This window comes from Sebastes fasciatus, chromosome 4 (assembly GCF_043250625.1).
Source record: "Sebastes fasciatus isolate fSebFas1 chromosome 4, fSebFas1.pri, whole genome shotgun sequence".
In the NCBI taxonomy this organism is placed as follows: Eukaryota; Metazoa; Chordata; class Actinopteri; order Perciformes; family Sebastidae; genus Sebastes; species Sebastes fasciatus.
In genome coordinates this window covers 4,054,236-4,161,036 of record NC_133798.1, presented here as the reverse complement: position 1 = coordinate 4,161,036, position 106,801 = coordinate 4,054,236, and the positions used below count along the sequence as shown (strand labels likewise).

General features: G+C 41.2%; 3 protein-coding genes across 5 annotated transcripts; 1 reads left to right on the top strand and 2 right to left on the bottom strand.

The window, feature by feature from the left end:
- Positions 1–49,696: 49,696 nt before the first annotated feature.
- LOC141765518 (carbohydrate sulfotransferase 1-like) lies at positions 49,697–63,876 on the top strand. Of its 3 annotated transcripts, none has more exons than XM_074631555.1 (6): positions 49,697–49,972; positions 52,925–53,285; positions 55,921–56,134; positions 56,260–56,486; positions 61,344–61,561; positions 62,797–63,876. In XM_074631555.1, exons 2-6 carry the CDS (start codon positions 52,959–52,961, stop codon positions 63,131–63,133), a joined length of 1,323 nt encoding a protein of 440 aa, XP_074487656.1. In that variant the 5' UTR covers positions 49,697–49,972; positions 52,925–52,958; the 3' UTR covers positions 63,134–63,876. The 3 variants fall into 3 exon arrangements, with proteins under 3 accessions (XP_074487656.1, XP_074487655.1, XP_074487654.1); XM_074631554.1 differs by having other exon boundaries at positions 49,697–50,058; XM_074631553.1 differs by having other exon boundaries at positions 49,699–49,972; positions 52,921–53,285.
- Positions 63,877–67,063: 3,187 nt separating this feature from the next.
- cetp (cholesteryl ester transfer protein, plasma) lies at positions 67,064–82,938 on the bottom strand. The gene is made up of 17 exons (XM_074631552.1): positions 82,507–82,938; positions 81,449–81,563; positions 81,222–81,353; positions 79,309–79,379; positions 78,173–78,260; positions 78,000–78,069; positions 77,813–77,873; positions 76,827–76,918; positions 76,334–76,433; positions 75,041–75,120; positions 74,757–74,807; positions 74,501–74,653; positions 70,870–70,937; positions 69,546–69,588; positions 68,983–69,055; positions 67,452–67,537; positions 67,064–67,346 (listed from the first exon to the last, which is right to left on the bottom strand). Exons 1-17 carry the CDS (start codon positions 82,643–82,645, stop codon positions 67,269–67,271), a joined length of 1,500 nt encoding a protein of 499 aa, XP_074487653.1. The 5' UTR covers positions 82,646–82,938; the 3' UTR covers positions 67,064–67,268.
- Positions 82,939–92,705: 9,767 nt separating this feature from the next.
- On the bottom strand, positions 92,706–105,910 carry herpud1 (homocysteine-inducible, endoplasmic reticulum stress-inducible, ubiquitin-like domain member 1). Its single transcript, XM_074631503.1, has 8 exons — positions 105,529–105,910; positions 103,687–103,764; positions 102,839–102,916; positions 101,690–101,913; positions 100,866–100,976; positions 100,341–100,712; positions 96,076–96,193; positions 92,706–94,773 (listed from the first exon to the last, which is right to left on the bottom strand). Exons 1-8 carry the CDS (start codon positions 105,679–105,681, stop codon positions 94,576–94,578), a joined length of 1,332 nt encoding a protein of 443 aa, XP_074487604.1. The 5' UTR covers positions 105,682–105,910; the 3' UTR covers positions 92,706–94,575.
- Between the last annotated feature and the right edge of the window lie 891 nt (positions 105,911–106,801).

Sequence of the window (106,801 nt, the reverse complement as noted above, 5' to 3'; positions counted from 1 at the left end):
GCATGTATATTCATTATGTGTACAGTATGTGTTTGTCTTCTGTGTCTTTATTATATCATCTTGCCACACATTACAGTACAAATATAATAGAAACTCCATTGTTCACGTGCTTCCCATTGTTAAAATACAGGCAAAGTGTCTTTGTGCATTAATTGCACGGGGCTTTGTTTATATTGTAGAACACTATTGGACACATGAACATCAATAAAAGGGGTTAAATGGGTGGGTAGTTGTGTCTGAGTGCGTGCACTTGCTCTGTGCATGTGTAACCCTATCCCTCCAGGATAAAGCGCTCCAGAAAACATTTGTGCCGCAGTGTTGAGAAGGCTGCCACTATAAAAAGACCTTGACAAGGCCAGCTGGGCAGCTGCAGGACACAGAATATGTTCGGTGGAAGACTTCAACCAATAAGGGTTTTGATGGCTGTTCTAAAATTAACCCTGAAATTAGCCATTTTTTTATGGTAATCACCAAACTCTAACACCAAAAAAAAAATGATTTTGTTCAGTGATTTCTGCGGTGTTATACATAGCACAGAGACAAGCCTCTGAAACCAGTAAATATACCTTTATACTATAATAAGAGACTTGAATCAACACCTCTACTACTGTACCACAATGGTTCTCAAACTTTCTGCCATGCCCCAATTTGGAAACAGAACAAACATCACGTCCTCCATTGTCCTGTGTACCAACCACTAACAACATTAGATTAGATCAGATCAGATTAGATCAGATCAGATTAGATCACATTAGATTCAACTTTATTGTCATTGCACATAGTACAAGTACAAGTACAATGGAATGCAGTTTTGCATCTAACCAGAGTGCAAACTAGTAAAGTGCTGATAAAATAATATATACAAATGAGGATATATTGGTATATGTACATAGGCATACGCATATACACAGATTGTAATTAAGGTGCAAGTGATCGACATGTGTTATATTCTGATAAATAAGAGCTTAAAATGGCAGTAGGCAGTATATTTTTGGCATCATTGGGTATAAATTCCAAAATAACCTTTCAGCATTTTGTAATTCAAGTGTTCTGAGAGATAACTAGACTTCTGCTCCTCCTCATGGCTCTGTTTTCAGGCTTTAGAACATCTAGCACGTGACGGAAGACTTTGACTAATCACAGGTCATTTCATTGAGAGAGCGTTCCTATTGGCTGTGCTCCGGTCATGTGACCGGAACTTGGCGTTCCTTCACCAGATTTCACAATGGCGGCAGCGCCACAAACTTTCTCATTTTACAGCTAAACCATGCACTACAAGATGATTCTGAAAACATCTGAGGAGAGAAATAGGCATTAACGAAACAGAATATTGATTCATATTTGATCAGTGCTGCCTAGTTTGACCATTTGGTCGGCGTTCGCGAGTGATTGACAGCCGGCTCTCATAGACGGCAGCTGGACAGCAGACCTCAGATCAGCTCTTACTGCTTGTTTTCCTCCGGTCTGCGAAATCTTGCAGATGCCGTTAGGTGCACCGGAGGACACCAGAGGACACAGAGGAACATGATTTTTTTCAGGTTACCTGTTTCATGTATCACGATATAGCGACCAATTTATAGAAATAACTTTTTTTTTTAAATCATATTTGCTCCAATCTCACCTATTTCAGCTTTAATTATAAGTTGCACACTGATGAGAAATTTAATAAAACATTTTATAAGAGTATTATAAACAATAAATGATGTATACAGGTGGAGTTATATCTATACACAGAGAGATTTTGTACATATAGCTATATGCATATGAGACTAAGTGAATATATATAAGATAAATATAGGAGGGTAGATATGTATATACAGGTGGAATTATAAGTTATATATATATACAGGAGAGGATTGTACAGATAAAAGTAAATACAAAGAGCAGTGGAGGTCGGTGAGAGAGAGTGTGTGTAAGAACCATTGGCCAAGAAAAAATTCCCTTGGAGACAATTAAGTATATCTTATCTTATCTTATCTTATCTTACAGTACGTCTCTTTCCTGCTGAATTGAAATGATTAAGATCAAATTGTATTGCCATTGTATTGTCAGTGTGACAAGTGGCAATCATTAGTCAGTGACTGAGGGGTCTGTCAAGCTGCCTGGGTGTGGAAAAATAGACATTCAGAATAAATCCACTCAGTGCTTTTTAAAGTCGGGTTGGACGGACGGGTCGACAAGACGTTGGACTCTAACGTGGGAGATTGCCGTTCGTTGTCCTGTTTCCTGCCGACAGTCAAAAACTGGTTGTTTCTTTTGACCATTGACCGTGATAATTATATCTATTGGGTAGTTAGGAACATTCATTTAGAGGACTTGTTGTGTTGGTATGAACGGTATCTGATGTGTTCAAGCTTCCATCTACAGTTCAGGTCAGTTCTTCTCATTAGAGGTGATGACAGGGAGGTCTCTGTCACATTTCTTAATGAGTGCTCGCTCCTCTCCAGCTCAAATGTTCTATACTCGGTTGGTGGCATCAAGTTTGTATGAACTCTTGACCCTCATCTTCACCTCCACTTCTCCCTTCACTCCTCTCTCTGTGCGTGTGTGTGTGTAGCAGCCTGTTGACTAGGACGTTTTAGCAGCAGCAATAGGGAATGCTTGGTTTACAAAAGGTCTGACAATGTCTAACCCCTGTCTCCATTCAAAGAATGTGTCCTGTGTCAGATGTGAGTTTAACCAAATTTTACCACCAGAGGGCGACATAATGACACTGAAGTGGAGACAATATAGACACTATTATATTATTTATTTATTTATACAGGTGTTTTTCTCACATTGTTGATAAGTTATAAAACCATCCAGACATTTATACATTATCAGTTATTATTTTATGTTAATGTGCTATGGATCTGTGATGATCAGAGACACTCCAAACAGAGTAACTATTTGTCTCATCTTGTCTTTCCCCTCATCAGCAGCAACTCTATCTCTATTTTCATTTCTTCCCTGCCAGTGTGTGTGTGTGTGTGTGTGTGTGTGTGAGTAATGGAGACAGACTGGGTCAAACTGAAGGACACACTGATTATACCCATCTTTAATCCTAACTTTCAACCAGTGAGCTCATAGCCAGCTTTCCAGTCCACATGAACTTTACAGCGTGCTCTCTCCTCATAAGGTCACACACACGCACACGCACACACTCTCACACACACACACACACACACACACACACACACACACACACACACACACACACACACACACACACACACAAGGGTAATCCCAACATGGCATCAAAGACACAGACTTCCAGACACATGGAACCACTCAAATAGGCCTCGTCATTCCCTTCGGGGGCAGAATGCTAATCCATTCGTGAAATCATGCACACACTTCTGTCCCAGACAGGATTCCCCTGGCTCAACACACACACACACACACACACATATACTGCACACACACACACACACACACACACACACGCATTGATCCATTTCCTCAATAATGAGGGAAGACCCTGCGTGTTGCTTCAGCTGTCTCGTTAAGCTATTTCACTGATGCCTACAGACAGCAGGCTGTGACAGTGATATGAATCTCTATGACTCTGAGCCAAGGGCATAAGCTTTAATGGTCTCAACATTGCTAGGGGTTTGGTATGTTGCACTTGCATGACTGATCTAAAATTTGGACCCTCGTCTTCGGAATTAGCAGTTTCAGAGATGTTGGTAGTTACAGGCAATCAGGAGAAAATAATCATTTCAGTCAAGGGTTGAAAAAGAAAAATATGTACTTTGTGAGATCTCGCCAAACATTTTCATTTAGGTCAATGTAAAAAATATATAAACTGGGAAAAAAAAGTTCGGAAACTTGTGTTTGGTGGATTATTTCTCTGTTGTTACAATGCTAATTGGCATTGTATTTTACATCGTTGGAAAGCCTGTTTATTTACCTTCACAATGATGTCCAACTTGTAAGGATCATGCATTTGTGGGATGAGCAGCACAGCTGATTATGTGGGGAGCGCCCAAGAAAAATTTGCCAAAATGCTCCGTCAATGGTAAACAGGGTATTCTCCTGTTGGTGTTGACTCTTGTTTTGAGTTGTTTGGTGGATTGGATGATTGAACTCTCTATCAGTAACAAGGAACAAACAAGACATATTGGCTATTTTACACTTTATTCATTTAATACACCGTCAGGAGCCTCAGTAGCGGTGGAAGATCCATACGCAGCCACAACAGCCTGGCACCTCCTCCTCATGCTGGTCACCAACCTGGTCACATGTTGCTGTGGGATGGTGTTCCATTCCTCAACCAGGATTCGTTGCAGGTCAGCGAGCGTGGTTGTGTTGGTCACTCTAACACATACAGCACGCCCAAGCTGATCCCACAAGTGTTGAATTGGGTTGAGGTCTGGACTCTTGGCAGGCCGTTCAGTTCTCTCTACTCCCACATTGTGGAGGTAGTCTGTGATAACCCTGGCTCTGTGAGGGCGAGCGTTGTCATCTTGGAGGATGAAGTTAGGTGCCAGATTGTGGAGATATGGGATCGCCACTGGCTGCAGAATCTCATCCCGATATCTCACTGCATTGAGATGGCCTTCAATGATGACAAACCTTGTTTTGCCAGTGAGGGAGATGCCGCCCCACACCATGACACTGCCCCCACCAAAAGCTGTTACTCCATCAGTGCAACAATCAGCATAGCGTTCTCCGCGTCGTCTCCATACTTTGACCCTGCCATCCAACTTTGGCAGACAGAACCTGGATTCATCACTGAACATGACATTCCCCCACATGTTCAGGTTCCATTGTCTGTGTTGTCGACCCCAGCGCAAACGGGCCTGACGGTGAAGGGCAGTCATTGCAGGCTTCCTGGTAGCCTTATGAGAATACACTGTTTACCATTGGCAGATCATTTTGGAACATTTTTCTTGGGCACTACCCACATAATCAGCTGTGCTGCTCATCCCACAAATGCATGATCCTTACAAGTTGGACATCATTGTGAAGGTAAATAAACAGGCTTTCCAATGATGTAAAATACAATGCCCATTAGCATTGATACAACAGAGAAATAATCCACCAAACACAAGTTTCCAAACTTTGTTTTCCCAGTATATATACTAGAAGTGCACTCGGAGAACGCAGACCTCCGCCAAGGCAGGTTTCATGTACGTCGTTTATAATTATAATTTATTTGGTTGAAATTAAATATGTATTGTTTGAAAGTTAACAGATTGTTTTGTGTTATGTTAGAGACCTGAGTTTAATATGTCAAGGAGAGAAGGCAAATTCCAGATTGTGGATGCATGAATAATGTAAGTTAAAATGATCTCATTTATTGTTTGTAATTTGTATTATATTTATGATATATATAATATCCTCTGTTAATGTTTCTTTGTATAGAACAAATCATCCACCAACTGCCATCAAACTTAACCACCTTGACTACAATAAACCAGATGAGGGAGACTAATGTCTCATTTGTAATGGCCAGATCACGAGTAGCTCCTCTAAAGCAACTGACTATACCCCGCTTGGAGCTATCTGCAGCCCTGACTGGAGCCCAGCTGAGTAAACTGATCAAATCTGAACTGACAGTCCCCATTGACAGAACCTTTCTGTGGTCTGATTCCACTGTGGTACTAACATGGCTCCTATCTGAATTCTGCAGGTATAAGGCATTTGTAGCTAACAGAATTGTGGAGATACTCGAACTAACCTCAGCCAGTGAATGGAGGTATGTGGACATAAAGCAAAACTCTGCAGACGATATCACCAGAGGTAAGCCACTCAAAGATCTAACTACCACACATCGATGGCATAGAGGTCCTGCATCCCTTCACCTTCCTCCTGGTAAATGGCCTGTCTGTCCTGCTCCTGCTACCGAGCTAACCACAGAGTTGAGGAAACCCCTTTTTGTGGCTTCACACAACCCACTAAGCCATTTGACCTACCTGATCCAAAGGGATACAACACCTGGACAAACCTGATAAATGCCACATATCAAAAGATGCAAACCTCAACCTGTCATTTAAGTCCTGACCCAGTTAGCATATCAAGAACCAAAGCAGAAACTGCACTAATCTCTCATGCCCAATTTGAGAGTTTCCCAGAGGAATTTCAGGCACTGAAATCTGGCAAAGAACTTCCCCCACATAGTCGTCTGTCGCTTCTCTCCCTTGAGTTTGATGAAATACTTGGAATCATAAGAGTTGGTGGCAGACTGAGACACAGTAAAGACCTCGAACCTGATACCATCCATCCCATAGTGCTTGACCCTAAACATCCTCTAACACAACTGCTGATTGAGGATTATGACATGCGACTCCTTCACCCAGGACCTGACAGGGTATTTGCTGAAATACGCGGTGCTTACACACTTCAACTGGTTCCCCGCAGGGCTGTGTCCTCTCAACCCTGCTCTTCATCCTCTACACTGATGACTGCAGGTCCGACCAGCCAAATTGTCACATGGTCAAGTTCGCAGATGACACAGTCCTCCTATCTCTGCTTTCAGGCCCTTCACAGCATCACAACTCATCTCTTAATGAGTTTGTGGAGTGGTGTGACAACTCTCGCCTTGAACTGAATGTGACCAAGACCAAGGAGATGGTAGTGACGTTCTCCAACAAGCAGAGAGATCTGGCTGCGGCAGTCACCACTACTATCCACGGGAACATTGTAGAGACTGTTGTGGAATACAAGTACCTGGGCACAATCTTTGATAACCTGCTGAAATTTTACTCCAACACAGAGGAGATCCTCAGGAAATGCCAGCAGCGACAATATCTCCTGAGGAAGCTCAACTCTTTTGGGGTCAACAAGGAAATCCTCACAACCTTCTACTACTCCTTCATTGAGAGCATCATGACTTTCTCCATCACCTGCTGGTTCCACTCCATTAGCCTTCAGAACAGAAACCGCCTACAGACCACAGTCAAAGTCTGCTCCAAAATTATTGGACTTCCTGTTAGAGCTCTCTCCACCCTATGCGAGCAGCAGATGTTAAGGTCAGCCAGCAGGATCTTACAGGACCCCTCACACGTCCTGTTCCCTGCATTTGAGTGGCTCCCCTCAGGACGCCGGCTTCGCTGCCCAGGCTGCAGGACACAGAGGAGAAGGGCAACCTTTGTCCCCAAGGCTGTCCTGCTCCTCAACTCCCAACCATCCCTGTCCCTCTACTCACCCAACTAACCTCCCCCCCACACAATCTCTCTCACCCACAGACTTGCACATGGCTTTGGCCCTGGACTGCTTTTAATTCATCTGTTTTTTACATCCATATGTACCGTATACTGTGTATACTGCACTATTTGCACTATTTTAAGTATTTTACTAGTATTAGTACTATATTAGTATCACTTTTTTTAACTTTCAAGAGTTTTCAAATTTCCTGTTTTGTGTTGTTAATTGTACTACTCTACGAGCCTCTACAATTGCCCCTCGGGGACAAATAAAGTGATTTGAATTGGATTACTGGATCCTCCGGGGCAGACAAGCTGACAAAAAACATCAGTGGTCGTGCCGAAAATGGCGGGCAAAACCTGTCTATCCAAAAATGGCAGACCTACCTTCATCCAGGCTGAGGCTATGGAAACCCCCTTTCTAGTCTACAGGAGTAGACTGTTTCGGTCCCCTAAACATTAAAGTGGGGCGCCGGGTAGAGAAACAATGGGGAATACTGTTCAAGTGTATGACCACCAGATGTTCCCATATAGAACTGTTAAACAGTCTTGATTCTGACAGTTTCCTTTATGTCCCTCAGGCGTTTCATTGCACGTAGAGGACGCCCTTATGAGCTCCTTTCTGACTGTGGCACCAACTTCAAAGGAGGAGACAGAGAGCTGAGAGATGCATTCGCAGCCATGAATCCACACCTGAGAGAACAGCTAGGTAAATCCCAAATACGATTCCACTTTAACCCTCCAAATGCCCCTCACTTTGAGGGAATGTGGGAAAGGGAACTCAGATCCATTAAAGCTGCTCTCAGGGTGACAGTGGGAAGCCAAATTGTTTTTGAGGAAGTCTTAAACACAGTCCTAGTGGAGATAGAAGGAATTCTAAATTCCAAACCAATCGGATACCAATGACATAGCAGACCCTGACCCCATTACCCCAAATCTCCTTGTCATGGTGCGGCGAGATGCTTCTCTTCCACAGGCCGTCTATGCAGAAACTAACTTGCTTGGACGGAGACGATGTAGTCACAGTCAAATACTAGCTGATCGGTTTTGGTCCTCTTTCATTAGAAACTACCTTCCCAACCTGCAGGTACGGTAACAGTAGTATTGATAATGGACCCCCAGCTACCTAGAGGATTATGGCCTGAAGGGAAAGTGTCACAAATCCTCGCAAGTCACGATGGAAGGACCCGAAAAGTGGAGGTCACATCGAAAGGGAAAAGATTTGTTAGACCAGTGGCCCGACTGGTCATTCTCTCACCAGTTGAATCTGACTCCAGTGAATAACTTATAGCGTTCAAGTCAACATCCAAGTCATAATTATGACAGGGAAAGCTCCATTATATGCGACTTGGTGCTTCATAATATAGAAGTACCAAACAAACATGGACGCCTCACGCAAACTGGAGGGCCTCTTTTAGAGTAATCAAACCCAAATTTAATGGGAATGAACAGGTTTTTTTTAAACCCTCACATAACCTACACTGATACTCTGTTTAGCTGGATGATGAATCAGAAAAAAAGTCAAATCTAAACATTGGGAGTCTGAGTTGTTCTGTTATTTGTCAGTCTACATGAGTAGAAAACTGTGGTGATGCAGTTTAAAAGCTGTCTGGATGAATCCTAAATAAGTCAAATTATTCAGCAGTTCAAAAGAACAAAAGCAAAAATCAAGAGAACAATAAAACATAACTTTGTGTATCACTAATACGTTGCTTTTTTCCTATCCAGTTAATCATCTCACAAGCACTCGTATTTATCTAGTTTAATTCCTGACCCCCACCCAGATCTAACGCCCCAGCCAGACCGCCCGCATGAACAGCGCGTGGCGGCTGCGTTACGTCGTGTGGCGGCTGCGTAATTCACGCGTCGAGTGTTCAGACCAGCTGCGTTTCTGCTGCTACTGCCAGCCCTTTCTTTCTACATAGAGTTTGCCTTTCATAATGGCCATTTATTTCATTATATATGTCCTTTATATTTATTTTAGACAGAGAAAGGTTAAGAAACGTGTGGTAATTTGTAAATAATAGTAATAATCCACAATTAAAACCCCGTACTATTCTAGTACTATAGTACTATTCATTCATGGAGTATGTTCTAAGACACTTTCCTGCACATATTTCAGAATAAAAGCCTTGTGTTAACAAATGAAGGAATTCTGTCCACAGAAAATACGCCGGAGGGCTTTTATTTTGAAATGAAAGCAGGAAGTGTTAATAAATCTTTACTTTTTTTTTCATCTCCGTAACATTTTCTACAGATACAGACATTGAAACTGTAGTAATGTTGCTGGTATGATGTCAATATACAGTCAATAGATCACCTTCACTGTCTGTGACATATTCTACAGATGTCTAGACGTTGCATCATCAGGTCAGAATTTTCATTGAAAACCAGACAGATTTATATGAAATTCACTCAGCACATTCCTGCTCCCTAGAGGATTGGTTCCATGACCTTTCCTCTGGCAAACGTTGCATGTTTAGCTCCTCGTACTGGTAAGTGCTGCAAGAATAGAAAAATTATTCAACTCGTTGATAGTGCTGCAGTGATCACTGCAGCCTCTAGAGGTTGACAGTGGGGCGTTACACCTTTTTTCTCTTGTTTATTTATGGTGTGCCAGCTCCATGGCAGTGATCCTGGACTATTTCTGCTTTAAAACTGACGCCCTGGGATGTAAATCACACTGCAATTGAAACTTGAAGCGCGAGAGGCCCTCTGTGATTAAATGTACCCATAAATCAGACAAATTGAACAACTTGGCTAGAAAGACATCACCCTCCTCCATACAGGCCGGATGAACCAGACTGACAGACAGTGACTTTCTCTCAACCTTTAGGAAACATTAGAGAGGATGAGATCTTATTGATCAGCTTCATTATAGACTCTGAAAGACAATTCTATACCCTCTGATACTCTTATCATATTTACTTCTAACACACCATATTAATCCGTAAAAAGAATATTTTAGTTTATGGAAACATTGTTATTGCATTAGTGTTAGACACCCCAGTTACTCTCAGCATATCATTACTGAGATAATCTCCTTTAAGACACCGTTTTTTAAAGTCTGGGTTTCTCTCCGTGAGACTGGGAACGGGTCTCGAGGGGTCACCAGTAAAAACAGTCTCCCAGCTGTTGTCGACGTCTGTATCGAGTGTCTCTCAGTGAAGCAGCTTCCCTGCTGTCACCAACGCTGACCGCAACTTGAACTGTTGCTTTTAAAATATATTCTTCATTCACTCTTCAAACTGATCACAAATTGAGTCAAGTTGGTTCACTGCTGCACAACAGGAATAGTAGTCAATATACAGTCAAGTCAATTCTATTTTTTTTTGTGAAATTATTTTAGAAGAGTGTATAACTGTTGACCTCTAAATGTATAAAGCACAGTGTGTAAGGTCTAGCCATATATACCTGCAGTACATATGGTATTGTTTATTAGTTGTTACCTTGGAAACTACTAGTCTTTCCTGGGGTTCAAATTCAAATCTACAGTATAATCAACACATATTAATATAATAAATACGTACAATGAAATAATGGCAGTATAGAAGTTCCTTATCAACATTTTCAGACTTGTCAGATACGTTGATTAACAACATGTCCTCATTACGTTGATGGGAAACGTACTGTAATACGGTCGGCCTACATGTAGACCTCCTCAGAAAATAAGTAAAGCTTTTAAGCCCATGGAGAACTGTCTGATCTATTTCACATAAACACCTTCCTATTTATGGTCTGTGCACGAAGTATAATTCATCTGCAGAAGTTCACGTTGTATAATGAAAAACGTCAGTTGAGGGCAGGAGTCAGCAACCTGCGGCTCTTTAGCTCCTCTCCAGTGGCTCCCTGTGGATTTATAAAATGGAAATGAAGAACTGCTTTTTGTTTTCATTTTGTTACAGTTGTAGGTCTATGGTACGACGGTATGACAGAGTATTAGGGCCACATTGAGGAAAAAAAATAAATCTGACATTTCGAGAATAAAGTCGTAATATTACGAGAATAAAGTCATAGGTTTACGAGAAAAAAAGTCGTACTATAACGAGAATACAGTCATAACTTTACGAGATAATATTACAACTTTTTTTCTCGTAAAGTTATGACTTTATTCTCGTAATATTATGACTTTTTTCTCATAATATTACGACTACTTTATTCTTGAAATCTCAGATTTTTTTTCTCTCAATGTGGCCCTAATACTCCGTAGTACATTTGCACTTTGGCCCTCACTGCATTAGACTTATATACTATATACTTAGACTATAAACTGTGTTACCTTCATCACAATGATCTTTTTTTTTTTTTTTTGCCTAAAATGGCTCTTTTGATAGTAAAGGTTGCTGACCCCTGGTCTAGGGGTATTTCCGAATTTCATTCATTAATTTCATAGCCGATGCTGACTAAACGCCACTGTGAACTCTGACCTCTCCAGGGCGCCCACCATATGCCACACGCTGCCCCCTTATCCACACACGTTCACACACACACACACACACACATAGTACAGTTGCGAACGCCCAACAATCTCGAGATCTCGAATAAATTCAGGTGCAGCTGCAGCCGACGAATGTCGCTGTAAAAGAGCATTTCATGTAGACACGGAGAGCTTTTGTATTCTACAAATATTCTGTGGCTGCACCGCATTTCAACAGAGCCTCTCTTAGAGCACCGTAATCATTTCATTTGTGCCTTCATCATTCATTCTCTCAGTGAAGTCGAGCATCTGACCTTGCAAAGCAGTGACGTTCCCCTTCACAAATTCTTGTAAAATATCAGCTAAGAGTGTTGCGACATACCGGTGTTGGTGATTACCATGATATCTATAACAAGAAATATTGATATTGTGTTACTATACTGGAAAAACAAAATTCGGAAACTTGTGTTTGGTGGATTATTTCTCTGTTGTAAAATCCAATGACCATTAGCATTGTAACATCGTTGGAAAGCCTGTTTATTTACCTTCGCAATGATGTCCAACTTGTAAGGATTATGCATTTGTGGGATGAGCAGCACAGCTGATTATGTGGGTAGCGCCCAAGAAAAAATTGCCAAAATGCTCTGCCAATGGTAAACAGTGTATTCTCATAAGGCTACCAGGAAGCCTGCAATGACTGCCCTTCACCGTCAGGCCCGTTTGCGCTGGTGTCGACAACACAGACAATGGAACCTGAACATGTGGGGGAATGTCATGTTCAGTGATGAGTCTAGGTTCTGTCTGCGAAAGTTGGATGGCAGGGTCAAAGTATGGAGACGACGCGGAGAACGCAATGCTGATTGTTGCACCGATCGAGTAACAGCTTTTGGTGGGGGCAGTGTCATGGTGTGGGGCGGCATCTCCCACACTGGCAAAACAAGGCTTGTCATCATTGAAGGCCATCTCAATGCAGGGAGATATCGGGATGAGATTCTGCAGCCAGTGGCGATCCCATATCTCCACAATCTGGGACCTAACTTCATCCTCCAAGAATCAGCTCTCATCCTCACAGAGCCAGGGTTATCACAGACTACCTCCATAATGTGGGAGTAGAGAGAATGGAACGGCCTGCCAAGAGTCAACACCTCAATCCAATTCAACACTTGTAGGATCAGCTTGGGTGTGCTGTACGTGTTAGAGTGACCGACACAACCTCGTTGGCTGACCTGCAACGAATCCTGGTTGAGGAATGGAACGCCATCCCACAGCAACATGTGACCAGGTTGGTGACCAGCATGAGGAGGAGGTGCCAGGCTGTTGTGGCTGCGTATGGATCTTCCACCGCTACTGAGGCTCCTGACGGTGTATTAAATGAATAAAGTGTAAAATTGCCAATATGTCTTGTTTGTTCCTTGTTACTGAAAGAGAGTTCAATCATCCAATCCACCAAACAACTCAAAACAAGAGTCAACACCAACAGGAGAATACACTGTTTACCATTGACGGAGCATTTTTTGCACATTTTTCTTGGGCGCTCCCCACATAATCAGCTGTGCTGCTCATCCCACAAATGCATGATCCTTACAAGTTGGACATCATTGCGAAGGTTTTCCAACAATGTAAAATACAATGCCAATTAGCATTGAAACAACAGAGAAATAATCCACCAAACACAAGTTTCTGAATTTTGTTTTTCCAGTTTATATAACTCAGCACCTACTTAACAGCCCTTATATGTAAGTCACATCAGCAAAATGCAGCTGGACTCAATACATGTAACAGCCACCTCACTCCTGGTTAACCAGCACAAACTGACAATTACCAGCATAAGCCACCATGTTCCGAACAGATACATTACATTACAAACACTAACAAAAGCAACATTTGCATTTTGGAACATAAAAACAGCAAACTACTCAGTCCGGCACTCGGGACTAGGCAGGCATGATGGGAAATGTGGGCCGTCCCTATCGCTACAATACTCAGCTGGCAGAGCGTGCAGCTCAGGCCTGCCGATTGTCTTGCTCATGAACCCGACTGCACACAGGTCACTGATGCAGATTATACCTAACTTCCATCAACATTCTGACTGTGCCACAAGGGGAATAAATACTCTGTATGCTGATGTCAAAGTATGTAAAACAAACTACGAGGCATCATGCCTCCAGTGACACAAGAGGTCAGGAAGTGGTCGGTCATTTTCTCTCGTTTCTCTCTTTTCTCTCTTTTCTGAGCCTGACTTTTGACTGGCCATTTATTTCTATTTATAGGTTAGTGATATATAATAATTTAATTCCCAGGGAAGTTTACTGTTTCAGTGCGCTGATGTCATTTTAGACAAATATATGTAATGGAGGCTGGATACTTTACAGTTTAATGAAAACTTCCCAAATTATATAGATACAGTAGATATATCGATAGATAGATGATATAGAATAATTACAGACTCTCTCTCCACCTCCCTACACTCATATTTTGAGTTAAAGATGAACTTGACTGATAGAATCATTTTCTAAAGATATCATGATAATATCGTTATCGTGAATTCTTTAAGCCACAATAATCGTATAGTGAAAATCTGATATCGTGACCACCATCTTCATAATCCTTTACCATGGTTGCTTTCGTTAAATAATGAGGTTTTTCTTTTCCAAATGTAGTCAAAGTTCAACTTGTTGAAGGACTTCACCGTTATATATGATATGGAAAAAGAATAAGCTGGATAAATGCACCTTGAAAAACGTTCCCTTTTCTTCGTCATATAAATGCAACCAAAAAGAGAAAGATCTCTTTTTAACCATCCGTCTAACTTTAATTTGCAATCATCCATTTTGTTCCATATATTCAAAGATTCACTTAATTTAGTATTCTTTGTAATATGCACGCCAAAGTATTTGACCGTTGTTTTTAATGGGGATACCATATTCTGCCAAAAGATGGCAGTCATGTATAGCTAATAATTCACACTCTTCAAGTTGTAATCCAGATGCTTTGGAAAATAAATCAATAATTTGAATAGCCTGTGGAACCTGCTCAACATTTCTCAAAAACAAAGTTGTGTCATCTGCCAACTGACACAACTTCTTGGTTCTCAATTTTCTTGATCGCTCAATATCTGAATTTTTTATATGAACTGACAGCATTTCCGCTGCAACTAAGAAGAGAGATGGCGAAATTGGGCAGCCTTGTTTTATACATCTGTTAATTGTAAAATGAGGGGAAGTAGCACCTTATAGAGACATTGAGCTGTTAATGTCATTGTAAAAGCATTTGACTACATTCCTGAAGTTCTCTCCAAAACCACAGAATTCCATGTTCTACCATGTCAAAGGTTTTATAAAAATCCAGAAACAAAATAAAGCCATCATCATCTATATAATCACTATATTCAAGCAAGTCTAGTACTAGGCGATCATTATGTATTGGTCTACCTCTCATAAATCCTGACTGTTTGAGAAAGCCCTTCTTCAATACAATTTGAAAATATGTGCGTTATCAGTTTGTAATCATTGTTGAGGAGCGTTATTGGTCGCCAATCATCAAATATTTTGGAATCTTTACCTGGTTTTAGAATAAGAGCTATTATACCTTGCCTCATAGTCTCTCCCTCACAATCAGTTCATGATTGAGGAATGAAGTCTTTGATTTTTTTCAAAGAATATTTCTGCCGTATCTGGTGAGAAATTAGATGAATATAAATTACTATAAAAGGAATAAGTTTCATTGGCTATTCTCTTTCAGTCAGAGCATTCGTTGTCATTGATGATCAATGTTTCCATGTTGTTGTTTTCCTGGCTGTTTTTTCTGTAATCTGAAAAAAAAGAAGAATTTATTTCTCCTTCCTTGATCCATTTTTACTTTAGATCTAACGTAAGCCCCCCTTGCTTTCCTTGTTAATCCTTGTCATTTTGAGTAATTTCCTTTTGTCAGCATTAATAATTGCGGGTTTATTGCAGGACAGACTTACAGTATCTCACTAGTCAGTTTGGCCTAGCTGTGCGGATTATTTCAGTTGTTTACTAAAGGATATTGAAAAGTTTCTTATTCTATATTTAAATTTGATCTTAAAATGAGGTGTGGTCAGGCGCTTTGTTGGCACATTGTTATCTTGAAGCAACAGAAAGCGATTAAGCCATTGACCAACAGAAACCTGATCTAAAGTCCAGCACAGTATTTTCTTTATATTTATCAATACAAGTTAATCATATAATTAATTTTGCCCCCCTGTGAAGCAGTAGTACATAAAACAGGTAACCTGGAAAAAATCATGTTCCTCTGTGTCCTCCGGTGCTCCTAACGGCATCTGCAAGATTTTACAGACCGTAGGAAAACAAGCAGTAAGAGCTGATCTGAGGTCTGTTGTCCATCTGCTGTCTATGAGAGCCGGCTGTCAATCAGTCGCGTACTCCATCCAAACGGTCAAACTAGGCAGCGCTGATCAAATATGAATCAATATTCTGTTACGTTAATGCCTATTTCTCTCCTCAGATGGTTTCAGAATCATCTTGTAGTGTACTGTTTAGCTGTAAAATTAGAAAGTTTGTGACGCCGCCGCCATTGTGAAATCTGGTGAAGAAACGCCAAATTCCGGTCACGTGACCGGAGCACAGCCAATAGGAACGCTTTCTCAATGAAATGACCTGTGATTGGTCAAAGTCTCCCGTCACGGGCTAGATTTTCTAAAGCCTGAAAACAGAGCCATGAGGAGGAGCAGAAGTCTAGTTTTCTCTCAGAACACTTGAATTACAATATACTGAAAGGTTATTATGGAATTTTTGCCCAATGATGCCAAAAAATATACTGCCTACTGCCACTTTAAATAGGTTATCGGTGCATTTCCTCATATGCAGTCAAATGGAATTGTTGATGGGACAGAGGATTGGGAGACGGCGGATGCAGAGGGTCCACCGGCCAAGGACCACATACACCAGCTCGCGCACTTTCACTTTGTGCACAAGCAGATCCATTTCCTGCTTCTCCGATTTGCTGAATCCGCCTTTTAAATAGCAATATGCCAATGTGCGCCAACTTTGAAAGGGAATGGGAGAAGACGCTCTGATTGGTTTCATTCCTGTTACGCCCAAAACACATTTATGATTAGTTAGGAGACTAAATACAACCCCTTTGACCCTTTGCCCCTTGCGCCTTACATTGCGCCCACATCATGCGCCCCTTAACTAGCAAAAGTGGAGTTGGACATGCTCCAAGGTGTCCAACTCCAAACAGTCTTCAACAGTCTGGCATTAAACTTCCAATAACCCGTATTTCGCTTAAACATCAGTAGATTTCAAAGTTAAACCAATAAAACAGTGGTCGGTTAAGGGAGCAGTAGATATTGAGCAGTCCGCAACAAATTATTTCATACAATCAGAAATTAACCAAAAGTCTATCTCAGATCTACTTGAACCATCTGGCTTAAGCCAAGATAACTCTTTGAAATTAGGATGTATACTGCGCCATGGGTCAATCAGATTGTGACTACTACAAAAATGGACTAGATGAGGATTATACGGTCCAACCACTCATTATGGACCATATTGAAGTCACCTCCTAACACAATATTATTAATTGGGTATCTAAACTTCAGATCCTTAATAAGATTATTGATTTCAGAAAGTTAACTCTTATTCTGGTTTATATTATTAAATATATATAAATATTCCCCCAAAATAACAAAGGAACGCTCAATTGACAAAACACATAAGATCCAGTATCCGTACAAACTTTTTTTGGAAGTAATTATTTTCCCAGGGAAGTTATTCAGTAGAATTGCGGTACCTGCAGAGCGATTGGTTCCACGACAAAATAAAACAAAAAGGTTTCATTAGAATGAGTCTCTTATAGCAAAACACAGTGCGGTTTCTTGCCCTTGCAGAAAAGAAAAATTGCCTTTCGTTTAATACCAACTCTAAGGCCCCTTGCATTAAAGGTCCCATATTGTAAAAAGTGAGATTTTCATGTCTTTGATATTATCAAGCAGGTTTAACTGATATATAAATACTATTAAACTATCAAAACACTCAATATACAGAGAAACACACACAGCTCGTATTTAGAAATTGTGTGTTTGAAACAAGCCGTTAGGATTTCTTTCCATTTGTGATGTCACAAATATACAATATTTAGACCATTACAAGGTTTTAAACATAAACATTATAAATGTGTCCAAGTTTATTTCCTGTTGCAGTGTGTGTAAATAACATCAGCTGACAGGAAGTAAACATGGACCTAAACTGTTGCCTAGCAACGCAATTCCGTTGCAATTGTATTGAAATGCACTAAAACGGAGCGTTTCAGACAGGGGGTGAATACAGGTATATTCAGGCAGACAGTATGAGGAAAATAAAGTGTTTTTTTTAACATTACAGCATGTAAACATGTTCTAGTAGAAACGCAAAATACAAGTATGATCCTGAAAATGAGAACGATATGGGAGCTTTTAGTGAATTGAAAGTAAGATCTGATTTAACAGAGAACAATAAAGAACAACTTAAAACCTAAGAATAGTAACTCTGGGTTTAGATATGAACATAAGGCAATGTCCCCTTTGTAGGCAATCAACTGAAATGTCCTTCTTAGAAATAAAAAAAAGTCCCCAGTATTTGGTTATAAAGTGACTTGAGTCATGAATTTAGATGAATAGATGAATAGATAATTAGGGGAGCACAATTCTTTTCCCAATGGTGTAGCCAGCTGGCCCTCTGAAGAACGCCCACTGACCTGCTTCTCTGGCTCGCTTGATCTGTGGCCAAATTGTTGCTCTCGCCTCCCTGTCAGCCGGTAGGATGTGCTCTGCAAAACTCCTTGCAAACTGCAGAAGAGCCTTTGGTCAGATACCAGAGCTCATCTCCGTCGTGCCTCATAGTGAACAGCATGACGATAAGGCCATACCTGCCTTCCTCCTTTTTTGCCCAGCAAGTGTACCAAGTCAACGATGCTGTGAGGAGGGATCTTGACCAGGTGTTGAACTAGACACCTTTGGCCACCTCTGCGATCTTGCTAGTGTTGTTCTTCATTTGAACATTAAGCTCTCGTAGCATAGCAGGGAGGTTGTTCACAGCTGCAAGTATGGTGACATTAGATACCTCTGCTTCATCTTTGGATTTCACGGGTGGGGCCGGAATTTTTGTGCGGGTAGTATCGGATAGTGGACGGCCTATCTTTGAGGATGTGGTTCCCGTATTGTGCCGCTAGCATAGGTACCGTTACCACAGTAGTTGCGCGGGAGCAGGGCTGTAGCAGCGCTGTAGCAGCATTAACGTTACCCTTCATCTGGTTAGGTTTTGGCATCCAAAAAGTGGTGAGAATAACGCAATATCTCAATTTTTTGTTGTTTTAAAAGAAGGACTAGGTTCTAAACTTTGGGGACAAACAAAATAACTCAGTTTGTCATTTTGCCTGAAGTCTGAAGTAGCCGAGATTGAAGCAAATATGATTAAAAAAAGTTATTTTTATAAAACGGTCGCTATATCGTGACAGTGCTTGATTTTTTAAAGCCTGAAAACAGAGCCATGACGAGGTGCAGAAGTCTAGTTTTCTCTCAGAACACTTGAATTACAATATGCTGAAAGATTATTATGGAATTTATGCCCAATGATGCCAAAAATATACTGACTACTGAAGCTTTAAGGTGTGAACAAGGCCATGATGTGTTCATTCCTAGGTTGAATGAGGTAGATTTGAACATTGTGCTGAGTAATTTAAATATCTCTGTTAAATATTGGCCAACAGGATGTTCATATCAGAACTGACCCTCTGCAACCCTCATTGGTCAAAGCCTTTTGCGTGCAAAGAGACCTTATGAGTGCTCAGTGTGTTTGAGGGGACACAAGCAAATAGATAGTCAGTGAAGACAGTAAGGTGACAGTGTCCGTGCAGAAGGTGACAGGTCAGCTGAGTTACGATGTTCACATGTGTCACACCGACACACACCCGTTTTCCCTCAGTGTCTCTCTCTCACACACTCGCGTGTAACTTCTCCGTGACATTGCCATGGTAACGTGGTGTGTGAAGAACGCACATGCATGATCAGCAGCGTCATGGTAGTAACTGCTGAGGGGTAGGGTCATACCACTTTACATTCCAGTGCAGCCAAGGAATGTTTAAGAGCAAAAGTCACAGTAACACACATTTCCCCTTTTACTATTCCTGTGATCATAAACCGCGTATTCAGTAACTGTGAACATAAACAGCTCCTTCCCAAACATAGAAGCTATAGTCTCTAAGAAGAAAAGTCATTGGACATAGCAGAACCAAAGTTTGGTTTTACAACTGTTGTTTATATCATCTCTAACATAATCAGACTATGAGAAAGCTTTTTATGCCCTAGGTCAGTGGTTCTCAAACGTTTTACATCACGTACCACCTCAGAAAATGTTTGATTCTCCAAGTACCACCATTATGACCAGGGGTGGGCAATTGTTTTTCCTGGGGGGCCACATGAGAAACCCAGATCGTTGCCGGGGGCCAAAAAAATTCTGTCAGACATTACCTCTATTTTATCACTACATTAAGTTATAGAAAACAGACTGTGCACTTATTTTTCAACACTTATTCTACTGAAAATCACTCCAAACAGCATATTATTAAGAAAATTACATTATATGCAGGAGTTTTTGAACTGTACAGGACTGACTGTTTTGGGTAGTAATGTTTCCATTAACAAAACTTAACAAAACAGAGAATCCCCCAGCATGCCACAATATAAAAACATGCACTGCAGGTCCAAAAAAACCTATTTTTTGGGGCAGTGAGGGTAGCCTACTGTACACAGTACTGTACTGTACTTTTGTTGCAAGCTGCAAGTTAAACAGGTCATAATTCTCTCTCTATTATCTATTTTATATTGATGTGAAAACATCTCCTTCAAACAACTGGATCTATTCAAGTTTCTCGCCAAAACTACATTTTACGAGATTACATTTGAACACATCATGATAACGTTGTTATTTACTTTCACCCAATAGTCATTTTTCCTGAGCCGACTTTGAACGCCTCATAACAATAACTTAATGGCACCTCCGTTAATGTTCGTTTCTCCGTACCACCAGTGTTACGTGTACTATAGTTTGAGAACCACTGCCCTAGGTAATTCAGTTTTCATATCAAAATAGAGACAGCTCAGTGAAAAGCAATGCAGGGTTGCACCCAAACCTGTTTTGGAGGAATTGGGAAATTACTGCTGCACAGTGTTCTTTAACCAGCAATAACAGATCTTTTGTCCACCTATTTTCAGCAGAAGCAGGTTGTGAAAACAACACTAACATATCATCACCTTTTCAGCTCATAGGGTGAACTTATTGGGAAATAGTTGCCTATTTCCACATCCAGCACTTACGAATCAACATTATCATTAGTGTGGAGTTTGTTATTGTAGTCTACCTGATGAATGTAAGTCCAATATTATCTCTCTTTTAGCACTGGTTTTGGTCTCCAACAACTCCTGAGTAAAATACCTGTCTCTTTAGATGTTAAATGTTTCACCAGCCAGTCTCTAATTGTACTTGCAAAAAAAACTATGGTAACGTCCGCAGGTAGGTTTAGGCAACAAAACCACTTAGGCTTGGGAAAAACGTAATGGTTAGGTTTAAAATAAGTATGCAAGCTAAGTAAAATATGTACGGAAACAACGTCACAAACTTCACTAAAAAACACATGACAAACGTCACCAACATAACTTCCAAAACAAAACACTGGTCTCGAACAGCGTTTTCCTGGTTAAAAGTTTTTGTTTGTTGGACCCATCAACCTCCACCTGTCCACCATAAACGGTCTTTGTGGCTTTTTATTCAACGTCACTAGCTCTGAGCATAGCATATTTCTGCAGAGCATTTACATTGGACTCAGTACAGACTACATGGTGTACAGATGACACGTCAAGAGCAAGGAAGGTACACGTATTGCATGCTAAATGCCTTGTGCATTATCGGGACATTCATACGCCTTTTTGTGCGTGTGTCCACTTTCACTTTACAATCAGGTGTTCGTTCGTTTACCGTGTTCACAACGTCAAGTAACATTTTCACTGTAAAAACGTAGTCATTTTTAAGTCCAACCATGTTGTTTTTTCCTAAAGACTTTCTGTCCAGACTTTAATATCACAAAAAAGTACTCAAGTAGAAGTAAAAGTAGTCATCAAAATAACTACTTGAGTAAGAGTACAAATGTATTTACTGAAAAAGTTTTTTACTTAAGTGGCGATTAATTTAAATAAAATATATTTGAAAAACACCGGCACAACAAAAAGTTACTTGAGTAAATTTAACTTATTAATACCCACCACTGGTTATAATAAACAGTTATCTTTTTGTCTCTCCTGATTGAAATCACTGTACTTATGAACTAAGAACATGTGGTTGTGATGGACTTGTTGTCCCATAATGCAACACAGTGAGGAACAGCTGAGACAAAAAGGGAAAAAATAGCCCCTTCCACCACAAGAACTTCACAACCAATAATCTTGTGAGACTTGGGTACCAAGTTCTTCCTTGTGTTTCTAAATGCAGACTACAGTGAGTGAAGTAAGTGATTGTGGGACAAACAAATAATGTAAAAAGTGGTGCTGATGTGAGATACAAGTTTATACACCGACAGAGAATCCAGGGCAACTGCTGGGAACAGCACAAGCCGGTACACTTTGTAGTTCTTCGGTTTCCTCCTTTATTGATATTTTTGCGTTGGCCTTGGCGGTTGGCCTTGAGGGAGGTATTGTCTTCACCGGCGTTGGTTTGTTTGTTTGTCTGTCTGTCTGTCTGCAGGATTACTCCAAAAGTTCGCGATGGATTTGAATGAAATTTGTTTTAATTTATTTATTTTGCAGGTGTGGGGTGTGGCACAATGAACAAAGCCATTCGATTTTGGTGGCGATCCGGATCTTGATCCGGATTCAGGAATCTTTTCAAGAATTCCGATCAGCCTGAGCATTAAGACCACAAGGTATAACACATGCGCAGTGTAACTGATGCGTTGATGACGCGTGACCCCGCCTCCTTCTTCTTTCTTCGATCAGAGAGATACGTGTGTGGATGTGTGTGCGGGAGCCGTCCACGGTGAGAAAGAAAAAAGCGGTAGCTGACAGGATGAGAGACAACGTAGTGTAACGTTATACAGACATAACAAGGCTGCTGAATGAGAGAGGCATCCGCGGTATTAATAACAAGCTGACCACCTCACGGTACCGCCAGCTGTGAGCTGTGATCTGTTTATAAAGTCAGGCACCTTGGGGGAGGTTTGCGCTCCCCGAGTGCCATTCTAGTTTATCTTTATTTTCTCTTGATTCACCATGTGTTGTCCCTTTACTGTTTAGCTGTTTAGTTGTCCTGCTCCATACAGAGTGGAGAACAGTGGAAACAAAATTAGAACCTATGAAAATACCTACATGTTACGTCACATTTCATTCCTGCAGTGGAAGATTCTGTAAGTGTGTATGGAAGTCAAAACTTCAGAGACAGCTCAGAAAGTCATTGGATTTTTTTTTTTTACTATTTGTGTCAAATTTTGAAATTTTAAATGTCATTTTTATTTACATCAATTGGCATGCACCTTTTTTTTAATATAATTAATTAATTAATATTTACAATTAGTACTTTGACACATCTTTTGTGCACTAGCTGCTATGTATTTGTACAAAGTATTAGTTCAGTATATAGTACAGAGTTCGCAACCTCCTCTCTTCACTTGGCATTCACATATGTTAGTATCATTTGTAACCTAAGTAGTACCAAAACCCTGCACTGTATTAATCTTACAAAATGTTTGTTCAGAACATGAAGAAACACAAGAAGAATGTGTTCCACCCTGCTGCCGCTGTATCCAGGCTCATTAACAGAGAATATGTGTTTTCAAATAAGAAAATAACATCAGAAAAAACAGCTTGGTGCATGCAAGGTGTGCAGGACATCTGTGTCTGGTTGTTAACATGTGGACGGCAGGGCTGAAGTGGAAAAAGAAGCTAAAACAGGACCTGTGCCATTACTTCTTAGAGGTCTGCTTATAGCAGCTTAACATGATACAGCATGATACCTACCCCCTCCCAACACACACACACACACACATACAGTATGTTGTACTGTATATGACATGTGCTGCATAGAATTGTACATACACCTACAGTAGATATGCTCACAAGAGAGTCACACTCATGAACATCTAACACACTCACAAGTTCTTGTTCTGTGCAAAACATGGGACTGATGTTTAACCTAATAGGTGCTGCTCAGAGCACCCTGCACATCTGCAGCCATCTGAATTGCCAGACTGATGAAAGGGGAACAAGGATACATTGCATTGCCTGCAAATTTGAAATGGTTGCAACAAGTACAGTTGTTCTGTGAATGTCAAAGTTGGCCCTCCTCCCTTGCTCAACGACACCAGAAGTGCACGCCCTCCTGACTGCGTTAAGCCTGGGGCACACTGCCCGCTTCAGGCTCGCCTGACGGCAGCGTCACGTCGTGGCCGCGTAATGCCCACCTAGGGTGTTCACACTAGACGCGAGTTAGCTGCCTCTCGGGAGCGTGTCAGCTACCTGCCAGCTGTGTTTCTGATGCTGCTGTCAGCCCTTTCTTTCTACATAGAGTTTGCCTTTTAATGGCCATTTAACTTCATGATAAATATAATTTATATTTATTTTAGACAGAGAAAGGTTCAGAAACGTGTGGTAATTAGTAAATAATAGTAATAATCCACAATTAAAACTCGTACTGTATTCATTTATGATGCTTTCCAAACTCTCTGCTTGTTCCACATCACTGTCCAGCACATATTTCAGAATAAAAGCCTTGTGTTAACAAATGAAGGAATTCTGTGCAAAGAAAACCCGCTTTAGGGCTTTTATTTCGAAATGAAAGCAGGAAGTGTTGATTTAAAAACAAGATTACTTGCGTCTGACGCGCGTCTCATGCGGGCAGTGTGTCCACTCTAACCTGTTAACATGGACGCCGAAATAAAAAACAACACGCGACGCTGCCGTCACGCGAGCATGAAGCGGGCAGTGTGCTCCAGGCTTTAGGGTTAGGGTTGCTCGCCAGCGGGTGAAAGCCAACCCCAAATTAAACCTCGTTTGGAATGGGCTTTTGTCCGCTTGGCGTTTCGCCTCGCCATATTTGCGTTTTTGCACAGCAAAAGAAGAAAAACAAGGTAGAGGGCAGGGTCTCTGCAAATACAGACACCACCACACACTTCTAGTGGGTCAGAAGCAGAGACTGCATATACAAAGTGACGTCACCCATTTGTTTGTCGACTGACGTTTTGAAGCCTCGAGTTAGGCATTTTTGCACCCACAATTTGCAGGGGTGGAGCTAAGTACAACCAAACGCTGACTTTTTCAGGTTATATTTAACTGTGATGAACTAAAAACACACTGTGACAGGGTTAAAGTTGTACGACAGAAACTCCCTGTAATTCCCAGACCGGACAACGCCGTGGTAGCGACCTGTCAATCACAAGGTAGCCCCGTCCTAAAGCATCCCCTGCTTTATGTTCTGTTTGACTCTAAATGGGATCATAATTTACTAAATGAACATCATGCTGTGTCGAAGAAGACTTGAAAGTAGCGATTGAGAACATAAACTCATGTTTACAATGTTTACTGAGGTAATAAATCAAGTGGTTGTGTAGAAGTCTATGAGAAAACGAGCCTACTTCTCAGAGGAGTCGCCCCCTGCTGGCTATTAGAGAGAATGCAGGTTTAAGGCACTTCTACATTGGCTTCACTTCACAGACCCAGAGGTTGCCCACTGGTGATGATTGAGAGGGATTATTTTTGTATGAGTCTATACACATACTGTGGACAGAATTCCTTCATTTGTTAACACAAGGCTTTTATTCTCAAACATGTGCCGGACAGTGTTGTAAAACATGCAGTGACTTGGAGAGCTCCATGAATGAATATAGTACGGGGTTTAAATTGCGGATTATTACTATTATTTACAAATTACTACACATTTCTTAACCTTTCTCTGTCTAAAATAAATGTAAATTATATTAATAATGAAATTAAATGGCCATTATAACTCTGTAGAAAGAAAGAGCTGACAGCTGCAGCAGAAACGCAGCAGACACGCAGCTGAAATGCAGCTGATGTGAACATCCGGCGCGTGAATCACGCAGCCACCACGCCACGGCTACGCAGCCGCCACCACCACGCAACCGCCACGCGATGCAACCATCGCGCGACGCTCCCACCACACACTCCTGACGTTCCCAATGTGGATGAGGCGTCCAGAGTCCAGAGAAAGAACGTTGCCAAGTTGGCAACACTGCACAATGGCCGCAATGTTTTTAGTGGCCTCCACTGTCACTGCGGGGAAAAAAATCATTCATCTGCTTCGTGTTTTTTGACATGAAAAGTGACAGCTGATCCATATTTGTTGGTGTTTAGCCTTTCCAAAACAACATTTTCACCGTGGTCAAAAACGGTTTTCTCTCCCACTCGCCACACACAAAGGACGCACCTGTATTAACAGGGCGGTCTAGCAGCAATCAAACGAAACTGACAAGTTATTTTTCATTAAAGAAATATGATTTAATAAAAAAAAAAAAGACTGGCTCATTGAGTCCGATGAAGAAGGTCCGCACACTGTAGCTCCCTGAGAGTGCAATTTATTGGCAATGATGTGACATTATATTGCACTCTAAGGGAGCTACGGTGTGCGGACCTTCTACTACGTTTTTCATTGCTGCACCGGACTACTACGGTTTTGGATGTGTGCGACCACATATTAAAATTGAGAATTTGGTTCGAGGATTCATTTTTTTTAGGGTCAAAATATGATAGCAGATATTCAAATCTTCATCCGAAAACCTCGACAGAAGCTTCAAATGTTAATAAAAGACATTTGGTAGCCTACAGCCCTAATTAAAATACAACGCAGCTTGTTTGTTTCTTAATTTTTTTGGTGCGAGCGCTGACTGATATGACTGGAGCGGCTTTGAGCTGGGGAGTGGAGGGGGAACAAACAACTCCATGAGCTGGCCAGTGGGACACACACACACACAGCTTCCATTCACATGATGGGTATTATATTCTATTGGTATCGGTATCACTTTGGATACAAAACACAGTGAAGGTGAAGGAAATCCAGGAATATGTCCTTTCAAATGTGTGAAATAACAACTGGTGCAACTTCTTCAAGACTGGGCTGGTGTTTGCAAGATGAGTGGCCGGAGGCAGGTGCTGCAAAGCTGTGGCTGAAATCACTCCTTTGTTGGTTTATTCACTACTCACTATGTTATTACTGTATAGCGAGCAGTAAATTGAGAATCAGGCACTTCATCATCATCATCATTTGGTGTCATCACTGACCGCTGTAGAGTCGCACAATTGTAATTCGATCTTTAAAATGCAACACATTGCATTGTGGGATTGCCAGCAGAAAGTTGTGTACATGCCATGGACGTAATTTTTGAGAGCACCATGTGGAGCTTAAATTTCACCCTCACCGTTTAAACACTCAGTGTGCCTTTCTGAATTCTGAATGAGTTGTTCTGATAATGATGAAGATGACTTAAATCTCAGGTTAAAAGTTTTTTTTTAATTTTATATAAAAATTTACTGCAACTAAATGCAAGTGCTGTCCGTGTCGGCTTGACCCTGATGTGTAAGAAGCACACAGTGACTCATGCCAACCTCACAGAGACTTCCAAATCAACTCTGCTGCTCTCTCTCTCTCTCTCTCTCTCTCTCTCTCTTCATCATGCAACTAACACACATAGACACATACACACTTTCCGTTTATGCCTACCTGCAGAGAATGCTGGGTAGCTGCCCTCTAGCTCTCTCAGAGTTCCATTCCAGGTAAAATTGTTTCGGCCGTAACCAAACATTATGACTGTTCCCACTTGTTTTTCTGCAGTATTGTCTGTCTGGTTATCTGTTTGTCTATTTGATCCAGCCGGTTTTAGAATTAAATGGATAAACTGCCAATAAAAAGAGACTCCTTCCCCCCACTTCCTTGTCTTCTCCTTACACTGGGAGCAAGTGTGATGGAACCCCAGGCTGGTGTGTGACTGGAGGGAGAGCAAGTGTGCGAGCAGCACTTTATAAGCACCTGGCTGAGCTTTAAAAAATGCCCTTGTGCCTTTTTTGCCAGCTTATTGGTTAGGAGCCCAAATGTCAAACAGCTCTGCAAGTGTGTGTGTGCAAGAGTGTAGGTGGGGTGAGCTTACAGCCCCTGTGTATGTGTGTGTGTGTGTGTGTGGTATAAGTTGAACAGAAGTGCATGTAAATCACCGCTGTCAACAGTGCGGGGCAGAGGCTCCACTGTTTCCGACTGACAACCTGCTGTAAAAGACATCAAGCTCAAGCCGAAGCCAGCTTGTGTGTGTGTGTGTGTGTGTGTGTGTGTGGGGGGGGGGGGGGATCATTTGTCTTTGAAGCGATTCCAGGGGTCTAATGTTGCACCATGCACACCTGCGGCACAACATAAATAGTCTGAAGTCCAGAATAACTATAAATTATGTAAAATAGATGCAAATATGTCCCACAAACATGGTATTTCCTTTTATCTTCAGGTGGCTTTTGTGAAAAAAGATTTACTCAAAGCTGCAAGAATTCATCCTCTAAAGGGAAATTAATGTTTAGATTTCATGTAAAACCCATCCAATAGTTATCGAGATATTTCAATCTGAACCAAAGACCGATTTATGTTCACACTACGAGCAACAAAGCAGCAGGCTACAAGTCATTTTAAATGGAAGCCGATGACGTGACGCTACAAACTGACGCCCAACACTTGTCTCTGCATTATGGGCATCACGCACTACACATCTAAGTTGAGCTGACTTCAACTTTTTCGTCCGGTGACGTGGTGAAGTGTCAACCTAATCAATCGTATGTTTTTGTCTCATCATTTTGGGTCCCCTTCTCTCTATCCAACAATACCTGTTCTGTTAAAACTGAAGTAGGCGAGATTGGAGCAAATATAATTAAAAAAAAGTATTTTTTATAAAACGGTTGCTATATCGTGACGGTAGTACATGAAACAGGTAACCTGAAAAAAATAATTTGCCTCTGTGTCCTCCGGTGTCCTCGGGTGTCCTCCGGTGTCCTCCGCTGCTCTTAACGGCATCTGAAAGATTTCACATACCGGAGGAAAACGAGCAGTAAGAGCTGATCTGAGGTCTGCTGTCCAGCTGCCGTCTATGAGGGCCGGCTGTCAATCACTTGCGAACTCCGACCAAACGGTCAAACTAGGCAGCGCTGATCAAATATGAATCAATATTCTGTTACGTTAATAACGCCTATTTCTCTCCTAAGATGTTTTCAGAATCATCTTGTAGTGCACGGTTTAGTTGTAAAATGATGTATAGTGAATGTAGAATTACAAAGCTGGCTCCTGACTGGCTACTGACCATACAGAACTCAGCTGCCAAGCTTCTAACCAGAGCTAAGAGAGGCGTGACCACCAGCACACATTGTTCTTTATACTGACAATGTCATATGCTTACACCTGCCTATCAGTGAGAAGAAAATGGCTCAAATGTGTCTTCTGCAATCAATCCTCTGGAGTTTTATGAGACGTTAGGAATTAATTTCTAAGTTTTCAGAGCTTATAGCAAATAAAACATTCTGGAAGCTGCTGTCCGTAACGAATGTGTGTTCTTACAATGTGTGTTGGTGAGCTAGAGCATGAGAGGTGACGAAGCCAACACTATTTTTTGAGAAAAACCCATACTCATAAATCTAGCTTTTGCACTGGAATCTACTGACACTGTTACGTTAAAGCAGAAAGAGCATTATGAAGGCAGGGGGCTCTAAAATGAAACCCATGCTGTCCACAGCAGGGTGGAAAATACCTACAGCTCAACAGACTGGGTTAACCTCATCAGTAGTGTTGGTTTGTATCACTGGGTTTGTACCCTGTGTCCTCCATCTATTTAGGTAAGTATATACTGTATATCCTGCAAGAGGATCTCAAGGCGTGCCCAGGCTCATAGGGAGATCAGATCACAGATCTTGGAAAATACTACCCCTGCAGCAGGCTCTTTTTAGCCCCTTGTACAAGCTATATCCTACAGACTTCAGCAAGGCAGAACATCATAAAGAACACATTGATGGTACCAGGCTTTATTGGGACACAGACCTGGTATTAACATCAGTGATCGGATCACAAGTGGACAGCTTTAAGTAGGTCTGTCCACACCTGGTATTAGAACGCATCTTCACATGCGTCTTCAGTGGCCACTTGTGATCCGATCTCACTTCCCCGCTCTATATGCAAATAAACACGTAGTAAACACACGGCTAATACAGCAGCCGTTGTGACGTAATATTACATGAATGTCAGTAGTAATATCCTAGATATTCGTGAATTATGGTACATGTATTAACATCAAAATAAAAGGTTATCGCACCAGACCTCCGCGCCGCTGGCACCGCTGCTTTTGCCAGACAACAGCGGGACACATAGCTCACATAGCTTGCGGGGAGGACAGAGAACAGGCGGTCGGTTGTAAGCTCCGCACAAAGCAGCGGAACAAAAACACAGACAGACAATATGATAATAATGCACTTTGCGTGCCTAGTCTGAAGGTCTGTACATATGTAGCCCATAAACAAGATATATGATAAAATACAGTTGTACCGACAGGATACAGTAGAGCACAGAGGCCGTTTCAATGCTGACAAGCGCCCGTGTCTGCCTGTTTATTCACCTGAGGGGCGCGTTGGTCCCGCGGATCCCAGCTGGACATCAGATGAGTAGACGGTCCTTAATGTGGTCCAGGACACATTCACGTACACACTGCTAAAAGAATGTGGTCATATGTGGCTCAGACCACCTCTGAATGTGGTCTGAAAGATCCGATCTCAATGCGTCCTCAATGCGTCTTGAGTGCATTTACATCTGTACTTAGAGCTTGTCGACTTGTGATCGGATCACTGAGGACGCATGTTAATACCAGGTCTGAACAGGGCCATAGAGTTGCATGTCATCTGCATAAGATAATTTTGCTACTTTATCACTGCAGATGGACATCATGCTCTTTAGACATTTTCTACTGGTTGGCTTGGTGTTTTTGTTTTTTTGTTTTTTTTTCACTTTTGGTGCAAAAGTCACGCTGACAGGACTGGGGGTATTGTTTAGCCACAAAACCAGCTGATTGCGTTTCCGGACCGAACCTACTGGCCGAAGAAAAGCCCCAAATCCCAGAGGAACATAGGCGAGATGAAGGGGGTGTAGAGCCGGAGCCTAATGCAGACCCACGGGGAGAAAATATAAATCCTTTATTTATCTGTCATCATGGGGAATGTAAGCTCTATATCAAATATGAAAAATTAACCATTATATTTTAATTGTTATATTTTGCGTGTCAAATCTGAATCTGCAAAGTAACCAGTAACATCTCTCTGTCAGGTAAGTGTAGCACAGTATATGAATCGATATTATGTTACTGTAATGCCTATTTCTCTCCTCAAATGTTTTCAGAATCATCTTGTAGTGTACTGTTTAGCTGTAAAATTAGAAAGTTTGTGACCTGGCAGCCATGTTGAGATCAGTTGAAGAAATACCAAGCACCGCCCACCAGGCGGAGCACACTTTCACGCAAAAAAATGTCCAGCACTTATGAAGTATTATGATACTTGACCTTATAAGTCATGATGGAATGCCTTATAATGTGTTATGCTCATTGTTATAAAGCATTTTGAATATTTTTGAGTGCTTATAACTAATTACACACTGCTATAAGAAGATTATAAAATTATAGACATGGGTGTCATAGAAAGTGTTACTGAAATGATTTACATGTATGTACAGTGACCACAGCCAGTGTCAATTTAGCAATACAGATATACTATGTTACAATTTAATGTGCTCTAAAAAAAGGAGAAGCATAACGCCTTGAATAAAAATGCGTATGTAAATGTTGGGAGATTCACAAAGTCCATTGGACCAGTTGAGGGTAATATTCATAGCCTCATTATACCCATGGCCTGACATGGAAGTCATTGTCGGAGATATCTAAACTGTCCACACTCACTGCCTGAGCGTAAAGCCCAGATTTAGCAACGGGTTCCAGCTTTGATCTCCGTTTCTGTCACTGCTAGATGACCTGCCGAGCATGACGCTCGGAGAGGTAGAGCAGGATTTTCACTCCGTGTGTATTTGTAGCTGGAATAAAAGTGGCAGGTGTTTTTCTTTAGCATGCGAATCACGTAAAAGTGTCCAGATGGTCTGAACACAAAGCTGCTGATCATCTCACTCTGCACCACATAATAAACAGGACAGATCTGTACTTGAATTGAATTTGTCACTTAACAATTTTAACAGTGATATATAGTTACAGTATACAGGGAGGGATAACCCTTGGTTTTCCTCTGACCTCTCAGATGTCATTCGTGAGTGCAGCTTGGGCTAAGGCAAGGTTGACGGGTTCTAGCACTGACTTGCTGGTTTTTAGACAACTGAAAAAAAAAATGCTCTTCTCTTATTAAAAAGATTTGAGTTATATTTGTCAGTCGCCACTGATGTAAATGACCCAAAGAGGTTTTGGAAAGCCATAAAAACCCCTTCTGTGAGTAATATCACTCAAACCTTACCTACCTGCATTATGAAGGACTCTGTCGCTAACAAGCATTTTATATCTTTTGGCTCTCTGTTTGATTCATCCTGCTCTGCACCTGTCAGACTGTCCTGATGCTCTTACCTTTTACTGTGCAAGAAGTACATAACCCTGAAAACTCTCAACACACGAAAGGCAAATGGGCTGGATCTTATTGATCCCTACTTTCTAAAATTCTCAGCTGATTTTATAGCAAAGCAAAACATCACAATTTCACAGTCACAGAAATAAAAAGTGTGCATCCTGCTCATAGTTACCTCCGCCAAGGCCTAAGGCCTAGGAAGGAGGTTATGTTTTCATCGGCGTTGGTTTGTTTGTTTGTCCGTTTGCAGGATTACTCCAAAAGTCCACGATGGATTTGAATGAAATTTTTTGGAGGGGTGGGGTGTGGCACAATGAACAGTCTATTATATTTTGGTGGCGATCTGGATCATGGTCCGGATTCAGGAATTTGTTTAAGGATTCCGATCAGCCAGAACATTAAGACCTCTGGGTATAACACATGCGCAGTGTAGCTGATGACGCGTTGATGAAGCATGACCCTGCCTCTTTCCTTCAGAGAGAGAGACAGAGTGTTACACATAGTTCAGAAGTAATTAGCCAACTTCACTAACTGGAGCAGCGGAGCTGAGAGAGAGAGCAACAACAGCGACAAGTTCTTGACTGATCATTCCAGTCATCAATGTTAAGGAGGCAGTCCTATGATATTAGCTCCACCTAGAACCTCTTGCTTGCAGATCATTTCAAACTGATCTTCTACTTAAGAATCTGAATACTTGTTCCACCTCTGCTTCTTTCCATATATTTGGAATAAAGGTTATGCCGGTGTTTTCTGTATCAGTATAGCCAGTTGCAGCACACAAGTTTATTTCCTGCCCTCCGCTGACACATGGCACCACACAACTGCAGGGTGAGTTTCCCTGATATATGTTTTCTCCTCCCTGACACCCGGGAGCCGAGGGAGCATTGCACAAGCACATATCAATATCAGAATGATATAACGAGTGGGCCACTGGCAGCTGATGCTTTTTAGAACCCAGTACAGCAAGTGCTACAGTAGACCAAAGCATTCTCATCTAGAGGCTCATCTATAGTCTGCTTTTGATTTACTTTATCATATAAAAGTTACTTCACCTCCATCAGAAATTAAATCTTATCTTCTGCCCCCCATCGTCATATTGGGTCTTCTCCATTTAAATGCTCCAACCAGGCCATATCACTCAAAAATATATTGTTGAATGGCTATGCTGATGACACGCAACTTAAGCCAAGTAACTACAAGCAGCGACAGACCTGAACAACTGCTCTTTGACACCCCTCAGGTGTTTTTATCTCGCCTTCCACTGGTGTAGAACGCAGCGGCAAGGCAATTAAGTACAGACAAAAGAAAGCCTGTGTTATGCCAGATATAAAGTCACTTTAAAGTTCAAAACACTGCCCACCAATGGACTAATTGGCCAAGACATGTGCCACCTTGCCGAACCCCTAATTGCTCAATTGTCGACTCAATCAGGATGGAAGCATTTTATAAAGATCACATCGGTTTACAACAACAACGGAAGCCAACATTGCAGTGAGAAATACATATTTTCATCAGTGCGCAGTACAACAAACTGTGTTGTGTTTGGTCAATACTGTATATTCATGTACTTTAACATTATATTTCTGAAACAAATCAAACCCAGACTATATCATTAGAAAAGTAGAAATGTTTAAAGGTCCCATATCGTGCTCATTTTCAGGTTCCTACTTGTATTTTGTGTTTCTACTAGAACATGTTTACATGCTCTAATGTTCAAAAAATTCTTTATTTTCCTCATACTGTCTGCCTGAATATACCTGTATTCACCCTCTGTCTGAAAAGCTCCGTTTTAGTGCGTTTCAACGGCTTTGCGTTGCTAGGCAACAGTTTCGGTCCATGTTTACTTCCTATCAGCTGATGTCATTCACATACACTGCAACAGAAAATAAACTGGGACACATTTAGAATGTTTATGTTTAAAACCTAAACATAAAAGAAGGAGGTTGTGTTTTCACCGGCGTTGGTTTGTTGGTTTGTTTGTTTGTCTGTTTGTCTGTTAGCAGGATTACTCCAAAAGTCCGCAATGGATTTGAATGACATTGTTTGGAGAGGTGTGGTTTAGCACAATGAACAATCCATTAGATTTTGGTGGCGATTCGGGTCATTTTAAGGATTCCGATCGGCCACAACATTAAAGGTCCCATATTGCGCTCATTTTCAGGTTCATACTTTATTTCTGTATTTGCCCTCTGTCTGAAATGCTCTGTTTTAGTACATTTCAATGGAATTGCAATGGAATTGCGTTGCTAGGGACCAGTTTGGGTCCATGTTTACTTCCTGTCAGCTGATGTCATTTACATACACTGCAGCAGGAAATAAACTGGGACACATTTAGAATGTTTACGTTTAAAACCGTGAAATGGTCTAAATATCGTATGTTTGTGACATCACAAATGAACAGAAATCCTTACGGCTTGTTTCAAACACACAATTTCTGAATACGAGCTGTGTGGATTTCTCTGTGGATTGAGCGTTTTGATAGTTTAACAGTATTTATAAGGCACTTAAACCTGCTTTATAATATAAAAGACATAAATCTCACTTTTCACATTATGGGACCTTTAGATTGAGCACAGCAGTGTGTAACTGGTTCTAACAGAATCAGATCCTATGAACCATGTTGAAAAATTATGTTTTTTTATAAATGATTTTATAGTTTTGAATGAAGTGTTTGAATTTTGCAAAAGGTCTGACGTGGTCTTACTTGTGTGCGTTTGCGTGAATTGTGTTTAGTGTTTCGACAAAATGAGCCCTGTTTTCAAAATTGTGCTTAAGCAAATGTAAAAAAAACAAACTGTACTTTTACTCACTGGCTGGTAACTGTATTTAACGTTTGGTTTTAATTGTATGCATGCTGTTAGGAGTGTGAATGTGGGTGTGTTCTAACCTCTTTTAGGGTTGGCAAAACTTTTAACTTTTGACGTTTCCAGTTTTTGTAGTGGCCTGAATCAACAGAAATGATCATTTTTGGTGCCATGAAGTTTGTTAAAATACTTAACCACTACCGTTGCCATCGTTGGTGGGTGGAGGTAGAGAAAGTCATACTGAGACATACTTGCCATCTCCGAGGCTTAACAGAACATCATCTCGGTATCTTGGTATGTGAACCATGCTCTGGTCCTGTCTCGTGTTGCCAGCAGCTCAACAGGTACAGGTCTTAAATTTCAGTCTGAAATTAAGATTAATGGTGGGTAAATCTGGAGATAGATCCAGATATCATTAGAGTAGGGTTAAAAAAGACTGTTAGCACAAAGTATCATCCCAAAACAACAACAACATTCTACATGCTCTGACATCAGACAGATTTTTGGTCCTGGTGGCTTCCGGTACTTCTTGATACTTCTCAGTAGGCTAAAGTTAGCAAGCAGCAAAAATAATTAGTTCAAGTGACCCCGGTTGAGGTTAACGTCGTTGCTGAGCAACAATGTTTCTCACTAAATAGGTACCATGCATCACTTAAGGTTTTAATAAAATTAGAGACCTTTTCTCGTGCAACCATTTAAGTTTCAATGTTTAGGATGCCTAGTGAGGGTAAAATGTGTCAGTGAACAATAATAATATAAGAGGTGCAAATGACGATATTCATTTATACATCAGGTGAGCTTTTCATTCTAAGCACTGTTAATCATCACATATTAATAAACATGTTCAGCTATCTAAGCACTACAATGGCCGATAGATAAAGCAGAATCATTTATAGTTCTTCTTCGCTCATTAAACTCAGTGTTCTCCTTTGCCCTCTTTCATTTGCACGGTCCATTGCTAACACGATTGATACTGCCTGAAATAGCCTTTGGTGTAACTCAATCCTGAGTGAAAATAACTCTGCCTCATCACTTGAATTGGATACTTTTCAAGTGGATCAGATCAAATGGTTTGCATGCCAACTTTGAAGACAGTCGGGGACAACAACAACAACAACGCAGGGGTGAAACAAGGGTGTGCATCTGTAGCCGAAACATGCATGGTGGAGTATAGGCAGCGGTATATAATCATGACTGTTGGTGGATATTTAGGTATCATTGTTTTCTGTTTCAGTTTGAATTCATGCTTTTTTTTAATGCTTTTCTTGTATGTTAAATATGTTGGAGCTGGATCTGTCATGTTCTTACACTGTTGGAAGTGTAATGTGTCTGCCGATTGTGTTTTTTTTTTTTAGCAGAGCAAAAAGCGCGACATCTCTGTTTGATAGATCATTGTAATGTTGAATTGAGTGCAACATATTGTACTTTGAAAAGTGAAAACATAAATAATGTGGAAATGTTAAATTCAGCAAAGAGTTGCATTGGTCAAAGGTGGACGGATTAATTTTTTTTTTTTGCAATTGCCAAGACACAAACCTAGTACCTGTGGCACAATTATTGAAGGTACTAACTCATGTAGCTGATCTATTGACCGGTTATGCTGAACCATAAGCACATGGTCTGCTTTACACTAAGTTTGAAATTCTATATCACTTCACACAGACATACTACACACAGTTTCCTACATTAGACAGATTATTCAAAACTAAAAGCATGTGTGTTACTTGCTAAACACCGCCATTGAAATACCACACTCAATTATCAATCACCTGCATCCAGAATGCACCTTTGAAAACACCTGTAACTAACTAGATCAATTTAAAATCAGAGCTTGAAAACTATAGGTGCATCCCAAGTCTCTTGATTTCATCCACGTTTCCCTCACTTGCGTCTTTTCCTTGCATCTCAGTCCTTCCTCCCACCAGGGATGCATGGAGAGATGCAAGAAAAACCATGCGAGGAGAGAGGAAACGAGGAAAAGATGTTTTTAGAGACATGAGACGTCCTTTTCTGATGAAGGCGGCAGCTGATCACAGCTGTCAGTCGGCTCTAACAGCTGTAAAGACTTTTGATGGAGTTTGTGTCTGAACTGTACTAATAGCCACTAATAAAGACACTCAGTTATTCTCAGTGGTAGAGCAGCAGTGTTTTCTCTCTGTAGCCTGTTACCTGTGTAACAAACACCTGCACATGAATAACAGCCTGCACTCTGTATTTATACTGTGGACTGAGTCCTGCTTAGAGGACCAGGAACAATTTCTACTGTCACAATGCCTTTATATTATTTGGTGGTCATTTGGGAAGAGAGTGTTTTATGATTTTATTCAAGGTATCAGAAGATATTCCAAACACTGTAACTACTAAGCAATCTCATATGCTCTACTTTACTGTGTGAGATGTGAAACACAAACGCACTGATATATATGATCTGATATTTCAAACCTTCACTGTTTCTAAGGATTTGTATTTATTTTACAGTGATGATGAGCAACAGGCTCCTGAAGAGCCTGAAGAGCATCCTACCCAGCAACAAACAAGGAGCTCTGCAGAGAGAAGCAAGAGGAAGTCATGAACCACAGGGCCTTCCTGCAGGAGCTGACAGCCCAATTATGTGGCCTCACCCGTGGCAATCTCTGATGCAAGCAGGAAGGCCTTGTATGGATGCAAGACATGTGTATACTGCTAACGTCTTGGGGCGGGGCTATGGGTCTAAATTGGCATGAAAATGTCCTCAGGCCTGGACCACCATCATGGCTGAATAATTTGGAGCAGATTTCACAAAGTACATTAAAGTTACAACAACTTCCTGTTTCATGGCGAATCACGCCAAATGGCCGCCATGCCACGACAACGCCGTTCAACGCAAACTCACAGTCTTCACAATAATTCATCATCAAGGTCTTTTTTCTGTCCACATTTTAAGATGAACTAATATCTGTTACTGCTCTGGACAGTGAACTCATCATCGTAGTAAAGATGAGACTGCAGGTATTTTGTCGTATTAGTATCCAACAACTGTGTTTGATAGAACCTCTTTAACATCTCACACAGTAAATCAAAGTTGACAGTGTTCCTCAGCAGGGAGAGAAAACTGCATGTTCACATGTTCTAATAAGGCTTTTCTGACCACGCTTGAGGGCCATCTGTTCAACCTGCTAGGAGGAGTACATTGAAAAAGAAAACATGTGATTTCTTGTTGCCAGTAGGGGGCGCTATGAGTGTGACTCAATAAGGACATGTGAATTCCTTCATGACTTGACCCTTATCATGCCTGACAAATTTGGGGCAGATCGGACTATGTACAGTGGAGTTACAACAACTTCCTGTTTCATGGCGAATGACTCAAAATGGCCGCCCCCCAACAGCAAGGTCGCTCAGTATAACTCACCATTTTGCTTGTGAGCCACTTTGCAACACCCAAGCCCAAGACCCTTAAAATAACAAATAATTCACCGCGTCTGATTAGTGTGCCAAATTTAACAACTTTTTGAGCATGTTAAGGTCCTCAAAAATGCGATTCATTTGAGAGGAGAAAAATCATAAGAATTCCTACAGTTTCAATAGGGCCTTCGCTGGCCCGACGTTGTCGGTGCTCGGGCCCTAATTACAACAGGAGACCAGGCGGACCAAATATAGGGGAAAAAATGGCACGAGAATAATGTAATGTTGTGAAAAATCCCCATCTAGTTGTCCTCTGGTAGCTCTCTAGCTAGCTATCCCAGGCCTCCACCTTCACCAGCTACATCACACTGTATGTACACTCCATTTTGCACATATTTCGGTTTCCGTTGGGTCAAAAAATAGCGGGCTTTTGTCCAGGAGGCCGGCATTTGTGTCCCACGTGAAACCAGAAGTCAACGTTTACTGAAGTAACGCCACTTGCACGTTATTTTAAGCCAAACCACAATCTATTCCTAAGCCTTATTAAGTAGTTCTGTTGCCTAAACTAGAGAAAAGATACTTCAAAGACACTAGTAATACACACTGTATTGTAATGTTACCTGTTGTTAGTGTTGTTTTAGGTTATTGCGTAATGACTGTTAATGTGATACTGTTGGCAGACAAATATTGTCAGTGATCCTGAGATGTGTATCAAGTGTTCTGGTTGCATTGGTGCATTTGGGATGTGAGATTAACTGCTGTGCTGAGCTGCATATTGGCAGAGAGAGCTGTGTGAACACTTGAATTCAGTATAGAGAAATATGATTTAGGAGTTGTAAAAAAACTGTAATTCACTGCCTGGAGGGATCTCTGGGAGGGCTTAAATATATACACACATTTTAACTACCCAGTCAGTTTGTCCAGAACAAAAATTCTAAACTGCTTAACCCCCGGGCTGAAAGTGAGTCCCGCTCCCTGCTGGCTCGAGAGCAGCTCTTCTGACGTGCGCAGCCATCCATCAACACTGAGTGTGTAATGAGCTTGCATTGATAGTCTCTGCACTTGTCATGCCATACATGACTGAAATAGCCCTTTCCAAAAGGCCTGAAACCCAAGCTGCTCTGCAGGCACACTGCCCATCTCCAATACACACACCAGCTAACTTATCAGCCATATTCTGGTAAACAGCATGGACTATCTGTGACGGCACATGCACAAGACATAGGACCCGATTTTTTTTAGTGGCATGTACGAATATGACACTGCTTTAGGCTATTTGTTCTGTTTTTGTCTGCTGCTTTCTGACAGCAGGTCTTCAAGATCTGTGGTGGGAAATTGTTCTTTTTTTCCTCGAGGTGGCATTTGTGTGAATAAAATTTGCCCAAAAATGTGCCTTGGGGTGTCGCTTATGATAATGATTGAGTCTCAGAAATGTACACCTCTTCAGGTAGTTTATATTAGCAATATACCTTTTCACATCAGACAGGCACAGGTGTTACTAATAACATTAAGGGCGTATTCACACCTGCCTTGTTTAGTTCGGTTGATTCGAACCCTGGAGCGTTTACCCTCTTGGTGCGGGTTAGGGGTTAAGCCTAACCCTAACCCAAACCTAACCCTAACCCTAACCCAGGTGTGAACACAGCAATTAATCGCACTCGGGTGCGCACCAAAACAAGTGAACCGAGACCTCCTTGAAGGGGTGGTGTAGGTCCGCTTCCAAACGAACTGCGGTACGGCTCGGTATGCTCCGTTGGTGGTGAGAACATGATCCGAACTCGATCCGGCCCAACTGGAGAAAGCATGGTGCCTTTTTGGATTAAACCAGCTCCGGTAGCGAGCTGCGCTGTGCAACAACAACAATACTACAAAAGAGCCTACGCTTGCCCTCGCTATTCACATCAATACTAAACAGGTGTAACATCAGGCTGTGTTGAAGACCACGGGCGTACCTGATGGATCTTCGGAAATATTTTCGGCCGATGAGCATATCACAGTTTAGGAGGGTTAATGCACGCCTCCTTCTCTGTTCTCCGTACGTCTTCATATGCGCCTTCAGCGACTCCAGTGCAGCAATACATTGTTTTCCAGTTGCAGCCACGCCTCATTTTCAAACTGTATCGTTTGCCTTGGGTGAAAAATTGCTACTAGGTAAAAAAAGATGACCAGGACCAAGATCAAGCGGCGTAGTTGTCCCTCCATTGTTGCGTTCTGGAAGTCTGCTCTTCTTTGTTTACTTCCGGGAGTTTTCCAGTATGGAAATTCTGACCAATTAAAGAGCACTTTCTTTGCGCACCACAATTTTGGTCCACTTGTAAATGCTGCCGTGTGAACACAAACCAAACTTGAGGCAATATGCAACATTGTAACAATTTGGTCCCTGATTCGGACCAGAGCAAACCAACTACAGGTGTAAAAAAAACACCCTAAAATTGGCTGCATTCCATTTAGGGCAACCAGTTCCAGAGTCCTGGTACCGTGCATACTGGCTCACTGGCATGGCTTACAGAGATGTTAGATAGAACTGAGCCATCGGTAATGTTTCATCTGTGCTTTTCCTGCCATGATAAGTCAAAATGTCTGCTAGCACTAGTCAGTCCCAATATAGCCCTCCAAGCAAGCACTTAGCTAACCGTCAGTTAGGACGCTATAGCGGCATGTAAAAGTTCACCAACTTGGCGTGAAAAATGGACCCAGATTTGCTTCGATGTGTGAGTGTACTGATTGTGGCAATTCCATTAAATTAATTAAAATTAAAATGAATTTATTTATTTTGCTGGAATATTTCACGCTTTTAAATGCTGGTGAAACTGGGCCTTTACTATGCAAAGGCAAAGCAATGCTCGACAACCCAGTCTCCCCTGTTTATATGTATAACCGTATTATGCCCACTGTCCAGAGGCTGCTGTTGACCTCCAGAGATAATCGGCTGTCAGTGGAGTGTCATCAGTTGATCTAGTTCACCTGGGCCTTCCACGCCTCAAAGGTCATGTCTCCTCAGCCGACATCCACTGTGCAACATTTTCTTTCGCACCGTCGACACCTTAATAGCACACATCCATGCTTGCATGGCTAACATCGCTGATTTTGTGGTGTGTAATGTAATACATTACATTTGGCTTGAGTATATATCTTACTACTTTCTCTGAGCCAGTTTGTGACGGATGGCTATAAAACCAGTATAATTCATATACTTAAGTTATGAATTAGCCTATGAAGCAAAAGCCTTCTTTCTGACAGTATCAAATTGATACCATAAATGAGTAATCGGTCATCCTGTACATAAACCTAATTCCAGATTTTGACAGTAAATTATGTTTATATGCATTTACCATCCACTGCAGCCCTGCTCACCAGACTTGAGAGGTCATCCAGGAAAGAAATAGTAGACCTCTGAGATTTATCCTTTGAATGCCGGATGAGTGCATGCCCCTTGTGGCCCTGCGTGACCTATAGTGGGTGTCAAATGGAGGAGAAGAGAAAGGGTCAATGATAGCTAACTGCTGCTTTCGAGCACAGCAGGGAGATGGACCAAATTTGACTGCTCAGATAACACAGATCCTGAGTGGGTAGTTTTATTTCCCTGAAGACAGCCGGTTCTCTACCACTCTCCGGGTTCCCATGTGGCCCTGCACTTGAATGCTGAAGACAGCTTGAAATAGTGCCTCATCTGCGCTGCAGCAGGTACAGTTAACCTCATATGTGAGCCACCGACTGCTGCCAAACAAACAGCTGCCTGAAAGCTTGAGGAGCAGGTGACAACTCAAAATCCTGCTGCCACTTCCTTCAGCTCAACCCTGTCAACTAGAAATTAGGTGTATAAACAGTATTAAGCCGTGGGCACACTGCCCGCATGAGGCTCGCGTGACGGCAGCGTCGCGTCGTGGCTGCGTGATGCACAGCCCTTTCTTTCTGCATAGAGTTTGCCTTTTAATGGCCATTTAACTTCATGATAAATATAATTTATATTTATTTTAGACAGAGAAGGGTTCAGAAACGTGTGGTAATTAGTAAATAATAGTAATAATCCACAATTAAAACTCCGTACTGTATTCATTTATGATGCTTTCCAAGTCACTGCTTGTTCCACATCACTGTCCGGCACATATTTCAGAATAAAAGCCTCGTGTTAACAAATGAAGGGATTCTGTGCAAAGAAAACCCGCTTGAGGACTTTTATTTTGAAATGAGAGCAGGAAGTGTTGATTTAAAAACAAGTGTACTTAACTTTACTTTTTTTTCATCTCTGTAACATATTCTACAGATAGACCTCGAAACTGTAGTAAAGTCTTGCAGGTATGAAGTTAAAGGGACTATTTGTAACTTTGTACGCGCATAAATGTAGCGGGTCGTCACACATGCGCGCTCGCATATGCTCGTTCGCGTGTAGCCGCTGTACCCTCCTCCTCTGCCTGCTCGCCTTCACTCAGACAGCTCAGCTCGCTCCACCTCTAGACGTGAACGCGCGCTCACTCCACACTGCAGAAGAGTTAGTTTAGCTCTGAGAATATCTAGTGAATGTACAGGGGACGTTTGTGCAGAAATAACTGCTGTAGCTCCTCCAGACCAACAGAGGTTTTCCGTGTCTTGTGAAGTGACCGAGCTGTGCAGAGAGTTACGTTGTCTTCTCGTTACCTACCGGGTGCCGGTGTCTCCCTGCTCTCTCCGGCTGCGGGTGGAGAGTGCAGAGGAGACATGCTGCAGAGCCCCGCTGCCTCAGCCTGCACTTAGGCAGGAAAAGCCAACACTAGGATCAGATCTAAATCATGTTCATGGAGAGACCTTCGTCTGGTCAGCTAACATTACTGCCAAGCAGCTGAAATATAGAGTGATATTGTGGTTTTAGCTGACTTGTGTCGCCTCACTGTTTTGAGTGATGCTCGTTCAGGTATATTGAGAGCGAGCAAGCGCGAGCCCGACGCTGACTTTCGTTGATTTCACGGCCACAGGTGTCGCTGTTAAGAAGCATTTCTGAAAGTTACAAATAGTCCCTTTAATATACAGTCAATAGATCACTTTCACTGTCTGTGACATATTCTACAGATGTCCAGACATGGAAACTATAGTAATCTTGCTGGTATGATGTTCATATACTGTCAATAGATCACCTTCACTGTCTGTTGCTGCTGGGACACGCAGCTGAGACGCGAGGGGCTCGCGTGTAAAATAGGCGACCCTTCTATTCTATAAAATAGACGCGCGTCTCATGCGGGCAGTGTGTCCACTCTAACCTGTTAACATGGACGCCGAAATAAAAAACAACACGCCACGCGAGACTCACGCGAGCCTCATGCGGGCAGTGTGTCCACCACTTTACTTTTCGAGTGAATGAAGTGCTACATGTATGTACCACATGTGGATGGTGTACAGATGTCAGGACTTTGATTCAAGAGAGCAGGGTTCACATCCCTAGTCCCCATCTGTGGTTTAAACAACAAAAGCACTTTGGTTAAAGATAGGGAAAGATCATAATTCTGGTTAAATGTTGATGATCACATTGTGTCTTGTGCTTCAAGTCACTGCAGACTTTTTTTCTGTATTATACCATGTCATGATCTTTGTCTAACATTAACCGAGAGTCTGAACAGAACCATAACACAGTTTAAAGGGACTGTTTGTAAGAATCAGAAATGTCTTGTTAACAGCGACACCTGTGGCCGTTAAGTCAACAAAAGTCAGCGTCCTGTTGCTCGCGCTCCGCTTGTGCTCGCTCTACATAGACATGAACGAGTATCGCTCAAAACAGTGAGGCGACACACGTCAGCTAAAACCAGGATATCACTCTATATTTCAGCTGCTTGGCAGTAATGTTAGCTGACCAGACGAAGGTCTCTCCATGAATCAATGCTGATCCTAGTGTTGACTTTTCCTGCCTAAGCTTCCCGACCGCGGCCGGAGGGAACAGGGGAGACACCGGAGTTTTGGTCGGAGACGATAACGTTTCTCTCTGCGGAGCCCCGTCACTTCACAAGACACGGGAAACCTCTGTTGGTCTGGAGGAGCTGCAGCAGTTATTTCTGAACAAACATACCACTAGATCACTAGATATTCTGTGCGCATGGGACACCGACCCGCAATGATTTATACGTGTAAGAAGTTACAAACAGTCCCTTTACCCGAGAGTTTGAACAGAACCATAACACAGTTTAATAATGCTGTAGTCACAACCAGCTGATATTTTGGTGGAAAACAAATGAAGTTGTCGGTGAACATTCTACTGATTCGTTCACTATCAACAGTTTCTGACTTGTCAGATACGTTAATTAACCACATTTCCTCATTACGTTGATACAAAACGTAATCCGGTTGCCATTTGCTGTTGCAAATTTGTGAATATAAAGACCATTTCTAAGAGACAGAGTTGTTCAGAGAGCTCATTTCCAGTTGGGGGAGTTGCCTTGTTTCCAACATATGGAATGCAAAAAGCCTCACAAACAACCCTGTGGGATGATCTCTTTGTCCAGTCCACCAGATCAGTCCACCCACTGCATGTCTGGCCACTCTGACGTCGTTCACAGTATCATCATGCAGCACCAAGGAACAAATTCAGAAGGGAAATAGTGGCAACAGGTTGCTTTAGTGTACTCTGACACATGCATACCTGCTGGTCTGCTGCTGGAACATGTCTTTGAATAAGCGTCTCAGTTTAGATAAAACTCTGCTGAGACATCTTAACACATGTTTCATATTTCTCTAGGATGAAAGGTACAGGTTCCAGCGGAGCCACAGACTGAAACAGATGATACAGTGTCAGCCACAGGATTTAGAGGATGATTCATGGAAATATTCCGCTGGCTGCTGCTGCATCTCTCTGAGGTTTAAGACAGGAATGGTAACTTTAGTTTGTGCAATGTGTGCGTGTGGGCTGGTGACAGTGTGCGTCCGTGTTACCCAAAACAGAGGACATAACCTTTCTTATAATCCACAGTGCCTATGTCCAGCACCGATATGTTTAGAGTATTCATACCAGGTTTATGAATAGACAATAACACTGCATCTGTCATCAAACTTACATTCCTCTGTCATCGATGGAGCGTTCACGCTGATGAGCCTCTTTTAAAGTGATATTGAAGGTCCCATATCGTGCTCATTTTCAGGTTCATACTTGTACTTTGTGTTTCTCCTAGAACATGTTTACATGCTCTAATGTTAAAAAAAAAACTTTATTTTCATCATACTGTCTGCCTGAATATAGCTGTATTCACCCTCTATCTGAAACGCTCCGTTTTAGTGCATTTCAACGAAATTGGCTTGGGTCCATGTTCACTTCCTGTCCGCTGATGTTATTTACCATCAGTACACTGCAACAGAAAATAAACTGGGAACCATTTAGAATGTTTATGTTTAAAACCGTGTAATGGTATAAATATTGTATATTTGTGACATCACAAATGGACAGAAATCCTAACGGCTTGTTTCAAACGCACAATTTCTGAATACGGGCTGTGTGTATTTCTCCGTATATTGAGTGTTTTGATAGTTTAACAGTATTTATATAGCACTTAAACCTGCTTTATAATATAAAAGACATGAAAATCTCATTTTTTACAATATAGGGACCTTTTAGTGACATTCCCATAATTCCCTTTATTGCACCACGTTTCCGTCACTTATATCTTTCCCTCACGACCCTTTCACTGAGTACACCGGGAGATACCAGGAGAGAGCACTGGTGGAATGTAACTAAATACATGCTCTCTAGTACTGTGATTTGAGTGAGCTACAATATTGAGGTACCTCTTTCTACTTTGAGGTAAGGAGAATTTCTCAGTAAACTACTTTATACTTCTACTGCACTAGTTATTAGTCAGATACCCCTAGCCGAGGTAGAACCAAACACAAATATGTTTTTTCAAAAGTTGAATGATGATGTTTGTAACAAAGATGTTTTATACAGCAAAATACAGCAAAAAGTATTGAAATTGATCAATATATTGACTGACCCTTATAGGTGACAAAGTGAAGACCACTCTGGAAATGGGGTTGGGTGGGGCGTCTATTGCTTTTAGACTTTTGGAGAAATATCAAAACAAATATTTTAACTCCATTAAAGTAGCAGTAGTCAGTATATTTTTGGCATCATTGTGCAAAACTTCCATAATAAGATTTCAGCATATTGTAATTCAAGTGTTCTGAGAGAAAACAAGACTTCTGCTCCTCCTCATGGCTCTGTTTTCAGGCTTTAGAAAATCTAGCCTGTGATGGGAGACTTTGACCAATCACAGGTCATTTCATTGAGAGAGAGCGTTCCTATTGGCTGTGCTCCGGTCATGTGACTAGAACTTGGCGTTCCTTCAACAGATTTCACAATGGCGGCGGCGTCACAAACTTTCTCATTTTACAGCTAAACCGTGCACTACAAGATGATTCTGAAAACATTTGAGGAGAGAAATAGGCATTAACGTAACAGAATATTGATTCATATTTGATCAGCTCTGACTAGTTTGACCATTTGGTCAGAGTTCGCGAGTGATTGACAGCCGGCTCTCATAGACAGCAGCTGGACAGCAGACCTCAAATCAGCTCTTACTGCTTGTTTTCCTCCGGTCTGTGAAATCTTGCAGATGCCGTTAGGAGCACCGGAGGACACAGAGGAACATGATTTGCTCCAATCTCGCCTACTTCAGCTTTAAACTCTGAAGCTCAACATTTCAAAATGTATCCCCTCTTACAATGTTTAAACTAGACACTCCAAGCTCCACTATAATAAAGCGTGTTTTCAAGATTTAATTCAGATTTTGAATTTCTTTTTAGTTTTGAAGTTATTCTCATTTCTGTACTCTCCATTCATTTTCTGTTTAATTTGCTCCAACGTAAAAGAAGTATGAGAAATTAATAAATAAAAAAAGATACAAACAATATTCCAACTCATGTTTGTTTTAACCCTCCTGTTGTATTTGTTTCATGTCAATTCATTTTGTATGTTTTGTGTATATAAATAAATGTTTATATATATATATATAAATGTAATCTATGTATATCTATGGAATTGTAATCAGTACAAATGTGTTGGGATAACCACTAGTCCAATGTCGCCGTGTATCACCACCCGAGCCTGTAACGTCAGCTAAGCCAGTTTATCTTTGAGGTCCTGAAGGTCTGAAGGTCTCCAGCACACCTCCGTCCATGTGAGAGAGAAACTTTCATGCAGCGGCGCCGGAATGAGTTCGGAAGTGTCATTAATCATCCAGTTTTGGATGACGTAATATGATGTTTCCCCGGGATTTTGTGGTGGGTGGAGCAGCAGTGGATGTTTTGGTGTTAGAGTGTTATAGACAGTGAATGACTGATGAAGTGTTCATCAGAGTGACGGCCTGTGGGAAGAAGCTGTTCTTGTGTCTGGTTGTTTCAGCGTATAGAGTTCTGTAGCGCCTCCCAGAGGGGAGAAGCTGGAACAGGTTGTGTCCAGGGTGTGGAGGGTCTGCAGTGATGTAATGTGATATAAATTTATATATACAGTATGTATATATATATATATATACATACTGTATATCACTGACTTATCTTTCTCATTTCCTCAGTCTGTACATGAATTGACATTTTTCTTTGATATTTGATTTTCACCTTTGACAATTCTATTTGCTTTTTAAGTGTGTGCTTATCACTGCTGGGATTGTGCATGGTATGTATGTACTACAACCAGGGTCTGAAAATAACCTTTTTCCCCACCTGTCACTGTGGCAGGTCACTGAACATTTCTACCGGCCACTCGTTCTAGTTAAAAGTTATTTCTTCATATTGCATTCGAATGTTCTCGTAATGTATACTTAAAGGACTATATTATTCTCTTTTCCAAATGTTTGTGCAATTTCATTTTCTTGTAAATAGTCATTTATTGTTTTGATATTGTGCTTTATTTGTTAATTATTTATTTTGTTTCTTCATTATTGATAAAGTGTGCCCAGTTATTCATTTTCATTCAGGGATATTAAAATGACTGGAGGCCTTGAGGCCGTATATCCCTAGGGGTGGTGGTGGTTTGGGTCAGTGTAAGATGACGCTTTAGGGCCCCAAAATGTTCAGAAAATGCCCCGCTGTTAGGTCAGATATTACTGTAAGTGTAAGTTACAATATCATGTTATATTCAATGTTGTTTTCTTCTACGTCTGTATATGTTTGATATCGTTATGTTTTAATATTTGTCTTTTGTTCTGTCGCTGTGCATTAATAACATTGCATTACCTAGCCTATTCACATGCCCATATATAGGCACCAGACCTATAGGGGGAATCTGGACCAGCAGCAAGCGATCCACAGGCTAGAAATATCTGTGGATCAATCGTAAACTTTGGATCGATGAAAAGAAGACTGGAGTTAGTCTTGCCCGAGCCGCGCTCGTTTCTTCTTGATATCTGTATGTATGTGGGCATACAGTCTCCCTGGTTAACCCAAGAAAACCTACAAGCGCCATCTACTGACTTAAAGCTGAAGTAGATGAGATTGGAGCAGATATGATTAAAAAAAGTTATTTTTATAAAACGGTCGCTACATCGTGACAGTAGTACATGAAACAGGTAACCTGAAAAAAATCATGTTCCTCTGTGTCCTCCAGTGCTCCTAACGGCATCTGCAAGATTTCACAGACCAGAGGAAAACAAGCAGTAAGAGCTGATCTGAGGTCTGCTGTCCATCTGCCGTCTATGAGAGCCGGCTGTCAATCACTCGCAAACTCTAACCAAACGGTCAAACTAGGCAGCGCTGATCAAATATGAATCAATATTATGCCTATTTCTCTCCTCAATTTTTTTCAGAAGATTGTGACGCGGCAGCCATTGTGAAATCCATTGAAGGAACGCCAAGTTCCGATCACATGACCGGAGCACAGCCAATGGGGACGCTCTCTCGATGACATTACATTAGATTTTTTAAAGCCTGAAAACAGAGCCATGAGGAGGAGCAGAAGTCTAGGTTTCTCTCAGAACACTTGAATTACAATATGCTGAAAGGTTATTATGGGATTTTTGCCCAATGATGCCAAAAATATACTGACTACTGCCACTTTAATAGGCTATGTCATCCAAATGTGTAAAATGTCTATTTGTTCTAAATTATTATCCAAAAATAGGGTGTTTGTTTATGTAAAAACTAAATTGCAGATTGTAAATTTTATCTTGGAGTCCTGGAGAGGAATTATAGAAACTAATAACTCTTTCAATTTACACATTGGAATGTTAATATTGTTTTGAGATAGAAAAAAATGTAAACCATAAAGAGGAGGGGGCTCTGGGTAGAGGCAGTGAGAGAGAGGGAGGTGATGTAGAGATAGACAGCCTTTACTGTTAAAGAGACCCGCTCTATACACCTACGTCATGTCCAGCAGCCTGTTGATGTGCACGTGACTGCCAGTAGTCACGGGTTCTGCTGAAACATTCGTTCGTTTCAGGTCAGATTTGGGTTTTGGATTGTCTCCTATCCGCGGCGGCATGTCCTCATCCTCCTCGTGTGGCTCACAGACGGACGCAGAATGCTGTTTGTTCCAACGCCGCGCAGCATCATCATCAGCACCAGCACCAGCACCAGCATCAGCACCATCAGCACCATGTCTCCGCCGCAGCCAGCCCGCCGCCTCCTGCTGACGGCTCACACACACAGATGAGAGGTAACTATAACTACCGTCAGGCTGCTGTCTGCTGCTCAGGATGAAGAAATAACGGCATGAAGCGCGAGGGAATATTCAGCGGCAGTGTAAGGAAAGATAACACGATACAGCTAGCAGAGAGACATGATGACAGACAGTCACCGGGTTATTATGGATGGATGGATAGATAGATAGATAGAAAGATCGATATTAGCCTAATTAGCTGCACTAATTAGGCTAATATCTTAATGACATTTTCTCTATTTAGGTTATACAACATTATGTACATGATATTGTTTTCAAAATGTGAAAACAGTTCATAATCAATTTAAATTCACATAATGTTTAGGCAGCTAACGATATTAAAGGGGACATATTGTGCTCATTTTCAGGTTCATACTTGTATTTTGTGTTTCTACTAGAACATGTTTACATGCTGTAATGTTAAAAAAAACTTTATTTTCCTCATAAAGTCTGCTTGTATATACCTGTATTCACCCTCTGTCTGAAACGCTCCATTTTAGAGCATTTCAATGGAATTGCAACAGAATTGCGTTGCTAGGCAACAGCTTGGGTCCATGTTTACTTCCTGTCAGCTGATGTCATTCACATCCACTGCAACAATAATAAACTGGGATCCATTTAGAATGTTTACGTTTAAAACTGTGAAATGGTCTAAATATTGGATATTTGTGACATCGCAAATGGACAGAAATCCTGACAGCTTGTTTCAAATGCCCAGTTTCTGAATACGGGCTGTGTGTATTTCTCTGTGGATTAAGCTTTTCGATACTTTCACAACATTTATATAAAATTTAAACCTGTTTTATGATATAAAAGCCATGAAAATGGTACCTTTTTACAATATGGCACCTTTAAATGTGCCTTGGGATGTTTATAAAACTGTACAGATCAAATATATTAAGTGAAATATAATATCACAGCGTCTTGCAAATTAAACAGTGAGTGAAATATAATATCTCAACAGTAAAAAAAATCCCACAATTTAACATAAGAGTGTCCAATGCTTTGTGCTAAAAAATAAAGTCATGGCTGTAGCCGGGATTTTTAGAAATATTGAGGTCATGAGTCTAACAAAATTACAGTCATGGATTAATACCTATTTGGAGCTCTAGTGAAGTGGTTTCCAATGTGCAGGCTTTGGATACACTGACAATAGTAAGTCGGACCGAGTCGTGGTTGATGACGAGAAAAATACACAAATGTCCGGAAATGTCTGTCAGAGTTCAATACTCTGAGCTTTGGGTTGTACATTGGGATTGGAGTGTGCCTTCTCGTGTGTGTGACACATTTCTGGTAATCACCACTATAGTGCCTGTTCAGAGTGCTAGCAGTAAATTGCCATGAGACTCAAACTGTGTTTTTGTAACAGTAGCTGCATCTGCATGCTGATATTTTGCCAACGAAGATCTTTTTTTTTCTCCAGTCTCGATATGAGGCAAAATTTGTTATCGTACAGTTGTAGAAATTCAGAAACACCAGTAATTTGTTTTTTTAGTCCATCTTTTAGTTCGACGTCAACAGCGATTTACTGTGCTGCTTGGGTCAGAGTTCAACAAATTGTAACTGTCGGCCCCCCAGTGCACTGTGGACAACAAACACATATGCAATTAGAATGGCACTCGGAGAGCACAGACATCCGCCAAGGTGCCCGAGTACGATTCCCCCCCCCCCTCCCGCTATTCAGCTTGCACCATCATCCACGTCCTACTAGAACATGTTTACATGCTGTAATGTTAAAAAAAAACTTTATTTTCCTCATACTGTCTGCCTGAAAATACCTGTATTCACCCTCTGTCTGAAACGCTCCATTTTAGTGCATTTCAATGGAATTGCAACGGAATTGCGTTGCTAGGCAACAGTTTGGGTCCATGTTTACATCCTGTCAGCTAATGTTATTTACATACACTGCAACGGGAAATAAACTGGGACACATTTAGAATGTTTCCGTTTAAAACCGTGTAATGGTCTAAATATTGTATATTTGTGACATCACAAATGGAGAGAAATCCTAACGGCTTGTTTCAAACGCACAATTTCTAAATACGGGTTGTGTGTATTTCTCTGTATATTGAGCGTTTTGATAGTTTAACAGTATTTATATAGCACTTAAACCTGCCTGATAATATAAAATACATGACAATCTCACTTTTTATAATATGGGACCTTTAATGTTCTGGCTGATCGGAATTTTAAAAAAATGTTCCTGAAGCCGGATCATGATCCGGATCGCCACTAAAATCTGATGGATTGTTCATTGTGCCACACCCCACCCCTCCAAAACATTTTCATTCAAATCCATCACGGACTTTTGGAGTAATCCTGCTAACAGACAAACCAACAAACAAACGCCGGTGAAAACATAACCTCCTTCCTAAGCGTTTGGCCTTGGCGGAGGTAATAATGGAGGAGGCGCATGCAAAAGCTGTTTTTCTGTGAGGGGGAAAAGTAACATACGACAGATGAATTCCTCAGACTTCCTTTGTCATGTTTGGATTTGTGTACGTATCCTTGAGCGTTATGTGTGGGAGGTTCATGTTTACGATTATGCCTGGATGATGGTTCTGTTTCTGTATGGATGGTACTGGTGTTATTGTGCTGTTAGATGACGGTGATCTAACATGCCAGAATGTTTGATTTGCTGTTAGTTAATGTGTCTGAATAATCCCATGACAGATGGGTTATGTAAATGACCAGACACGAAAATAAATGAATCATTCATTCATTCATACTCCCGATGACGATTTTAAAATGATGACAGGTGTGTTAACTGATTGCCAAATTGAATGAATGTACATAGGGGTGGGTTTAGCTACCTGTTGCTGCTGGAAACAAGGTTGATGAGAGTGGTAAGAGTGAACCAAACCAGTAAAGACAACAATAGACGACAGTCTTAATATCTCTTTGTCTCCTGTCCTCTTTATGTCTCTGTCCCCTTTTTCTGGCAGACAGTGCTGTGGCTTCCTGATGCATTTGTCCAGCCACCATGCAGTGTTCTTGGAAGTCCATGGTGTTGCTAGCATTAGCCTCCATAGCCATCCAGTACACGGCCATCCGCACGTTCTCCACCAAGACCTTAAGCCTGCTGTGCTCTGTGGGCCTGCCGCCTACGGACCACGCCGTCAACTGCAGCCTGAAAGATCTGACGCGATCGGGCCAGGAGACGCTCGAGGGCTCAGACCGGGGCTGTGAAGAAATCCTCTCCCACACCCCTTCTTCCTTCTCTGGCAACAAGAGAACCCACATCCTCATTCTGGCCACCACGCGGAGCGGATCCTCATTTGTGGGTCAGCTGTTCAACCAGCATCCAGAGGTTAGAATGTGATATGGATACATATGACCTCTCCTTCAGTTGACAATGTGCTATAGTGGGACACAGTTCCAAACAATACAGCCACAAGCGGCGATAAGCGGGGTCCAAGCACATTGTATGCATTTAACGACTTTTAAAGCACAAATGTCAACAGTGTTCACAACAGTAGAGAGAAACAGGAGGATGCCCACACCAAGGTTACCAAGCTGGTTTCATTACAGTGACTTTGCAGACACAGGGTATCTTTCTTAGACCACTAGGCCATCATGACAATACAGGTTTCTATTTTTTTTCTGACAGCAATCAACGCTAACCTAACCATTGACTAAGAATGAGCTTATTGACTATCATTGACTTTAATGTAGTACTTATTACACTTACTACAGTGTTAAGCCCAACTCTAGTGGTGTGGAAGCGCAACATAAAATGCAAAGTGAATCGGCGAATGAATTGCAACAATTAATATTTATTGTTGCACACAATGATTAAACAATCTATTTACAAATAGAAAACACAGGAAGTGCAGGCTCAGGGTGAATCAACGGCCAAAATGAAAAACTAAAGAACTTCTCAAACAAGTTCTAACTAAACCCTGTAACAAAAGAAACAAACAAAAATACATGGGCTAAACCTAACTCCTTAACTTAAAACAGGAGAAAACAGATTATATCAAATGGCGGTTCACCCCTACAGCTTCAAGATTAAAGTCCAATATATTTACAAAGATAATGTAACTTGTGTTAGATGCCGAGGTCAATACAACAAGAGATTAAAGTTCAATATATTTACAAAGATACTACTTAAACTAAAGTTACAAATGTTTACACCAAAACACACACAGGAAAAAGGCTACGGCTAACACGAGCTAAAGCACACTATACCACTCTTCACGTGGTCACCACTCTAATACTTCCGACACACAGTTTACAAATACAACGCTACAAATGCTGTTGAAAAGATTGGTTTAGCGAGGAGGATCGAAGCAAACACCCGACAGCCATCGACCTTGTATCAGCTGTGTTTTCCCAGAAGTTAAATAGGCCAACCCGCCGTCCTCAGCCAATCCGCAGCGGCGACGTCATCGAAGGCCAGCCAATGGAAACAGAACCTATTAACACAGATCCTCTGAAGAACATAAGAGCTCTCACTCTCCATTAATTTAGCCATACCATTACCTGTAGACAATTTATAAACATAAATACACATAAATACGGCCGGCGGCCGTAACACCCCCCTTCCTAAAGAACAAACATCTCCCCCAAAGATGTTTGTTACTTAGGAGGGAACCGACGCACGGGAAAGGGCATCTGCCACTACATTTTGGTGCCTTTTTTCTGGCGGATATCCAGATTGAAATCTTGCACCAGTAAGGACCATCTCATCAATCTTTGATTTGCGTTACCCATCTGGCTCAAAGACACAAGTGGATTGTGGTCAGCGTACACGGCAATGGGTAACGTACTTGATCCAATGTAAACTTCGAAGTACTGCAATGCAAGCAGTAAAGAAAGAGCCTAGCCATAGCAAGCCTATTGTAGTAAGCCTTTTTGTGATAAAAGAGCCAAATTTGACATGTATATAGCTCAATATATTTTGAAGAAATCTCGATATTGGGCCATTGCAGATTGGCATTCTGATGACCTTGGCATTTAGTGGCATAGAACACTTTGGCCACCCCCAAGCTGCTTTTTCCATATTTGCAGCACCACAAATATTATTTACACACAAGTTAAAGTGAAAAATATGTTTTATTACAATGTAAGGCAATAATAATAATTGAACCTACAAACTTGGAGGCAGAAACAATTTTTGAGAAACTAAATTTTCAAGGCAAAAATTGTTTTGGAAATTTGAGACAGATTCCAGCTTGATAGTCATGTTGTTTTTTTCCATCACTGACCTCATCAAAAATGTGGTCAATTGTCCGGCTGTAACTTGGGACCTATGCCCATCTCAGCCCACAGTAAGCCTCCTACAGCCCCGATAGCACCAGTCTTGGCACATGACAAACAGAGAGACTTTGATACTTGAGTGTCTCCGTGACCTAACTGTCAAATGCTCTACTTTTCAAATATAACAACTGTATATGAACAAACCCATAATACCAAAAGACCTGGGGTGGAGAGAGGGATCCATGAGTGGAAAAGGGGATTCAGCTTTCCTCCTGGAAAAACAGACACACGCGCTCCTGAATGAGCTTGTGACATCACCACAGCTTGTAGACGATTTCACCACATTTGTCATTATGCAAAGATTAGGCAGCGCTACATCACAGATTGGTTAGAAATATTCTTTCCGCTCTGCATCAGTATCTCTATTTTTCAAGTCCAGACCCTCCTCTAAATTGCAGAATGCAAGGTCAGTATTTTGGGGGCTTTGGAGGTTGGAGCATTCCCAGCATATACACAGAACCAGGGTGGCAATGCCAGTTCAGTCAGCTCAGCAACCATTGAGGCACTTGATCAATAAGACATGTTAACACCCACTGGAATGTGATGGTTATATGTCCAAAGGGGGCACAAAATAATGTATCGATTGCACCTAGAAACGTCATTCTGTTAAACAGTTTGTTATGTGTACTGAGGTGCACTGTAACTGTCATATATTGTCTTTGATATTTTTTTGCATATCCCAGGTCTTCTACCTGTTCGAGCCTCTGTACCACGTCCAGTCGGCGCTGCTTCCTCGGCTGGCGCAGAGTCGGAACCTGGCTGAGAGGAGGGTGATGCTGGGACCGGCTAGAGACCTGCTAAGGTCTTTGTACCACTGTCACCTCAACAGTCTGGAGAGTTATATACACCCCCGACCTGCTAACCACTCCACAGACAAGCTGTTCAGACGAGGAGCTAGTAAGAACTTTGTCCACTTGTCCTGTCTTCCTATAGTTTATTTATAATAGTTTATAAATGTAGCTGTTTTTTGCAGTGCATTGTCATTGTGTTACAGCTTTGTATTGTATGTATCCGTTCTTTAGGCCGGTCTCTGTGCTCACGACCTGTATGTGAGGCTGCTCTGGGCCCAGAGGAGCAGAGCCTGGTGCTGGCTGATGAGGGCGAGTGTGCGAGGAGGTGTGGATCCCTCAATGTGTTGCTGGCTGGTGATGCCTGTAGGGCAAAGCGCCACGCGGCCATCAAGACGGTCCGGATTCCACAAATCAGCGACCTCAGGGCGTTGATTGAAGACCCAAGACTCAACCTGAAGGTATAGAAATAATTGCAATTATTATTATCATTGTTATTATTATATTTGTTACAAAATGTATTACAGTTCTAACTCACACCGGCTCCGCCCTCTATTGGACTTCATGGATAATACTCTCCTCCAATCATGAGCATGCATTCGCCCACTGGAAATTTGCAGAAGCGCAGCCTGCCAATCAGGACGTGCTTACTGAAATATAATATTTGCTTCCTCCTTGGATGCAGTCATCGCTTCAGGTGGTAAAAGAAGAAGAACTTCATCGGACGCCGGCAACGGTGGGATCACTTTTAACGCTTTGACGTGCGATGAGAGTGAATCGGAGCTTGAGATCAATGATGTCGCTCAAACCGACAAGATATTTCAGGTGGGAGCACAGCTTGCTCAGCTGCTAACAATCCGGGTGTGTTGGCCCCCCTTTACTCACTGTCCCAGACTGACATTTTGGACCGCAGTATTGGCCAAATAACTAATTTGATTCAATGTGTTGCAACGGTCATGTGATGTCTCTAGCCACAGAAGGCAATCCTGCCATGCGTGGCTGGGACTCACCGCTCTCCTGAGTTTGGTCCGCTGCCCGGTCCCTGTTGAGGATGGCGGAGAGCCTGTGTTTGTGTGCCTCAGAGCTCCTGTTGTTTCTGAAGGCACTCCACAGCCCAGGCTGGAGAACAGGGGTGCCGACCTCATGTCGTACCCCTAACAGTTGAGTGGAGGCTTCACCTCAAGGTGGTGAAGCACATTTAGACCCGATTCACTAAAGTGGAAGTGGATTTGTTCGCCGACTGGCGCAGCACCCGCTGCCCGCTATGGCTCTCCCTGGCACAGCAGGACGAGCCACCCCTTGGGAGTGGATGCATTTGTACAAGGAAGCTGCTTTACGCCGCTCCAACGCTCCGCCTCATCCCTCCCCTGTTGGAGAGAGTGAGGCAGGAGCAGTTGTTGGTCATTCTGGTAGCCCAGGTCACCGCTCTGCGCCGTGGAATGCAGAAATGGCTCAGATGATGCACCGCAGTCCTGGACCGTCCCACAGGTTGGGCTGCTTGCACTGACCTCTGCTGAAAGAGTATGTGAACTAACCACCGTGTCGGTGCACCCCAGTTGCTTGTTGCCTCGTGGTGACCACAGCGGGGCTACTCTTAGACCAAATCCCTCCTTTGTTCCCAAGAATTTAATGAGTTCTTTCAGATCGAGGGTTATACAACCGGAAGCTTTTTGTCTTCCACCCCATGCGGGAGACAGGGGGACAAAATTTCCTCTGATTTGCCCAGTAATAACAATGTTGCACGCACGGCCCCATCAGACACACTGAACAGCTGTCCGTGTGCTTCCGTGATGGTTTGACCGGTAAAGCCCTTTCCAAGAAACGCCTGGCAGGATGGCTTTGTAAGTGCATCTCCCAAGCCTATAGGCAGGCGGAAAGAGACCCTCCCACCATGGTCAGCACACATTCTACATGCCCCTTGTAACCTTGTTTGGTGGTTAGGTTCCATGGCTCTACCCAGTGCAGTTGCAAACTACCTGGGTTGGCTGAGGCCCCCTACTTCTCCATTGTGGCAGCCCATGTTATAAATAAGTAGGTGGCCTGCAGCAACTAACCTCTAGCCAGTCAGGGTCAGTATGGTTGGGTTGATCTTATGCCGTGGCAGGGCGTGCATTCATCAGGCTCCACCCACTGTACCCATATAGTCCAGTAGAGGGCGGAGCCTGTGTGAGTTAGAATGAAGGTTACAATATTGTGACCCTAATTCTATAGGCACAGGCAGAGCCCTCTACCGAGGGGTCCCTGTTGCTCCTACATCACTCGCTGAAGAGAGTGTAGAATGGCAATCAGCGATGTGTGCTGCCTTATATACTGTCTGACAAGAAATATGTAGAGTAGTAGAAAGATTGGGATTTTCGTCTGTTTTTTATTGTAATCGCATCTAAATGATTGTGACCTTCGAAGAATGGTCACACTGATGGTGGATCCAATCAGTCCTACTGTATGGATTTGCTGTTTTGGAAAACTGGAACACAGTTTGGTGTTTGTGTCACATGTTCTCAAAGCCGGACCTTTTTTGTCTAACAGTGCATCAGAACAAAAAAAGAAAAACTGTAATTGTTCTGTCATCTGTGTTTGCAAAAAAAAAAGGAATTTGCATTTTGTGTGAAAGCAGTGAAAGATGACAGTGTTGTAGGGAAACAGCTATGGGGTTTTGTACAGTTTTAGAATGTATAATGTTATTTAAGGATTGCTTTTAAGCAACATGAATAACTTGTAATTTAGAAATAGCTCACCACAGCTAGACTTTCAATGAATACAGACTTTTAGTTTTAGTGGCTGGAACTATAATGATACCCAGCTGTAGTGAGCATTACTGGTCATTGTACTACTGAGTCAGGAGGCTGCATTTAACAGCTTACCACTAGCTGACTGGATTATGTAAGGTTAGATGAATGAAGATCAATGCTGTTCTAAATTAGTATTGATTGAACATGTACTGACAATGACTGCAGTCCCTCAAGAGATACTGCAAACACATGCACAGACACATGGCTACATATTATATGCAACACAGGCTCACAGACAGTGGCAGTGTTGTGCCAGTAGCCTTTGTTACGCTCGCTGAGTGGAGCCATAGATAGTAGATGTGGTGGCGATAAAGAGAAACTCCTTTCCGTCTCGTTCACATTTCTCCAGAAAATAAAACTTGACGGCAGATAAGACCACGTCCGCCATAGCCTTCTTTCCCCCGCCGTCGCTGAATGGGAGGTAAACTTCTCAACGAACTATCTGCGGACAAAAAGGCAACGCCGGGTGGATGTAAAGTGATACAAACATGATTTACTACGATGGAGAGAATGTGATTAAAGTTAAAGTCCAGACAATGTAATACACAACTATTCTAGATGCAATGTATCGCATCCTCAATGTTCTATATTACTGCACATGGCTACTTTTTATCAATTAACACAAGCAGTCAGATCATTCTGAACTCCCTTTTAATTTAGAAAGTGCTAAAGTAGTGCCAAAGGTTTTGCCCTTTTGGAACTAAGTTGTACTTAGTTGTACTCCGGAAACGAAATTGAAGTCGAAAAAATCACTGTTTTTGGCCAAAATGTCAAATATTTTGGGCACCATGGACTTCTAACCCCCAAATGGCACAACTAGACCACTGTATCAACCATCATACCAAATTTGAAGTTCCTAAGTTAAATAGTTTTCGAGTTCTGATATTGGTAGCGAGAGCAATAAGTTAGCGGACTGCCAAGTGTTTGAATGCTGTCTCTCTGGGAGTGTGTGTGCAAAGCTCCGCCCTCAGTGAAACACAGAGTTACAAGGAGATGAGAGAAAGAGGGGAGGGGAGGGAAACAAACGTAACAGTAAATGACAGCAGAACACAGTAAAGACTCACACTGATACCCCCTTTCACACCGAGGACTCAATCAGGGTTGATTGTGTGTATGAAAGGGTTAACCCGCGTTGATCGACTTGGCTTCGCGACCCATGTCGAGAGGTGGTCGATTTCGATGTGAATGGCACGGACCAGGGTCGCTTACAAACGGGGCTGGACAAAGCTATTCGGTTGCAAATGAGGTCGCACGGTCCGTGACGTAACTGTCTCAGGTCGCCGTGGCTCATAAACAAACAGAGCGACGGCAGCAGGAATGTTTTCAGACACACCAGAGGTGAACGACGGACGAGAACAACACGGATGTGTGGCGAGACTTTCAGGTGTGGGAGCTGCTGGCCGTCCGCTGTGAGGAAGAAAAAAGCGGTAGATGACGGGATGGTGAGGAACAACGTAGTGTAACGTTAAACGAACATAACAAGGCTGCTGAATGAGAGAGACATCCGCCGATACGTTACACAGAAACACACCGTGTTAATAATAATCCGACCACCTCACAGTAACACCAGCTGTACGCACATCTGTTTTTAAAGCGTGTTTGCACATCTTCTACTTGTAACGTTATCTTTTTTTAACTTTTTATCTTTCAAAATAAACCTGGTAAAAGATCCATCTGTCGCCTGCTCTCTCTGTTATAAAGTAACAAACCCAGTCCCAGTTCATTACGTTATTGAGTAATTGGCAAACTAAATGAAATATAAACTCATTTTATTATGTTTGGACAAACTCTTACATTATCCCACAGTTGCCACATGTCCAGCTGAAAAACTTTAGTAGGTCTACTAAATGTAGTAAATCTTTACTGGGATTAGATAACACAATGTGGTCTGATATATGATAAATGGGTACTGTAGATAGACAGAGGAAAAAAGGTGCATGTTGGTGAATAGATCCTGTAAATCTCTATGTTGTCTGTATGTTTTTGCATACATTACAGCTCCATACATACAACATAATTTTACATTTTATAAAGCCAAAAATGCTGTGTGTACTATATTTACACTGTGTCCCAAAAACATGCATCATTCTGTGACATTTTATGTTTTTGCACACATTGATGATGTCACTATCATCCTCTCTGTAATCCTCCAGACGTGTAATCCTCCACCTATATCTAGTAATTGGTATGCATTGCTCCTAGATGTGTCCCAGGTCGTATCTGAATTCTTCTGACCAGGGTTCAACCCGGGTTGACCGGCTTGGTTTGAATTGACAAAAGGAGAGTTGAACATGGGTCAGATAACCCGGGTCCAACCCTGGTCATTGGTGTGAAAGGGGTCTGAGCTGAAATGAAGCCAAACTCCTGATGCATTGATGCAGTGATGCATCTTAGAATCGATAAATGTCCACACCTCTAGCTCACTCAGAAGCCTTTCAACACATGGAGACATTCAGAGACATCTGTGCTGTTGATGTTGTAACCACAGTGTATTCCTGGTGAATACGTTTCATTATTCATCATCATCAGGTGGTCCAGCTCGTTCGAGATCCACGTGGTATCCTGGCATCTCGTATTGAGACATTTCGAGACACTTACCGGCTGTGGCGTCTGTGGAGAGCCACCGGACGTCGACCCCACAACCTGAACCTACGACAGATCAACACGGTGTGTGAGGACTTCCTCAGGTCTGTGTCCACGGGCCTCGCCAAACCGGCCTGGCTCAGAGGGAGATACATGCTGCTCAGGTGAGATACATAATATCTGTAGACATACAATCTGTGTAAAGAGTGTAAGCCTTTTAGTGCTCAGTTGTAATGAACTACTCTGATCCATCCACCTTCACCAGGGCCCTGTTTGTCCGTCAGTCAGTGGGATGACTCGAACAACAAGTTTGGCAATGAATAAGTGGTTAGAGTGTCACCATGTGACAGTTTGTACAGCCCTATATGTTTTGACTCATAACCTCTGAACAAGGAGGCATAGACGCTAGTTATTTTATTCTTGAATGGATATCAGTTTGGACTGGGAAGATGGAAAACATGGCTGGGGAGAGGGACGTCTGGAATACCCTGCTAAGCCTGCTGCCCCCGCGAACCAGCCCCAGATAAACGGAAGATAATGGATGGATGGATGGATGGATGGATGGATATTAGTTTTGACCACACCTGTTTCCTCTTAAACAGGCTTTTTGCTCTCTTTTTTTTTTTTTTTTTACAATTATCTGAACCACTCCAAGTTGAGTTGATACACTAGATATTTGGATTAGACCTAAAAATCATCTTTATTTGTCGTTTTTTTATATTCCATAGGCCTGCTGATTTCTTGTTTGTTTTCTTTGCATGCTTGTGGCTAAATTCTTGTCGAGATAGTAAATTAATATATACTGCCAGTGGTTATAATAGCCCCGTTTTTTCCAGACAGGATATAGGAAGAAATCATGGTCGCCATCTCCCAGTTAGCATGGCCCTCAGCATGTGCCAAGTATAGTGCACTGGGAACGCATATACAGCTGTGTCATAAGCGTAACAGTGGAACTTAATTCCATGACTACATATAAAAGAGGTGCTATGTTGAGGAGAAGAGCAGAGGGCCAAGAACAGAGCCATGAGGTACGCCATATTTCACCTCAGAGAATCTTGATGTTGTATTATTACAAGAGACACACTGCATTCTTTTAGATAAATAAGATTGTAACCATGCGAGAGCTGGCCCAGAGACGCTAAATTTGTTCTCCAATCGGTCAAAGAGTATAGGATGATCAAAAGTGTCAAAAGCTGCACTTAGATCCAGTAGTAAAAGTACCGAGGTGGAATCTGAATCCATGTTTAGGAGGAGATCATTTACAACTTTAGTAAGCGCAGTTTCAGTGGAGTGGCAGGCCCTGAAAGCAGACTGAAAGGGTTTGAAAAGGTCACTAAATAATATGTGGTCTGAAAAGGATTACTGAATGATCCTTTCTGCTTTCCCTGTTCTCGGTCAGGTATGAAGACTTGGCCAGGTTTCCTCTCCAGAAGACCAGGGAGCTCTACAGCTTCCTTGGACTGGTTCAGGACCACGGTGTGGAGGATTGGATCATCAACAACACCCGAGGCAGCAGCGATCTGTCATCCCGGCAGAAGTTCACCACAGTTCGGGACTCAGCAGCGAATGCAGAGAACTGGAGGGTGAAGCTGTCCTTCGACATGGTGGTTTACACTCAGACTGCCTGCCAGCCTCTTCTTAATCTCCTCGGATACAAGACAGTCTTCCACCCTAGAGAACTGAGGAACCTCTCGCACTCTTTGGTGGAGGACAGGACGTTCCTCCCATTTTTTTAAACAACTAATGACTTAACATACATCTAATATGGGTTTAAGAAACCAGCAAGTAAGTACGGTACTGTAGTTTATGGAGAGTAGACAAAGCAAATCTCCTACCTAGCCAAACACCCTCTGAGCATTATGGTAATAAATGCAGTACAACTTGAACCTTTAAAGGGCCCATATTATAAAAAGTGAGATTTTCAGGTCTTCTACATTTAAAGCAGGTTTAAGTGCTATAAAAATACTATACAAAATGCTCAATATACGGAGAAACACAAACAGCCCGTATTCAGAAATTGTGTGTTTGAAACAAGCCGTTAGGATTTCTTTCCATTTGTGATGTCACAAATATACAATATTTAGACCATTACATGGTTTTAAACATAAACATTCTAAATGTGTCCCAGTTTATTTCCTGTTGCAGTGTATGTAAATAACATCAGCTGACAGGAAGTAAACATGGGCCAACACCGTTGCCTAGCAACACAGTTCCTTTGCAATTCTGTTGAAATGCACTAAAACGGACTGTTTCAGACAGAGGGTGAATACAGGTGTATTCAGGCAGACAGTATGAGGGAAATACATTTTTTTTTTTTAACATTACAGCATGTAAACATGTTCTACTAGAAACACAAAATACAAGTAGAACCTGAAAATGAGCACGATATGGCACCTTTAAGGGTTCACTATGTATAAACACTTAAATAAACTTTTGTCATCGTGCCAACATATCATTCTATTCTTGTTCCTAACGTCCTCGTTATTGCACAAAATCAAATTCATTACAGCAACATATATATTTAATGTTAATATGATACATTTGATGTGCCAAATGGTTGGCCTGTGGACTCAGTGAACTGGCACAACTAACACTTTGCCCACCATCCCCACAGACCAAAATACTGTGTCTCCATTTGATCAGTGTTGAAATGGGCTTACATTAATGTAAGAGCTCCTGGTTTGCGGCAGACAATATTATTCCGCATATTTCTCATCTCTGTTCACTTTCTTACACCGCCTCTAATCTTTTTGATACTTCCATCCAAAGTAGGAAATAAAACTGAATCCAATCAAACTATGTGAACTAGTCTTTGTCAGTTTTTCTAGCGGATGTCTTTTTAGGCATTGCCTGGATCTTTTTCTTGTTATAACAGAATATGTTTCATTTATAACAACAAACCAACTTTAAATGTTTTAAAATGAAAATTTTTCTTGGTCCAATAAGATATGTTCATTTTGTGTAATGATAAAGTTTTGTAACAAAATATAACAAAAAGTGAAGTTGTTTTAATAAGAAAGGTTTATTGTAAAATGTAAATAATTTGGTAAGTATTAACAACAAGAAAATATGTAAATGATAATATATAACAAGCCGGTCATTGTTGTGAAATACCTGTCGCGAGGCAGAGGGGTCTTGCATCGCCCTGAAGAGGTTTATTTCACAACAATGACCCGCTTGCTGTATGTTATCTCGCTTACTACATGGCTACTAGAAATCATTAATTTGACACAAAAATTGTCCACCAGAGTCCGAGATCAGAACTGTGTCCATGGCAACGGTCTGTTATACATAGCAGCGATCTGCTATAAAGAAATAACTGACTAGAACGCCATGATTGATCAATCAGAATGGAGTATTCAACAAAGCTGTGTAATAAATCATTATAACATGGAAATATCTTGTTATAATGTGAAACGTCTGCAGAAACTATATATATAATTTCAGCTGGTGAGGTACGTCTGTGCGATGGATGGTGGATTCATAGGATGTTTAGGATGCAGAACTGTGACTTTGTATTCCCTCCTCCCCCAATAAATGAGATGTGGAAGTCCAGCCCCAATATATGTATTAAACAATAATCAAATGCCCCCAAAAGCTAGTAAGAAAGCTAATACTTTCCTCTCAGTATTCAGTGATAAAACAGTTCCAGGCATGCACTGATCTCAGTATGTTTAAATCACTGATGCTGATGTTGATCATGAAGCAGTGTTTTCTGCTGTTACTTATTCAAAAATCTGGAGTCTCTGTGTTTTAATAAGTCACCTGAGATGAATCAGATACTGACACGACTCATCTCGCGGTCGATGTAGCTACTAGATGGGTAAGAATTAGAATTTCTGGGATAACTGTGCCATCAACTCAAAGCAAAAAACAGGCCTTGTTTATGTTTTTCTGTTTTTTTGTTTGTTTGTTTTAAAATGTGTTTTTGCCTCACGTAGTTTCAATGGAAAAAATGTTGTATTCAAAATTAAGCAAACTTTAGTGCTGTTAATCAGATGCACTAACCTCAGCTGTCAGTTTCATCAGACCGCCTGTAGCCTGTTATGAATGTAGGAGTGCATTATTACACTCACATGTTAAACTCATGGAAATGCTTTCTTGTGCTCACTGATGTGTTTTTAATTATGGGAGTTCAGAAAGTTGTGTGATGCACGATGCAGATTTGACGAATCTGTATTTTTCGGAATAGTTTAAAGCTGAAGTAGGCGAGATTGGAGCAAATATGAAAAAAAAAAGTTATTTTTATAAAATACTCGCTATACCGTGACAGTAGTACATGAAACAGGTAACCTGAAAAAGTATCATGTTCTTCTGTGTCCTCCGGTGCTCCTAACGGCATCTGCAGGATTTCACAGACCGGAGGAAAACAAGCAGTAAGAACTGATCTGAGGTCTGCTGTCCATCTGCTGTCTATGAGAGCCGGCTGTCAATCACTCTGAACTCCGACCAAACGGTCAAACTAGGTAGCGCTGATCAAATATGAATCAATATTCTGTTACGTTAATGTCTATTTCTCTCCTCAGATGTTCTCAGAATCATCTTGTAGTGCACGATTTAGCTGTAAAATGAGAAAGTTTGTGCATATGCGCGCTCGCATGGGAGCCCGACCTGGTAGATTTATACGTGTAAAAAGTTACAAACAGTCCCTTTAAGAGACAATAAATCTTGTTTCCCTTATCAAAATATAGTGGCCAGGTAAGGTAAATAAAAACTTTATTTGCTCTCTAGTCGTTGTTTAAGTTGCTGATGAAACTTGCTTGTGCACATTTCATTTGTGTGTGTTTGACACACATGATAAAGTGGACTTTATGGCTGTTTGTTGTAAGCAGGGTGTTAGGATGGGTTCATTGCAGAAGATTCATTTCCTCATAGGACCTAATATGGTAGTATTCTATTCTATTTCATTCTATTCTAATTTATAAACGGGTGCAAACTCATGAGGTGTGAAAAAGATGCGAAGCCCCTCTCATTGTCTCTCTAACCCTAACCCTGGACTGATTATATACATCACCATACTGATATATTCTAGTTATATATTATACTATACCAGATATTATATTAGATATTTTAATCATGCTATGTTATATTGCTGTATTATACTACATATTATATTGTGTTATATCTTTATATCACTATGTTATACTATATACTATATTATGTTGATGTATTATACTTACACCATGCACTACATTATATTGTTGTGCTATACTATATATTATGGTATATTACACTACTATATTACTACGCTATTACACCTTATACTATCCCAAAATCTCATATCCCAAAATATATCATAATGTAACATATATACTATATTATGTTAATGACTCTTACACTATATTATATTATATTAATGCAGACAATCGCTGAATACCATTACTTAATCATCTCATATAGCAGCCTGGTGGACTGTTTACAACAACACCACTGTCACTTTATCATGTCATTTGTCTCCAAATGCTCTTGTATAGTTTCTATTTTATTCTATTCTTATTTTAGCTTATGTACCTTCTATAAATTATTTCTATTACGTTCAATACTTATCTGTATTTATTAATCTCTTTGTGCTGCTGCAACAACCAAATTCCCCCACTAGGGATCAATAAAGGTGTATATTTTATCAGTTCAGGGTACAATTGAAATAATATCAAGAAATGAGAACATCAGTGACAAGCTTGTCTTTGTTATCTCGATTTTACAAAAAATACATCAAAATCAAAATGTACTGCAGTGCAACAGAAGTATGTTTTGTGCGGCTTACACTTGTCAATAATCACTGTGAAGGGTTACAATTTCTATACGAGCAACACTTTTAGGCAAGTCACTAAAAAACATATTTGGCCCAAACTGCTTTAAGGTTTGCCCCAGTTACTGTAGTGTCTTCCTGAGGAACTCAACCAGGAGGTGATGAGGGAAACCAAAATCCATCTGAATCACCACAAAGCCCTGCAGCACAGAGAGGGAACAGGAAAGAGAGAGAAGCACTGTGACTAAAGAAGTACAACACAAATAAGAGGGCACATGACAAGATGAATAAAAGTCAACACTCACATCCCGAGGAAGCACCTCTGTGTTAAAGATGTCAAATAAGTTAGCTCCCTGTTTGTCCAACAGCCTGGTTAGCGCAATCTCAAGACCTGGAACACACACCACAAAAGTGTTACTGTAAACCACATTACACTACACGCCACTTTACCTCTTTTCCACGATTGGAATTAAAGGAAACATAATGCAACATGTACAGGTTTCACTTTCATTTCCCGAAGATTCCTTTTGACCCTGCTGTAAAGTGATATTCCAAGTTCCAAGTGTTTTCAGTCTGAATTAGCAACGCTGCTGATCATGATCGGTCATGTAAATGTTTTGCAATATCACAACAACTACTGCTACTACGGCCAAATAACAACCGGTGCAGAATGCTGCCGCCCAAATTTTAACAAGACGCACTAACAAATACGAACACGTCACTCCTGTGCTCGCCAATTTACACTGGCTGCCCGTTATGTACAGAATAGATTATAAAATTTTAATGATCACTTTTAAAGCATATAACGGCCTTGCCCCAAAATTACATCATGGATCTATTGACCCCCTACGTGCCTGGGCATTCCCTTAGATCAGCGGATGCAGCTATGCTGGTTGTTCCCAGATCTCGGCTTGTGACCAAAGGTGGCTGGGCCTTTGTGGTTAGAGGTTTATTCTGCTTTCTAAAAATGTATTTTATCCCCAGATGTTTCTTGTTTTTATGATCCGTTTGTTGTTTGTATTTTATTCTTTGCTGATTTATTGGTTTTTTTTGTTTGTTTTTTCTGAAAAGCACTTTGTATCCTTGTTTAGAAGAAGTGCTATATACTGTAAATAAAAATGTATTATTATTATTATTATTATTATTATTATTATTATTATTATAAAATAAAGCAATAACCACCAAATTTGCAACAACCAACAATTGAAAATAAATAAATTTGAGGAGAAAATGCCATTCATGATGAAACCAGCTGCAAGGAACCATTTATTTAAAGGAAACCCAGCAGATCTAGCTCACTTTGAAAAAAACAAGGCAAAAGTGAGCATGGCTCACATAACCCCGCTCACTGCTTGACCCCTACTAAAGTAGGATCAAAGGTTTTGCCCTTTTGGCGAAAATTTCAAAGGTTTTGGGCACCCTGGACTTCTAAGCCCCAAAAGGCACAACTAGACCACACTGTCAACCATCATACCAAATGACAAGTTCCTCAGTTAAATAGTTTACGAGTTCTGCTCCGGAAACGAAAGTGTGACACGCGAACAGACGGATGGACAAGCGGAGTGCTATATATACATTTTTATACCCCCGACTACGTTGTCGCAGGGGTTTAAAAAAGTACATACAGTAATTACTGTTACTGCAAAGCCTCTCAGTAACTGTCTTGCTCATTTAATAAGTAGTTATAGTAACGTCTATATTTTTTAAAAATGCTACATTGACAGTAATTTTATGTAAGTAATCCCAGGAGAATGCTTTATGACGGTGGGGGGTCAATGGGTTGACGTTTAAACCAGGTTTCATATAATTGTTTCATATATATTTCTCTGGCCTTACCAGACAGAACCGTGGGAATGCCTATCTTCTCCACAGCCTCTCTTATGAACTCCAGTTGGGCGTCATCTAGCAGCTGGAAAAAAAGGGAGAGAGAGGTGACTGAACGAGTCCAATCCAACATTAAAACAACAGCATCATTTTAACAAGCAACATGGACAAAAATCATTTAAATGGGAGGGGATGAAGACTTTCTTTTGTGTTCTCTTGTAAAAACCTTTGTGTTTTCTGTTCTTCTAACAGTTTTGGGAATAGCACTTTTGTTTTGAAGGATTTGGCAAGGAAGTTTTACTGATGTTGATGCTGGTGGGACACATGAAAAACACTTCTCACCATGAGGCTCGAATTGTTTCAGGACAACATTAAAGTTTTCTAAGAGAACTTGTTGAGAGAAAGCAAGAGTAAGTCTTTCTCATCTCCCATCTAAACTATTTCCCTCCATGTACTGAGGCTCTGTAGTTCTACTGCAGCTGGAATTCATCTGCATTTTTCACTTATGCAAAATTTCTCGAATAACTATATTATAGTTCAACTATAGTATTTTCCACAAGAAGAAAAAAACTTACCGTTTGGTTTTGTGAGGGCAGCTCAGCTTGCAATACAAAGATCCTGGAGAGGAAGGAGGATCACCATCACACACCAAGCACAGGACTACAAATTGGACTTGATAGTGGTGTATATACAAAAGTGCTTCAGAATAGGGAGGGCTGCATCCGACAATTTCTGTAACATTCAAAAACCGGCACCCCAACAATCAGGCAGACTTTACAGAGAAGATGGGTCAGATGTGTGGAGGTGAGAGAGCAGACAGTGTGTGAACTTCTCTTCTAAGCTCTCTTTCTCTCTCTTTCTTTCTACAAGAACAACGCAACACCATGAATGCCTTTGGGGGAAATGTGAGCCATTATCCCCATTTGAACAATTATCGCATTTTGCCCGTCTCTATGACCATAAAGTTTGAGTGTGGCCATTCAGAACAACTATAAATGCTGCTGCCTTCTGACGTGGCTGAATTACTCGCTGTATGAAATGGTTCATTTTGAGCATACTAACACCTTTGGTGTGACCATCTGTCTATGTATGGAAGCAAGTTTTCCATCTACGTTAATGCTTTCTGACTGATTAAAGTGGCAGTAGGCAGTATATTTTTGGCATCATTGGGCAAATATTCCATAATAACCTTTCAGCATATTGTAATTCAAGTGTTCTGAGAGATAACAAGACTTCTGCACCTCCTCATGGCTCTGTTCTCAGGCTTTAAAAAAATCTAGCCCGTGATGGGAGACTTTGACCAATCACAGGTCATTTCATTGAGAGAGCGTTCCTATTGGCTGTGCTGCGGTCATGTGACCGGAACTTGGCGTTCCTTCAACAGATTCCACAATGGCTGCAGCAATACACACTTTCTCCTTTTACAGCTAAACTGCGCACTACAATATGTTTCTGAAAACATTTGAGGAGAGAAATATATAAAAAAAATATTGATTCATATTTGATCAGCGCTGCCTAGTTTAACCGGTTGGTCGGAGTTTGGTCAGATCAGCTCTTACTGCTTGTTTTCCTCCGGTCTGTGAAATCTTGCAGATGCGGTTAGGAGCACCAGAGGACACCGGAGGACACCAGAGGAACATGATTTTTTCCAGGTTACCTGTTTCATGTACTACTGTCACGATATAGCGACCGTTTTATAAAAATATATATTTTTAATCATATTTGCTCCAATCTCACCTACTTCAGCTTAAATGCAAATATGGACGGTGTTGATATGAAACCAAAAACCAGATGTCACAGTCCCTTTTAAGTGTGTATGCTGAATTTAATTTCAGATGGACATTTAAAGACCTTTAAAAGCTCAGCAAGCCTGGTAAATATCAACAAGAAAGGTCTTACTCTGACGGGTTACCCTGCAGGAGGAGTTTCTTGCCAGCATAGGAAGCCGTGACGTCAATGACCACATCCTATAGACATCAAAAACAAAGAGACATCACACAAACACTGAAATCATCACAAGACCCATGCCCTCACATGGCCTTTACAGTAGGACATAGACCAGGGGTCTCCAACAAGTAGCTCGCTACCCGTTTCTGAGTGGCTCGCTAACGGTTCAAAGAATATGTACATACATTTGAGTCACTTTGGAAAACTGTTTTAATTACGACCAAATCAAATTCACAGACATCCCGACCCCTTCTGAAACCAAATGATTATATCGGCTGTCAATTAAACTAGATAGGCTGCTGTCAGGTTAGTAACGCTATGACATACAGCGATGTTAGCAGACTAGCAGGTGGACACCAGATTTGACAATGACCGCGGAAAATAGTCAGGCCAATAAAAGCAAAAAATATATAGTATTTTCATGAGGAATCAGTATGGGTCACATTTGCGGTGTCAGTCAGTAAAAGATGTAACATTGAGCGCCAAGTCCACAGCAACTTTTCATGGGACTTTCCGGCTGGTAGCAGTCTACGAACAAAAAAGGTAAAGGAGCTTAAAAGACAACAGTCCAAAACTGATGAAGAAGGCTAATGAAGCAAAGAAGCTTCGTTTAGTGGCGCACATCCTAACGAAACACAAAGAGCCCTTTGCCTATGGAAGAATTGTAATAGAGGCGATGACTGCGGTGGCTGAAACGTCATTAGAGGACCATAAAAGTAAAACCTCATCCACACCAGGAACGTAAGGAGCGCGTGGCGGCTGCGTTGCCTGTTGTTTTTTTATTTCGGTGTCCGTGTAAACAGGTTAGAGCAGACACACTGCCCGCGTGAGACGTGTCACACGCGCATTTCAGCTGCGTCTCTTCTAGAGAATAGAGGTCTCGCCTATTTTTGACGCGTGCCGCGCGCGTTTCACAGCAACAACAGACAGTGAAAGTGATCTATTGACTGTATATTGACATCATATCAGCTACATTACTTCAATTTCGATGTCTACCTGTAGAATATGTTACGGAGATGAAAAAAAGTAAAGACTTATTTTTAAATCAACACTTCCTGCTTTCATTTCAAAATAAAAGCCCTCAAGCGTTATATTCTGTGGACAGAATTCCTTCATTTGTTAACACAAGGCTTTTATTCTGAAATATGAGCAGTCAGTGCTGTGGAACATGCAGTGACTTGGAGAGCTCCATGAATGAATATAGTACGGAGTTTTAATTGTGGATTATTACTATTATTTACAAATTACCACACGTTTCTTAACCTTTCTCGGTCTAAAATAAATATAAATGATATTTATAATGAAGGAAATGTCCATTAAAAGGCAAACTCTATGTAGAAAGAAAGGGCTGACAGCAGCAGCTGCAGCAGCAGAAACGCAGCAGACATGCAGCTGGTGTGAACACCCGAAGCGTGAATCACGCAGCCACCATGCACTCCTGACGTTCCCTGTGTGTCCCGGCGTAATGAATAAATTCTGTTTGCTATCGCCGATGTACAACTTGGTGGTGTCAAATTAGCTCTCAGAGGGATAAAGGTTGGAGACCCCTGACATAGACTATGCAGCCACAGATGGTCATGTTTTCACTTTTTAACAAAGCCTCTGGCATCAGTCACCACCTTCACCTTGTGGATCAATCAGGTACAGCTAGTGATATTACGCTCAAAGAAGGCTATTCAACACAGCATCGACCTTTCAAAGCGGAACTAGCGTGCCAGAATGTACCTATATGTATATGCAAAATATGTGTGACCCCCCCCGCCCCCGCCCAATGAGGCCTCGCCTCGTTACACTCGCATCAGAGAGGTATTGTGTCAGTTTTTAATATGAGATGTACATGTCAATCTGAGGGCTGCATGGTGGTGCAGTGGTTAGCACTGTCGCCTCACAGCAAGAGGGTCGCATTGTTCAAGAGTTTGCATGTTCTCCCCGTGTCAGCATGGGTTTTCTCCGGGTACTCAGGTTTCCCCCAACAGTCCAAAGACATGCAGGTTATGTTAATCAAATGTCTGTCTCTATGTGTCAGCCCTGTGATAGTCTGGCGATCTGTCCAGGGTGTACCTCGCCTTCGCCCAATGTCAGCTGGGATCGGCTCCAGGCCCCCCGGCTTTTGGGCTATATACAGTAAATAAAATTGACGTGACTTGAAATTGACTTGATAATGGATGGATGTCAATCTGCCTCAGAATTTAAAAGCAGAGCTATAGAATGTAAAATTAGTATAATTGCGACCACCTATATTCTGACTAAGTTTCAGCATGGTATTGGATTTTATCATTTCATACAAATGTAATACCAAGGGTTACCCAGCAGATGTCTCCTGTTTGCTTATATCAAATGCTTCCAAACACAGAACATTCACACATGTGCATCAGACATATTAATAACATACCTCTGAAAATTCAAGTGTCTTCATTTTAAATGTAAGTACGATCTTATACGAGCTTATCATTTATGTTTTAGAAAGAAAAGGGCTGCAGTGACATCTGTCCTGATTAAACCTGCAGTAGGCAGTATATTTTTGGCATCATTGGGCAAAAAATTCCATAATAACCTTTCAGCATATTGTAATTCAAGTGTTCTGAGAGAAAACTAGACTTCTGCTCCTTCTCATGGCTCTGTTTTCAGGCTTTAGAACATCTAGCCCGTGACGGGAGACTTTGACCAATCACAGGTCATTTCAGAGAGAGAGAGCGTTCTTATTGGCTGTGCTGCGGTCATGTGACCGGAACTTGGCGTTCCTTCAACAGATTCCACAATGGCTGCGGCGTCACAAACTTTCTCATTTCACAGTTAAACCGTACACTACAAGATGATTCTGAAAACATTTGAGGAGAGAAATAGGCATTAACGTAACATAATATTGATTCATATTTGATCAGCGCTGCCTAGTTTGACCGGTTGGTCTGAGTTTGGTCAGATCAGCTCTTATTGCTTGTTTTTCTCCGGCCTGATAAATCTTGCAGATACCGTTAGGAGCACCAGAGGACACCAGAGGACACAGAGGACACAGAGGCACATGTTTTTTTTTCAGGTTACTTGTTTCATGTTCTACTGTTACGATATAGCGATCGTTTTATATATTTTTTTAATCATATTTCCTCCAATCTCACCTGCTTCAGCTTTAAAGATGACTCTATTGAGGTGGTTTCCTCTTCTAAGTACCTCACTGTCCTTGTAGATAATAGGCTGGACTTGGAAAGAGAACACAAGTGGCATCTCTAAAAGGAAATGTTTTTCCTCAGGAAGCTCCGGCCTTTTGACGTTAGCAGGTCACTCCTGCATGTGTTTTTATCAAAGCATGTGTCCTATTTGATGCAGTTGTTTGTTGGGGGGTGCAGCTACTGCTCAGAGGATGGGAACGAGATCATAAAACTGATCAGGAAGGCAACATCCATTATTGTGTTGACCCCTGACTCTCGTTAGAAGTCATCACGGAGCAACGAAGAAGGAAGAATGTCTTGTAGTAGTGTGCGATGCATCAAAACAGGTCAACAGTCAGCCCATCAAAAGTTCTGTTTGTCTTTAACTTTTTCTACCAGATGTCTGAAAATGTTCTGTCACAAAATAAGTGGCAAAATACCGTTTGAAAGAAGAGCGTTGGTGCGTCTTGACCCCCACAGTGGAGCTGCCCAGAGGCCTGCCCCCAGACAGTCGTACCCAAGTTGGAGGTGTTTAGATAGGGAACAGATGAACTCCACACCCTTAGCTCTGGAGAACCTGATTCCAGCAGACACTGAACACACACACACACACACATACAAATGCAAAATAATACCTGACAAAGGTGTGTATGTTTGGGGGAGTGTGCAGGGATGAGGATGAGTTTTCCATATTACCTTTCTAATAAATTCAGGCATCGCACTGGAGAGATTTGTCTTGAAAAGTTCCTGAAATCATCAATATAATGTAAGACCCAACAAGAGATTAAACAACAATCATTTAGTAATTATTAATTATAAGTTATGTCCTGGTTAGGAAAGCTGTAAAGGCACATTGCTACTTTGTACCATCAAGCCAATTTTTATATATATATATATATATATATAGTAGATACCACATCCAAGTTAAATGCACCCTGCCTGGATGTTTTACAGGCCATAGTTGAAAGGGACATACTCACAGTGAGCTCTGCTCCAGAAATATTGAGTTGTAAACGGCCATCTTGGTGAGCAGCGGTAAACATGGGGTTAAAGACCTGGTCTGGGGGTTAAACACAAGTTATAGCTGTACCACACCATCATGTAAGAACACCTCTAAATCACAAAGAGAGAAGTTATTTCAATATGATTTATTGGCATGAATGTAACAACTGAGACACTGACCTATCCTGCTGAGCATGATCTGCTGCTCTTTGGCTACCATACTGGACTAGTTCGGTATTTATCACTGAATTTATACTTTAGCTTTCATGGAGGTTATACTTTAAAATGCTCACAGATTACTTGAAATGTTTCACCATCCATAACAGCAGAAATTCAAAGACAAAATTTGGCATTTGAGCCAATGTTCTGAAAAACATGGTGGACATAAAAACTGTCTTACAAAAATGAGTTAATATGTCACTATATTCTACGGAGCCCCCCTACACCCCCTAGGAGAACATTTTTATTAACTTGTTCCCTCAAGTTAGTAACTTGTTCCCTCGAGTTACTTCCTAGAGCACTTCTTCCAATCATTCCTGAGTGTCCACACTTTGCTGATGTACGGAGCCCCCCTAGATGATGTACTTCGGTAAAGTTGGAAAGATATTAACAGATTCAAACTTCCTGGATCAATAACTCATAACCAAAACGTTGTTAAAACACAAACAATGGCTCTTTCTAACCGTAGTAATGTAGACAACGAACTACAACCTCATTTTAATCAACACATAACACATAACATTGGTCTCTATGTGCAGCCGGCACATTCATATTCAATAACTTCAGTATTGTGCAGTGTAGTACCACCAAAATTACTTCACACATCAATGATCTCCTCATGGTTTTACTACAACACTTAGTTTGGAAAAATATGATTTTGCATAATTCTTTTGAATTTTCCATGGGAAAAATATTCAATAACTTCAGTATTGTGCAGTGTAGTACCACCAAAATCACTTCACACATCAATGGTCTCTTCCTGATTATACTTATTAAACTAATTAAGACATTTTGATGGCACTACACTTTATAAAAGTGAAGTTATTGAATATTTTTCCAATTAAAGATTAGACAAAATTATGCAAAAGCATATTTTTCCAAACAAAAAGATGCAGGTTCTCAGGTTTCCTCCCACGGTCCAAAGACATGCAGGTTAGGTTCATTGTTGACTCTAAATGTCCCCTAGGTGTGTCCCCGACCCTGAATAGGATAAGCGGTTACAGATAATGGATGGACAGATAGACGGATGGAATTTAATGCCAACTGCTGACCTGAGAGCCAAAAGTAGAGCATCCTGTTTTCAGTCAGCTGACTGGGGTGGAAAACAGAGTCATTGATGACTGCAGAAGTCCCGTTGTAGTTGGTCAGCCCCTGGAAGATTTATAAAAAAAAAAAAAAAAAAGTCAAGGGATGAACAGAGAGACAGCTTTTACACCCAAAACAAATATTCATATCTACCTGTACACTTGAACTGTCAAACTCTGAACACTACTGCTCTCTGTATGACACAGAAGGGACTGTATAAAATGATTAAGGTGAGCATGGGGCTGACCAAGAGCTGGAATTCCATTGGATATGATGTATTACAGCCAAGTCTCCCATAAACTGTAGTGTATTATCAATGTTTAAAACAGTTACTTAACCAAGTAGCTTTATTTGCCACATCTTGTCTGATGATTGAGGAAACTCTTTTAGCAATGCAAGACAATCGCTTCCAAACAACAGATATAGTTGTATATTTGACTGTATACTGCTAATATTTACCTTGTGGTACGATTCAATGTAGTTAGCGGTGATGACAGGAGCAGCAGTTACACCGATGTCCACACTGATGTCTCCATCACTGAGAAACTGCTCTGTAAGCACACACACACACACACAGACATTATGGATTCACACAATTGGTCAAATGTATGGACACGAGGATAAAGTACTGCTTTTTAAAAGACTTAAAGATCCCATATTGTAAAAATGTTGATTTCCATGTCTTTTATATTCTAAAGCGGATTCACATTCACACTTGATGGACCAACAATGACTCAGATTTGTCTTTCACACAAGGTCCCTTTAAAGTAAACTGGTCAAAGTACAACCTCTTCTATGATGTGAGTGCTACAAAAAAAACATGTAGATACACAAACTCTAAAGCTTTTAACTATTCAGATGAAATACTGAGTACAGATATTTGATGTTAAAGGTCCCATATTGTAAAAAGTGCGATTTTCATGTCTTTTATATTACAAAGCAGGTTTAAGTGCTTTATAAATACTGTTAAACTATCAAATCGCTCAATATACGGAGAAATACACACAGCCCGTATTCAGAAATTGTGCGTTTGAAACAAGCTGTTAGGATTTCTGTCCATTTGTGATGTCACAAATATACAATATAATAGTTCATTACACGGTTTTAAACGTAAACACTCTAAATGTGTCCCAGTTTATTTCCTGTTGCAGTGTATGTGAATGACATCTGCTGACAGGAAGTAAACACGGACCTAAACTGATGCCTAGCAACGCAATTCCATTATAATTCCGTTGAAATGCACTAAAACAGAGCGTTTCAGAGAGAGAGGGGGTAAATACAGGTATATTCAGGCAGACAGTATGAGGAAAATAAAGTGTTTTTTTTAACATTAAAGAATGTAAACATGTTCTAGTAGAAACACAAAATGCCTGTATGAACCTGAAAATGAGCAAGATATGTCCCCTTTAAAGATATGACCAGACACATCACACACACACACAAACCTGCTGTGTCTTGTATGAAGTCAGCCAGTATATTTGCCACCTTGTTGATCTCCTTACAAATCTGCATTGGAGAACATACTATTCATTGCTACAGAAAGACCTTTACTCTGACACAAACACATTAACTATTAGTTTACACTACAAGGCTGATTAATGACATTTTAGTTGTGTTTCTCTCGCCCCTCACCTGGCTCTTTACGCCCAGTTTGACAGTGTAGGTGATGAAGTCAGTGAAGAGCCTCTTCAGCCAGTTTGGTCTGACCAACAACAGCAAACACTAAGTCAGACACTGATTATGTAAATGCAGATGATTCAGTTCTGCTGCTGACAGCCCATCAGGGTTCAGTGTTTGTAACTTACTCTTTGTCGCCCTGCAGATGCAGACGGAGCTTGTGAAAATTAAGATAACAGTCGGATGTGTCTGCTGCTACCTTCCCTTCTCCGCAGTCTGACAGAGGAGACAGCAATAACAGAGAACTCATGTGAGGACATAATAAAGTGAGATATTTGTCTATATATAATGCTGTGCTTGAATTGGAACAAAAAGGTTCCAGTATACTGAACCAACAGCGTGAGGAGGTATTTGCGGATTTGACACCATAGATGGAAAAAAAGCATAAACTTTTAAAAAGTTAACAATACCATGATAATAAAATCTGAAGTCACCTGTTATATTATCAGTAGTAAGGCAGCAGAGGTAACACAAATGAATGGATCAATGCCAATCCTACAACAGAATTAGGCAACATGGGTTGCGTTTGAGTTGCATTTGAACAAAGTCCATATATTAGTTCTCATTGGTTTGAATTACATTTTCTGAAAAAAGGACTGAATCCATTTCAATGCAACCATTTTACCGCTGTTTATCTTTTAGCTTTGTTGAGTGTTTTGCCAGAGGTGCACCTGTGTTGTCTCCTAAAAACGACGTTCCCATACAACTAAACTCCATTCTCAATTACGTTTGGAGGGAAACATATTTTGTCGTGGATTACTTTTGTCTTTGATTTATCACACATTGGGTGCTTCATCATGCCAACTTATGCTTCCTCGCGTCTTCTCTCCTCCCGTGACCCGGAAATCGTTCCCCCCTCCGCCATCATAGGATCTTACAGTCCCTTAAATGCACCTCGAGGAGACGAGGAGCGAGGAGGCTTCTGGAGCAGCTGAGAGCGAGGATACACCGGTGTGTCCTTTGTGGAAGTCTTCTTTTTTTGTTGCAGTTTTTGTTTTGTTTTATTTCAATCTACAACGTTAATCACATGTTTAGTTTAATCTGTGACAAAGTACATTTCCCTCCAAATGTAACTGAGAATGCAGTTTAGTTGTGGGAATTTGGCAGGAGACAGGGTTGCAAGGAGATAATGGTATGCACTAAAAAGTATGGGACCTCATCAAAACTACTAGCGAGTATTGGCCCAATTCAAGCATTGTTTCTACTACAGTTTCTATCAAGCCTCAATCCCTATGTGCACGTACAAAACAGAAGGTATACTTACAAAGTTTGGGGTTGATTCCGAGATCAATCTGAGATTCTATTTCAAAGTCAACTGAATGTGCAACGCTGACCCTGTAGATGAAAAAAGAAATACAAATGGCAACAAATCAGTGAACTGGGAAAATGCCACCATGGCTGAAAGAGCTACAAAAACTCAACATCAACAGGAAATCCATGGAGAGGAGTTACGGTGTTGCTCTCACTGTTTGACTGCCATATATGTGGAAATGCAATGCCTGAACACTACAGCAATGAGCTCTTAGCACCAACTGAAGAACTTGTAAAATACCTCTAGCAACATTATTGAAACAAATGTGAGAATATGTAACTTTTTCTTCACATGACAATTGCAGGATGTTCATAAATACGCTTACAGTACAAACTAACCTTTTGCTATGTCTTCCTGTATTTTGCCCACTTAGTTACCGGGTGGTAGCTTTGCCAGATGGGAAATGTAAAAGGTCCCATATTGTAAAAAGTGCGATTTTCATGTCTTTTATATTATAAAGCAGGTTTAAGTGCTATATAAATACTGTTAAACTATCAAAATACTTAATATATTGGCGCCTGGGTTAGCTCAGTTGGTAGAGCGGGCGTCCATGTATCAAGGCTTGGTCCTGACCGCGGTGGCCTGGGTTCGAATCCGGCCTGTGGCTGTTTCCGCATCCACTCTCTCTCTCTCTCCCCCCTTTCCAAGACTCTATCCACTGTCCTCTCAATGAAAATGGAAAATGCCCCCAAAAAATAACTTAAAAAACACTTAATATACGGAGAAACACACACAGCCCGTATTCAGAAATTGTGCGTTTGAAACAAGCCGTCAGGATTTCTATCCATTTGTGATGTCACAAATATACAATATTTAGACAATTACACGGTTTAAAACGGAAACATTCTAAATGTGTCCCAGTTTATTTCCTGTTGCAGTGTATTTAAATGACATCAGCTGACAGGAAGTAAACATGGACCCAAACTGTTGTCTAGCAACGCAATTCCGTTGCAATTCCCTTGAAATGCGCTAAAACTGAGCATTTCAGACAGTATGAGGAAAATAAAGTTTTTTTTTAACATTACAGCATGTAAACATGTTCTAGTAGAAACACAAAATACAAGTATGAACCTGAAAATGAGCATGATATGGGACCTTTAAGCTATCACACCAGAGGCTTAAAATAATCATATTTTGAGGATAATTATCGTACGGGAGTCATAACCACAAAAACAAATAGGCGTACGATTTTTTGACACCCCTACAAATCCACCCATATTGTTTTTATTCATTTTTTTAAAGCAAGCTGACGTTGCTACGATGCGTGAGAGGGGGTATTTGTCCATAAGTCTGACAATTTTTGTGATAGCCTAATATTAGAAAAAAAAACATTACAAGACAGGAGGAAGAAAGAACGACGGCCGCGTGCTCGTGAGAAACGTTCATCAAAATCATATCGTACACCAAGCAACGGTCATCTAGAAAGAGGTCACGTGAGAAGAGATGTGTCAACACAGACCCACATTTCGCTTACTGTGCGCAGACTAAAAACCAACTTCTAATCATAAGAGTCACAAAATGGTGAAATGATCGTACATATGGCATTATTGATTGTACATTGTACAGAGGGAAAAATTATCATACAAATACGATATTATTATCAAGTTTCTCCACGGGGTTGAGAGGCATGCCCCTGGTGTGTGTGTGTGTGTGTATGTTGTGAATGTTATCGTGTCCTTATGCAAATTGCATACTGTTTCACCGGAAACAGTATGCAATTTGCATAATATTGGTTTCATACTAAGGTTTTCGGACATACTAAAAAAAAATCTCACATACTGTTTTAGCGTACTAAATAGCATGTTAGTGTGCAATTTCAGACCCAACAATGGATTGTTGCTGATCACACACACACAAAGACTCACAGCCAGCTGCCGTATCCATACTGGATGTTCCCTCTGAAGACTGCAGACACATTGCTTATGTCCAAGGAGATGCCTTCACCCGGATGCAGTTCAAATGCACTCTGACCAATTGAAAGGTTGTGAATCTCCAAACTGTGAGTGGGTCAATGGAGAAACATTACATCATGTTATGACATGTTGTGTGTCCATCTGTGTATGGTTGTGTGTGTGTGTGTGTGTCCACTTACTTGTCCAGACCATATTTGACTGTGCCTATAAAGCGCATGGATTTCTCTCCCTTCACACTTGGATATCTGGCATGTTGGAACGCTGCCTCGATCACTTTAGTGGTTTTCTCATTCACTGCCAGCAGCACACAAACACAGACATTATAGTCAAAGACACTTAAGGACAGGTACATGGCAGACAGCTGGGGAAACACACACCTAAGGCCTGTACTACGAAGCGAGTTCAACATACCCAGGGTGTCTTCTCGTTATCTGGCTTAACTAACCCTAACAAACGAGATCCCGCTAAGCGGTCCTACGAAGCTGGTTATCAACTCGGTAAATCAACCCAGAGTTTCTCCATCTGGCTGTGAGCGCATGCACATGAACGGGGCGGTGTCTGTAGCATGTGACCAATCACAGATCACAAGAGATCGATTCGTATAAAAGCACCGCCTACAATCAGTAGGCGGTGCTTTTATACGAATCGATCTCTTATCTGGAACATAACCTGCTCCGGAGCAGGTTAGCTGTTCAGCATAAGTTACTATGTCGATCTACCCCGGTAAGAAGTGATCCAGCTTCGTAGGATGGAAAACTCTGAAGGGTTAACCCTGAAGTTACCTCGATAACCCCAAATACTGCTTTGTAGTACAGGCCTCTAGGCAACTGGGGATTCAATTCCATATACATATAAGAAGCCAAAATTAAATAAGGGAAACAAGTTTACCCACTGGAATACCCCCAAAAAAATCTATTAGAAATAACCTCATTAACCCATTAACCTACCTTAACAATTGAACCAGAAGTTTATGCTGCCAACATGGTAGACTGGCAGTCTCTACACATTATTTCACAGTGTTTGATACTGACCCTGGCTAAAAGTTAGAGGGGAGTCTGCTGAATTGTGGGAAATGCGTTTTGATTTGAAAACCACAAACATTATCACTGATGGGAAATCCATTATGAACTCCTTTTAACAGCAATTTTGGCAGGTTGCTTAACAATAGCATGAGAGGTTAACTTGATTAAATAGATGAATGAAGTAAATAGCAAAATAGGGTCAAAATGCCACTCACACACAACAGCTGCAGGGTAGGTGAGGCGACATACAGCTCCGGTGAATCTGTAGGCTGAAGCGGAGTCCTGCAGGCAGGCGTGAGACAGCCCAAACACAGAGAGGAACAGCAGCAGCGGTGGGAAAACATCACGAGGCATTGTGCAAGTGGATAATTCACCTCCTGTGGGAGTCGGTTGAGGTTCTTAACCCCGTGGACAGTTTGTTTTCCTGAGCGGTATCTTATCCGATCTCACTTCAGTTCCAGAGGCTTGACAATTTCTTCTTTTGGGTCCCTTTTAGACTCCAACTCCCGTATGCGCTGGCTGCTCTGCTCTCACGCACGTGACTATGAATTTCAAAATTTCAGCCAGCCTTTTTGGAACTTTCCTTGGTCTTTGCTGAGGGAACCTTACAGCCTACTAACCTTGTTCTTTCCACTGTCAGGGAGGGCTCTGCGCACTGCAACTATCTAGTAGAAACCCTGTCCTTCATCCAATCAGACGACGGACTCACATTCACACTTGATGGACAAACAATGACTCAGATTTGTCTTTCACACAAGGTCCCCTTAAAGTAAACTGGTCAAAGTACAACCTCTTCTATGATGTGAGTGCTACAAAAAAAACATGTAGATACACAAACTCTAAAGCTTTTAACTATTCAGATGAAATACTGAGTACAGATATTTGATGTTAAAGGTCCCATATTGTAAAAAGTGAGATTTTCATGTCTTTTATATTATAAAGCAGGTTTAAGTGCTATATAAATACTGTTAAACTATCAAAACGCTCAATATACGGAGAAATACACACAGCCCGTATTCAGAAATTGTGCGTTTGAAACAAGCCGTCAGGATTTCTGTCCATTTGTGATGTCACAAATATACAATATTTAGACCATTCCGCAGTTTTAAACGTAAACATTCTGAATGTGTCTCCGTTTATTTCCTGTTCCAGTTTATGTGAATGACATTAGCTGACAGGAAGTAAACATGGACCCAAACTGTTGCCCAGCAACGCAATTCCGTTGAAATGCACTAAAACGGAAAGTTTCAGACAGGAGGGTAAATACAGGTATATTCAGGCAGATAGTACGAGGAAAATAAAGGTTTTTTTTAACATTACAGCATGTAAACATGTTCTAGTAGAAACACAAAATAAAAGTCTGAACCTGAAAATGAGCACAATATGGGACCTTTAAAACAGGGACATGTATTTATCTTTTCAATATAGGCTATGGGTTGCATTAAGGAAACTACTACAAATTTATGAAAATAGCAAGTAGAGGACAGGAAGTTACAGCAGTGCTGAACAGATGCTGCATGTAGACTACAGTAGAAACATTACATGTCAGTTGGTACATTTCTATCACTCCGGGCTGTAGGTTTTATGAAAATGTAGGTTATGACAACCAGAATAGCCTGCAAATGTGCCTTTACAACGTACAGAGAATCCAAGTCCTCACAGTATAAACGCAGCCGACATGCTGAAAATGAGCATGTTTGAGTGATTAATTCAAATCTGTTCTCTCCATAACAAGTTTAAACTTATTCCACTTTGCCTGTGGAAAACACTGTTTAGTTCAGGTCCAACCTTCACTGAACAAAGACTCTTTAAACAAGTGCAGGCTCTCAGGGAAACTAGGTACAGAAGCTGATTGTAACGTGAACTACTCATTCCCTGGTGGTGAGTCCCTTAGAATCTAATCAATCTATTTGGTCTCCTCCAGCTGAATGAGTTCGGTTTTGCCTGAACTTTTTAGACGAGGGGAAGAAAAGGGGAGTTAGAGTAGAACACAAAAACAGACTGGAGATAACCAACAAAGGGAGTAACTGATCTGTGGGTGTGTGGCCCAATTCCAATCCGGCCCCTACACCCTCCCACTCCGTGGTGTGAGTGAACTCTGTTTGTAGTCACTCACAGCTGAATGAAGCACCCTCCTTTAAGGTGGAGGGTGTAAATGCAGCGGCCACTTCGGGATGAACTTTCCCCCATGGGGAAATTGAGTTAAGTTCTTTCTCCCGTTATAGAATATAAATATGAATATATAAAAATAGAGAAATTGTAAGAAAATATAAATATTAAATATATAAAAACAGTGCAAATAATAATGCTGAAAAAATAGGATCTATGCAAATAATATAAATACATGCATTTATTAAAATGCAAGAATAGTGTAAAATAAGAATATTAGTTTAAATGTTTAGTATAAATAAATGCAGTGTTAATGCCGGAGTAAACCAGATTATTGCACAGCTGAATTATTGCACTAAATTATTGCACTGTTAAGTCAGTATTGCACAGTTGAAGATATAATGAACCATGATGTTATAGCTCCTGAAAGGGGTAAACAATAATATATATATATGTGCACAACAATTTACAATCTAATGAACATGTCTACCGTTTTGTAGACTGGACAAGGTTATATTTCATCTTAAATACAACGTATTTACTTTATCTCGTTGACGTCTGCATGACGATAAAATAGAATAAATGAAATGTCTCTCAGTTTGAGCAGTTTACAAGTAAATGTTTGTACCGGTAGTCGCACGGAACTGACATTGGATCGTGTTCCATAACGATCACAAAACGTCGTTGCACGTCGTCAGTAAGGGCAGCTGGTTAGTCGCCACAACGGTGCATTCACTTTACCGCACCGTTGTGACGAAAAGAGAGCTGAGCCGGAAAGCAAAGCTCTCGATCTACCGGTCAATTTTCGTTCCTACTCTCACCTATGGTCATGAGGGCTGGGTCATGACCCAAAGAACTAGATCGCGGGTACTAGCGGCCGAAATGGGTTTCCTCAGGAGGGTGGCTGGCTGCAAAACTTACATGGCAACGGTAATCGTTATACCTGCTATCAATGCAAACATCAACGTGTTAGCGTGCTGACATTGACATAGGCTACAGCTCAAAGCGCCGCTGTGCCAAAGTACAGTCTGAAAGAGATGCTAGCATGGCTGTAGACTCTTAGTGTTGTCTCAGGCAAACAAAATGTGTCTCATCTTAAAGGTAGGCAACTAGAGAATGTATTCAAGGTCATAATATTTGTCATGCTTCAGTACATGTGTGCCCATGACAAAACCAGAGACCCTCCTTTGTCTCTCTCTCTTTCTTTCTTTCCCACCTCTGCAGCACAACAGCTGCTCTGCAGCTCACCTCAGCTCTTAGCTATGGCCTGCTAACAGCAGACATAGGCAGCAAAGAGAAAGAACGTCCTCTAAGACATAAGAACCTGCCTGAAATATTCCTGATCAGCTCAGTTTGCTACGCTAACCCAGAGTAAGGGGCCGTTCACATGCCGCGTCTAAAATGTGTGGAAAACGCCAGCCTTTCATCCTTTTATCCAAGGTGCTTTGAAGGTTGCGCTACTGTTGCGCCTGACGTTACTAAGCAACCCAAAACCTGCGTGCTGCGATGACGATGATGAAGTTGCAGTAATATGTCAGTAACAGCCTCACTGACTGAACTAAACAAAGTCAAACAAAGATTAATGGATTTCCAGCACCGTGCAGTAGACACAGTAAGCTACTGCTCAATTTCTCTGTGTCAAGTTGGCTGATCTTTCAACTGGATGTTGTGACATCCTCAGACAGAAAGGGTGAAGCAAGCACTAATAGTCTGTGGGACAGATGTAAAGCTCTGGGTAGTCCTGCACCAAAATGATTAACTTCTCTATATGTAGACTGATATTTACGGAAGAAAGAAAAGATATTGGCTGTGATTGGTTATTCCTCGTCAGATGACATGCGGTGTGCACTGCAGTGTTCCAAAAGTTTAACTATTTTTATCTCGGTGCGCAGCCGTCGCATCCTGAAAAAATAGGCGCTTCGAAACGCTTGAGCGCGCCTGTCATTGACAACAATCCATTGACAACAATGAATTTGAGCGTGCAAAAGACGCAGCATGTGTAAACCACTTTAGTGCGAGAGACAACAACAAAGTCTGCCAGCTAACTTTAAAAGCAACAGGAACAAGCAGGTTAGCGTCAAGCTGCTAACTCTGCAAGAAACAAAGGACTGGAGCAACCAGTTTTCCTCCAAACTTAGGGTGACCATATTTTCAAACCCCCAAACCGGGACAAGTGTACCGCACGTTCATGCACGCGCTAATATGCACACACCATAGGCGTTTTCATCAGGATGGCTAACTTGGTGCACCTGTGGCACATTTGAGCACGGAGTGGGATCAGAGAGAAGGCATTAATATAGCGCGGTGCATTAAAGGCTGTGAGTGACAATCAGGACTTTCGCCCCCTTTAATCACAGGACTATCCCCGCCATGACGCACTGACAGTTTGGGAGTCCTGTAGAGAGTTTCCCTCAGAGGAAACGTATTGTTGTCTGGGACTACGTACATCATTTTTCAACTTGTTTTGTCTCAGTCAGTTATAATTAAAATTGTGGAGCTCAGACGACATTTTGTCTGTCCAGGATGAAGACACCGTCCAGGTGAAAGACTGATAGGAACGGCCGGTCCTGAGGGAGTTATAAGTGGAGTTAAATGTCTGTTGCGCAGAAGGAACTGTGTAGAATAATTAATCAAAAAGACACGTTTGATGTGCACATAAGCACGGGGTTGGGGTTCTGTTAGCCGTGTCCGTGCGTAATTGTGGCTTGACCTCGCGCAGCATCACTCTCTATAGAGACTGCAGCGGTGCGCTATCTCATGCGCACAAATAAATGAATGAGTGGAACATGATAAACGTCTATGTAAGTATAATATTATTTCAATTATGGTGAAAACTGGGACAATTTGTTAGTGACTGTTGAAAACCGGGACATTTAAGTGTTTTACAGATATGTGTCGGGACTCGGGACACGTCAGCTTGAAATAATACCGGGACGTCTGGTCACCGTATCCAAACTACACAATTGGAACACTGAGGACTGCATCTTTAGACTGGAACCTAAACTTTTCCCAGCCTGGCTCCTCCACAACCGACAGAATCGCCAGCTAACGAAGGAATTGCTTTTCTTCCATGGACTTGGTAATGTAACTGGGCCTACCTTAGCACAGCATCAGCACAATGTACATGTATTGATTTGATTTGATTTAAAGCTATTCAATGAGTATTATGGTTGTAATATTCTTGTAGTCAGGAAACTTGGGTAGCTGGCTTTGCCACATTTGATGTGTTAGTTATGCTTCACACAGATAAAGGGTCTTGAATGTACACCCATCATCTTTTCTAACCCTACGCACTATCCGACATATACTGCGATCACTTACATAAACTGAATTGGTTTTAATCAGACATACACCTTCTGAAAGAATCTCAAAACTCCTGCATCTCACACTCTTTGTTCTAACTGAACATGTGCTCAGACAGGACAAGGAGACCATGCGGCCATCTTTGTAGTTTTAATATAATTAGTTTAATAATAATAATAATAATAATAAAATAGTTTTAATATTGTTTTTTTTAAACCTTTTATTATTTTGTAAATAAAGGATTGTGGAATATACATGCCGGTCTGTTTAATGTTGTACAAGAGTGAATAATGCGAACTGCAGCCATGTCAAAAACTACGAAATCGTTCAACTTACTAGCTATTTACAGACGTAGGCAAAGTTGTTGGTAACGTTCCGTTAAAGAGAGAAAAACCCACAATGGTCACTGAAATAACTTGAAACTGACAAAAGTAATAATAAATAAAAATTCACTGAAAATTAACTAATGAAAATCAGATATTGTTTTTGAATTATGGTTCAGCAGAATCATTTAAAAAAACAAACTAATGAAACTGGCCTAGACAAAAATGATGGTAACATTAACTTAATATTTTGTTGCACAACCTTTTGAGGCAATCACTGCAATCAAGTGATTTCTGTAACTCTCAATGAGACTTCTGCACCTGCCGACAGGTATGTTGGCCCACTCCTCGTGAGCAAACTGCTCCAGCTGTCTCAGGTTTGAAGGGTGCCTTCTCCAGACTGCATGTTTCAGCTCCTTCCACAGATGTTCAATAGGATTTAGATCCGGGCTCATAGAAGGCCACTTCAGAATAGTCCAATGTTTTGTTCTTAGCCATTCTTGGGTGTTTTTAGCTGTGTTTTGGGTCATTATCCTGTTTGAGGACCCATGACCTGCAACTGAGACCAAGCTTTCTGACACTGGGCAGCACATTTCGCTCCAGAATGCCTTGATAGTCTTGAGATTTCATTGCACCCTGCACAGATTCAAGACACCCTGTGCCAGATGCAACAAAGCAGCCCCATAACATAACCGAGCCTCCTCCATGTTTAGGTACAGTGTTCTTTTCTTTGGATGCTTCATCTCTTCGTCTGTGAACATAGAGCTGATGTGACTTGCCAAAAAGCTCCAGTTTTGTCTCATCTGTCCAAAGGACATTCTCCCAGAAGCTTTGTGGCTTGTCAATATGCATTTTGGAAAATTCCAGTCTTGCTTTTTTAAGATTTGGTGTCCTCCTCGGTTGTCTTCCATTAAGTCCACTTTGGCTCAAACAGTGACGGATGGTGCGATCTGACACTGATGTACCTTGACCTTGGAGTTCACCTCTAATCTCTTTGGAAGTTGTTCTGGGCTCTTTGGTTACCATTCGTATTATCCGTCTCTTCAATATGTCATCAATTTTCCTCTTGCGGCCACGTCCAGGGAGGTTGGCTACAGTCCCATGGACCTTAAACTTCTGAATAATATGTGCAGCTGTAGTCACAGGAACGTCAAGCTGCTTGGAGATGGTCTTATAGCCTTTACCTTTAACATGAAGGTCTATAATGTTCTTTCTGATCTCCTGAGACAACTCTCTCCTTAGCTTTCTGTGGTCCATGTTCAGTGTGGTACACACCATGACACCAAACAGCACAGTGACTACTTTTCACCCTTTAAATAGGCAGACTGACTGATTACAAGTTTGAAGACACCTGTGATGCTAATTACAGGACACACCTTAGTTTAACATGTCCCTATGGTCACATTATTTTACATCTTTTCTAGGGGTACCATAATTTTTGTATAGGCCAGTTTCATCAGTTTGTTCTTTAAAATGATTCTGTTGAACCACAATTCAAAAGCAACAGCTGATTTTCATTAGTTAATTTTCAGTAAATTTTTATTTATTATTACTTTTGTCAGTTTCAAGTTATTTCAGTGACCATTGTGGGTTTTTCTCTCTTTAACGGAACGTTACCAACAACTTTGCCTACGTCTGTATATGGTGATTTATGGTTATAGTTATTAAAGGGACTGTTCGTAACTTTTTAAGCGTATATACGTACCGGGTCGGGACACATGCGCGCTCGCATATGCGCGTTTCCGTGTGGCTGGAGTCACTGCTCCTCTGCCTGCTTGCTTTCACAGACACATCGCACGCGTTCTCGCTGTCTCGCTCCACCTTTAGACGTGCATGCGCGCTCACTCCACACTGCAGAAGAGTTAGTTTACCTCTGAGAATATCTAGTGAATGTAGAGTGGACGTTTGTGCAGAAATAAATGCTGCAGCTCCTCCAGACCAACAGAGGATTCCCGTGTCTTGTGAAGTGACGGGGCTCCGCAGCGAGAAACGTTATCGCCTCCGACCGGGTGCCGGTGTCTCCCTGTGGCCGCGCTCGGAGACAATAACGTTTCTTTTCCTACTTCAGCCAGCAGGAAAAGCCAACACTAGAATCAGCATTGATTCATGGAGATACCTTTGTCTTGTCAGCTAACATTACAGCAGCTGAAATATAGAGCAGGTGAAATATAGAGTGATATTGTGGTTTTAGCTGAAGTGTGTCGCCTCACTGTTTTGAGTGATGCTCATTCATGTCTATTTAAAGCGAGCCACCGTGAGCCCGACGATGACTTTCGTTGACTTCACGGCCACAGGTGATGCTGTTAACAAGCATTTCTGAAAGTTACAAATAGTTCCTTTAATCTAATGATTTATCAGAGTTCCGAACTGATAGTTTAGTATCTTCTATGAGAATATTCCTATGAGACCCTGAGGTGATTTAATGTAAATTGAATTAAATAATTCATATTTTGATAATTACTAATAACTTTTGATAGCAATTTTAATGCCTTTTTGAGCTACTAACCAACATGATTTGGTGCACCATTATTATTATATTTTGATAATTGAATATAAATTTTATTGATATTGATCATTATCTTTAACATTTGCTAATAAATAGATCAGCTCCTACCTGCGTCCTCAACAGTGACATTCAGTGAGTTCATACATTTAAACACGGGTTTAACAAACTGTTGTTGCACTGTTTATATTGAGATTAGTAGAAGCACTGTCCTCACCAACCACATCTGCAACAAATCAACACAATGAGTAACCGCTAGAGTTAAGGACATTTATTGTATCCATTATTAAAAGTCTCCTTTAACACACACTTCATTCTACAGCATCCACCAATAAGCAGTTCTCACAGAAAGACAAACAAAAAAAGAAAATCCTCAAGTTAACATTATAACATGGTGACCAATGTCACAAACTACTATCATTCCCCAAAGGAGATCAGAGTGCTAACTTTACAGCAGGGGTTAATGCAGTACACCAAATGGATTGGATTACAAGAAGAGGGAAACTATTTTTCACCTCTTTTATTTAAAGGTGTAATACACCCGTTTAAGAGAAGATAGTAAAACCCATTTAGTCCTCGTTATAGAAAAAAAAAAAAACATGCACTGAATACAATCTGTTAAAGCTTCAGTAGACAGAATATTGTTGCATCGTTGGGCAAAAATTCCATAATAACCTTTCAGCATATTGTAATTCAAGTGTTCTGAGAGAAAACTAGACTTCTGCTCCTCCTCATGGCTCTGTTTTCAGGCTTTAAAACATCTAGCCCGTGACGGGAGACTTTGACCAATCACAGGTCATTTCAGAAAGAGCGCTTCTATTGAGCGTTCCTATTGGCTGTGCTCTGGCTGGTGGGCGGTGCTTGGTATTTCCTCAACTGATCGGGTCACAAACTTTCACATTTTACAGCTAAACAGTACACTACAAGATGTTTCTGAAAACATCTGAGGAGAGAAATAGGCATTACAGTAACAGAATATTGATTCATATTTGCTAGTTTGACCGTTTGGTCGGAGTTCGCGAGTACACAGGAGGACACAGAGGGACATGATTTTTTTTCAGATTACCTGTCTCATGCACTACTGTCAGGATATAGTCATATTATAAAAATAACTTTTTTTTTAATCATATTTGCTCCATTTCTACCAACTGAACTGGGAATGTTAAATATATGAAGTTAAGACCTGTGGCAACAAACTAATAAAAGGAGATAATCCCTGGGTGATAAGACAATACTATGCAGAGAGGTGCCTGCACGGCAGCTGACACATCAACTTGCCTTAATTCCATAGATCGTTTTTCGGCAATATAAATTATTCTAAAAATGTTTTTACTAAAGTAATATTTACTGTAATTGATATACTTGAATTTAAACTTCGTCCCATCTCTGAAAACAAGCAGAAAAACAGCTCTGAGTCATCTAGGCATTATATATATTTAAATATTAGAAATCTTCCCATGAAGAATAAAAAAGATCACCCTCCATATGTAAAGAAGCTTGCATAAGATACATGTTGTAAAGTGCCTTGTGGATATATAATATATTTACAAAACTTTTTTTTTTTTTAACTATGGCAACATCATTATTTTACAGAAAATGTACCCAACGATTTGGCAGAGAGAAGCATTCTAATTTGCATTTGGTCACAATCACCATCATCCAACCACACAATGAGAAAATCCACCCAAAACAGAACTGGTAAAGAAAAAGTCATACAATGTTATTTTCAATGTTGTCAATCAGAACTTCTGTTCATGACTTCTTGGTCCAGTTTTGATTGCGAACTTTTAAGGTTCTCCATATGGAATTCACGGTACATCTATTGCCTAACTAACTAACTAACTTGCACTGAAAGGCACGCACGGCCGGCCCGGCGATGTCAACAAAGCACAGAGCAGCTCTGATTCCAACACACGCAGAGGGAGAGCGACTTCATTCTCTGCTCAGGGAGACATTACTCTATATAAATGCTCTGGATATTGAATTTAGCATCTTTAAAAAGGTATAATATGGAAACGTTGTGGGTTCTTGTTTGTAAACACACCGCGTTCAAAGTTGCCCCCCCCCTCCTCAGCTCAACGAGCCGAGAGGGAGAGAGAGAGAGAGCGGCGATGGTGGAGCGAGCTATAGGGTGAATGAAGAGAGGGAGCGGCGTTAGTGAGAACAAAGCAGTGAATCAGAGCAATAAAATGTTATTTTCTGATTGTTTCACGGCGGTAACGTTCTAAAACACAAAACTAACTCCGCACAACCCTGTGGGAAGGTGCCGAGTTGATGGATTTTTAATGAATGCAGGCATCCTGTGGCTCAGCGCTGCTCTCATCAAACTACAGACACATACTGATCATAGCTTGACTCACAGCAGAGAGAGGAGCAGGGGGGGGGATCCCATGAACACAACACAACCCGTTATCATCCGTCAAATACGGCCGCTTTGTATGTGGAGACTTGTGTCTCGGTATCAGAAGCCGAGGGGGGGTGACACAGCGGCGGTATTTGACCATCTGAACAGGCTGCACAGCCTGTGTGCTGTTATCTGCTGGGGGTTTCGCCCCCACGTGGGGCCCAAAGGCTGTTTGGCTGAAGCCCAGCAGCGTCCCACGTAAAGCAACATAAGAAGAAAAATCCAGGCAGAGGGCTGCAGGTTCTCTGCAGAAACAGACACCAGCACACACTGCTAGTGGGGCATCAGTGATGATTGAGAGGGATTCTTTTTGCATCAGTCTATACATTGTTTTTTTAGTTAATTTTTGCACATTATACCTTTAAGTTCCAGTCAAGGTCAGTTTCTGCTGACATTGAGGCTGTTAATGTTCACTACAGTGACTGTATGGAAGCAAATAAATGCCAAAATAATGTGAATCTCATCTTGTATCTTCTGATAAATCTGAGCTAAGTTATTTTCTGACTTTATTTTGTTTTTATATCGAAGAGGAACCTACTGAATTTGTGTACCTTGTATATAGTTATTTTGAATATTTTGAGGATTTTAAGAGACAAACCAAAAAACTTGAAAGCTTTTGTTTTGCCCATCTTCAAATAACCTACTTAAAAGGGGGATTTAAAAAAACACTTAACACCATCACAAACGATCCATAAATTCAAATAGATTTTTGTCAAAATCAAATATTGTAATGCTATCAATTCAGCTCAAATCCTTTCAGTCGGTCAAACAAGTAAAAACTAAATCTGACCTACTTTTACAGCTGGAATCAAACCTAGGCTCCATGCATGGACGGTTTGTAAAGACCAAAATAAATCTGCTCCTGGAAAAAAACTGAATTTAGATTCAAAGAGCCATAACATACAGCACTGAGTTCTGTCTGTGCGTGATTTTCACTTCAACGGAACATGGCTCATATAATCATTATTAGTGTGAGAGTATTGATCCGGATCACATTATCCATTATGAAAACTCAAAGACACGCTGATTTAGAATCACAGAGGATCAGAAATCCCATGTATATAAACCTCCTCACGGTAAGAAACATGTAGGTGCGATAGTCCAACAGTGTCAGCTAAAAGGTTTATTTTTTTACCCTCAGCTGCCACCTACTGTTGTTTCATGGATAAGGAACCATCCAGGTAGCTGTACTGATTCTACAAGGCCTTGTCACACAGTGAAAAACCTTGGGGGGGGTGTTAAAAACCCACAATCAGTAGACAGATGTTTGGTCAGATGGAAAGCTGGGATCCCATTGAACAATGCATTATTGTTAGAATGTCGTCTGATGTTTCTAGTGCTTCGTTTCCTGTCCACATTTTTGAAAATTCAAGGGGTCTGGCATTGCTTTATTTTTGCTGGTGTTTTAACTTTTGTGTTTCACACTCAGAAGGAAGACCAATGTCACACAAGAGCTCTACTGTCAATATGGAGGTGCCAGTCATTGTTGATATGCACACGTACAATGCCCTTGTTTCTATTTATTCTTGAATCGACAGCTTGAGACATCTTCCCTTTTTCTCTCATCTCCAGAGATTATTGTTCCCTGCTGAAAAATAAAAATAAAAAATGTCTGCTGTCTTTATCGATCGTCTGCCGGTGGTCAGTTGGCCATACCCTGAGGAGCCTCAGGTATGAGAGAGGAGAAGAAAGTTTTGAAGAAAACCCAGGCCGTCCACACGGCTGACACCCTGTGAGGAGGCACTAAAACTGCCGTCATTGGTCCTTGTCCGTCCGGTCCTTCCGCTGCAGCAGGAGCAGGAGCAGCTTCCTCCCTTTGTCTGTCAGCGATCTCGTCCACCTGAAAAGACAAGAAACGAAGTCATCATACAATGATGATTCATGGCAGTGGGTTTTGAAAGTGATTTTCAACTTAAGTATACTATTTCAATCCACAGATCAACCTATAGTGGTTTATTGGGCCTATTTTGATTCGATTAGATTCCACAGTGGTATTCTGTTACCAGGGCTCCAGACTAACTTTTTACATTTAGGTGCACCAGCACAAAATTTAGGTGCACCCAAAATGTTTCACCGGACCTTTTGGTGTCGCAATAATACATTTTAACCTATACATGTATATCATACATCGTTACCTTTTTTGTCAGTTCCCATACACATTGGTAATTTGCTAACACATTATGTAAATGATTGTAAACAAGAATAAAGGTGCAGATAAATGTTTTTTGAGTCAGGTGAGGCCATCTCTGCCGAAGATGTTGGATCAGAAGGGCACTGGAAGTAGGAGGTCTGAGGGGCCAGTGAATTAACTCCCCAGTACGAACACCTAAAAAACCCTTATTTAAAAAATTACGTTTTTAAAGTTGTAAAACACACTAATAGCTGATTATGGTAGTTCTAGTATATTATAATAGTTATTTCCCTTCCTCCGTCCATGTGAGTGAGACCCAGACCGAGGCTGGAGCGCAAGCCGTGACGACGGCGTGACGTCAGGACCCCGTGACCGAATCATGTGACCAAGGGGATGCTACTCCGCATGTTCCATGTGCCCAAGATCCGGGTACTTTTCCAGACGGAAGTCGAGCCATTTAGGCTTCATGCGCCACTGAGCAACTCTCATAGGAATGAACGGGGCCCCGCCTCCAACGCTGTATCCTGTTCTCTTTATACATCCATGGGTTATTTGCAACCAGAAGTAACACAAGAGGGTGGAGCTAAGCACAACCAAACACTGAATAAGACATTTTTAGGCGACCAAAAAGATTACAATTAACTTCCATGAAATGGAAACACACTGTGAAAGGGTTAAAGATCTAATACAAAAACACGGACAACTCCCAGACCTGACAACGCCGTGGTAGCGACCTGCGATTGAGACCATAAAGTCATGTTTAAAATGTTTACTGAGGTAAAAGATCAAGTGAGAAGTAGGCTCATTTTCTCATAGACTTCTATACAATCAGGAGTCGCCCCCTGCTGGCAGGTTTAAGGCACTTGAGCATTGGCTTCACCTCACTTTTCAGAATTGGAGGTTGCAGCCTGACACAGACGTACGCACGGACCGACAACATGAAAACATAATGCTTCCGGCCACAGCTGTCGCCATCGCATTGGCATAAAAGTCTAGGAGATGCTTTCTTACTGGATTTGGGTTTCTGTTTTCGTTCTGCTGGTTGTGGTGGACCTCAGGAGGCTGCTGCTGAGGGTTGGGTCCTTGGACCTGCACTCGCCTTCTGAAGGGAAACCAACCAACAGTATGTCTGTGGAGGAGAAACAGGAGACGAAATATGTTTATATGAATGCAAAAAAAATCATATTGCTATGTGAACAGCAAAAAGCGAATTCAGGGGTTAAGGCTATCCTACAGCTTTAAACTAAAGCCCATGAACTATCTTTTGAGGTAAACACTTACTTAAAAGATATACTTGTCTAAATCTTGTAATGTCAAAAGTGAGGCAAAGCTTTAGAGAGTGCTGCAAGGATGACGTGTTTTTTTTAGGCCAAACAGGAAACAGCTGGTGCTTGGTTTTGGATCGACTGGTTTCGACATGGCTGCTGGGTCACAAACCTTCTCATTTTACAGCTAAACAGTACACTACAAGACGATTCTGAAAACATTTGGAGAGAAACAGGAATTACAGTAACAGAATATTGATTCATGTTTGATCAGTGCTGCCTAGTTTGACCGTTTGATACAAGTTTCAGCTTCGCAAAGTTTTTTTTATTTCTTCTAAAAACAGATTAATGAGGATAGAAAGTGATGTCTGGTGTTTATGTCTCTAAACATTAACCTTCCAACTGCTGTTGGTGAGTAATCATTAGTCAAATGCATACTGACTGTAACCTGTTATCAAAGGGGTGGGCTGTGTCCTTCAGACACAAACACACAGTTTCTCTTTTCAATTTTGTCTGGATTCATTTCTTTTAGAAAACAATGTATTTTTCTCTCACTTTCAGCAATTTGTTCTTTTTTGCTTTCCCCTTGACAAACAGACACATTCAATATACTTCTAAGCCTATCTGCTCTATAGCCTATATGCCTGAGGAATGGGATGTATATTTGTGTCGGGGTGAAGGGTTATGTAACGGCAAACAAGAGTGTGAGAGCGGAACATGTGACCTGAAACTGATGATAACAACACTGCCGATGTGGAACAGGCTGTCAGATGGACTCTGACCCATTAATATTATTAACAAATCTGAAACCGAGCTGTGACATATCAAGGACTCAATTACAGTTATTATGGGATGCAATAGGAAATAATCAATATGATCATTTTCATACGCTGGAACAAAAAGGAGATACCAAGAAACACACACCAAGGTACACAATGTTTTAAACTTGAATTCAGGACAAATAAATACATGTAATACGTGAAGATGACTTTCTTCAAAGAAATGATATCAATTCTTGTTAGCTTTGTGAATGAATGTCAGTGATGTTCTTCTTTTTTTCTTTTTTCAGTTCAATGTTTTGCCGTTACTAGGTGATTTGAATAAAAAGGTATTAAAAGGATGTGAGTAACCACATCCTGCTGCAGTGCACTGATGGAAAATCAAACAAACAAACAGATGGCTGATAAAGTAGAGATGCACAAGTTCCAAGTTTCATATGTATCAGAGACTACGTTACATTCTCAGCTAGCTTAAGTGACATCTCTCTATTACTGATATCATTGAGACTGCACAACTTTTATTCAGTTGCTCCTCAAAACCCCAAGCCAAGCTCCTGTGTCTTGCTTACCGTCTGCTGGTTAAAGTGAAGGGGGTTAGCCCCAAAGCTAGCAACAACAACAACCAAGGCTCACTTAAGGTGGGCTGACCTTTAAGGTGGACCTCAGCCCCCCACTACCCGGCCTACTCCTGGCTGATGTCCGGTCGCAGGAAAATAAGATGGATGAAATAAGACTTCTAACCCAGCAACGAGTGATCACAGACGGTTGTGCCCACGTATTTACAGAGACCCGGTTCCATCATTGAATCCTGGATCAAGCTGCACTTGACAGGCGGACCACAGGACAGAGTGCAGGACTCCAGTGTGATGAGAGGAGGTGGACTCTGGGTTTACGTCAATGATGCTAGGTGCTCAAATGTAGTCAAAGTTGATGGACAATGTTTCCCTGATGTCGAATTTTTAACGTCAAGGTGTCGGCTAGATTATCTGCCCAGAGAATTCTCCTGTGTTTTGATTTGTCATGTTTTTCTTGCTGGCAACACATGAGGACCTCAGTTAAAATCCAAAAAGCCTAAAAGTCTATCTGAAATCAGCAACCAGTCACCAACCGAATGTTTCCTCAGACAGTTTGTCAGCTCCCCGATGCCACTATAGCAGGTCTCTGTCTGAAAAGTTCTCTCTTATTCTCAAACAGATCTGACAAGACAAACACCGTACATACAGATAGAATTAATAATGGAAGCAATGTTGATACTTTTACCAATGGGCCAAAAAAGTTGTCTTTTTTCTTGTCATGACAAGCAATACACTGAACTCAGCTGTTTTCACTTGTTTGTTCTAATATGAAGCTTTAGTATAACAGGTTTCAAGGGTACACATCCTGAAGGCTGAGCTGTTCAAACACACACACACACACACACACACACACACACACACACACACACACACACACACACACACACACACACACACACACACACATACATGTGCACAGTCATCAGCTACTTTGTGACACAGAGGAAGTTAATGATGATTACCAGTAAGGCTGGGGAGATTCGTCGACATAGTCGACGTAATCGATTACGTAAATATGTCGATTTAAGCAACGTTCGTCGACGCATCGGATGAAGAATTGATAGTGGCTGCGCCCTGTCCAAGCATCGATTTTGATTCCCCCAGACAGGAAGAAGCATAAAAAAAACTCGCCCACGTTCATCAAAAAAGTGTGGGAATATTTCAAACAGAGACCCAACAATGTGGTGCTCTGTAAGTTGTGCAAAATGGAGATGGCGTACCACAGCAGTACAAGTGCAATGCACGAGCACCTGAAAAGATGGCATCCCGGAGCGCTGAGTGAAGAAGACTGCAGCAAGACACCACCGTAAGTCCTGTTTACTTTGTCCCCACCCAGGCATGATCTACTAAGATTGTGAAAAGGCGTGTTTCTGTTCAGCAGTAGTCATTTAAAGTTTGTTTTTAAAATGTTTCTTCATCGCCACCATGTTAAAAGTATTTTATGGACCACTGTTATGGTAGCGTAACGTAACATAACGTTTAACCATGCGTCATCTAACGTCGGCCGTTTTATATTTTCTGTTTACTTTAACGGCGATGTACGGGTGAGAAAATGGCTTAGGAGTAACGTTACATATTGTTCTACAGTCTGTGACTATTAGTCTGTAAATAGTTTAAATTATTTCTCTTGCTCCACACTGATGCAAAAGTACATTTGCTAGTGTTTATCTTAACTGCATATTATTACAGTGATGAAAAATAAATCCATGTCTAAACCATTTTAAGTTTTAAGTTAATACTTAAGTAAAAATACTGATTATTATCATTATTATTATTAGCCAAATGTCATAACACAACAGTGATGTGGAAATTAGACCGATTTTATGAGCCACTATTATCATTATTCTACTGGGTTATCTGTGTCTCTTTTTCAGGATGAGACAAAGCCGTGTGGAGGACTTGGATTACTAAATGTGCATTGCACTGTATTCCTTTTACTTGAATTTAACAAGCTCTTGCTTTCATTTTATTTTGGAGAAATATTATGTTGGACTGAAAACAGATTACCAGTAAAGACTGGGCTATTTTTTGTTGTGAAATAATGTCCTGCAGTGCATATTTTATTCTTGTTTTATGTATATGTTTATAAGAGAAGATGTTTGAATAAAGCACTGAAATAATAATGAAACAAGTTTTGATATTTATTTTGGGTAAATTAATTGAATTATAAAAAATTATTTCGAATAATTAATGAATTAGTCGTTAGATCAATCAACTAACTGAAAAAATAATCGTTAGATTAATCGATAAAAAAATAATTGTTAGGTCCATCCCTTATTACCAGACATGCTACTATGCTCCTATTTCTAGTGATTTTATACTTCCAAATTTCCAAATAAGCAGTAACATGTATAGTGCACTGCTGTTTAAAAATCAGACACAGACCGGCTTTAGTGGACAACTCAAACAACCCTGCCTCCCATTAGGCCCTAGAGTTGTTTTAAATGATTAATATGGAAAACTGAGTGTGTGCCCTTGCTTTTGAGAGAGACTCTGTATGCAAACACAAGCAAATGATAAGGGTCAGTAAGGTTGAAAGCTCCAGTGGAGTGCTTTAAAGCAAGTCACTCAACCCACAACAATGCAGTGAAGCATTTCAGCCACGTTTGGCGGTTAGACTTGTTGTCAAAAGTAGAAAAGCAACAGATTGAACTTACAGGTACATGAGGAGGAGGGTGCTCATCACCAGCAGGAAGCGAGTCAGGTTGGAGTTGAAGTACACGATCACGAGCAGGACGCCGAATCTCGCGGCGGAGTACAACCAGTCCAGCCAATCGCGCTCCATGTCCTCCTCGTCCTCCATTACGGGCCCGCCCTGTGCGTTCATCCGCATGTTCTGGTTGGCCTCCCCGGGGTTGATGAAAGCGGCGTCCTGCACTGGATTCTGATTCGCTGGCAGGTTGTTGATGGGGTTCTGATTGGCTAAGGGGTCTGGGACGGGTACTTGGTGGGCGGGAACAGGAGGGTACTGGCCAATGGTTGTAGCTGGTGCAGAGGGGACAGTGCCTGCTGCGGCCAACGCTGCATGGCTGTTGGTGGAAAAACATTCAGGGTATTAGAAAATAGCCGGACAAAGTCACCCGTGGCCGTGTCGGACCACAATCAGAGACTGCGAGGCTAAAGGAAGAACTCACACCAACAGGAAAGTAATTTGACTTCAAAATGTATAAATGTAAACTCACTATTGCATGTAATACTGCCTAGCGTAGACATGCTGAAGCCACAATAGCTGTTGAGGGCTGTACAGAGAGTAGGTGGGAAAGGCTGGTTGGGTCATCTGTGGTGCTCCAGGCCTGCAGGGAACGAAGACAGACTGTTATTATCTGTTCAAACCTAAACACATCCATTTATATTTCATCTTCTCTACTTATATTAGAGGGGACTTCAAAGCTCTTTTTTGACACATCTAATTAGGGTATCTGAATTTCTTTGAGTTGAGACATCTTAGGTGCAAATCAAGTGCGTTTCAATAATGGTTTGACGTGTCCTCTTTCACTTCCCCTTAGCACTTGGTAATGTAGCCGCATATAGAGCGAGGCTTTCAAAATGAAAAACATTCTTGAGGAGCCTGAATAATTGACAGTAATACATGAATACCTTTACTTGCCTTAACACCAATTATCACATGATATCTTATCACACACTGATAGATAACAGTGGAAATGGTGAAAGATCACAATGCATTCAAGGTCATTCAAGTTGAGTAGCATCACTCTTGACTTGCTCCCTCAGCCTTTCAAATGTTGATCTCACTCAAGTCCACTTGGGTTTTCAGACTGATGAAGTGTCACATGAAGGCCCCTTTTATGTGGATGTCCAATCAGTTCTGTTGGTAAATGTAGTCCACTGAAGAAATAAATTCTCCAGTGCTGCTATATTAACCGAGAAAGCTGATTTCTCCTGCTGCGGAGCAGTGCCGGCTGTGCCTACATGTACCATGCATTGCGTGCGAGCAGCGAGTTCACTACAGTTCAAGCAATACATAATTTCTTCCATTGTGACTTACAGTGCAGCAGCAGGCCATGAAGGAGCTCCAGGTGGAGACGCTGGGCTATGTGTGTGAGATGGAGCAGCAGCAGCAGCAGCTGTAGTTGAAGAGGTGTGCCTCCTCTGCCTCAGCGTCGGTGTGCTCGGAGTCTGGACTGTGGTGGGGGGGCTGCTGGGACTGGGTGAAGCAGAGGCTGCCGAGGGCATCGGACTGGAGGGACGTGGCTGCTCTGTCTGTTTGGTCTGCAAAAGCCAAGAAGAGTTTGAAATAGTTCAAAGTTTGAGCAATCTCTGTCACTAAGCACTACAGAAAACCCTGATAAGTCTGTAGAGATGAGTTTAATCATCTAGGATGTACAGCCACTTGGAAGTTTCGCAGCATTCGTTGAGGCAGAGCAGCACACTTGAGAGGGTTGTGGAACTACAGCGAGTCATCTTTAGCTGTACTTTTGAAACTGTAGCTGGTTTCAGAAGCTGATGACAGTTGATGTGAAACAGTTCCACTCCACAGTGGGAAGGTGATGGGAGAAGGGAGAAGGGAGGAGGTGAAGATGTGCTCCTGTCAGGCCCTAAACTAAACCTGCCTTTGAGCTTGATATGTCACAGGAGGCTGGAGCTCCTCTAACATCTCACAGAGCTAATGGATGATGTTTGAAGATATTTGTATATTTGTGGGTATTTATTTATTCATTGTTTTGTACACTTGTTTTCCTTGCATGGTTTTAGTTGTGTGCCCTCTGGGTATTGTCATGGGTGGGGGGTGGGTGGGATATCTATCAGTCCAAACATGTTTGTGCAGTGGATTGTCAGAGTTGCATTAACAAAATTCAGAAATAAACTTTATTTTTCAAAAAAAAAAAGAAAGGTGAATATGTGAGAGACCGTGGATGTTTGTATCACGATTTCGGTCTCGGTTTCAGGACCGCTACACCCCTAGTGCCCACTGGCCTATTAGTTAGTGATATCACCCCCAAACTAAAAGGGCATCTTGGTTTGATTCCTGCTGAAGTGTCCTTGGACATGACACTAAATATCTGCAGGGCACCAAAACCTGGCTGTCTCTTACCAGAGGACAAAAACACAATTTCCCACTTGAAAAAGTACTTTATGAAAACACTGCCTAGGTTCTGAGGAAAGTTGAATATGAGTAAACATCATCATCTCTCACCTTAGGTCTAGCTCCCAGGAGTTCATGGGGTGGATTCCTAAAAGCACACACCAGGTGCAGTGTGGGAATGATGTCAGTCTGTAGGAAGTAGAGATAAATGCCTGATTAGAAAAGCTACATGGTAAAACACACGGATACATTCAATATGAGCACCAGCTGTCTCAACCAACGTTAAAAACAACAGAACCAAGACTTTAAGGAGCTGTTCTACTGACAATGAAGCTTTCTAAACATGTTGATTGGTTAACACACCTCTACACACACACACACACACACACACAGAGACACACACACACACACACAGCCCTCTAAACAGAACAAAACACAACAGGTGGTGTGGTTGATGTCCTCTTTGAGGACTTTGAATGTTTTTCAGTGTTGGAGTTGTCTTCAGCTGGTATCATTTCATCTCCAGCAATAGGAGCCTCAACTGGGATTCACATAAAATAACCACGAACCAGACACATGAAATATTATACTGTATGGATTTAAAAAGCACAACAACCCTTTCACCGGCTATTTATTATCAAAAAGGTTGGGGAGAGCAAAGTAAGCCAGATTCAACCTCTCTAGCCAGTTTGTCGCCAGTATAACAGCAGAATAAAGGCATTTAATCTGTGATGAAAATGTCAAGTGAAGTCAATTTTATTTATTTAGCCCAATATCACAAAAATCACAAATTTGCCTTAAGGGACTATACAATCTGTTCAGAATTCAACCTCTATCCTTAGACCCCTGTTGGATAGGAAAAACCTCCCCCCCAAAAATCACGCCAATTAAGTAGTGTTTGTAAGCACAGCCATGTGCACTTACAAACAGACAAACTCAAATTCTCACACATACTGTACCTGTCTGAAGAGATCTTTAATGTGCAGATGATCGGGCAGCAGTTTACCAGCATAGATCAGTCTCTGGTCACTCACAGCCTACAGAAAACAACAAGTAGGTTTCAATTAGTTCAAACTTTTGGTGAGTTACAAATTCTATCCGCGTAGTGGCTAGATTTGGGTGATGTTTCTGCAGATGGGACAACAACCTTCAGTGCCAGTGATCGATTTTGTTGGGCATAAATCTGAAACCATGTAAGTATTTCCTTCCTGAGGACCGACAATGACAAGACCAGCTGCTAAGTGGAACAACTGGCCCAAATTTGTGTTGTGTCTCATACTTTGCCTTTCACTCAGTGACCACCAGCCAATCAAAACAAAACAATGGCTTTGCATCAAGTAGAGTCCTGACCGACTATTATAATTATTTTAATTGTATGTAATATACATGTTTGTATGTATTTTCATTGTAAAGCATGCTGTAATCTCTAGGTTTGATCAATATGATACAAATACAGTTTATTATAATAGTCTATTAGTCTTAATCAATTTATTTTTTACATGTACTGCAATTTCATTAATACTGGTGACTCAGCCTTGTCTCAGCTTAAGCACATGGCTAATTTTCCCAGGGCAGGACAGATTTGATCTGAAATCATTAACTTTCCTTGTCACTTGGACTGCCTGGCCCCGCCTCATCTGTACACTGTACACTCATCATCCCGCGAAATCAACATTTCTATAACAGAATATACCAAACTAGTATAATCCCAAGGACACACAGACATGTGCCACAGACTAGATAACATACAAACTACTGTAACAGCAGTAGATATGACTCTACAGAGTTAACCCCCGGCATTGTCCCATAAACTGATGCCTGGTGGGGGGTCAGTTTAACCTGTATAACATCCCTACACATTCTGTCTGTTTTCAGAGAAGGACATAATGAAATGGCCTCTGCTCCACTGTTCAGGAAACGGAACATTCTTTCAGTTTATGACATAAATATTCATCAGTTATGTTTTTACATATAAATATATGTTCTTGCCTTCTTCTTCTCTACCATCATCATTTAGCAACTTCTTTATATCTAATTCTCAAATTAGATATATCTGCGTGTTTTAATCATCTTCACCTGCCTTTTTACTAAACAAAACATGGCCAGTACTCCCTCAGATATCGTGGTGTACAAATATGGAACACCAAAATACCTGTTATCAAGAGCTCATAATTCTTAGAACTCTTAAAATTCTTAAAAGGAAATTATCATCACATTTAATTCCTGATGTCTAATTATCTTTTGATATGTTTATATATATTTTCTTTTTTTCGGTACTGTACAACAATGTATTTCATTGTTCGTATTGGATTGTTTTCTACTGTTTGGTTTGGTTTTTCTGCACATTTTGTGTACTTCTTGTTGTTGTTTAACTTTTGTTGTATTTCTAAAATGATGTTAGTTTAGATCTTTCTTCCTTTTTTGTTATTGTTTTTTTTCTTCTCCTGGGGTTGGTCGGGGGTCATTTGTATAAGCCTGTGGCTTCTTCACCTCTGCTCACACATTTTTTTTTCATTGACTGGATTTTGTGCAGTTTTATATATGTGCAAATAAATAAATAAAAAATAAAATAAATACTCCCAATGGGACCCACTGCAGCTCCTTTACAAGTTGGTTAATACCTGTGCAGGTGAGGAGTGAGCACACACACAGAGAGAGAGAGAGAGAGAGAGAGAGAGAGAGAGGCTGACAGTCAGCTGGCTCGTGTCGGGACATTCCAGCACACCTCCCAATACTTCCGTTAACTACTTCCGCCAACATCAGCCAGCTAACGTGAACTTCTCCGCCTCCTAGTAACTCACCGGTCTAGTTGAGTAAAAAGTCGACAAATGCGTCTTTAGGTCCCTTATAGTCCAGTTCAGGTCGACGCCTTCGACGGGTTGGTCCTCCCGAACCTGGTTGGGCGTCTTTATGAGAAGACTGATGGTGTTTAGTGGAGACTCTCCTTCATCCATTTTACTGTTTCACTGACACGTCCCTTGTTGTTGTCTCGTGTTTATGCTGCTGCTGTTTACTCTCTACAGCTACTGTCGTCAAAAACAACAAGAGTCCTCTGGTCACACTTTATCAGCAGATAGAAGGAAAACACGCAAATAGTGTCGTCGAAAGAGAAACTTTAGGGCTCGGCTGGATGTGGAGGCGCCTCTCTGCTGGCTGGAGTCAGTAGCTGGCTGGCTGTGGTGCGAGGAGGAGGAGGAGGAGGAGGAAGGTTGTTTCCAAACACACGGTGGCCGCTCCTGATTGGTTACCATCTGAGCTCGTGCTCAGACGTGCAGGCTACTCGGGAAGCCTTTCGTGAAGGCGAAGGCATGACCCGCCCTACTCTGCCTCTGATTGGCTAGTACTCGTCCCCTTGGTTGGTTGGATTGGTTAGGTTCAGGCATGAGGAGTAGAGATTGGTTAGGGTGAGAGTATCAGGGGAACCAATCAGAGGTAGACAGGGGCAGCTAGACAGCATAGTAATAGGCTCGTTGGAGATCAACTGCGACTCGCCTGGAAAGTTTTTTTTATTCGTTATCAAAAATGTACACACAACAAGGCACTGTCAACTATAACAGTAAGAAAGACAACTTTAGGTTGAGCATGGGCAACAACATATAGCAAAGATATTCAAAGTGAATAGAAATAAAGTAAAACTGGTCAAGGAACAAGTAATAGAAAATAATAAATGAATAAAACAAAAAAAAAGATATGTATATATATTTTATTTTATTTTTTTATTACTTGTTCCTTGACCAGTTTTACTTTCACATCACATTAAACAAAAGAAACAGGACTCATCTCAAATTAATTTGTACATATCAAATAAAGAGAATAATTTAACACCTTTTTTTGTCAGTCATAATCGACAAAGATTTACTTAGCAGTTTTCATACTAGTCAGACAGGGTTTAATTATAAGGTATTTGCATTTATGTATACAAAAAAAATTACTTAATAACATACAAATAAAATACTGATAAGAAAAATTCAAATTCTGATTCACAGCAAAGATACCAAATGTGACCGTTTTCTCTGTCAGTGGTGACAGCTCAGTCCTCTTGGATTGTAACCAGCTCTGCATGTCATTCCAGAA

Coding starts and splice junctions, on each gene's coding strand:
- cetp (XM_074631552.1), bottom strand. CDS start 82,645: ATGCCTCGTGATGTTTTCCCACCGCTGCTGCTGTTCCTCTCTGTGTTT. Junction 78,261..79,308: donor CGGAATCAACCCCAAACTTT/GTAAGTATACCT, acceptor CTCCTCTGTCAG/ACTGCGGAGAAGGGAAGGTA. Junction 78,070..78,172: donor CATCTGCAGGGCGACAAAGA/GTAAGTTACAAA, acceptor GTTGTTGGTCAG/ACCAAACTGGCTGAAGAGGC.
- LOC141765518 (XM_074631555.1), top strand. CDS start 52,959: ATGCAGTGTTCTTGGAAGTCCATGGTGTTGCTAGCATTAGCCTCCATA. Junction 56,135..56,259: donor GCTGTTCAGACGAGGAGCTA/GTAAGAACTTTG, acceptor TCCGTTCTTTAG/GCCGGTCTCTGTGCTCACGA. Junction 56,487..61,343: donor ACCCAAGACTCAACCTGAAG/GTATAGAAATAA, acceptor CATCATCATCAG/GTGGTCCAGCTCGTTCGAGA.
- herpud1 (XM_074631503.1), bottom strand. CDS start 105,681: ATGGATGAAGGAGAGTCTCCACTAAACACCATCAGTCTTCTCATAAAG. Junction 100,977..101,689: donor TCATGGCCTGCTGCTGCACT/GTAAGTCACAAT, acceptor CGTTCCCTGCAG/GCCTGGAGCACCACAGATGA. Junction 96,194..100,340: donor ACCCTCCTCCTCATGTACCT/GTAAGTTCAATC, acceptor TCTCCTCCACAG/ACATACTGTTGGTTGGTTTC.